Source organism: Phragmites australis, chromosome 6 (assembly GCF_958298935.1).
Source record: "Phragmites australis chromosome 6, lpPhrAust1.1, whole genome shotgun sequence".
Lineage (NCBI taxonomy): Eukaryota > Viridiplantae > Streptophyta > Magnoliopsida > Poales > Poaceae > Phragmites > Phragmites australis.
The window spans coordinates 17352547-17483782 of NC_084926.1; the positions used below are offsets into that span (position 1 = coordinate 17352547).

A 131236-nucleotide genomic window follows, 5' to 3' on the forward strand; every position below is an offset into this window, starting at 1 on the left:
ATCACATTATTAGCGGTCTTGAAGTCCGCCATATCGAACAGGACCTTTTCAATCCTGAAGTTACTCAGTGAGTCGAAAGTGACAGGCAACTCAATTCACCCCAATGGTTTTACTGAGAAGTCGGGGTGATTCTGAAGAAGGGAGGAGAGGGTTTCAACGTAGGGCATCCAACGCGTCGGCGAAGAGGAGGTTAATGGAGCTCCCTCCATCAACCAGTACGTGACCCAAACGGATGTTCTGCATTGTTGGTTCGACCACAATTGGGTAGCAACCAGGATGTTTGACCTACGCAGGGTGGTCGGCCTGGCTGAAAGTGAGGGGTACCTCCGACCACTTCAGGTGTGAGCTTGGGCCTGGAGTGGTCGCCCACACCTCATGGACCACCAACTTGTACTCCCTATTCGAGGAATACGTTGTGGCACCCCCAAAGATATGGGGGACCATGTGATCGGCCTGTTGGAAACCCAGCATCGACTGGTCAGGGTCAGCCCCGTCCTCACTATCATCGCCGCACTAGGGCATGCGCTCCCTAAGCTCCTTGTCGATGATGTCCCATATGACCTGGCATTTGGTCAGGTCATGGGTGTCGGTACAGTTTATTGGACAGTAGCCTCGGCCCTTCTTTCTATCCTTTTTCTCGAAGAGTCGGCACGGTTTGTAGGTCCACTCGTCTGCCATGACATCGGACGGTCTTGCTTTGTGTTTGTTCTTCCTTTTCTCCTTTCGACCGACCCCCTTGGAAGAGGCAGGCTAGTCAAATGATGGTTGTGGCTTTGCGTCGATCTAATACTCTCAAATCTCGACAGCCTGCGCACTTGTTGGCAAGCTCGAAGAGCTTGGTAGTGCCTCAAACTTCCATAGTGGCTAGCTTCTCGACCATTTTCTAGTCTCTGACCCCCCCTCCGGAAGGCTATGACCATGGACTCACCTGTAATCCTTGGAATGGTATTTTGGTGTTCAGTGAAATGCAAAATGAAGTCTCACAGTGACTTGTCCTGTCGTTGCCTGACCTAATACAGGTCATCGTCAACACCTGGCCAGGCGTAGCTCCCCTAGAAGTTGGAAACAAATTGGTCCCACAAGTCCTCCAAGCAGTGAATCGACCCACAGGGGACATTCATAAGCTAAGATTGGTCTGAGCCAATCAAGGTGGTCGGGAAATAGTTAGCTATGACTTTCCTATGGCCTCTCGTAGCCTGCACCATGGTGGTATAGATATGCTAGAACTCCACAGGATTGGTCGAGCCATCATATTTTTCGGCTAGGACCGGACGAAACTTGTCTGGCTAGCGTACCTCAAAGAGTCGGGAGGATAAAGTGTTGCACACCGTCAGGTAATAGTGGGTCACTCGCTGATGGGCGGCGGCACATGCTCGAGGAGAGAGATGATTGTTTCGCGGCCCGGATGATGGGTTGGAGGAATCCGATGCCTCCCCACGAGGGGAAGGAGAGTAGTTGGGGCTGTTGCCCTTTTCTAGCTCATGTCGAGCGTGATCTCCCTGCTCTCGGTCAGCCCTCTAACCCTGGATCATGCCACGGAGGTCGCGTTGGCAAAGAGAGTCGCGCAGGTTAGTGGGTTGGCTATCACAACATGATGGGGATCTTCGAGCATTTCCTGCCATGCAAGAAGCACGAGATCTTTCCTGCCGCGGGGCCTACTACGAGTCTTGGTGATCGTGACATCCACCAGCCCTTGTGACAGACGTGACATTTGCCACCACGGTTTGGTGTCGGGTGGTCTCAACCAGGTGGGTGAGGTTGCACAGCCAATGAGCTACTAGCGAACCCTCCGGTACTGCTACTGGCGGGTGGCTAAAAACAATTCACAGGGTCTATACATTCTGTGCGGGTGTCATGGCCTCGTAGTCAAGTTGTGGAGCACGGAGCGATGACATATCGCGAGGAGGGGAGCCCCCAGCGCCCACATGGTGTGACGACCTAGGTGACGACGCTGCCACAGACTACGCCCTATGTGGGAGTTCCTCTGGATGACACTGTAGTTGCGGGGGCTATATCGGAGCACCTACCTTTTTGGTGCCGAGCTGGTTTCCCTCTAGGCGCAAGGCCTAGGTCTCATCAATAGTACCCAGAGCACAAGGGCTTCCACTACCCCTGCTGCATGGTCAGCCATGCAAACTTCATGTTAAGTCTCAGAGCCTTCGAACTCCAATTCGGTGTCCCATGCATGGAGCACACTGGGCTCATCTGGGTCATACCCCATGATGAACACCTTGCGATGACCGGAGTCCTCGAAGCGAGACTCAGCGGTTGTCATGGATCCAACCATGGGTAGCCCAATCAAGTTATCAGCACTTTTACCGAAACACAAAAATAACCCTACCTGACACGCCAACTATCAAGTGTTAATCCCTGACAATACTTTCGGGATATACTGGGTGATGGGTGCATGATCAACATGTTTGGTGTGTGTGGCGTATGAACTCAAGGACACCAGGTTTATCCAGGTTGAGGCCTCCTGCAGGATAACAACCCTATATCCTGTGTATTCTTTTATGGACAGTATTAAACTATTTACAGATGTCTTTCTCTTCTTCCTATAAGCCCAGTCATGCTCTATTTATATAGCAGGAGTGGTGTACATACAAACAGACTGTGCAAACAGCGTGACCGGTCTAACCCTAACAAAACCAACTACCCCTAGCCAGGGTACGTATGCAAACCCTACACTAGTCGACTGGCCTGCCATGTCCCATTGCCCCATGTCGCATGCCCCATGTCCCATCAGCCGTGCGGCTTCACACCTGTCTGTAATGCCATCACATAGCATTTAATGCTACAGGATGGGACGCTGTCCATCTGCATCAGCCAAGATTTTTTTCGCTAGAGGGGGTACCTATGGAAGGAAAACACTTGAGTAGATAGCATTTAATGTGATATAATAGGTTAAGATGAAATACCTACCCTGCGACCAGTGAGGCTGGCCGCAGGGCTTACCTCCATGACCAGGCGGCTGGTCACGAGAGCCTTTCTTGGTCATGTCAACTATCGAGAGTTAATCCCTGACAATACTTCTGGGGTATACCGGGTGATGGGTCATGCTCTTATTAAAAAATATCTACCACCAGCTGGCACTCTATTGTACAAAATCCTCCCGACAGGGGAACCCCTTACTCAATACACCAACACTGAGTGAACAACATCACCGCCGAAGAAGCTCGAGATGACGACAGCGTGCTCGTTGGTACGCTACTCATGAATTCTCACCCTGCACTTGTACTTTTCGATTCATAAGCATGTCATTCTTTCATCAAGGAGGGTTATGTCTCCTGTCACAATATGGTCACCGAGACCCTACCTTATTCTTTTCATATCGATGCACCTAGCACTAAGTTAAGGTCTAATCGAGTTGTCCCGAAGGCTAAGATACTCATTGAGTTCTATTCCCGACGAACTTGATCTTGCTAGATACCAGATGAGTTGATGTTATCTTGAGAATGAATTGGCTGTCTAAGTATAGTGCTCTTATTGATTGCACTAAGAGGGTCATTTCCTTCAAAAACCCAAGTGGTGTGCGTATTCCCCTTCACCTTGGAGAAGGTGGTCCCCATCTACATTCCTTAACAAGTGTCACAACCACGGATCTCCTGGATATTCCTTTGGTCTGCGAGTTCCCTGATGTCTTCCCAGAAGAATTGCTGGGAATGCCACCCAACCAAAAAGTGGAATTCTCCATCAATCTGTTACCTAGAATGGCCCCGGTTTCAAAAAGTCTTATCAGATGCCACCAAATGAATTAGTAGAGTTGAAGAAACAATTAAAGGAATTGCTTGAGAAGGGCTTCATTCATCCAAGCTCCTCACCTTGGGGATGCCCGACTATCTTTGTCAAGAAAAAAGATAACACCTTGAGGATGTGCGTCGATTATCGTCTTCTCAACGTGGTCACCATCAAAAATAAATATCACCTTCCTCGCATTGACATTTTGTTTGATCAATTGACCAGTGCTTGTTTCTTTTCTAAGATTGATCTATGGTTGGGTTATCACCATATAAAAATCCGAACAGAGGACATTCCAAAGACGACTTTCTCTACTCGTTATGATCTCTATGAGTATACTGTTATGTCTTTCGACCTGATCAATGCACCAGCATACTTTATGTACTTGATGAACACGGTCTTCATGGAAGAACTTGACAAATTTGTTGTAACACCTCAAATTTCAATTTTTGCAATAATTTAAAATTTTGTTAGAAATTAAATAGGTGGTTACAATTTTGTCCAATAGAAAAATTAATTTCTAAAATTAATTTGGCCTAGGATAATTGTTTGAATGCATTCATGCCGTTGTAGATGCAATAAGGTTTTATTGGGTGGAAAAAGTTTGTAAAATTTCACTAGGTTTCGTCGCTTTAAAACCTCATTGGAAAATATACTGAAATTCAATTGAAAAAAGGTTTTGAAAATAAAGAAATTCGTTTGGGCCGAATCCTTTTTTCCGGCCCAGTCTTCCCCTCTCCCCCTCCCTTCCTCCCCTCCTGCGTGGGCCGGAGTCCCTCTCAGCGCCGGCCCAAGCCAGCGCCGAGCCGACCCGCCTCCCACTCCTGCCGGCCCCATCGCCCCGCTCTCGCTGACGTGTGGACCCGCCGAGCCCGAGCCGAAGCCAGTGCCGAGCCTCGAAGCCGTTGGCTCGCCTTCTTCCTCCTCCCAACGCCGGACTCCCGAGCTCCCAAATCCCGTCGCCGCTTCAAATCACCGCCTCCCCGCGCATTGATTCGGCAATCAAAGTGCATGGCTGCGTTCCCCTCTCTCTTAAACCCCCAGTCCGACCGTTTCCCCCTCGATTCCCTTCTCACTTGCATGAAAACCGAAGTTTGGATTAAAATTGGGGCCGTCGGCCAATCTTCTCGAATCCGGCCGCCTCCCTCCCCCTCTCGGCTATTTAAGCCCTCCTTCGGCATTGTTGCTTCATTCCCCACCCGAACCATCCGTTTTCCCCTCGGTTTGTGCTCGAGTTTAAGCCCTCCGCCGAGACCACCATTGTTGACGGTAAGAAGCTCAGCCGCCGCCCGTTTCCTCCATGGCCGAGCCTCATTTAACCTTGTTCTTTGCTCAAACGGTTCCGTAGGGTCTCGGTCTTCGTCCCTCGGCGCTTTTTGGAGTGTCTCTCGTGACCGGACTCCACTTCCGCTGAAGACCGAAGCGCCACCGGCCTCCCTCACTGTCGCCAGCCATCTCCGGTACTCCTCGGCCGCCGTCGAACCTGTGGTGAGATTCCCTTTCTCCCCCTTTCTCTTTTGCGCCACTCGCCGTTGAGCTCCGTGGCCGGATGCGCCGTTTGGCGCATCGCCGGTGAGCTCGCCGCCGCCCCTACTGCTGCCGGCCGTTGCCCCCTTCGTTGAAAGCTGCCGGCACCACCCCTTTTAAATCTCAGCCGTTGGATCTCCAACCAACGGCAGGATTAGGCGGCCGAGTCTATAGACCCCTCGGTCCACCATGGACCGGTGGACCGGCGTGTCCTCCGTGGTCCACAAGCCCCGTGAACCTTTTCCACGCCTTTTCCTTTTAAGAATTAAATCTGTTTTGCTTTATGACGTCATAAATCCAATTTTCCAGTATAAAAACAATTCAGATTTTCTCTGATAATAAGGAAATTATGCAGAAACACCCCTGGAACTTCAAATAATCATAACTTTTTGTTCGTAGCTCCGATTTAGACGATTTTCACGCTCAAACGATCGTAGCATCGCGTAGAATCTGTTTATAGGATTTTTAATCTAGTTTTAGGAATGTTTGGTGTGCTGTTCTTATGCTAGATTGTGTGCTCGTGTAGACGATTCAGTCCAGGAGTTCGGCAACTTTCAAGAGGAAGATTTTGAAGGATCTGTGCAACACTTCGACGAAGGCAAGTGTCTTGACCATGTTGCAAACCCAGTCTTTACATAAAGCGAGTCTTTGTCAAATATGCATGCTGTTTTACGAAATGGGTAGTATAGCAAATACTAGTGTTAGATATAGATGCTTTATCCATACAAGATCATCATGTTTATGCTTAGCCATGCTTTAGATGAACATGTAGCATGTAGGTGATGAATCTTGACTTATAAACTAAAAATTGATATAGGAAGAATATCATGGAAACTATTGTTGTTAAGGGAGTTAACAACAAAGATAATTGGGGTTTTGGGCAAGAAAGGGCTACTTCTCCCAACATGGTTGGTTGTTTGGAAATGTTTGGTAATATACCCTTATGGGGTTATTGGAGGTCTTGCCCAGACCATTTTAAGGACCGGTTCGTGGAGCGAACATTCATGACAAACAAAGTAACCACGAGACCAATATGGTACGGCTTGGCCTAGTAACTAGATGTTCTCCCAGTGTTGTATGAGCCAATCGGATGTGTAGATAAGGAAGGGTTACTTCCCGATTCTACCTGGCACAAGAGGGGGCTTCTGGGGTGGAGGGTTACTCCACTTATGTACGGCGGTGAAACCTCAGTGGGCGAGTGCATACTGGGAGACTCTCTAGAAAAGCCTCGTAGTGATCTCTTGGCGCACACCGTGCAAGTGTGTAAGGTACCATCAAGTGCTGGCAACAGAGAAGATCACGACTCGTAGGTAAAGTGTACAAACTCTGCAGAGTGTCAAACTGAATATTCAGCCGTGCTCACAGTTATAAGCAGCATGGACCCTCACATGATTAGTCGGGTGGTTGTTTTTCTTGGTTTGGGAATTGGGTTGAATTCCCGGAGGTTAAAGAAAATCTTTGGGAATTGGGTTGAATTCCCAGAGGTTAAAGAAAAATCTTTGGTACATTTTTTCCCGGTTAAAATAAAAATTTCTTTTCCATAGTTTAGGGCTAAAAATCGGCTTTTATGCAAATGAAACCCTAGAGAATAGGAAGCCTTGTTTCAAGCCACCATATCAAATTAAATGTTTTTCCCCACTTGTTGAGTATTGGAAATACTCACGCTTGCTATTTCAGAAGGTGAAACCTTTGAAGAATTTCCTGAGGACGACTTCCCCGAGGATGATGCCGAGTTCTAGGCTTGTGGAACTCTCGGTCGTTTGCCTGTTGGCTTGGAGCTGCGCCGTTCTTTTTTTCCGCTGTGGTGTTCTTTTCTTTAGACCCGTGTGTGGTCATTTTGTAATAATTTAGCATTGTAATAAGAAACATTGTGTCTGTTACACTAATGAAGTCGCTATATGTATGAATAACTGATCCTGGCATACATATAGTTTACATATGGTTTTGGTCTTAAAACCGGGTGTGACATTTGTCATGGTCTTCATCAATGATATTCTCATCTATTCCAAAACTGAAGAAGAACACACAGAGCATCTCTGAGTTGTTCTTGAATAACTTTGCGATCATTGTCTCTATGCCAAGTTCAGCAAGTGTGAGTTTTAGCTTAAAGAAGTTGTTTTCTTGGGTCATCTCCTATCTGAAAACAATGATGTTGTTGATTTGAGTAAGGTGCAAGAATTTCTCAATTGGGTTCAGCCCAAGAGTGTCACTGACATCCGGAGTTTTCTCAGACTTGCAGGTTACTACTACCGGTTCATCAAGAACTTCTCCAAGATTTTCAAGCACATGACTGAGCTGCTAAAGAAAGGAAGTGTATTTGAGTGGTCTGATGAATGTGAGGCAGCTTTTCAAGCCTCAAAGAATCTACTCACGGCTACCCCTGTTCTTGCTCAACCTGAAATGGATAAGGGTTTTGACATTTATTGTGATTGTTCTCATGCAAGAGTGCCAAGTCGTCGCCTATGCTTCTTGCTAATTAAAGTGCCATTAAAAAAATTATCCTACTCACCATTTAGAGCTTGTAGCTATTGTGCATTCTCTACAAATCTGGTGCCACTACCTCCTTGGAAATCCTTGCAATATCTATACTGATCACAAGAGTCTCAAATATATATTCACTAAAGTTGACATCAACATGAGGCAAAGGAGATGACTTGAATTGATCAAGGACTATGAATTGGAGGTTCAATATCATCCCGACAAAGCGAACGTCGTTGTCGATACCTTGATCCGAAAGGCTCGATGCAATTGTCTTTTGGTCAAACCCAAAAATGTCACACTTTGTGATGATTTTTGAAAACATGGACTTGAGATAGTCTCGGAGGGATTTCTTGCAAATCTGGATATCAAATCCAGCCTCATCGACCAAATTAAGGAAGCACAAAAAGAATACGTCGGCATGAACAAAATCCATGACAGGATTGAGAAAGGGAAAGCTAGATGTTTTTCCATGGATGATCAAGGTACTTTGTGGTTCGGAACACGTCTAGTAGTTCCTAAGGTTCCTGAGCTATGAAAGAAAAATTTGGATGAAGCTCATGATTCCTTGTTATCCATTCACTCGAGGAGTACCAAGATGTACCAAGACATCAAGCTAAGATTTGGGCGGACCCGTATGAAGCGTGAAATTGCTCAATATGTCACAAAGTGTGATGTTTACCGGAGAGTGAAGGCCGAATATCTCAAGCCAGCTGGTACGCTCCAACACTTACCTATTCCCTATTGGAAATAGGAGGAAATCAAAATAGATTTTGTTACCAGACTACCTAAGGCCTCTCGAGGGTATGACTCGATTTGGGTCATTGTAGACCGATTGACCAAGTCAGCTCATTTCTTTCCCGTCAAAACCACATACTCTGTCAAGCAATATGCAGAACTATACCTTGCTCAAATTGTTTGTCTTCATGGTGTTTATGTGAAGATAGTCTCTGATCGTGGTTCCATTTTTGTCTCCCATTTCTGGAAGAGCTTCATGAAGCCATGGGAAAAGAGCTCTTCCACAGCACCACCTACCATCCCCAAACTGATGGTCAAACAGAGAGTGTAAATCAAATAGTTAAAGACATGTTGCGACCTTGTGCTCTCACCTATTGAAAGATGGGAGTTTTGCCTGCTTTTTCCAGAGTTGTCATACAACAACAACTACCAATCTAGTATTAAGATATCACCTTTTGAAGCTCTCTATGGAAGAAGATGCCGAACACCGTTGAATTGGTTTGAGTCTGGCGAAAGAGCTTTCTGGAGCCGGATTTGGTCAGAGAGGTAGAAGAGCATGTCCTGACCATACGCAAGTGTCTTCTCACAACTCAATATTATCAAAAGAGCTATGCTGATCATCGTCGGTGTGAGCTTGTGTTCAAAATTGGAGACTTCATCTATCTCAAGGTCTCTCCTCTCAAAAGAACGCAACATTTTCAAATAAAAGAAAAGTTGGTGCCACATTATGTTGGCCCCTTCTAAATTATTGCCTTGCGGGGTGAGGTGGCTTATCAACTAGAGCTACCTCTATCCCTCTCCACTGTGCACAACGTCTTCCATTTCTCACAATTAAAGAAGTGTCTCCACGTTCCAACTGAAGTTGTGGCGATGGGTGACCAAGACCTTCAACCCAATCTTTCTTATTGTGAGCATCCTATTCACATCCTTGATGAAGCCAAATGGAAGACGCGATGTAGTTCATTTAATTTTCTCAAGGTTCAATGGAGTAATCACTCAGAATATGTAGCGATGTGGGAACGTGAAGATCGACTTCGTGTCGATTATCCTAAGTTATTCTCCAACATGTGAGTGTTGCCATAGTTCTAATCCTTACAACATCTTGATGTCATCCTTGTTATTCTGTTACCATGCAAGTTATGAAGCTCCTAGATTCACCATACTCTCCCCTAAGCTCACCAGATCTCGGGATGAGATTCTTTTAAGTGGGAGGTTTGTCACATCTCAAATCTCGTAGACATGTCATTAAGCATAATCATACATCATGTCATCATAGTTATGCATTAGCAACATGCTTATGTAATTGTTTTTGAAGTGTTGAAGTTAAGTGGAAGTGATGTTTTGTAAAGAAACTTTAATTCTTGCCATGCAACTTAAGGCTAGAACAAATTCCTAAATCAAGTACACTAGATAAGATGAATTTTGGTGATTTTTCCATAATTTTAGGAAGTCATCTTGAAGCTCTAATAATTCATGCAAATTTTAAAAAGTAGCTCTTTTTGAAAATTTCTATATTTAATTATACCTTCTGCATGTAAGTGGAAATAGTTAAAATGGGTTCTTTGTGACTCATAGAATCACCGCAAAAATCGGAGTAATTTTTAGAGGCTGTTTAGATTTCTGTTTGTTATTAACAAGAAGGGAGAAAATATTTAGTAGAAAAAGAAAATTCCTATGGACCCACATGTCATTCCCTCACCTCTCTCCCTATACCCTCCATCTAATGTATCGATCCCCTCCCTACCTCACTTGTTTCCCAACCGATGCAAGAGAGAAAGGAGAGAGGAGGAGGAGAAGGAGAAGAGAGAAGGAGCAAGGGCCAAGGAGGAGGCTCTGTGCGAGGTCCCCCACTGCAGCCCATTAGAGGTCGTCTTCCTTGTCAAGCTTAAGCCCCTCGGTCACATCTTCTTCATCCCAAGCCAGTCACCACCTCCCTGATGTCATCTAAAGCTTCGACCTTTCCCCAACCTCAACAATCGGGCCACAAGCTTGCTAGGACATGGTGTGCACCCCAAACCCCTCCCATTTCATTCCCATGGTCAAAACTACTAGCATTGAGCTCAAAAGAGCTCAACCATGCCTGTCACCACCATTGTTTGGAGGTGACCTAGCTAGGGCGAGTTTCGGCTTATGCATGTTATCCTACGTGGTAGAGGAGATCTAGTGATGCTCTAGGTCCAAAATCCCCACCCCAAAAGCGGCGGAAATCGTTACCGGAGATGTCCCCGATGAAGACCAGAACTTCCTGTGTCCGAAACTTCCAACCTAATCCAGAACTTCTAGGTTGTCACGATGTATAGAACAGAGAAGGGTCATCCAAAAGATAATCTAGAACTTCCAGGTTGTCACGATGATAAAGACGGAGGAGGGTCATCCGGAAGTTAACCCGGAACTTTCGGGTTGTCACGATGTCCAGAACAAAGAAGGGTCATTTGGAAGTTAATCTGGAACTTCTGCGTTGTCACAATGACCAAGACAGAGGAGGGGAATCTAAACTTTCGGGTTATCACGATGTCCAAAACAAAGAAGGGTCATCCAGAAGTTAATCCAGAACTTCGGATGAACAGTTTTTCAACCTGGTGAATAGTGTTTTCAGCATTGAATCCCTTCTATATGATAGATCTTTTGGTGTTCACAAATGAATATGGGATGTGCTTTGAACTGAGTTGGGGTTTCATTTGAGCATTTCAAATTTTTGAAAGGTCCGATGGGATGGAAGTTCCGACCTCCAATTAGAAGTCCGATGTTACTTGGATCAAAGACTTCGTTGTTCTTTTGCGTGTATTTGTGCTCTTAACTTGTTGTACTACATCCTCACTCTTTATGTATCTTGTAGCATACCTTATTGTACCTCATTCGTGCCCATCACATTGCATATGCTCTTCGTTAGAGAATGAAGGATCGGAGCATGACGTAGGCATGATCAGGGGCGATCCGGAGTTTCTTGCTGTTGATTGTGAAGCTGAGCACAAAGGGAAATATCTAAGCATATTCTACCTTATACATTGGATCATGTGGAGTCTAAATTGATAAATTATCGCTTATGTATGTTATGCATGTTAGCGAGTCTGTATCAGGTATGTGGGTAGAACCTATGTTGATGCATTACTTCTACCTTGAATTATTGATGATCCTTATCCTTGTAGACTTGATATAACACTATTGTTGTCTAACTTAAATGCTATCCGAAATGCTTAGCAATGCATATGTCCTCGATAAAAGTCAAGCGGTGATTTGACCATCGTTCGTGAGCTTAGGGCTTATTGATGTTCACAATGATAATGATGATGTTGGGAGGTATGAGATAGTGAGGATGAGGCAAGATTTGGACGGGCGATAGGTATGGCTCCAGAACGAAGTCTCAGATGCTATAGGCCTACCTATGCCGATTAAGCACCGACTATTGTTGCAGCTGGCATTAGCACATTTCGTACTACCACATATTTGGATAATGGACGAATGAGTCGAGTATCTTACGTCGTGCTGACACTTGCCTTGCAGCCCTATGATGCGTAATAGAAAAAGAATGAGAAGAAGCTAGGTATCCGGGACACGCTCGTGGTAACCCTAGTGCCATAGGAGCACATGCTAGTGGGAAGTTTTGGGTATGAGAAAGGTTGTCTCGAAGGCCAAGAGGATGGATCCGAGTTGTGTGGGTAAAGATGTACCCCTCCAGGGTGTAAGAACAATTCGAATTGCTGCGCTATCGGTTATGAGCATGCTTCTGTCCATTTGCATCAATTGAGAGTTCCGATGTGAAGTGATGTTATGGTATGTTGGGAAGTAGTTGTGATGGTTGATGATGAGTTGAGATGTTTCAAGTTACATATATGTTTATGTTGTTGATCTCAGGATATAAGGGTATAAGTGGTTAGGTGTAGCTGCTCATACACTTGAGTCGAATTTTGCTTTTTCATACAAATTCACTTAACCTTATGCCGTTCCTTGCTAATTCATCCAGATGCATTATCCTTAGAGTCGGATTATTATATGTACTCATTATGGATTAAGTCTTGCGAGTACCTTCGTACTTACGTTGCTTTGATGAGTTTTGCAAGTGAGGAAGAGGTAGTTTTCAGTTACTTCACCCGTCGATGTTGGCGATGGGCGAGGGTAGTGCTATCTACTTAGGTGATGTCGTTTTAGGGTGGTGCCTCTGGTTAAAAGGCTCCACCTATCTTTGTTGTACTAGACTTTATATTCCGCTGCGTAGTACCTCTAAGCGGCTAGGAGGTTAAGTTCTACTTTTGTCCTCATGGCATATGTTTCTATAAATGGATGGAAATCTGTAATAACTTAAAGACTTGTAATATAATTTCATTACTCCCTCTTTATTATACCATGATGTGATGAATCATGTTGTAAAGGATTGTGTTTCGATCTTGGGTATAAAACACTTGTCAGGACTATCGGGATTGGATTCTGGTTAATCATTGTGGTTGTGATTGTGTAAATGATCACTCTAATAATTAACTAGAATGCAACTTAGATGGTTTCCCACAAAAATTGAGGCAACATATGCGATTTTTACTTCCCCTGTTATCTTCTTCATCAAGCCATCTTCTCCTTCGCCTTCTGCTTTGTGCCTACAACCGCAACCAAAACCCTAACCTTGCCTCCCCCACCTTCCGGACAACATGGGCCACAAGAAGGTGGATAAGCTGCAGAGTTCCACTGCCACCAAGTCAATGATTCCACCATGGGTGGCGTCTAACATCTCGAAGGAGGTCTTGGCATGGCTAGAGTACGATGGGATCATCTCCACGCATTTTGATCACATTCATGCCAGCAGAAGGTTAAGAGATCACTAGCCCAAACACAACATGTGATGTTGTGTTCGTTGATTTCTTTTATTGTGGCTTCTGTCCCCCCCCCCCCTCTAGCTTCTTCCTCTATGTGCTTAGCTTTTACGGCATCGAGCTCATACACCTCAATCCCAACTCCATCATCATGCTCAGCATCTTCAACACTTGTGTGAGGCCTACCTTGATGTGCGTCCCTCTATCAACCTTTTTTGGTACTTCTACATCTTAAAGAAGTTCTCTGATAAGGTCATCGGTGGCGTTGGACTCCACCTTTGAGATGGAAAGTCAACAGAGTACATTGACTTCTACACCAAGAGTTCGTAGTCGGGGTGGCACCAAGAACGGTTCTACTACCAGCCTCCCCCAACCGAAGTCATGTATCGAGGACTAGCACCACTCGCATGGCCGGTGTGGATGGAAGCATTAAAGACCACCACCACCCTCCGAATCCTCATCGCTGAGATCCATGATCTGAAGGAGCTGCGGCTATCGGCGTGGGACATAACTGAAGATTTCATCAAGCGTCACCTATATCATATGAAATCGAGGATTTCCAATGCTTGGGAGTTCACAGCTAGAGAGGACCTAGCCCGAGAAGGTGAGACAGGTACTCACCTATCTTGAGTAGTTATCGAGGGTACTAAGGGCATATTTCTCATGAGTTGTTCTTATCTACAGATCTCTCTCTAGAGGAAGTGGAGCAGAGAACCAAATTCCTCTTCGAGACAGCCCCCGAGGCCAACAACCAGAACATGCTGATCCCCATCGTAGAGATGGAGGTTAGGGATAGGGCCAAGATTTTGTTGGTAAGTCTCGCGAACCTTTTCATTTTCTTACTTCTGAATAGATCTGATCCAGGGTAGTGGTCCGCACGGATAATGAAGTGACTGGGACGTGGAAGGCCTAACCCGAAGGCTGAGAACACAGGCAAGCAACATAAGGATCCGGACAGTGTGGAAGTTATGGGAGCCACGGGCCCAGGTGGAAGTGGAGGTCTTGCGGCTACGTCGCTAGCCTCATCCTTCGTCGATGATGGCATGCCAGAGGAAGATGTGGGCCCGACAGACAGCGGCCTGCTAGTCAGTGATCATATGGTGCCGCCAGCCCCGACTCCAACCCCCATGCCTCCGACCTCCACTCCAGCCCTCGTGCTTCTGATCCCACAACCGATGTCTCAGGTGAGTTCATACTTCTTATAAAACCCCTATGGTTTGTGATACCAATTAACACGAGTAGTCGTTGGCACAAGTACTTCTTCTGGCATGGCTTCATCCGAGTCAGAGGTCATGGTCAAGGTGGATGCCCCTCAGAAGACACTCAAGAGAACGAGCCTCCACCTAAAAAAGTTGAAGGTGCCTCGAGACCTGAAGAAGCCCAGGTATGGTCGTTAACCATGACATCGCCCTCACATTATTGAAACGCTATCCTTAGCTTCTCCCTTATAGACTATTGGAGGAAGGTACACTGCTCAGAGCATCAGTGCTCACCCTCGAGCCCCCACAACCTTGGACCCGAGACGATAATTCCTCCGAGCCTAGCCAGGGAACTTGAGAGATCGATGGGGAGACGAGACCACTGAGCCCCCGACTCCTGCTGAAGGGGGCAGCGAAGAAGAATTCTCATCTGAGGAGGGATGTCGGTAACAGGACCCAAGTTCAAGGCAGCCGTGACCTGGAAGACTTCTTGGGCACCTTTTTTGTGGTAAGTACTTCCCTGCAAAACAACTGTTTTGTTAGTAAAATCATATGCGCTAACCTGAGGCTTTTGTAGTGGGGCATGTCGCGGATGCACAAGCTTTGCAAGGTAGTCCAGGAGGTGAGGGCCCAACTAGCCAGGCTTGAGGATGAGAAGGAATGACGACTTGCCAAGAAGGACCGCTCGCTGGACGAGATGGGCATCCAACTCTCCAAGGAGCTCTCCAAGAAGGAGGGGATGCACTCCAAGCTGGATAATAAGTCCAGAGGTGAGCTTCCTGGTTTCATAATCACATCATTCTTATCTTTATTTTGAACCCAATGTTTTTCAATGCAAAGCTATCTGTGACCCACGATGCCCTATCCTGGGAGGGGGGCCGGATATGATCTGTCCAACAACAGCTCGTCGTGGCCCTAGATACGTTCCATGATGCTCTTAGGGATCTAGGTGGAGCCTATGGAGGACACCAGCGCCATTGGGTTAGCCAACTGAGTGACTAGGCTTGTAGAAGCCTTCGAAAGTTTCCAACCGGCGGTGGCCAACCACATCTTGAGCTAGGCCTGGCAAGGCAAGGAGGAGGCAGTCAGCCAGGTGCTAGCCATTCTGAAGCTACACTATCGGGAGATCGACACCGACGTCCTTTAGGAGGAGTTCCCTGGGAAAGATGACGAGGAGGCGAACCAGCTGGTAGAGGAGATTTATGGACCGACCAAGGGCTATGTGGACACGATGACCTTCACTCGTCACCTTAGGACTTTTTATTTCCTACATTCTGTATTACGAACTTGGTGGTTCGTTAGAAACTAATATATTTATCTTAAATGTTCTGTATTTGAAATGGGAGCTCTGTAGGTGTTAGGTACCAAACGCATTCAATAGCTTATCATGCATAGACTTACTCGCTTCTTCCTCTGATTAGTTCAAGAGTCATCGGTTGCTATTGGGGCACTTATTATGGTAAGCCTTAGGTCCGACTTGAGCGGAAAGCGTCGTAGCCTTTAGGCACTTGTGAACTCAATAAGGAGCCTTTTCACAACCCCAAGGTCATGGCCTAGAACTCCACCCCTTCTCGTTGGAATTCACTTTGGTGCATGCACAATATGTTGTTTTCAGTTTTCGGTACCGAGTACCTATTAAGCCCCTAACTATCTATTTGGAAAGAATTTTCCAGATAGGCAATCTAGAAGTTAAGAAGCAAATAATGCAAAGAAGTAAAAGAAACACATACTGCCCTTTAGTCGTAGAAAAGCTTTTTGCAATCTCGGGTGCGCGCGTGGGTGGAAATACTTGGATAACAGTTTACCCCGTTGCCAGGCAATATGGTGCAACAGACAACATATAAGGTCAAAAAAGGTATTTACACAACTTTTCAAGCAATATGATCTTTATTAATATACATGTACTCTTAGTACTTACATATAGAACTTATAGAGCTAATCAACGTTCCATGAATTATTGAAGACTTTGACATCTTATATTGATAACCTATATGACACAGTATGATTAGATTAAACCGATACACAAGGGCCCTCCTACTTTGGGATACCTTTTGTTGTTATGTTGGTTTCGAACCAGTCTTGGAACCAAATCCTCATGTCGTCAAGTTTGCTTTCGGTCGTCTCGGTCATGGTCACAATGGAGGTTTCTCGGCCACCTCAGGCCTCGAGTTCTTTGTCTCCTTATTAGGCTGATACGAAGCCGCCATGTCGAGACTCCGCTTGTTGCAACAAAGACCTACCTTGGGGCAGCCCCGAAGGGTGATGACTCCTTTAGGTCCTAAAATCTTCATGCACTGGTAAGCGTAGTGCACGACAAACATAAATTTGGCTAGGGTTGGTTATCCTAAGATGGCATTGTACGTCGTCTCAAAATCGACCACATCGAACAAAAATTTTCTATCCAGAAGTTGTCAGGCATTCCAAAGGTCACAGGAAGCGATATTTGGCCAATAGGTGTAGTCGAAAACTTGGGTACTATGTTTTAGAAGGCCTGAGTAACCGGCTTGATGGCAGATTAGGAGATTGCATCGCATCGAATGCACCTGTGAAGAGGATGTTCAAAGAACTTCCACCGTCGATTAGCACTTGGGTAACCTTGCAGTTATTGATCGTAGGCTCAACCACTATTTGGAAGCAGCCTAGCCATATGAAGTTCTCTGGGCAGCCATCTTAATTGAAAGAGATTTTAAAGTTTGACCCTGGTACTTGTGAGCAGTTTCCATACGTCTAAGAATTACTTTCTCATGTACGGACATATGCTTCGAGAATACAAGAAACCATAGAGGATTTGGATACGTATAAAATATTAATATATGGCAGTTTATACTACCCATGGTCAGGAACCCTAACCTAGTCCGGTTTGATTCATCATCAGGATCGTTTCTTTAAAATCGGAAGTAAAAATATTTTCGCTTCACAAGATCATTTGGAAATCAAACTAGGGACCTTTTCGGCCCCACTCACGAGCTAAAACAATTGAGCTATGATCATGGTTGTGTTAGAAAGAGCATACACACCTTTGTTAACCTTATTTTTATTATTTAACAATTGATTTAATCAAGAAACATTAAGATATTACTATAGGTTTACACTAGTTTGACAGTAAAAGATCACTGATCCAATCAATGAACCGTGAACTAGCGTGAACTAGGCATGTTTTTTTACTATGCTTTGAAGTTCATGTGTTCCAAATATAGATGAAAAAACACACCGGTCATAGAACGGGTCACATGACTGGTTCACGGTTCATCGAATCAGTGGTTTTCTATAGTCTAACCATTGTAAACCGGTAGTAATATTTTAACGTTTGTTGCTGGGATCACTATTAAATCAACAAAGTTAATAGAGATGTGTATGCTTATTTTAACACAATAGCAAGTACAGATCAGCTGGTTGGCACCACCATGGGGAGATGGAGATCACAGGTTTGACTCACAGGAAGGCAAGTGAAGCAAAATATTTTTTTCGCTGCCCAGTCAATTGTTCCAGTTTTTTCTAGTTAAATCAGTGACCGGCCGGTTTTTTGTCTATGGTTCCAAATGGTCCCGAAGGTGTTTGTATCTGAATAATAGGTTACCAGTTTCCTGAATAAAAGATTACAATGTCAAATGCACAGCTTGAATCCTTGTTTAAATTAGTACTCCATTAAACTACTCATCAAAGTGAATAGTCAACCGATATATAAAGAGGGAAAAGAACGTGACACAGATCGTCAAAGATTAAGAAAGTTTTCCTTTCGTTTTTTTTTTCCACTAAACTACAGTATGATTTCACACGACATAGTCTAGAAAACAAACCTTTACATGAAACGAAGAAAACAATTATAATACTTGTCACTGAGTCCGGAGGGTTAATCCAACACAAAACGTGTTTTTCTTTCTTTAAATAATTCCATATATTTTGACATCCACTTAAGAAAGATGTGGACACACGAGTTTTAGCACGGGTGCTTGATCGAACAAGCAGACTTGGTCCTACAAAGAGATGATAATCAGCTGTTCGATCCACTCAGGGACACAACCTAATGTCAATTTTGTCTTGTTAATATAATTTCTTGATATCAATTACTTCACGTCAAGTTATATTTAAAATTAATTTACAATGATGTACTCTTTTACCATGGTATATCCAAATCGTATACCTAAAAAATTTAAAGTTCCAGATGGAAAAACCTTATTAAACCGATGGATAGTCGACAAAGCGCACAAAGTCAAACCTCACAGAAAGTCACTGCTGCGGTGGGCCGACAGACCGTGCATTAAACAAACCCATTCCAACCGTGGACTTTGGGAGGGCATTTCCCCTATTTTATTGATTTTTCTCTTCAGAAAACTCTCGCACCGAAAAGACGAAAACACAAGCAAGCGCGGCCATCTCTCTGATCAAATCCACATCGGAGCAACCACCGAAAAGCACGCGATTCCTACCAGTCCGGCCGCCATCAACACCGCCGGTGGGAAGTGCCTGTCGCCGCTGGTGGCGCCCTTGCTCTGCTCCGGAGCGCCCCTCCCTCCTCGTGCTGCTGTGTCTTCTACGGTTTCTTGGCGGTTGGGTCGCGTCAAAATCCTAATCTTTATCTACCTCTCGTCCCTCTGACGCCGGCTTTCTTGACTAATCGGCGGCGGAATTTCGCGACCTGGGTTTGGCTGCCTTGTCTTCTTCCTCTCGATCGGTACACGCGCGGTAGCTGTTACCTTTTCCCTTGTTTGGTGCTCAAAAGAACGCCTCTTTCCCTGGGTTCTTGATTTCTTAGAGGTTGCCGTCTTCTTCATCTTCTAGTGTTGGTTGTCTTCGGCGCCTAGTCAACGCGACGACTTGATTGGGTATGTTCGGCTCGATCTTTTTGGCGTTTGTTTACTTATTTGCTATTGCTGGTGATGGATTAATTCCGGCGTTGGGATTGAGAGAATTCGCCGTCAATTTCGCATCTTGCAGGTGTTCGATTTGAATTCTTGGTGCATTAGCATTAGTTGCCATGGGCGGCGTGTGCTCGGCGGGGATCCCTGGGGACAAGTCGCCGACGGAGCTCTCGTTCCGGGCGATGGGGTTCGTGGTGGAGCAGGAGTTCAAGGCCTTATCGGCCGCCGGCAAGAACAGGACCGCGCCCGTCGAGGAGGCGGTGGAGCCTGACCAGGCGAGCGACAAGTCGTCTCGTCTTTCGGACAAGGGTTCGCCTCCATCGCCCACGGGCTGCAAGGCTCGCCGCTCGGTTTCGAAGGAGCCGCATTTGGCACGTGCCTCGTCGACGAAGGCCGGGAAGCCCAGGAGAAGCACCTCCAGCAAAGCCGGTCCGAGCAAGGCAAGTCTTTCCTGTTCAACGATTCATGCGTTCGAGGCATTGATCTTTCGATTAGATTGTGCAGTAGCTTGTATAATTGCACATAAACTGTGGTTAGATCGTGCACCAAGACTTGGGTGTTGTATTACATTGTGTGTCATGACTCATGACAATACTTTCGCGGATAAAAATGTACTTTGCGATCTTGTTCGTAACCGGAGGCATTAAGTTCTTATGCCATAACATCAGCAATGAGCCAATCTATTGAGTTGTGTATTCAGGCATGGTTTCTATAGTTCAGAATAAGCTTGTTTTGCCACGTTTCATAATGCATTTGTTTTTCTTGACTCTTCTTGCAGGTTTCAGACATAGGCTTATCGTTTGGTAGAAAGAGTACCTCTGGACTTGGGAAAGCAGTGGAGGTTCTAGATAATCTGAGCAGCAGCATGTCAAGCTTGAGCCCTGGAGGTGGTTTCGTGTCGGGGGCAACAAAGGGGAACAAAATATCAATCCTTGCGTTTGAGGTTGCAAACACTATAGTGAAGGGCATGAGCCTCATGCAGTCTTTGTCCAAAGAAAGCCTGAAGTATTTGAAGGACACTGTCCTTCGATCAGAAGGTGTACAGCGTTTAGTTTCAAGCGACATGGATGATCTGATGAGGATTGCTGCAGCTGACAAGAGGTTTGGCAACAAATGCATTAACATTTTGATTCTGTGTTATGATTTAGCTTATTTGTCATACCTTTCATGTTCCCAAAAAATGAAAAATTTCATATTGTGGTTGCATCTTTACAGGCAAGAGCTGAGAATATTTTCACGAGAAGTGATAAGATTTGGTAATCGTTGTAAAGATCCTCAGTGGCACAACCTAGATCGCTATTTTTCCAAGTAGGTTATCGTTTACATGCCTTAATGATTAATGTCCAAGTATGATCATCTCAATAGTTTTTCTTGTGTTCATTTCCAGGCTAGAGTCAGAAATTACACCCCAACCAGAATTAAAAGTAATGGCAAAAGCAGAGATGCAGCAACTGATGACCCTTGTTCGATACACTGGTGTGAGTATCACATAATTTGGTATATATTTTTCTTTGAAACGAAAAAAAAAGACCTTTGACAAATGTCTTTAGTGCTTTTATAGAACAACAAACTGTGTTTGGTGATATTATTATGGTATTCGCTAACGTTTGCAGATCATGCAATCTATTTGCTCCTTCTGACTATTCATTGTAGCCTTTTCTGATTCAGTTGCTATTTTACTTGTCATCTTATAGGATCTCTACCATGAATTTCATGCATTGGATAGATTTGAGCAAGATTATCGTCGTAAATTGGAGGAAGAGAAAAGATCAGTTACATTTGAAAGAGGTATATCTATTTTCATCCATGTATCACCCTTGTAGCTTCAGATGTTATTTTACAACCAGACCAAATGTCTGATCCTCATTGAACCTATGAACAGGGGACACTCTTCAGATTATAAGACAAGAAATGAAGAGCCAAAGGAAGCATGTACATAATTTGAAGAAAAAGTCTCTTTGGTCTAAGATACTTGAAGATGTAAGTAATTATATTGAAACTTGGTACGAGCGGAAGTGTACAGATCACAACAACTTTCTGGTTGTCTGTGTTTAATGGGCAACATGAATAATGCAAAATTTTCCCCTATTTGTAGGTCATGGAGAAGCTTGTTGATATTGTCCACTTCCTACATGTCGAGATTCAAGATGCTTTTGGGCCTTATGGTATGCTCAGTCACCCACTCTATCAGTCATCAAATCTGCCATTGTTACCACCTGATTACTACTGACTTGTATGTGGTGTTTCTTTTTATTCCTGTAGATGGACATGTAGAGTCGAATGAATTTTCAGAGAGCCGTCAAACACTAGGGTCAGCTGGCCTCTCGCTTCACTACGCTAATATCATTTCTCAGATTGACAATATTGTAAGTTTCTTCTGGTTACTCAAATATCTTTTGCTACCTCCTTTTCTCTTTTGGAAGTTGATTATTGGTTAGCTACATTTATTTTCCATATTCAAATTCTCAACTTTTGGGCTGTGCTGAAACTAGCAGATCAAATATGCAGTGTATATTCTCTAGATATTATGTTCTATAGGCACAACTTGAAGCCTTATTGGACAATGGTATGACAGAGTAAGGTTCAAAAAGGCCTTTAGGTTGGTATGCCTTTTAAAACTCCAAAATTTTCTTTTTAAAGTGTTGTTTATATGCCCAATCAGTCACCATACGTAAATGTGCAACCACGAGTGTGCGTCTTTTGTGCTGAAAATATGTAATTGTGGCAGAGTTAAAGATCTTATGCTGCTAGCATACAGACATACTTTTAACAAAACACTATCTCCAAGTGCGATTAGTCGTTGAACAGTCTTGGGGAGGTATTTACTGACTGATTTTGCCTACCTAAGGTTTCCCGAAGTTCTGTCCCCCCACAAAGTACAAGAGATGCGCTCTATCAAGGACTACCCCCAAATGTTAAGTCTTCTCTTCGAACAAGATTGCTAACTTCCTTAGAATCTCAAGAGGTATTCTGATGCTTAAAAATGCTGCTCCATTAACTACATTCACAACCCGCTACTCGGGATTTTTATTTTCTAAATTTGATTTTTTTTTCCTGCGATAGCTTCCGATAACTCAAATTAGATCTTCAATGGAGAAGACATTGCAATGGATTATCCCGTTTGCTAATAATACGGCCAGGTACCTAAATTTCGACTTTTTAACTTCAGAAAAATAGATTCGACCAGACCCTTGATCCTTTTCCAGGTACTGACTTTATGTTAATCCTTGCTTGCAATGCTACACCAGAGCACACCATGGATTCGGATGGGTTGGCGAGTGGGCAAACACAGGGTTAGAGGCTCATCTTCCTTTCATCTATTCCTCAAACTAAATCTAGTCCCCAAATGCAAGAATTCTTATCTGGGCTGCGAACTCATTCGCACAGGAATGATCTGTCACGAAAACAGCCAGGCCAGCCCGACGTGCTCAAGATCGAGACTCTTTATCACGCAGACAAAGAGAAAACAGACGCATGCATATTGGATTTGATGGTGTGGCTCCACTGCCTCATCAGTTACAGCAGACCAAACAAGGGGAGCAGGTCACCGAGCAGATCCCCTGTCCGTTCTCCGGTGCAGCCAAGACATGCCATGGCCCCGCGGTCGCCGGTGTCAGCTGCGTCCAGCAGCTCGTCTGCCCTCACCAGAGAAGACCGGGAGATGCTGCAGGACGTGTGCATGAGGCGGCGCTCCCCCGGGAAGAGCAAGAGCCAGGAGCTGTCGACCAGCCATAATTCGGCACTGAGCAAGAACGACAGGCTGAGCAAGAGCAGCAGCCATTCCCCATCGCGGGATAACGGCAGGGTCTTCCCCCTGACGAGCAGGTCTGCTGCCGTGTCACCTGTGGTCGATTTCGACATCGACCGGATCAAGGAGCTGGACGTGATCGACAGAGTGGATGTGCAGAAACAACTGTGAGACCTCTACCTACTCTGGGCACTGTGAGTTTTATTCAACGCAGTGAAACAGGCATCGGAGCGGAGGATACAGAGATTCAGGCATTTTCACGCCGGCGCAGCCAGCAGCTGGTGTACGCATGGATGTCTTAGTGCTTAAGGTGTGAGAGTATTGTCAATAAATTTGTGCTGTGATAGGAGAAAGAGAGACCAAATTTAGGTGTCAGAAACCATGATCTGATGAGTGATCGTGTTGATTAGCAGATTAGCATACATAATGCCTGCAGAACACTGCAAGCACATACATAGGTAAGTTGTTTCTTTTTTCTGTCTATCTATTTGGTGGTCAGTTTTTGTAAATGTACCGTGCCAATCATGTAAAATTCTCGTGTTTGTAAGTTGTAATTCTATACAGGTGCAATTTGCTAGGTATCATCGCAAAAAAATGCAAAAGTTAAAAAATATCATCGGTGTGAGGATGATACGTGAACATGTGGGTTATGGATCTACGTATCATTCTCATACCGATAGTATTTTTAATATGAACATTTTTGTGATGATATTCACTAATTTTGCCTTTTATATAAACTTGCAAAAATCTACCTGCCTGCACTCCCAGTGTAAGTTCAGAAGTTAGGTAAAACATGCATGCGTTTATCCCAGCTTCTGATGCTGTTGGGAACCCGACCCATCCAAGATTTGCTGCGGTCAATGCGAGATCACAACACACGCAATGTCAAAAGAAGCAAACATGTGGACTTGCTACCTGGCCTGGTACATGGGCCACGTTCTCCGATGATGTTGCAAGGCAAGGCAGAAACAGCAACACGAGTCGAGTGTCAGGAAGAACATGGAATCCTCTGCCCCATCGGGGAAGAGATCGCATAGTAGACCCTGCAAGCCCTGGAACCCACTCGAGAATCGAGATGGATGCTTGACGCTTCAGCTGCTGCAAGGCTACTGCATCAGCAAGTTTGGATTCGAGTTGAGTGACGAGACCCATGCCGTGCCAGAGGTGGTGTGGTGGCTGCGCGCGCGCGTACAACACCGGTCCCGTTCCTCGGCCATGATACGATGACGAAACTTGGAGCCAGCTAGAGCTAGCGGAGTGTCCCTGCCTCAGTACTCCTCGTGTCGATTTTGCAGTGCGCATACCCATCTGATCGTCCGCCACATAGGTGTGTGCTTCCAAGGTCCGAGCTTAGCATTACTCATCCACATCTGATCGTCCGCCATGGATGACACAGGCATGAACCGTGATGATTCACCAGGTGGTGAATGGCGACGGTGATCCCTTGTCTCCACATCACATGGGTGCATGATTTCAGAGAACAAGAAGCAAAGCGATGGTATGTATATGCGTGGCGTACGTGGGTTCTGCAGGCGAGGCGACACCCTGATGATGTGAGTCAAGAAACCGCAAAGACCAACGGGCGACTGCACCATGGAGCCATGGGTTCCATCAGAGAACGGGCCATTGGGATCCGATCTAGGCCGTCCGATCAGGATCCGAGGTTCCGGAAGAGAACGGGCCAGCTGATCCTCAGCGTTCCATGAACAGGTCTTTCAGTTGTTAGTTTCAGCTGTCGCTTTTGTGCCCACCATCTCTGCAAGTAACGCACGTGTGCGGGTGAAAGTCGCACACGTGCAATAGTTGCATCTCGAGTGCCTGGTACCGTTCACGCCACGTACTGTTTCAACTCGGTACGTACTATTCATAGCCTGATCTCTCTTTTTTGTTACTCAGTGTGTAATACACGTCTTCGCAATGCTGTGAATTTTTTTTCCAGAATTTTTCATGTCTTTTTAAGGGACTGAAGCACCTCAGCCCCTAGGAGCACGCACCTGAGATGTTCTCTACGTGCAGGGCCACCACAAGTGGTGTCCACGAGAATACACGAAGATTGAAGCACTCAGCTGGGCCTTGCCAGCAGGCCTGTGATTGTGATCTGCCGGCACTTGCATGCATCCCTTTGCCTTACGCGGCTCATGCCACGCATCCGTACCTCGTGGATGCAGATGACCACCGTATTAAATCTAAAAGAAAATTTTATAGGACTCAATGGTACAGAAAGACTCTCTTTTGTATATATTACGTGTTTTTTTCTTACTTTTAATTGCACATGCTTACCATTAAGTTAGGAAAAAACGATATAAATCAAAATTTTATAAAGATCTTTCGGTAAATTATCTCATAAAATTTTCTTCCACAACGTCGCAAGAAAATGCTCCATTCTTGGGAGTTGGAATGGTGGATGCATATACACGTCTTGGGAGTGTCGGCAGGCTTTAGGTACAGAGACGATTCATTCACTCGCCTTTCGGTTCTCCTTTACCTGCGCGAAGGTGCAAAGTAGTATGTACTCTTCCACCAACGGAAGATACTGGCTAGATTTAGCTCTCTAGATAATCAACGGGAAGCAGTCCAGAACGCGTCATCATATATAGATAACAGCCCGTGTGTTAGCAATTAGCAAAGTGCAAGAATGGAATAAATTTAGGGCAAAGATCTGAACTGGCCATTAGCACAACTTTGGATAGTGGCTTGTGGTGAAACCTACCTGTTTGGATTCGAGTCTCAGAATCAGCACAATTGCTCATATTTATAAAATAACTACCCATGTACTCGACGTCTTAACCTCTTATTCATATAGAATTTAACACGATGGAAATAGAAAAGGATTATGAATAGAGCAGCTAAGCAAGACTTGGCCTGCCTACATGGCACGTGAAGATTAAGTACGGGTTCTGCTTCTAGCCGGTTCTAATTAGTAGTTGTGGGATTCCATCGGCATTACTTTCCATGTACTCCATATTGGGTTAACAATGACACAACGCCCAATCAAATTCCCTACAGGTGCTCTAGCTATAACAGGGGGCTGAGGAACATGCATGCATGATGGAAAATAGCAATGGCAAATTAACCAAATCAGAGTGATTTGATTTAACACTAGGAGAGTAGTATAATAATCCCGTGATCACGATCTCACTGACAACACTGACAAGGACGCGCATACATACGTGACGCCGTGATCATCCTGTACGTAGCACGCCAACTAACCGGTTCAATGACAAAATTATGCATGCATCTCTCCAGCTTCCGGGTGTTAACTACCTCCACTAATCAGTAGCTAGTCAACCTCCATTATTTCTTTTTTGGGTAATACTAGTTGGAAATTAAATCAGAGTGCACTGGCTCCTGTCGGCCATGTCCATGATTAACTCCGATTTTTCTGAACGTACGTGATATAATTTGCAGTGCTTTTTGCAGGAAATATATTAGACGGGCCTCGAGGAGACAGCTGAGAACCAAGTTTCGGTTTAAATGGTTAATGGAGGGTTTGTACTCTTATCTAAGAGAGATTGAACTCTAAGTTTGTTTTTTTAATGTCAGACTACATACTCATCGATAACAAGATATTTATGATAATTTATTCAATCTTCAACTCCACATCTTCAATCATTATAGGCATTGTCTAACAAAAAGCAAAACAATCATGCATGCATTGCATCATGTATGTGTATAATAACCATTAACCAAAAGGTATTTTTACATGTGCAGGCAAACCATATAGAGGAAGGGAAGGAAATTAGTTAATTTCTTTGCAGGAGATGGAGGATATATTTGCCAGACTTCTATATGTGTCCGTATGAATGGTGCATATATATGAGTTTGTTTATGTAGCAGTTGAGATATAGCACCGGACTAAAGAAGAGTTTTCTTGCTAGCTAGTGGACATACCCATCGAGGCAACCATAAACTAGAATATATACTGCATGATTTGGTGAATGGATGTTTCATGCATGTCGTAGTTCAGATTAAGCTATCGGTTAATTCAAACAATGATTTAATACTCACACACCCGTCGTTAAGCAATTCCCTTTCCTGCTTGTCTCTTCCGGGGGTTGCGTGAAAAGCAGATCATATTACACACTTACCGTACTGAAGAGACAAGCTAGCATGATGCATGACGTACAACGTAGTAGTAGTACATATATTCCAGGTTTACACACGCAACCACAGGTTTAAACTCTAAACCCAAATTAACCCAGTAATTAATTAATGCTGCTTACTAAAGCACATGCCACAAGCAACAGCACCAACATTTCGGTGGCTACGGCAAATGGTGCCGAATTATTTGGGCAAACACTACGACTACTGCTAATTAACATTTAACTGTAAATCACGCGTATATGAAATTATCTATAAACCAGGCATATATCCTGATTACCTCTAATTTACAGCAAATCAGCCCAAATCCAAACACACAACAGCATTGCTATATATAGTAGTATCAACACATACGGTGTGAGATGATGACGCGTGCAGACCGCAATACTTATCTCTCTCAGACTTAGGCCACCGACGACTTGGCCTTGGCGGCGAAGCACGCGGCGGCGCGCTTGCATGAGCGGCAGAGGCTGAGCACGGAGAGCCACTCCGCCAGGGCGTTGCCCAGCCGCGGCCGGCAGCTCCGGCCGCGCACACTCCACCCCAGGCGCCCCGCGCGGCCGCGCTGCAGCTGCTCCGGCGGAGGGTGCATCGCGGCGTACTCGGCGAGGACGATGCAGGAGTAGGGGTCGGCGCCGCCGCCGGTGCAGGCCCTGGAGAGCAGCGACGGCGGCAGCGGCAGCGTCTTCCCGGCGCCCTTCAAGGACTGGCGGTTCCGGGCAGGCGTCTTGGGGATGCCCGGGCGGTGCTCCCAGGAGAAGGGCACGGAGGAGGCGGGCAGAGGGGAGGGTAGGAACCGGTGGAACGGGGAGGGGGGCTCGAAGGTCGGCGTCGACGATTGGTTGGGCTTGGACTTGGACGGGAGGAGGCGCCGGCGTCGGCTAGGGGTGTCCACGGAGGAGGAGGGCGTCGCCGGCGCCGGCGAGGGATGCGACGGGGATGCGGGCATCGTGGTGTTGTGGTGGTGGACTGGTGGGGGCGCTGGGTCGTGTTTTATGGTGTGTGCGGGGCGCAGGTTTGAGCGTAGAGATCGCGGAGCGGGGACGGGTTTTGTCTCCATTGTCTCCACCTGCTCGTCTCCGTCTTGCCCTGCCTCATAGTGATTTGATATCGGGTCAAATTTTTTCTTCCATGAATCCCGACTTTGAGTCGACTCTCTCTCTCTCTCTCTCGTTTCAATTAAAATTATTAAAAACTCTAGATTAAATTTAATTAGAAAATAATAATTACCATAATATATAAATTAATAAAAAACTACACATAAAATTCAGGAGACCTAACATAATATATCAATAGTTACGTACATATATTAGTTTATAAAAAATTTATTAAAAAAATAATAAACTTCTTAATAAACCCGCTAAACGTGTATGTAATATATACTTTAAGATAGAGCAGAGCTGAACAGAACTTGACCCACCCCACCCCGCCCCAACTAGTGCCCCGACTTATCTTACCCCAACTAGAACGGGACGGATAAGGACCCAACATATTGAGTGGAGACTTAGACTTCTATTTGTACGTCGATAGAAGGGAGGGTGGGAATATTTTAGGACCCTCGTCCGCCACATTGGATGCTGACGTGTCCGCCAGGCTCCTTCCAAATGCAACAATATGGATTAAAATTTTGAAATTTCAGGTATTTTAGGAGAATTAAATATGTAATTTTGAAAAAAAAATCACTGATACGTGATCCACATAGCAGATAATAAAAAATAACCGAAATTTGAATTTCGATCTTTTCACGATGAAAAAAGATATAAAATGAAATTTAAATCCTGGCAGCAAATACTGTACTGGTAATAAACTGACCAGAGGAATCTAGCGCCACGGGCTGCTATGTTCTAATCGAGATGTTGAAAGTTGTTTTTCTTTTTTAAAAATATTTTTTTACTGGAGCTCGCTATCTTACTGTCGAGGTCCTTGCATAGATCTTCGCTGTTCATTTGTGCTTCTCTTCATATGTCTGTCTTTTTTTGGAATTCTTCATCGTTGACCAAAGCTCAGATCCATTCTAAGTTTCATAGCTAAAAACACTTTCAGCTCTATTTTTGAACTTTCACCTGGGAATTCGAAAATTACCCCTCGCTCAGCACCATATGGTTTTAAAAAAAATCCATCTATAATAATTAATACATACGAATTTAAACAAAACTCGTCTGTGACTCTAACTGCACGCAGACAGATTTCAATAAGATCCGTTTGTGATTCTTATTAGGCATTAACGGTTTTACAGAAAATTCATCTGTGTGTAACTTTATAGTAAATAATTTTGAAACCGTCTATAACAAATTCAATATTACATATATTTCTGTAGAGATAAAATCTAAAACTATTTATAATAGAATTTAAAATTCTTATATAATAACTCATTCTGTAATAAGGCTAGCTAGAGCCATGGCTCTTTGGATGCAGGCATGCATCTATACGTGGAGCATGTCTCTCTCTTCCTCTGAAGAAGAAGAAAGTAAGATATTGTAATAATTATATATATATACACATTATTGTATATATGTGATATAGAATAACTATTCTACAACAAGTACAACAGAGCTGGTCCAATCCCCAGCGCACCTCCGTGCCCACGTTTGTTTGCCCCATGCGCTCGTGCCACCACGTGTCCCCATGCTCCCCTTTGGCCACCCATATAGCACTGTAGTTATTCGGTAGTTTTCATTAACTAATTCTTTACTAAATATTCAGTAGTTGCTATTCAGTAACCCTTCAGTAAATTTTTATGATTAAGATGCTTCAGTAGTCATAAGTAGTGTTGCTTAGTAATTATGTCAGTAGCTGTTTAGTAGTATCAAGTTATAAAAAAATGTTCAGTATTGTCATTAGTCGTTAGTAATTTACTATTCAGAAGTTCCAAGTTATAGTAAAATTATTTAGTAATTTGTGTCAGTAGTTATTAATAGTTGCTAGTAGTTTGTATAGCAGTGTTAGTAGTTCTTATTTAGTAGTTTTATTCAATAGTTTAATATCATAGAAAATTTGTTCAGTAGTTTGTATTGGTAGTGTCAGTAATTACTAGTTGTTTGTTCAATAGTATTAATAGCTTTTTGTTTAGTAGTTTTTTTTTAAGTAGGGGTCAGTAGCTAATTCACACCCTCAATGGTCAGCAGTTGTGCGTGGGGGTAGGGGCACGTTGGGGGTGGGACACGTGGTGGGCAGGGTATATATATATGAGAACCTTTCAGGTTTTCAAGAAAGCAGTATTCCATTGCAATTTGAGATTCAGCTGGTAATACGTCTCAAGCTTTGCGTGCATGAGGATTTAAGGTAGAAAGAGGCAGAGATTATATATATATATATATATATATGTGTGTGTGTGTACGCGAGACAAGGACTATTCCTCGAGCTCCACATCCCACTGCACTCCTCGACATTTGCACGTCGCTGCCACATAGAGATAGAAGGCGGTGAGGGTGGCGGCCGTGAGGAGGGCGGTGAGGGTGGCAGTCATGAGCTCGGGAGGAGGGATTGGATATGGGCGGCGGCTCTCGAGAAGAAGGGGTGGCAGCAGCACTCGAGAGGAAAGGGTAGAGGTGGCACTTGGGAGGAAGGGGTGGTAGCAGAGACAAAGAGAGGAGGGACTGGGTGAGGTGGGCGGCATGCGGTGATGCTTGGGAGGAAGGGTGACGCTCAGGAGGAGAAGGGGATCCACTCAAGAGGAAAGGGCGACGCTTGGGAGGAGAAGGGGATCCACTCAAGAGGAAAGGGCGACGCTTGGGAGGAGAAGGGGATCGATCGAGGTATGGACCGGACGTGAGAGAGCAAGACTCATAGAATTTTTATGCCGGATGCAGAGTGAATAGAAGATTATAAAGTGGATTCAATCAAATTTGCGGGTCCGGCTTCAGGTTCACTATGGATTTTTGTTATAAACCGACAGCGATAATAACTTATCACTATGGATTTTTGTTATAAACCGACAGCGATAATAACTTATCACTGCCGATTCTTTTCTAAAACCGGCACTTATACTATTTTTCTTATGAACTGGTAGTGAAAAACGTATTACTATCGGTTCTAATTGATTCGGCAGTGATAAGATGGCAAAAAAGACCTTTTTTTAGTAGTGATCCCCATTCTGGCCTCATCTAGCAATCGTAGTCGCGCCCCTTTGTCTCCCCTTCCATCGTGGCATCAGCATCATCGACCACCTACGGTGTCGGGTGGGCGGCATCCTTGGTGCCAGGGAGCTCGGTCAACACCCATCTTGCCTACGATCCGAACCATCTCGAGGTGAGTAGGTGTGTATAGGCGTAGCCCCAACAACAACCTCCTCTTTTTGCTGATTACTTTTAGTTAGGTTTTTATTTCACTGTTCATCATTCTTCTTATTATGTTTTCCATAGACCCAATCACTTCACGACAAGATGAATGTGGAATTCGGAGTGTACCCATAAAATTATCATTAATATGGTCTGTTTATCCGATTATTTAGTTGCATACCCACTATGTTCATTGATTGATCGGTTGAGGATTGCCGAAAATACTAATTTTTAAATGATTTCATAACATCGATTAGGTTTATAGTATATATGTGCTCTCAGGTTATTCAGTACTCGTAATTTTGATTTGCCGTAATCCAAACTTGTGGTATTGGAAAGACCATGGTTATGTTGTGGTAATTTGTCTATCAAATTATACATTCTGGAAAGTGTTGGCTCACTAATATAGCATGAGATTATACTTGTGCAAACTACTTACTATCATTTATTTCCTAAATATTTTTTAGAGATGAGTCTTCCCTGGCAACTCCAAGGGAGGATCAAAGCTTTCTATATAGAGACCACTCAAGAGGCATGACACTTTGATGTAAGTTCATCACTCGGTCGAACCTACAGCGGCATCGGGTGGACCACAAGCACGGCCGGCACCGAAGCAATGTCCAGCTGATATTCAGAAACAGCCTGCTGCCAAGCGTCCTGCTGATTCAGATTTTGCGTTCTCCAGTGACAGAACATTTTGAATTTTCATGAATGCAAGCTGTGCACCTTGGCTATTTCAATTTATATACTTCCCTGCGTTGCAAGCATTTAATGATTGATTTTGGAGCTACCTGGTAACCAGTAGCCACACACTCAGACTCTGTTTCAAAAACATGCCCTACAGTACATGCCACAAACTTCAATGATATATTCATGAAAATAGAGTAATATAACGCGCATTGCACTTCCTACATATAATTCATTTGCTACATAGTATTGTCCATCCACATTCCAATTATTCTAACTCAACTTACTGCACCATTGCTGAGATCCGATACATCTAACAACCAAGGAACGAAGCATATATTGCAGCAACTGTTACACTCTATCGTTGTAATAGTACGAAGACATTTTCGACAAAATGTGTGAATTATTTCCTTGTACAGTTTTCATGATTCCATTGGTACCGTCCTACCAGCCGAAGTAAATTCTATAGTAAATCCACGTGTCATTTGTAGAAAACTTATGTCATTCTCTTACGTATGGTTACTACGAGAAATCGTCCAAATAGTATTATAATTAACCATCAGAAGGATCATTATTAGCAATCACAATCTTAATAATTAATCATAATATCATTCTGCTAGTCCCGATACGTATTTTGTACTCAGATCAGAACACATGTCTTTCCAACATATAACATCACAACAAAGCTTAAAAAAGAGCGAATAATTAACATTAGATTACAAGTTGTTAAGCATTCAACCATTTACAAAAATTTACACAAAAGAGTAGATCAACTATACAGTGAAAACAAAATTATAGATAATAAAAAAAAGAGTGAAGTCACATGTCCTTAGGCTCCACCCAAAAGCTTCGCCACTCGAGAGTAGTTGCCTAGTCAAGCTTGCCACCAAAATCGGCGGACGTGAAGTAGAAAAAAAGAGATCCTCCTCACGAGAAGTACCTAAAAGAGCAGCGTGAGTATGAAGATGCTCGCAAGATTTAATCCATATAAGATACATATAGATAATCTAACTCTAAGAATTATGCATTTAGCCATCAGTAAGAAGAAGACTACAAGGTTATATAAATTCATATACATAAGCAACCTAAAGATATATGTGTGAGCACCTATACTTAACCAAACAAATATTTTCAAATTTGTAAACAACATAAATGTAAATGTAAATAGAACCATCTTATGTAATCAACGACCATCGATAACCATGTCCAACAAAACTATATCAATCATCCTATATTCGTGACTCTACGACCAATGCAAATGAACAGAAGCATACTCATGACCGAGAGTAGGACAATTCAAATTATTTTTACACCCTACAGGGGGTACAATTTTACCCACATGACACGAAGATCATACAGCTTGAGTGACCACACAACTCACCCAAGGGGTACCTGTGTCAACCTTTCTCATACCCGGAACCACCCACTTGCAATACCTCTATGGCATCGGAGTTATCGTGAACGTATCCTGGACACCTCCGGCTCCCCGCCACCTTGATTCCTCTTTTTTCTCTTATGCGTCATAGGGCCACAAGGCAAGTGTCGACACTACTTATGATATTTAGCTTACCTTACCATTAGATCACCATGTTATTAGTACGAAAAGTGCTAGAGCTAACTACACCGACAGACAATGCTTAAACGATGCAAGCGGTCTTTGGTGTCCGGGCTCCTCTCCCAAACTACTCCGAGGAACTCCTCTAGGGCAGAAGACACCTCTAACACCACCCACATCTCGCCTCAACCTCACCACTCATCCAACCCTCAATATCATAATCAATATTTGTGGATAATAAGTAAGCGACAATAAGTAAGCCCTAAGATCGTGAACAACAGATGAACTATTGCTCGACTTCTATCAAGGACCTATGTATTGCTAAGCATTTCAAACGATTCAAAAGATAGACATCAACACTGTTATCAAGGCTAAATGATATGGATAATCAGCAACTCAAGATAGAGATAATGCATCAACATAGGTTCTACCTATAGACGCTCGAGATTGACTCACTGAACATGTAAACTTACATAAAATATAACTTATCAATTTAGACTCTACAAGTCAATAAAAGGGTGTAATATGTTTAGATGCTTGTCTTGCTGCTCTGGGGTTTGCCTGATACTTCGCGCACAACATTTGTAAAACTCCGGGAGGTTGGCATTGCCTTCACTCGCTTGAATCATCGGCGTAACGCTCTCTAAACAGAATAAGAATGCATTGCATAAATAATAAACAATGGAGAAGTGTGCACATGATGTATGTTTGAATAATACTAGAGAGTCGTGCTTCGAAAATATTTGTAAAGATCGCTAAGTGATTAGGATTTTGAAGTTTAAAAACTCGAATAAGCTAACCTAAGTGCACATATCCTTGCATGGTGGCGGTTAGACCAATGTAGAGGTGGCGGTTAGACCATCAGCTTATAGAGAATTTCAGCCTCTGGCGGTCAGACCGCTGTATGGTGGGCAGATCGGTCCTAGTGATAGTCTAACCCCTGTATAGAGTTTTCAACTGAGATTCTCTGGCGCTAACTGGCAGTCAAACTGGATCTATCAACGGTCCAACCGCCAGACCTTGCGTGGTCGCCGGCAAGGACTATGGTAAAACCTTCAACGATGAAGGGTACCTAAGTGCTCCATAGGGCTAGTGGAGCGCTTCTAAAGTGATTTGGACAATATTCGCCGAGCTAAACTCAAAGTACCTCATGGATTGGATCTAGGTGAAGCTAAGGTTTTCGTGGCGAAAATCGAAACAGCGTCCGCCACGAGCTAGGAAACGAAGAAATAAGGGTACAGGGAGGTTCACCTTGGCATGGTTGAACTTTGTACTGGATCGGTTTGCCTCGAGGACGCTTCGATCCATCGATTTGGCTTTCAGAGGATGACGGAGCTTGCGGTGGGAGAAAATGTCGTGGGAGGCGAATCCAGCAAGGAAAAGAGGGGGAAGACTTGGGGAAGTCCTTTAGGAAGCTCGTTGGAGTTCCCTCCTCCGATCTCCGGCCTTCGAACGTGATGAACAGATCACTCCACTTTTTCTAAGGTTTGGAGAGAGGGAGAGAGTGAGAGGAAATGAGAGAATGAGAGAGTGAGAGAGAGAGAGATTGCCTTAAGTGATGCATCTGCTGAGTTCTGGCGATCAGATCACTAATTCTCCTGGTCAGATCATGGTAAGTCCATGTGGCAAGCCCACGTGGTTGCACACCTAGCGGTCAGACAGTGGGTAAGCCCGGTTAGACCGTGAGGGCAGTTTTTGCTAAATTTTCCTAAGTGTCCATTTATCTTCACTCTCCACATTTTTCTAAGTATTTCTAGCTTCTCCAAAGTGCTCTAAAACATCTCTAAAGTACTTGAAACACATTTCGACTCAACTCAATAAACAAATACATATAATTACTTGCGATGATGACCATGCATGCTTAATTACATAATTAGTATTTTAGGATGTAACAGTTACATACGCTAATAATATGTAGTAAATCAGTATTTCATTTTGTCCAGTTTGGAAGAAATATCGTAGTAAGTATTGCACTTTAATCTAGTATTTGTTTGCACATTTATGAATTACTGAATGTCATTATTCAAATACCTACATACAATTAATTTACTACATGTTATTTTCTGACAAGTCAACAATAGTAACTCAAATTCCTGACTAAATATACATCTAATTCGCATATTGTAGTAATTGTTACACAAAATTGTCGTAAAAGAAGTGTCCCATTGTGGACAAAATGTGTGAACTAAAATGTCGCTAGCCAGGGACTGTTTGTGGTCAATACATGATAATTTTATAGTAAGTATATTTAATATTAGTCGTTCAGCTTCCAATTAAATTAAAATTAGACCTACGCAACGTATGGAAGCAAAGTATCACATGACTTTTCACTACACTGACATACTTACCTCAACAAATCACTTCCGCTTTCAATAGATTATCTCGAGGGCACCTACCTTCACTAGACCACCTTCACTGCACCTGACCAAGATGTACAATACTATGATTCTCTGGGTTATCGGTCCAAAAAATTGAAACCAAAAGTTGTGGCCTCTCCTTCATTTTTTAAATTCTCTTAAAATATTCGGCACAACACACATGCCAAATTGTAGTAAATATAACACTATATTTGTAGTAAATGGTGAACAGAGGCACAAGAAAAGTTATAGTAACTTTTGGAATACAATATGGAAAAAGTTCATACCCCGATCAGCAGCCTCCATGGGAAAAAACTAACAAAGGCACATCAAAAGTTGTAGTAACTTTTAGAATACACTATGGCAAAAGTTCGTGACAAGTCAGCGAACTTACATGCACATACATTTTCTCCGGATTAGGTGTCTCCATTGTTACCATAATTGCAATGGCGACATCACATTCCTTAGAATGGACGATGGTCCGCTCTTCAGATCCTCATGCAACCCCTACTTCTCAGAATCCTCCTGCAATTCCTATGGCAAATCCAACAAGGCTGCCCATTGAGACACCTCCCCAAGCTACGACATGTGACGATGGTGTCACAGTTCGTAATTGATGTCGCTATCGACATCACGTAGGACTGGGATCTATATGTCGGAGCAGATGGTGGAGCAAGTACCTGATCCTTCATTTATCAACCGCGCTCGCCGGGGAATTACGTCAGGACAGTCGTCGGGCGTGACTTCGGTGCTTGCCGCAGAACTACAAGTCGATCTCACCTCCAGCACGACGGGATCAGGTCGCCTTGATTACAAAGGGATAGCCACCGCGTGCTGGAATCGCATCCTAGGTTCAGCGATTTCTTCCCCCGCTAATTATGATCGGCCCATGGTCGTGAGAATGATGGAAAAATCGCCTGATAAGATCTGATTTCCCCAGCCCTAGTCGGTTACGATGACCAGTATCGACAACTCATGATCGGCTCGACTCGACTACGACGTAACCACGAATAGGCTCGATGCGGAATCGCTTTGCAGGAGCCAAAAAACAGGGGAGACACGATAGGAAGCCCAGCTACACGATAGATTATACCGTCCCCACACACTATTGATTCATTCTGCATAGTTCATGTCTATTCACACCCTCAGTTACAATTATAAATAGTATAGTTACAGTCCGTAAGAAAGAGAGTTTTAACCAGACGTAAATAAAAAGTGAGTTGCAATTGTGTTATGGATGAACGTAACTCCTAATAAATTTCTTACCGAATGATGTACAATATAAGAAACACAATTATAATCGTAATATAATCTAAAACATATCTTCGGTCCTCAATTGTAATATAAGGAACACCACATATATATATATATATATATATATATATATATATATATAAATTGTAATACGTTAGCTTCTCGTATTACAATTATATATTTCTGGACATGCAGTTATAACTAGTTTACCTAGCGAATTACAACCAACAATTTTTTAAGTTATAACTAGAGGCGTGTACAGTGACAAACTATAATGCGCGTAAATATATAATAGACTTTTCATATGTGTGTGTATATATATATATATATATACATATATATATGTACATATATATATGTATATATATATATATATGTACATACACATATACTTTGAGTGCTTTTACAGCGACTTATTTTAATCTTTAAGTAGCACGTAAGACAATAATATAGCTTAGCTCCGACTCTTCACGAAACAAAATTACAAAACACAAAATAAATTTTAACTGACACGTACTGTGAAGCAGGGGAGGAGCTTAGTTATGGCAATTGCAATCCCCCCATAAATACTCGTCCAGCTATAAATACTTATCGTTTTAACTAAAATTCAATTAAATTTTTAAAACTTTGATCGTCAATAACTTTCAAAATATTTAATTTCGAAATATAAAAGTCATATGTGTAGATTTGTGTTCAAAATACTTTCATATTATTATATTTTTATTATATATTATAATTATTATTTTAATAAAAAATCATAATTAAAATTACACATCGAAGACAAAAAATCAAAAGCGACATTATATTATAAGACTACCCCCAACCATATTCCTTTCATTTCGTTCCCTTCCCGATTCCCTTCCCCGTTCGCATTCCCTTTATTTTCTCTCATCTCCAACAGCTTCCCTTCGAGGGGAATTGCGAAAGGAATGGAGAGAGAATCCCGTCCTGAAGGGAATGACCCTGGGAATCCCGTCGTGAAGGGAACCATGAAGGGAAACCGTTGTGAACTCTGAAGGGAACGAGAATCCCTTCACGACGGGAATCTGGGCCGCGACGGGAAGTTGTTGGGTTTGGTCTAATTGCACATCGAGGAGTATAGTGTATATTAGGTCTAACAGCTAAATTAACTTGAAAATAGTCGCTCTTTCTCGTGTTATTTGTCCTTATTAAGTGTTAGCCCCCATTATTATAGGAATAGGTTTATATATCGGTCCATTATTGTTGGTTTCTTACGAGCCGATAGTGATAGAATATCACTACCGGTTCGTATTATAGACTGACACTAAAAGTCCATTTGAAAAGAACCGACAGTGAAAATTCATTATCATTATCGATTCGTGTTATGAGCCGACGGTGAAACTTTGACAATCACGGTAGCCACCAACCAGAAGTGATGACAGTTTATTTTAAAAAATTTATAACTTTTTCGTATGAAGTCGGATGGAGACAAACTTTATATAAAAATTGTAGCCCTCGACGAGATCTACAGCTTTATAGTTGAAAACCTTTTTATTTGGTGTCATTTAGATATCCAAATAATCGTTTGAAGTTTCAGACAGAAGATGTCAAAAGGATTACATATGCTAATAGTATCACTAGTACTTCTATGGTAGAATGGTGAGAACGTATCGCGCAAGCTGAGAGGTTCCGATTTCGAGTGCCACGAACTACATGCGCGCGTATTTCGTGTGACTTTGACGGCGTAGGCGTGGGGTTTCTCGGGTGCAATTTTTTTTCTAACCCCAAAAAGATCGATTCGACGCCTGACTATCACTGTCGGTTAAACTCTTCAGCCGGCAGTGATAATCCCTTCACTACCGGTCCGGTGATAATCGGCAACTATCACTGTCTGTTGCCCACTATCAGCTCTAAAACTGATAGTGAATTTTTTTTATAAGCTGACAATGAAAGGATTTTTTATAGTGCCCCTCTTAATTTAAGGTCAAGCTCCGTCACTGCTGTGAGGTAAAGTTTGCAAACTACGAAAGGAAAACCGAAGCGTCCACGGTAAAAAGATCGTTGGCTTACGCCAAAACACTCCTCCATCCAGGCCGTCCGTCTGTTCCTTCCCTTAGTTAGGAATCAAGCGCCACCGACGACGCATGCAAATGCAACAGAAGCTCAAAAGTTTCTCCATCAGCTGGGCTCTACTCCCGTTAGCTTGACGAGGAGAAAGCAAGCGAGAGAGCGTCAGGAGAGAAACGCCCGGAAAGCAAAGCAACGAGTAGCTCACCTGAAAAGGAACCGAAAGAGATGCAGAGCCAGCCAAAAGAAGTGTTTTTTTTTTCCTTTCTGAAACTTGGCTGAAAGACCTAGCCGGCGTTCACTAAGCGAAGGAGGTGAGCATCCGAATCGGTTCCAACACTTAGGGCTTGTTTGGTAGGGCTCCAAATTCTCTCAGAAACGTTTCGGTTTCAGATTCTCTCTGGAAACGTTTCTCTGGTGAATCACTCTCAATTTTCTGAAAACGTTTGGCAGGGATTCTGGATTCGGATTCTTAAAGAAAAATGACCTGAGTGATTCTCGAAACGGATGAAACACCATTTTGAGTGATTCTCCTCGTAGTGTTAAAAATGAGAAACGTTTCAGGTGATTCAAGGTGAAACGTTTCACATTTTGATGCGTTTGACAGGGATTCTAAAGAATCAACAGAGAATCTGAAACGTTTCTTACAACCAAACGGGACCTTAAACCGGGGTGTGTCTGGATCCGTTTGGAATGTAGGATTAATTTGTTTTTCTGCATGAAAATTCTGCGAACTTAACGAGCACTACGGAACAAACTAGCTTCCATTCCGGCCATCATCGTCACCCTTGTCACGTCTGCGTCTGCATGTACACCATCCCAATTATACGCAACCTCCATCCGCCTGCAACTTCACGTACAGAAGAGTATGCCTTTCCACCGGTTTCCAGTGCGCGAGCGTTGTCAGCTCGCAACGGACAAGGGCAAGATCACAAAACCCCGGAAGCTGCCTGAAAACGATATGCGTTTCTTTTGTTTTTGCAGCATTTGGCGTCGTCATGTAACGCCGGATGTAAAAGAGGAGACGAACTAATTGACGAAAAAATGGAGGTGATTCCGTGCTCTCACTGTCACCTTGATTTCTAACCATTTTCTATAGGAAGAAAATTTTATGAAATCCGGTCTCACAGAAAGACCTCCTATGATGTATATTACATGTCTCTCTCATTCCTCTCAGTTATATATATCAACCGTTAAATTAGAAAATGACAACTCAGAGTCTAATAGGAATCTTTTGATGAATGTTCTTGTAGAATTTTCTTCCGTGAAAGCCATGCGGTGCACACTGCACACAGAAGTGACCTGGGGCTTTGGCTCTAGCAGGGACGTTCTTCTTCTTCGGTTAGGTTTCGACATCATTTCGACAGACAGCAGATGTTTACTTCAGAGTATTGTTTTCCCAACGAAATCCAGCATGTTTTGTTACTTGGCATCCCGGATTTTTTTTCCTGTGTCATCAGCCAGTAAAGGTTAATAAAAGTGTTAATGTAAGAATATTTTATTTCATTAATGTGGTCAATATAATTTATCGGATAATTCTGATATTTGATTGCTAGACTAAAAGATTTAGAATTATTGAGTTTAAATACCCTTTGCTCTGCCTTTTATACGATGTCAACTGAATGTATACGAGCAAATAGCCGGTGCACTTGTGTGCTTATTTGTGACAAATCACGTAGGGCTTCATGATCATGTGCTGATTAGCAAAAGATAGTTATTGCTGCAGTTACAGTTATCGGCGCATGTCCTTTCATGAGAGGATATGATGGTTCAGTTGCATTTCTTGGTGCATGCAGTATAAAGTATTGAAGGCCAAATGCATGCATCAGCCATGAGTGAAATGCACACACACGCATACTAGTGCGGATCAGAGCACAACGCAGGTCCAACACAGCACCGCCAGGACTCCTGTCCATCAAGGGCAAATTATCGTTAGGCACATACACATGAGAACAAATCAAGTGTTAAGGCATCGATAAAGACATCAAGTGCATAATGTATATGCACATAAGAGTGCGTGTCAACGAGATTATTTCATGTGTGTACATACATTTATTAGAGTACTCATTGTCTTGTCGTCAAGGGAAAGTGAGAAGCAAAAGAATAGACCAGGAGAGAAAACACTCTAGAATAAATACCACCGATGTGTATTTGGGGCTGTTAATGAAGGTAGTATCAAGGTATATATATTAAGTGCGTAAAGGGTTCAATCAAATACACTATTATAAAAATAGATTTATATATTGATCCATCACTACCGGTTCCTTACAAACCGGCAGTGATGGAGTATCATTGTTGGGTTGTATCAAGGACCAGCACTAAAAGGTTATTCGAAAAGAATCGACAGTGAAACTTGATTATCACTATCGACTTTAACCACGAATCGGCAGTGATAATGATTATCACTGCCGACTTTAACCACGAACCGACAGTGATATTATCATTGCCGGTTCGTAATACGAGCTGGCAGTAATAGTCAAGGTTTCACTACCGGTTCATAACACGAACCAACAGTGATAGTATAACTGTCAGTTCGTAACTAGAGCCGGTAATGATAGTAGATGATAAATTATTTTAAAAAATCATAATTTTTCACACAAAGTTGGATGGCAACAAACCTAATATCAAAATTGTAGCCCTCTATGAGATCTACAACTTTGTAGTTGAAAACTTTTTTATTTAAGATCATTTAGATATCCAAATAATCGTTTGAAGTTTCAAACAGAAGATGTCAAAAGGATTGTATATGCTAATACTATCACTAGTAATTCTGTGGTGGGATGGTGAGCTAAGAGGTTACGGTTTCGAGTGCCACAAATCGCACGCGTGCATATTTCGTGCGAAAAATCGTGTGACTTTTGACTTGCGACAACGCGGACGTGAGGGTTCCTCGAGTGCAAACAAATATATTTTTTTCATTTTTTTCCGGCTCCAGAAATATCTATTCGGCGCACGATTATCACTGTCGGCTGAAGCCTTCAACCGGTAGTGATAGTTGAGTATCACTGATGGTAAACCTTCAGCCGGCAATAGTAACACATTCAATACCAGTTCCCGGACCGACAGTGATAGTCGAGACTATCACTGTCCATTACCCACTGCCAGTTTTAAAATCGACAGTGAAGATAGTTTTAAAGTCAGTAGTGGAACTCTTTTATGTAAGTAGTGATATATGCTTAAATGATCCTACTAAATATCTCCACGTAAAGTTTTTCTTACAATTAATTCCTGATAGCACCAATAGATTAAGAGAAATGTCTACAAACGTTTACTGTGTGCAGACATGACAATGCAACAAACTAATAACAACGTATGCATCAGACCAGGTCTACCAAATCTTGTGGATGCTTGCCAGCAGCAGGAGCGATGCAGCTAGTTCATCCAGTTCACATGGATAGCAAGAGAAACAATGGCAAACAATAAGCGGTGGTCCGGCTAATCGTGGGGCACTCACTGGTGGTCACGTCTCACGTACTGCCTTTGTAAAGCAGGGCGTCTGCATCCTGAAAGCTAAATTTCCAAAGCACTTCCACTATGAAACTTTCGCTCTCTTCGACTCTGATAGACACAATAGGTCAAGCAATCTGCACCGTCTTCTCCTTAGAAAATGCGTCATCATTTTGTTAATGTTGTTAGAAAAAAATTGGCATCACTGTCATCAATAAGCCGTTTGACAGCAGTTTCTTTTTTTTCATCTTTTTTGGCAGGGGTGTATATATTCTAGTTTCATTGATCTGATTCTTCAAAAAATGTGTTATTTACAGTGGGAAGGTCGTGCAGGAAAAATTGGAGCACCTCCAGTTGCCAAATAAGTAGCACAGTTGTGCCAAGTTCATGTCATCCTGTACCAGCTCAGGGCATCACTAGTGTTTAAGGTCTCAATGAGTCTTAACATAGGTCTGCATATGTGTTGATTTAGTTTAAGATCTGTTTAGGTTACATTTGAGACCCAGACCGGACTTCAAGTATGTATTACTTGAAATTAAAAAAATTCTTCATAAGGGCTCCAGTTAGTGGCAGTTGATAAGTGGTGGAGGGATGATAGGAGAATCAATATAGAAATAATATTTTATTGCTTGAGGCCTTATTTAAAGCTTAAAGACAGAACAATATGGACTTTAAAGTTCCCTTTTGCAATATATAAGACCAGGTCTTAAAATTACATGTCGATGTAAAGAATAGGATTCCCTATTCTGTTGGCCTATACCAGTAAAGGCTTGCTGATAGTAGATATTATTAAAAACTAACTCTGGCATACACGTCTGGCAGGGCTTGCACGATCAGTCTCCTGATCGTGGAAGGAAATCTCACGACCAGCATTTGCTGGTTATAGGGCAGATATTCACCTAACCAGTCTAATCTCATTTAATGCTACCCACTCAAGTGTTTTCCTTTCCCAGACAACTCCTTTCAACGAGTGAAGTCATGGCCGGCTCAGTAGTGTAGTGGCATGTCCCATAGCAATTAATGCTACGGGACGGCCCTGCAAGCGGGGGCGACGGTCTCACAAGTGGGCGTGACGACGTACGACTAATGGGACAGGACGCGTAAGACGACTATGCAAACCGAGCATGCCCATTCTCCGTAATGATGGACTCGTAGTAGGGGGTTTTGGTAGGAACAGGATTACCATAGTTCTAGCATGTATTGTTTGTATGTACGCCTCTCCTCCTACTATATGAAGGAAGGAGGACCAAGCTTGTAAAGGATGGAACTCTTTTTTAACCAAGTTGATCCCCATCATAAGAAAATACACAGACGTAGGGTTGTTATCCTACGGGAGACCTGAACCTAGATAACCCCTGGTGTTCTTGAGTTCATCCCTCTCTCACACACACACACACATACTTGAAGGAAACATTGATCATGCTCCCGTCGACCGGTATACCCTAAACACATTATCAGGGATTAACCCTTGATAGTTAGCGTGCCAGATAGGGGGGCACATTTTCATGTTTTGATAAGTGTCGATAACCTGATTGGGTAACCTATGGCCGGATCCATGATGACCATTGAGTCCTGTTCCGATGACCCTGGACGCCGCGAGGTGTTCGTTATGGGATATGACCCATATGAGACTGGTGTGCTCCAAGCATGGGATACCAAAATAGAGTCTGAGGACTCCGTAACCCAATGAGAAGTCTGCATGGTAGCCCATGTATAGAGGAACAACAGTGGTTCTCATCCCTGGGCACCAACGGTAACCCCCAGGCCATACTCCCACAGGGAAACCCACCTAGTGTCGGACAAGGAGAAACTCCGATACAACCCCAGCAACTACAACACTAACCAGAGGAGCGTCTGTCGAGAGAGCAGTCCTTGAGAGCATCATCGCCTAGGCCTTCGCATCACGGGAATGTCGGGGGCTCTCCCACGCGATATTTCACTGCTTCACGGTCAACAGCTTGACTTCGAGGCCATGACACCCATGCAAAATTTGCAGACCATATGTATGCTTCTTAGTCACCCGCCCGTGGTAATACTAGAGGGTTCACTGGTGGCGCCATGGCTGCGTGACCTCGCTCTCCTGGTAGAAATTGCATGACACCAAGTCACTGTGGAAAAGACCGCGCTCATTTCTAGGACTAATGACAGCCATGGTTGCCAGGAATCGCAGCAGGCCCTGTGGCAAGACAAATCTCATGCCCCCACTATAACGAGGGGTACTAGAAGAACCATGTCGCATTGGGATAGCCAAACCCTTGATTTGCATGACTCTCATCGCCAATATGACCTCCACAGCGTGATCCACGGCCAGAGGGTCAACTAAGAGCAGGAGGACCGCGCCCGACGAGGGCAGGACAAGGGCAATCGGCCCTACCACTCACCTCCTTACAAAGAGACGTCATATTCCTCCATCACATCGCCAAGACCTCATGATCGTCGTCTCCCTCCCCAAGAACGTGCGGCCGCCCATCAGCTGGCGACTCCCTGTTATGGGATAGGGTGAAATGCCTTACCAACCCGGTTGCAAGAGGTGTGCTGGCCGGACAAGTTCTGATCGGTCCTAGCCAAAAAGTATGATGACTCTTCTAATCTAGAGGAATTCCTAGAGATCTCCACCACCATGGTGCAGGCGCAAGTGGCAATAGAAAGGTCATGGTGAACTATTTCCTGACCACGTTGATCGGCTTAGCCTAGTCCTGGATTATGAACCTCCCCTATGGGTCGGTCCATGCATGGGAGGACTTGTGCGACCAGTTTATTGCTAATTTTCAAGGGACCTATGCTTGACCATGGGTCGAGGATGACCTGTACCAGATCGGGAAACGACAGGACGAGTCACTGTGAGACTTCATCCGGCGTTTCATGGAACGTCGGAACACCATTTCAAATATCACGGGTGAATCTGTGGTCATCGCCTTCCGGAGGGGGTCAGAGATCAGAAGATTGTCGAAAAGCTGGCCACCAAGCAAGTCTGAAGTACCATTGAGCTCTTCGAGCTTCAAGACAAGTGTCCGTAGGCCATTGAGGCCCGAGAGTGCCAGAGTGGCATGAAGCTGCAACCGACCTCTGACTGACCTGCCTCTTCCAAAGGGGTTAGCCGAAAGGAGAAAAAGAAGAACAAGTGTAAGGCAGGACCACTTGAGGTCATGGAGGTTGAGCAGACTGGCCAGCCATGCCAGTGTTTCAAGAAAAAGGACGGGAAGAAGGGCAGAAGAAACTGCCCAAACCATCGAATAGATGCCCCATGACCTGACCAAGTGCAAGGTCGTGTAGGGGGGGTCATCGATAAGGAGCTTGGGTTGGGGAGCGCAAACCTAGGCGTGATAACGATGGCGAGGATGGGGCCGCTCCCGGTCAGTCGGCGCTAGGGTTCTAGCAGGTTGACCACATGGTCCACCATATCTTTGGAGGCGCCGTAACGTATTCCTCAAACATGGAGTGCAAGTTGGTGGTCCGCGAACTGTGGGCAACCGCGTCGGGTCCAAGCCCTCATCTGAAGTGGTTGGAGGTACCCCTTACCTTTAGCCAGGCGGACCACCCTACGTACATCAAGCTCCCTGGTCGCTACCCATTGTGGTTGAACCCACAATACAAAACATCTAACTGGGTAGCGTACTAGTTGATGGAGGGAGCTCTATCAACCTCCTCTTTGCTGACGTGATGGATGCCCTATAGATTCTAAGGAGTGTGTTGAGGCTGTCTCCTCCTTTCTTCAGAATTACCTTGGTTCCTCGGCCAAACCGTTGGGAAAAATCAAGCTTCCCGTCACCTTCGGCTCTCTAAATAACTTCAGGACTGAAAGGGTCCTGTTCAATGTGGCAAACTTTAGGACCACTTATAGTGGGATCCTAGAATGACCCACGATGGCCCAGTTCATGGCTGCTGCCCATTACGCATACCAAGCAATCAAGATCCCTAGTTGAACTGGGGCCATCACTATTTTTGGCAACGCAAAGATGACCCTACACTGCGACAAGAGGAGCCTCGACGATCGAGCTGACTCCTGGGTCACAACCCGAGGACATCGGGCCTAGTGGTCACCCGATGAAAGTCCATGTCATTGCCAGCCCAGACGATCAACTCAAGGCAATTTGCCTAAATAACGTCGATCCATCCAGTACGGTCTAGATAGGGGTTGGCCTGGACCCCAAATAGCAACTTGCGCTCATCACTTTCTTCTGGGCGAATGCGGATGTGTTTTCCTGGAGTTTGTCTGATATGTCTGGAGTCCTTAGGGTTGTGATCGAGCATAAGTTGTCTGTACGAATGGACGCGCGACCAGTAAAGCAGAAGGCGCGTCGGTTCTCCTTCAACCAAAAGGAAGCACTTCGAGAGGAGGTCACTAAGCTTCTGGATGTAGGCTTCATCCGTGAGGTATAATATCCAGAATGGTTGGCTAACTCAATCATGGTCTAGAAACACATCGGTAAGTGGAGGATGTGCGTTGACTTCACCGACCTCAACAAGGCATGCCCAAAGGATCTCTTCCCTTTGCCCCGGATCGACCAGCTTGTTGACTCAACGACCAAAACTGATCTACTAAGCTTCTTAGATACCCGCTCAGGGTACCATCAGATTAGCATGTGTAGGATAGATTAGGTGAAGACTACTTTTGTAACATCCTTTGGTCTCTTTTGTTTGCCTTTTGGTCTGAAGAATGCCGGTACAACTTACCAACATTGCATTTAGCTCGTTCTCCGACCATAACTCGGTAGAAATGTCAAAGCATATGTTGATGATGTGGTCATGAAAAGTAGAACCAAGGACGACCTGGTTGTGGACCTCCAAAAAACGTTCAACAACCTTCGGAAGTACTGCATGAAATTAAACCCAGAGAAGTGCATTTTTGGAGTCCCATCAAGGAAGTTGCTCGGGTTCCTCGTATCTGAATGAGGAATAGAGGCAAACCCTAACAAGATCAGAGCCATCAACTAGATGAAATCCCCAACCAAGTTAAAGGAAGTCCATAAGCTAACAGGATATGTGGCAGCTTTGAGCAGGTTCATTTCAAGGCTGGGAGAGAAGGGGTTGCCGCTCTTCAAGCTCCTGGAGAAAAGCGACCACTTCTCATGGACGACAGAGGCAGAGATGGCCTTACAGGAACTCAAAAGGTACCTCTCTTCCCCTTCTGTACTGAACATTTCTCGATTAGACGAGTAGCTCTTGCTCTATGTTGCAGCAACCCCACAGGTCACGAGCGTGGTCTTGGTCGTCGAACAAGAAGGATTTCAGCGACCAGTATACTATATCAGTGAGGTCCTACACGACATGAAATCTTGATACCCACATGCTCAGAAGCTGCTATACACCTTACTGATGGCCTCCCACAAGATCAGACACTACTTTCAGGCCCACAAAATCAAGGTAATCTCCTCGCTTCCCGTTAGATAAATACTCCACAATAGGGATGCTGCAGGAAGAAATGCAAAGTGGGCAGTAGACCTCAGGGAGTTTGATATTCAATTTGTTCCCCGAATGGCTATCCAGTCCCAGACACTGGCCGATTTTGTGGCCGAGCGGTTGTCTTTTGAGCTCGAACAGGAGCAGTGACCAGAGACAAATGAGCACTGAACAATGCACTTCGATGGATCGTTCACATTGAAGGGAGCGGGGCTGGAGTGGTCTTGACCTCACCAATTGGTGGAATCCTCAGGTGTGTAGTTCAATTATGTTTTTCGGCCACTAAAAATATTGTAGAATGCAAGGGCCTGTTGTTCGAAATGCGAGCAGCATCCACACTTGAGATAAAACGCCTGTTAGCGGTAAGGGACTCGCTACTGGTCTTGAACCAAATGCAAAAGAAATTTTAGTGCTCTGATCCGACAATGACGGCATACCTCTCTGAAGTGAGAAAGCTGGAGCGACGTTTTATCGTCTTTAAGGTCAGACATGTCCCTCACAAGGATAACTTCCTAGCCAATGAGCTACCCATCTAGCTTCTTCTCATGAAATTATCTTGGTCAGAATCTTTGAAGAAAGACTCACACGACTATCCACCGCTACCCCACATGTCGCGTGTGAAGGGGGTGCTCCGCTTGAAAACGGAGCACCAAAGACACCTGCCTTGCTTAAGGGCGGTGTCAACACCTCCTTCGGTGTCGTCGACCTCAGGTGGTCATTATGTGGTCGCACTGCTTGTTTTTGGTACGACCTAAATGGATTAGATCTTAAACTACCTTCATAATCGAGCAGTCCCTTAAGATGATGCGTCAGCATAAAGGGTCACGCAGCAAGCCCACAGATACTCCCTGGTAGAGGGACACCTTTACTGCTGAGAGAGCAATAGCCTTTTACTGAAATGCATCACTCATGAATAGGGGAGCACAATGCTCTCTGATATCCACAAAGGCATATGTGGCAGTCACGCTTCGTATCGCACTCTAGTCAGAAAAGCGTTCCGATAAGAATTTTATTGACCCACGGCCCTACAGGATGCTCATGAGCTGGTGAAACGATGCGAGTCATGTCAGTACCATGGCCGATATACTAACCTACCAGCCCAAGCACTGCAAACCATACCACTTTTTTGGTTTCGTTGTCTGGGGGCTCGATATCGTGAGACCATTCCCTAAAGCCCCACCAGGTTTTGAATTCCTGTTCATGGCGATTGACAAATTCACTAAGTGGATCGAGGCCAAGCCTATTAGAAAGATCACAGCCACAACTGTGATCAAGTTCATACAAGTGTTGGTACCACAGTTTGGTAATCCAAATTGCATAATTACAGACAACAGGACTTAGTTCACCAATAGTTCTTTCCGGGACTACTATGAAGAGATCGTGACCAAATTTTGCTATGCGTCAGTGGCACACCCCCAAAGCAACGGATAGGTTGAATGGGCAAATAGGATGATACTATAAGGGATCAAGACATGGGTCTTTGACTGGCTTAAGAGCTATTCAAGACAATAGATGCACGAACTACCCATAATACTCTAGTTGTTGAGAACCACTCCCAATAGGGCCACATTCGAAACCTCTTCCTTCCTGGTTTTCGGCGTGGAGGCAATGCTCCCGTCCAAAATCGCCCTTCAGTCTCCTTGAGTGACCAACTACATGGACGACAACTAGGTGGCGCGATGAAAGGATGACATAAACCTGATCGAAGAGTTTCACGATTGTGCTCTAATTTCTAGCAGCCTGATATCACCAAAACCTCAGATGCTACCATGACCACAGGGTACGAGAATGGACACTGATCATAGGCGACCTTATCCTAATGCAGGTCCAGAATAAGGCAGACCAAAATAAGCTTTCCCCTAAGTGGTAAGGACCCTACAATGTGGTCGATGTCACCCAGCCTGGTGTGATCAAGTTAACCATAGAAGACGGCCGTGAATTGCACAACTCTTGGAACATAGTATAGTTGTACAAATTCTATGTCTAAGGCTGCTCAAAAATGAGCATGTTTTTATATTTTGCAGGATCTTTCGGACGAGCATGAAACATGGCTTGTAAGTTTTTCCAATTCAAAAGAATCAGACTCTATGTTTTGTAGGAGTTCCCAAAAAGGAACATTATCCCACTGACTTATAAGTTTTTTCATTTCTGAGGCTTGACCGCCTGGTCGGTAGCTTTTCTACCGATCAGGTGGTCGGGGGCTTTATAGCAGTTTAGATTATGTAATCCTTTGTTCCTATTTTTCCGTGCTGCTAGTTACTTTGCCTGTTCTCTCATGTGGTGAGTACCAAACCATTTTAGTGGGGATTCAAGTTGCCACTCGCATGGTTTCAAGGATATGGGCAGCTGAGGAGTAACAACTATGAGGCAACAAACCCTAAACCGGGTCAAGCGTTGGTCGCCACCGAAGGGTTTGTCGCGCCAAGGGCTATCCTATGCGTCGCAAACCTAACTAGCGAGCAGCACGGAATGTTTTGGTCCCCCCTAAATGTAACATACACTCAGAACCTGCTCTCCATAGGGGCACAAAGAAAGTTTACATAAAAGCATATCATGTCTTTACAAAATAACCATTCGGATAATGAACGGGTGCTATTTCTAAAGGTTTTTACTCAGTATTCCTAGGATCTGAAGATGCCCTTCTTCGGGTCAAACTAGACGGATCATAGCAAAGACTGAGCCGCAAAGTAAAATAACCCTATAAGGTTGTGAAGCTCCTCCGCGGTCTTTCGGACGCCGATAAAGCCTTTGAAGATCACCGGAACAAGTTCTAGGTTGGGGAAGTGCTCGCTGACACAAGCAAAGGCAAGGAAGGTGCCATGGAATGTGGTCACAAACAAGTGGTCGTTAATGTTCCCGGCTTCCTGCGCAGCCTCTGCTCGAGTGCACCCACCTCCTCGAAGGCCGCCAAGAACCATTCGACATGACCTATTATGGTGTCTCTAGGAGTGGGACGGATCTGAATGTTGGTGGCCCAGAGCAATGAGTCGAAGGGGTGAATGCCTAACTAAGATGACCATAGAAACGTGCCCACCGCCAGTCGTCCTCCCTCATCACTCACTCTAAGTCTCTCTTCACCGCCAACATCTCCTCCCAACAAGCTGGTCACGAAAATAGGTCGCAAACCATGCATGAGTCAGCTGGTCAAGGCCCACTTGGCTAGCTAGGGACTACACATCACAAACCATGCAGGAGTCACCTCAAAGATCACTTTGTAGAATCTCTCGCTCAACTGCAAACCTAAGCTCACACTCGGTCACCACTTCCAGACTATGCTGGTCATCAGCACTATCAACAAGCGCGGTCCAGGCTCAGAGTAAGCAAGAGGGGGGGTCAATTCTTGGGCTCTATGACCATAGCAGCGACACAAGCTCATCAAAGAAATCAAAAACTTCATTCATACATAATGCAAGCCTAAATTGAAGTTCGAGGTTTACTCTTCTTCGATGGCCACCTCAACGGTCTCCACTTGGAAGATAGACCTTACAAAATCCGTTGATCCTTGGCCTCGGCCTCCAGCCTCTCCATGGTTATGGGACCAGTGGCCACGACCCCTTCCCGGATGGTCTCGAGGATGAAGTTGGGGTCGCAACAGCGGTAGCACTTAAGAACGTGATCGTCGCGGCTTTGGCCGCTGTCATCATGTCCTCTAAGATCCTCACCGCCAGGATGCCTGGGAGCTGGGATGGCGTAGGTCCAGACCTGAGCAACCCTATCATCCTTCGGGTTAGGGGCGTCCAGTCCGACGCTCCTCAGGGGATGTCGAATCGCCTTAAAGGCTTCCTCAACAATATCGTAGGTCTTTCGCTCACCCTCCTTGAGCTGAGAATGTTCAGCAATGAGCATGGCATTTTCCTGTTGAAACTTGGCATTTTCCTACTGAAGTAAGCACCTCGCCTCCTTCTCTTCAGCCACCAGCCTCTCTAGCTTAGCGCACCTACTGTCCACTGCCTCCTTCTTGACGATCAGTCTTCGGATGGAGGCGGGAAGGCTGGCAACCAAGGAAAGCTGGTTGGAGGCTGGACTGGACTCAAATACTGGCTGTCGATGTTGGAGCTAATGGAGGTTGGGGGGCTGAAGCATCTTGCTGAGGCGCCAGAGGAGTTGCAACCGGGGTTTGTGGGGGATTTGAGGACATGCAACGACAACAAATTACAGAGTCAAGAAAGAAAAGATAAATCAAAACACCTAAGCCTAACCAAGAAGCTTACGACGTGGATGAAGGGGTGAGCACGAGCCTTATCCTTATGAAACCGCATGTGGTCGATGTCCTATAGGCGTGTTTGGACGCTTCTGCAAAAGCAGAGCCCTCCGCTGCTCTCTTCCCCGCTGACACAGAGCCTTGGACAACAGTAGTCTGGTCACCCCGGCTTGGTCAGGGCGGCTCTAGTCAGGGAGGGCCTGGTCGGTATGGGCCTGGTCAGAACGAATCCGGCCGGGACAAGGTTGGTCAACCTTCTGCTAACTGGCACCGCATGCTGGACCTCCACCCGTGGTCGATATTCAACTCTGGGCAACTTGATCGTCACCGTGGCCATATTGACTTCCAACCAAAGCGGTTCTGGGTGATGGAGGGGTCGGGCAGACACCAAAGTTGATTTCCTGGATGACCCTCATGACCTCGTCAATCACCAGATGTAGGACGTCGACCTCGGGGAAACTCTGCAACAGCGCAGACCATGAAACCCTCACCCAGGAGAAAGCTAGGAGGTAAAAAATTTGAGAAAATGCTAAACGTACCAGTCTGATTTGAGCCCTCTCCGATGAAGGGAGATCACACAGCAAAGGAGCATCACACGGAGGGCCACCCTTCCTTGGGGTAGTCACCATTACGAATTTAACCTGTGAATCCGTGGCCTTGATAGGGAGATCTAGGCAAGAGGGGGATACTTAAGATGCCCCATAGCTAAAACAAAAAAAACTCATGATGCGATTGTGGTATTACCTGTAAAGCTCTTCCAGGTGATGTCATCGCTCACGGTATACTTGTATGCCGGATGTGCTCTCCTCCGCAAAGGGCACAACCGACGTTTGATGTAGTCACGGACAACATCTGACACCAATAGGCAGGCATCCGCAAGTCGCTTAACCCATGCCGCGAGAACCAACAACTCTGAAGATGCCGCATGAGCGCTCCCCTAGTGCTCGGTGGTTTGCGCCGATCAGCTCAGAATGCAAATTTTGTCCAAAGGATCTTCTATTGAAAGATAGAACCATTCCTCTCTCCAGCCCGACCATGACAATTTTAGGCTCATCTCGAGGTAGGAGCCCACGACGCCATCGTGGAGGCAAAATCTGCAACTCCTGGTGGCCGACCCAGCCTGTAACCTGGCATGTTAAAGAACCTAAAGAGGTCAAGGCACGGCTCGACCCAAATGAAATTCTCGCACATATGAGCAAAGACGCTCAACATGATGATGGAACTAGGGTTGAGATAGAGGTGGCAGATACCATAGAAGAAAATGATGGTGCTGAAGAACTCAAAAAAGGAAGGAATGAGGCTGACCACGAAGAAGGAGATGAACATCATGATTTCCCCCTCACAAGGAGCAGGGACGTCCTCCCCAGGGTGGTACCCCAAAGACAGGCAATGAGGGAGCTGATGGTTGTCACGCATATGCTTCATCCTCACCGTGTTACACTTGGGCTTGAGAAAGTCTGGCTCTTTGCTAATGCACGACGCCATTAGAATACAACGGAGGGGGTAGCAAAAGCACGAACAACGACGGAAGCAAGGGGCTCTGGGTGCGAAGGCGTGGAGGCTGGGAGAGATTGGAGAAAGGACATGGGAAACCTTTGGCTTCCCAATTTATAGGGCTAGCGCGATATCCCAACTGTCGCAAAGTTCATCCGTTTAGAAATTCGAAGGGTCACACAATGAAGGATCAGTGACGTCCTAAGAGGGAGTGGGTGAATTAGGACACTTAAAAGCCTAAACCAAATTGTCTCTAAAAACTTCACAAGATAAACCTATATTAATTTCTATCTAAATGTGTTCTAGATTTATCTAGTGTGTCTATTCTACCGTTCAAAAGGTTTGCAACCTATAGCCAATCCTAGCAAACTACTATAGGAAAGTAAATGCACAAAGATAGATTGCAAGAATGTAAATGCGGAAGCGTAAATATGGTAGAGAAAACAAACTCGGTATAAGGGGTTTTTATCTCGTGGTATCGATGTCATAAATACCACCCATAGTCCACGTTTGAGCTCCACCAAGGATATGCTCCCAGTCGTCAAGACTCTTTGGGTCACGGCTCTTGAGTCACAAAAGTCACAAAGACAAGGCATCAACCTGGATGAGACACCAAGCCACAAAGGCAAGGTCTCACCACTAGCCTCTCTCCCGGTCACTTGTCATCGTCTTCACTTCAGAGCTTGAGCCACCAAGGCAAGGATCTCTGTGTTCCCATACACATGTCTTGCCATCGCTCCACACTAAGTCAGAGGGTCAACAAGCTTTACCAACTCTGGCTCAATGTGTCGGCAAGTCACCAAGACTCCTAGACGTCAGTGTACCACCTGATACAAGTTAGGATCACACCTTGATCCACTCTCTAGGCAACAATCGCCTACAACACTCTCTTTATGCCTATAAGTAATAATCACTCACTAAACGTGTGCTTAATTGCCTTGAATAATCACATTAAGCACTTTGGTGGTTTGGATATCTTCTCAAGTGTCTCTATGTTTTTCTGGACTCCAGCAGCATACAACACTTTTAAATGACTAAGTCAATGGATATTTATAGTCTCAAACCCACTAACTAGCTATTTTCCCAACAGCTCAAAAAAGTTGTTAGTACCGGATGATCCGGTGAGAACAATAGTATTAACATAGGATCATCCGGTGAGTATATCTTCAGAAACTAGTCATTAGACTCCTACTCAAAGTCATCCTGAACACCAGATACGCTGGTGTATACTTCATCTCCATCACCAGACTATCCAGTGAGTTATCCTAAGCCAGACCGTGCCACTTCTTCTCTGTGCAAAACACTCTGGTGTAAGCCTATGGTGCACTTCCTCTTGACACCGGACCATCCGGTCAGCTCATCTTCGTTCTTCATCACTTGGAATCGCCTCTGTAAGAAATGTTCCGGTAAAATCTCCGGTGCACTCACTTCCCATCACCGGACCTTCCAGTCTGTTGCTCTCTGATCTTCAACACTTGCAGCCCTCTCTGCAAGAATTGCTCCAGTGTATATCTTCTGCTGATCACTAGACCTTCTTGTGAGTTCAACTTCTTGTCCCGAGCCAAAATACATCGGTGTGCACTTTCTTCATCAACATTGAACTATCCGATGCTTCTTCAGTTCTACTCTTCTCTGCAGATAAAGCTCCGGTACCACACCTTGCGAAGCACCGGATTATCCGATGAAGTCTACAGCCTTCTCTCCCCCTTTGTCAGAGATGCTTCGGTGAGTTCAATTTCTTCTGCACAGGACTATCCGATGGTTTCTCTTCTCTGGGACTTTTTCAATTCAGTCCATCTTTGTCCCGACTGTGGTGGCTTCTTCATATATTGCATCCATGAGACCTACTAAAGTATATACTTGACAAACATATTAGTCCCAATGACTATATTTTCATTAATCACCAAAATCATAATCATAGCCTAATATGATCATTTTCGCTACACACACATGGGGAACCAAAATTCTCTCGGGTCCGGTGGCAGTTAATGTTTATCTCTCCCATGATTCTCTCCCACTTACATCTTTTTTCACTATCTCTAGACGTTTAACCTCCCTTCAGAAAGCGGTTTCTTAAGCCAACCACATGAGGAGGAGGCGCCGACGGCCACCCCTTAGGCTAAAACTTATGTTCACCTGGGGCCCAAGTGGTACGACTAGACCACAACCATGACCATGTGGCAAAATCACTCAGTCTCCCACATCCTCAGGGGAGCTTGAGGGCTACTATCAATGTAAAGAATAGGGGTCTCTTATTCTATGGGCCTACACCAGCAAAGACCTGCTGGCAGTAGATATTATCAAAAGCTGACTTCGACATGCACGTCTATCAGAGCTTATGCGACTAGTCCCTTGATCGCAAAAGAAAACCCCATGATCAGCCCTTGCTGGTTGTGGGGAAGGTATTCGCTAGTCTAATCTCATTTAATGCTACCCACTCAAGTGTTTTTCTTCCCTAGTCACCTCCTTTCGGCGAGCGAAGTTGTGGTCGACGTAGTGGTGTAGTGGCCCTTCCGTAGCAATTAATGCTACAGAACGGCCCTACAGGCGAGGGCAATGTGCGGCTGATGGGATTGGACACTCAAGACGACCAGACAGACCGAGCGTGCCCACTCTCCGTAGTGATGGCCTCGTAGTATGAGTTTTCGGTAGGAATAGGACTGTCATGTTATGGCATGTATTTTTATATATAGACCTCTCCTCCTACTATATGAAAGAGAGAGGACCAAGCTTGTAAAGGACGAAACTCTTTCTGTAACCAAGTTGATCCTCATCATAAGAAAATATACATGACGTATGGTTGTTACCTCATAAAAGGCCTGAAAGTTCATCATCACACACACTCACACTCGTAGGAAACATTGATCACGCTCCCTTCGACCGATATATCCTGAACTTGTTAGAGTTTAACCTTCAACATTACCTTTTTGACCTATGACCCCTTTTTGCACACACTATGAGTGCCCTCGTTACCACAAACTATTAAAAGACATGTCAGTTTTATCATATGTTCTATCATAGGTCTTAAGGCATTTTGGTTGCGGGATGCTGTTGGTGGTGGCTATAAAAAATCTATTGGCCTGTTATGGTCCTTTTTCGTTGGTGCATAGTGCGGCTTTGTTACTTCGACCAGGACCGGCAATAATGGATCCAACATAAAGCTTGGGGTGACAGCGTTAGGACCTATCTTGTTTTCATTGTATTTTCTTTGGCCCAGATTCATGTATGCATTATGTATGTGCTACTCTTGATGAATGAAACTCACCCTTTCTAAAAAAAAGCTCTCTTCTCTTTTCTTTTTTTGAAAAATCTCTATCATAGCTTTGTTTTTGGGCCGAGATCTGTATCATAGGTTTCGTAATGACCAATGAAGCAGCGTGTAGTTGAAAAATCATCGTCTCAATTTGCTTTAGAAGTTTTCCTTGTCACTAGCTTTTCAATTTTTGAAACCATCAAGGATTTCCCAAGAAAATACTTGTTGGTTACTTCTCAGAGCAAAACATTTCTTTGAACTAAATGGCAGTGTCTCTGCCGAATCTCTGATAGTAACCCAGTCTTAAGAAACAACACCCACATTGCTTGCAAAGTTGCAAACAAGGCTTAGGGAGCCTTAATAATCAACAGACAGCAACAAGTAACAATAAACAAACAAGGAACAACCAGCAGGATGCGAAGAAACGACCGACTATAGGGGCGCGCTAGGTCAGGTTCCGGCTGCAACGCTCTTTTTCACACAGATATCTTCTGCGGTTCTATTGATAAATGAATTCGTCATAGATTTGGCCTTCAGTGGTCAACTACTTCATACTCCGTGGAGCTTAATTGCAAGGCTGAACAGGTTTGGTGCCGAATCTTTAAGTGCCTGACCATTTAATTAAGCACCTGTCATGCCATGACTTTTTTTTTTTGCGAGAGCTGTATTTTTATTATCTAAAAAATATTTTATGTGGCATGTCGGTTTGCATGATCGATTAATAAGCAGTCAGTGGGGCGAATGATTGTGGAATCATGTACTGAAAAAGGATAAACTGCAATGATTGTGAGTGCGTAGATTAGATTAGGGTTGAGGATTGCTCTTGTATTTTTTAAGATCTATTGAACAAATTCTCATCACAATACTATTAATCATATGTGCTACACGTGCACGACAAGCACTCAGTTGGATACTTATCTCTACTATATAAAATACGAGTGGGTTCGTATGTCATCTCTTTTTTCACTCTTCTCTCATCTAATAAAAAACAATAAAATTTAAATAATTTACCTACCTTTATCATCTATTCTACGGATATAAGATATATTTTATTAATAAAAATAAATCAATCAATCAAGAGAGATTTTAGCGGATAATCTTTTTCTTATTTTTTAATCCCATCTGAAATGAAATTACAACATTGCTCTCGTCATATTCATTTAACGACAATCTCATGACTCATCCATATTTTTATATTTTAAGTTTGTGATTAATATTACTGTATTCAATATTTATATTTTCATTACAATACATAGACAATTAGCTAGTCCCAATAGTAATGGAGATAAAAAAAAACAAATAGTGAACAAAGGTTATTCAGTGATAGTATTTCCATAAATCAGCCACATCAGTAAACGGTCATAACAATACTAACATCAACATGTGTACCTTTGACAACTAGACGTTAAGAAAAAAACTAAGAGCTGAATAATTGCCACGTGAGCAACGCAGCCAATCCAAGTATCCAACAAGCAACTCCTCCGTAACTAGTTAACTGGCCCCTCGATGTGGATCCGTCACTTGAATCTGAAGGCGTATTTTGTACTCCTTTTCTTTTGGAAGACGTATTATACCAATTGACGTATACGAACGCAGCATTACGGATTTCACGACCACGTGTTACCCCGGCCCATGTCGAGAGCCCACGCGGCCCACGGAGCGGGCTAGAACCGAACGGAGTTTCGGCTCTTGACATTTTCCATTCTCTTTTGCTCGCACACGCCGCGCTCGGCCCTCGAAGCGCACGGCACCGCACCGCACCGCACCGGCAACGACCACCAGAAGAGAGGAAGGTGACGATGACGATGGCGATGGCGGTGGCGATCAACCGTGAGGTACTCTCCGGCCTCTGCCTTCTGGTGGCCGACGCCGAGGCCATCTCTGCGTCCGGTAAGATTATGGTTGTGTTTGGTTGAGCTGAGATTTTTGGTTTTGACGGTGGATGGTTTTTTATTATTAATTTGTATAATAAATTTTTAATTTCTCAGTACCTATTTAATGATCAACTTAAACCTCTTCCTTAAAGAAAGATCTTTTATTATCCAAAATTTTAAAAAAAATTAATTTCTTAAATTTTAGTTTATTTTTTCATAAATCAGTTTTTTAATTTTTCAAAAATCAACTTCTCAGCAACCTAAGAGCAGAAGACAGAAAAAATCTAGGAGGTTTCTTCCTGTGATGCGATTCCGTTTCCTCCTGTTCTTTATGAGAATAGATCTGGTCCGTTCGTCCGGTCGGCCCTGAATAAGAATGCTGGAATTAGAGAATATGTGTTTATCGATTCCTCGTGGTGCTCGATCTGGCCACAAGCAAATGTTGGCTCAAATTTGGGAGGAAAATATGATTGCTTGCAAAGTGCGGATCCTAGAGCTTGTCCCAGCATCAGCGACCGGTATAGCTAGCCTGTAACTCGATATGAAGCAAGATGAAGCGGATGCCTTTGTACTCTAGGAGGATTGCGGAACGAATGGAGATGATTCTGGGATACATGTTTAGCTTCCCTACGTTGGTGTAAGCTGTAATTATTTTGGGGCCAAAATCGAACCGCTCGGGTTCTGCTCGTTCTGTAATTGCATCCCGGGGGTGCTTGCATTGTCCTAGCCTGTTAACAATGGTGTCAAATGCCACTACAAGAATGAATATGTTGTCTTTGATGTGTTCCAGGATCTACAGCATGTTGAACTATGCGTGTTACCATTTTGTTGTTCTCCCTAGCTTGTTGGTAATCAGTTATGTGAGTACTGTTGTAGGTTTGATTGGGTTCTTTTGCTAATGATTGGTTATATTGTTCTGTGATTCATGAGCTGTTTTGTTGTATATATGACTTGCAAGATCCAGGTGAGGTGCTTCTGCAAGGGGTGGGTGTTCTAGTTATAGTGTGATCAAATAGGAAAAATAGAAAATACAATAATTGCATATTAATGGTGTGGAGTGGTTGTAGCCATTGTAATTTGTATGGATGTAGCTGTTGATTGTGATCACATGGAAAAGCAAATTACATATAATTTGTAAAGATACTCTTCAAATGAAACTCGCAGTTTTGTTACCACTCTAAAATATTTATTATCTATAATCTTGTTCTCTGTGAAAATGCCAACTTGATACCTTATTGCGATTGCCTGCCTTTCTTCATGTAATTAATCTGGATTCTTCATCAGACTTTCAATGCATAGTAGCACCAATCATATCAACTCTGCAAAATTTTCATGTTCAGCAATCTGTATGCAATCCAGATGATTATGCTAAGCATGTTACTCCATTAACTCCTCAAATGAATGCCTTTGTTTCTTAGATATAATGCGCAATATGAGTAGAGTTAAAAAAGAAACTTGCTAATGATTGGTTAGGTTGTTCTGTGATTCATGAGTTTTTTTGTTGTTGTATATGACTTACAAGCTCCAGGTGAGGTGCTTCTGCAAGGGGTGAGTGTTCTAGTTGTAGTGTGATCAAATACTACCTCCGTTCTCTTTTACTTGTCTTTTAGGATATCAATACGGTCTCCAATAAGCACTTTTGACCACTACTTTTCATAACTACTTCTTAGTAAAAGTTGATAAAAATTTGATGACATGAAAGTATTTTCACGACAAATCCACTTGTGTAACTTTCACGTGCCAAATCCCAATAGGTTTGTGTATACTAGTAGTCAAAGTTTTTAAAGTTGACTATATACGTTCTAGGTTGACATCTATTTGAGAATGGGAGGAGTAAGAAAAACAGAAAAATACAATAATTGAATATTAATGGTGTGGAGTAGTTTGTAGTTGCTGTAATTTTGTATGGATGTAGCTGTTGATTGTAATCATGTGAAAAAGCAAAGTACATATAATTTGTAAAGATATTCTTCAAATGAAACTCTCAGTTTTGCTATCACTGTAAAGTATTTATTATCTATAATCTTGTTTTCTATGTGAAAATGCCAACTTGATACCTTTTTGCGATTGCCTGCCTTTCTTCTCCGTGTAATTAATCTGGATTCTTGATCAGACTGTCAAGCATCAATCATATCAATTCTGTTGCAACATGAAGATGTTGGCTGTACTCTTTTCGGATATGGATTGTTTTCTTTGATATGTTCATTTTATTCATAATATTCTTTAGGTTTCCATATTCTCAAGTTTATCATGCAGTTTACTCATGCTGTATGATGTAGCTCCTGTTGTTTTACTTCTCTCACTAACATATCAAAGAAAACAATACTACGTTCATGCCAAGCACATGTACAACCTGCACAGGATGAAGCATCAGTAACTTAAGGTGTCCCTCTCTGTGCTGGCTGCAATTGGCACCGGCGTTGCAGTCCCTGTGTATGCAGTTGTTTTCCAGAAGGTGTACAGCACAACTTCAAATACCTGTCCATGAGACTGCTTCCTTTTTCCATAGCATTTTTGAGAAGTTTGGACTGGAGCTTCAGTCCTACGTTGGTCATTTCTCTCTATTTTCTCTTGCCACAGGTTTTCTTTTTGCTTCTTGGATTTTGATGTAGGAATACCGTCGTCTGTTAATAATACGTCGGCTTCAACTTTTCCTAGATGTGGAAAAACAAAATTCTAATTTGGTTTCCCCCGGTTTTTTGGTTCTTAAATGGATCGAATGTTACATCTGCTGGTGAGGTCTTATTGGCACTCTGAATTGTGCCATGGCATGTGTCCTTTGAATTGTAACTTGCAGCTGACAATGTTGGGCGAGAGTTGCTGTTGTATGTAGGAGCTGCTTACTGAGTTCTCAAATGTCAAATGCAATTTCGGTGGTGGAGAATGCTTTGCATATGAGTTAGAAAGCAGAAGACAGGCCGTCCCTGGGCACGTGCGAAATGTGCGGCCGCACAGGGCCCCTAAATTGCAAGGGTCCTCAGTTTTAATATCCATACTAATTAATATTATTGTCTAGATATTATAATCCTCCTCCTTCATTAATTTGTGATTTCACAAAAGAAAAAAAAATCATTGGAGACCATGAAGCACAAATTTTCCCTTGAAATCTTAGGTTCATTTCTTCCTCACAGACAGTGGATATAAGTTGATCCACGTGGCTTAGTTTGCTCTGTTAGGTCGTTCAAAGCTAGTTCATGTTTTATTGAGGCCTTCACAGGCGATAAACGATAAACGCTGCATTGAATCAAGTTGTTTTGTCACTTTTTATAGCTACTACTAAGTGTGTATTTGAATTTCTTGTGCCTGTTATTTTGTTCATTCATGTATTTGTGTGTTTGAGTTGTCAGCCATATGTTTTATAGCTTGGATGAAAAACACCAGTGTTTAAAAACACGTTGCCTAAGCGCTAGGTGCAGGACCGTTTCACTTACAAATAGACTTTTGGTCTAGGCTTTTTGCTCGTTTTCCTCTATTTTCTTGTGTTGATATGTAATATTTTCCTATTCTCTCTATTTTTATGTGTTCATTCGCCCAAAGTACAAATCTCTAAGGCCGGCTACGACTATGTGCTAGACAGAGCTCGACTGCCCGCTTAACGTATAGTGCTTTTTGAAACATTGGAAAATACAACATTAGTGTTGGTTTTAACTAGAATTGTATATCCTTGTGGAAATAACAGTGAAATATATGTACTTGCTAGCTAATGTTGATGTGCCCCTTTCAAACTGCTATATTTGGTCTAATTTATTGGGAAGTCTTTGACACCAAAAATAATTGGCATTTTAGTACAAAAGCATCCTAAAAAGATTTATTAGTAGATGAATAATACTTTTTAAGTGAAGGTTAAATAATGCTAGTTTTAAGACATGCGTTCAGGTCTTAAAAAAAAAAGAAGGAAAGAAGACATTTTTTCAAGCAATATGTTTTTCAGTGATACAATTATATTGTACAAAATTAACATTTCTATTTTAGTAGTTAAGATTAGAGCCTAATTTAATATTTAGCATATGACCCTAAATTTCCTAGGACGCCTTGGTAGAAGACACAATTATAGGTTCTTTTTTCTTTTTTTTTTCAGCTTAGCGGGATCACATACGGGTCCTACTGGTACCACCGTAGCAGCCTACGACGGCATGGGCACGCCCCGGACGGTCGGCTTCTAGACGGGAGTCGTACCAATCGAGCTACTCTTGACTTGCGACACAGATATAGAGTGTAAGATGTTTGTGATTGTATTCGCAATACTTCCAGTGGTGGTCTTACATGTCAACATATTGTGATGCCTCAGAATGTACAAATACAGCTTCGTCCTTGCTACTGCTTCACGAGCTCGTCAGTGTCAAACCACATTCTTGCATGGAAAACATCTTCATCCGCAAAGTGTACGTCTTCACCTGCCAGACATTTACGCCTTCTCGCTTGCCGGAGGCGCCTGTTCGTCGCATGGTCAACTGTGTGTCTAGGCTGCAGTTCAGTTCAATAGCGAGTCTCAGCCACTGAGCCACCTCCGCTCAAGGAAGAGGCGGCGAGATCGAATCGAGGGGACCGGAAGGACCCATGGCGCTGTGACGGCAGCTTCCGCTCGTCCTCCTCTTCGTTCTGTGGCCGCCGAGCTGCGTGGCCAGCGGCGGAGGGGAGCCGGCGGAGTTCGAGATCCCCAGGGACGGGAGTGTGCTGGAGCTGGACGAGGGCAACTTCGATGCGGCGGTGCGCGCTGCCGACCTCCTCCTCGTCGACTTCTACGCCCCCTGGTGCGGTCACTGTAATCGCCTCGCACCCCAGGTAACCAACCCTCCCCGCCCTGTGCCCCTGTCTGCTGCCTAATGAACACCTGCTTGCTTATTGCTTTACTAGCGAAGCGAAGTGAGGGGTATCGCCTCTCGATGCCGCCCGAATCTTCCGAGTTGATAGAAACTCTAGGGATTATCTTTCCGAGGTGTGGCAGCTGCGCTCAAGTGGAGTTTGCTAGGAGGATGTTTGAGCTTCAGTTCGAGCAGACTTGAGCCGGGATTTGCATATCATTAGAGGATTTCCCCCATATATAAGCAGGTGATTTGGGAGGCTTGGCGGCATGGCCGTGCCACCATCTGAATTCCCAGCTGGGTGCGGATCAAATTAGGACCGGCGCATCCATCTGCCATTCCCTTCTTTTTGTCAAATTGGAATAGCATTTCTTACTTGTAATACAGTCATAGAGACAGGGCGATGCTATTCTTATGTCATGTGGCCATCTCAGTTGCAATTGAAGTGAACTGATGAGCATTCGCTCGGATTCTATATTGCAGTTGGACGAAGCTTCTCCTGTGCTGGTTGGACTGAGCGCGCCCATCGTAGTTGCTAAAGTAAATGCCGACAAGTACAGGAAGCTTGGGTCCAGATATGGAGTAGAGTAAGCTGTCTGCTTCACTTGAGTGGTCCGGTTACCAGACAGGAGTGCATACAGAAGTTTCCTTATCAGTGGGTTCCCTACATTGATGCTTTTTGACCATGGAGTCCCCTCTGAGTACACGGGTTCAAGGAAGGCTGATTTGCTCGTTGAGAACCTTAAGAAGCTTGTTGCGCCTGATGTTTCTGTTCTCAAGTCAAACTCGGCAATCAAAGGCTTTGTTGAGGCCGCTAGAGTCGGCTTTCCATTGTTTATTGGATTTGGGGTGGATGAATCGTTGATTGCTGAATATGGAGCTTAGTACAAGAAGAAGGCATGGTTTTCTACAGCAAAGGATTTCTCCGAGGATATGATGGTCATGTACGATTTTGACAAGGTTCCGGCATTGGTTTCTCATAACCCCAAATATAATGAGCAGAGTGTATTCTATGGTCCATTTGAAGGTATGGGTCAAGCTTGGCATATCCATCTTCTATATGTTTCTTGATACATGTGGTTTCTGAAGGGGGGGGGGGGGGAATCCTTTATTGCCTTGATCACCAATCTCATTCCTTTGTCTTTTACTCTCTGCTCTTTTGGTGATTTAAATACTTGATTCACCTAGTGTACACTCCATGTTCGTATGAAGTGACAAAACACACTTAAGCGTATTGTTGTGGATGTAGGAACCTTTTTGGAAGATTTTATACGGCAATCCCTACTGCCTTCAACTGTGCCCATCAACGCGGAAACCGTGAAGATGTTAAAAGATGATGAGAGGAAAGTTGTTCTTACAATTTTGGAGGATGAGTCAAATGAAAATTCTCCGCAGTTAATAAAAGTTTTCAGGTCTGCATGAAATGCAAATCATGATTTAGTGTTTTGATATGTGGGAGTCAAGCAGTGGGAGGAATTCACAGGGACTTTTGATGTTTCAAAGAGCTCGCAGCTGCCAAATATGACTGTCTGGGACAGAAATGAGGAGTATGAAGTTGTAAGTAGACCATTTATTCCCTTCTGTTATAAAGTAGCGATTTATGTTGCAACAAAAAGCTTATATATTTTTTCTTACATGCATCTCACATGGTATTTTATTATATACATTTGTTATGTTGAAGTTATGTCTCATACTGCCACTGCCTCTTCTTTTATAAGTGATTTCTTTGTTTTTATTGCTTACAAGTTACAGCCCAAGTGCCGATAAACTCGAAATTTTCATCTTGCTTGTCTATTTAGTTGTGCGATGTGATTGATTGAAATGCTTCTTATCTAAGGTTGAGGGTTCAGTGAGGCTTGAAGAAAGCGACTATGGATCCCAAATTAGTCATTTTCTCGAGGGGTATAGGGCAGGAAGAACAAGAAAGAAGAAAGTAGGCCGCGGTTCCCCAACGCTGCTAGGTGTTAATGCGATGTACATTCTCGGCTTCTTGGTCGCTGTTCTTCTTGTTATAATGTATTTTCTAGGCAAGGCGAGGAGGATCACCGACCAAGAAGGGCCCATGAAGACTGAAAGTGCAGTAATTATTTCAGCAAGCTTAAATTATTTTTTGAGGGAAACACAGCAGATGAGGACATTTTTCTGATCTTTATTCGACATGTCTTGAGGAGGTTCAGTTTTAGATGTTTGTTCTGTGCTGTGACCTCCCTGCATCTCTCTCGAGTCCTGAGCCCCTAATATGTCTTGATAAGTCGTTGGACTTGTAGTTTAGAATCAGCTTTCATCAAATTTAGTATCAGTCGAAAACCTACAGGGTTTGGTTCTTGTAATTATTCGGAACTTGTAATTGTCATGAGACCTTAACAACAATGATTCTTAAGAATCGACAGGTTGTCTGCAGAAGCCCTCCTGTATTAAGATGTTCACTAGTTTTTTGTTTTCATTGGATTTGTCTTGTGGAGGCTCACCAAATCAAATGTACATCAGTGAAACTGTCGTTTATGCTTTTAATCTATTGCTGCCTTGTAACCAACCGGCGTGTTGGTCTAAAAAACCAACAACGCCGTGACGGGGGATGGATGGATGATGTAGCTTGAGCCGTTTAACTAAATACCCGAAAAATTAAAAATAAGGTCCCACCGGGATTCGAACCCAGGTCGCCAGATTCAAAGTCTGGAGTGCTAACCACTACACTATGGAACCATTCCATGCAATTTTTCCTTACAAATTACATAATAATTGAAGTTCTTGCACTGGTGTGATTTGTTGCCCGCATAAAAGCAACATGTCCTGATGGATGCAAATATATACTCGTAGTCTAGTTGATGGATGCAAACTTCTGCATCTGCATATGAAGGTTAGGGATGAAAACGAATGGGAACGGTCGGGAAAACCCTCTAACCGTTTTCATTTTCACATTTTCTCTCGAAAACGGGTACGAACTCGGGAATGTCGGGATATCAAAAACGAACCAATCCGAACATAAATATGCGGGTATCAGTCAGGAACCAATACTTTAAAATGAGAATACCGATCCGTAGAACAATGATTTCAAGCATCAGCGCGACACGTAATTAATTCACACCAACAAAAGTAATTTATATCATACACAAGATGAACCACGTAATGACATAAGTATCAACTGAAAAATAACTACCATGTCGTAACTCGAGTACTCGACATAATATACAATCACACAAAGACTAGGATTGGAGGTGGTGCAAGAACTTGAACAATATCGGTATGTCAGCAGCTGACTGAGACTGTACTACTAGGATCTGGTTGAACTTTGGGATAGGGGTTATGTTTAGACTGGCCGGCCGGGCTTGGCATTTGAGCTACATTGTGATCTGTGAAGTTTGATCTCAATTAGAAAAACAGGAAAATCTAGATTAAAAACGGGAAATCCGAAAACGGTCGGAAAAACCCCGTAACTGTTTTCATTTTTACATTTTTTTCTCGAAAACGGAATCGAAAACGGATGAGAAAATATAAAAAATGGATCGGAACGGAACGGAATTTATCCCGTCCATTTTCATCCCTAATGAAGGTGGGTCCACTTGTTAGTGTTATAAAATTATTTTTATGCGAACAACCAATCATAGTCTCAATCCTTGCATTGGCTCATACGATCTCATATTTAGTCAACCAAATAGAAACTCAGTTCAGTATTTTCAGACAGATACAACTAATCAAATATTTTCCTTTTTAACAAATATGATTCCTCTTAGCCTTTATATATGATCCATACATACAAAACTTATACGAACAATCAATTACACCCTAATAAAAGAACTTTCGAGTACACATTTATTGGTGGTACCCATGCTTCTCATAGCAAATCATTTAAAACTATTTAACAATCTACTGCCCTATTGATAATTTCTATATCAAATTTTAAAAGAGCAATTTCTTTCAATATAGTAAGATCTATTTAGTAGAGTTTCTTTGGATCTAAATTTTCTAGGAGAATGATTTTTTTAGAGAAAATAATTCTATGACTGAAAGTGATTCTTTAGGATAAACTCTAGAAATGAAGTGATTCTACGAAGGAAGTAAATTAGGCGAAGCTGATTTTTTCAGCTCTTAACATCTAGTTCATTTTAAAGAATCATTCATATGAAATCATTTTGAGAGCTGAACAGAACTCTCATTGATTTTACTCTAGGAGCTGATCTGGGAGCTCTGCTAAACAGACTCTAAAGTAACGAGAGATTTGCATAAATGCACTCCAGTTACTTATGCTTCGATAAAATATCACCCTGACCCATATGCCATTGATACAGGTAGTATCATGTGTCAGTGAGAGAAGAGTGATATTTTATTAAAACACCAATCAACTAAAGTGCATTTCGGCAATTTTCCATAAGTAACATCGTACAGCCTATAAGAACATGTACAGTGCAATGTGCTTATACACGAGTGCTTAGTGAGAGAGAATGCTTCCACATCACTAATCACTTGTATTCAAGTATAATCAGTCTTCTCCAACACAATTGCATGTTTAAAAACGTCCGGTTAGCTTGTTTGAGCACCTGGCTCATCTGACGTGTTTTTTTAATTTAATTACAGAAGTACCCTCTCTAAGCACCAACTGTACATGCCTAAACAAAGCCAGAGCAATGATTCTAATAAATACAATGGCAATATTGCATTTGCGTAAAGCTCCACTACTGCCTGACTGGCTAACATATGTCGGTACCTGGTTGATGCCAAGCGGCGAGCTGCCATCTTCACAAGTAGGAATACTTTAGGCCAATGGCCACTTCGGAACAAAGAAATCCGTTCTCAAATAATAATAAAAAAGAGATCTTTATATAACCTGCTTGTTTTATTCTAACAAGTCCTTGGGAACAAAGAAAATTTAGAGGAAAAGTATACGAATTGAACGCAAAAGGGGGAAATATCTATGACTGTTGTTTGTATCGTATCGTTGTTTCAAAAGGAATTTTGAAGGTACGAAAGCTTCGTTCACAGTTTGGAGGAACTCTAACGCGAGGTCTTACTTTAAGCTCCTTTGAGAGTTCCAAGTTCCAACGGATACTATCTCTTCGAACTGTTTCCTCCCTGTTTGCTAATGAACAATCAATATCCAAATTTTCTATGATTTTCCTATGAAGCACACAAACACCTTGTTTGAGCAACTTTTGTGCTTTTGCATTCTATAGCATGTAAGACTAAGATAGTGTTTGGATGACTGAATCACCTCGTATATGTACATAAGCGGTCGCGAACACAATCCTGTATCGGTGTTTGAATGCGTGAATCAAACGAAACTATCCGAGACCAATTTATAGATATTATTCTCAAACCTTGAGTGAAAATTGGTGGCACCACACTTATCCGACCGACTCTCGTTGGGGTCAATAATATGTGTTTGGTTAGAGAACGATGTGAGATGGGATGATTCTATTTATATATTTGAGGATGAGATGATTCTATTTGTATATAGATACTTGTTTGTTGGATAAGATAGAATAAATCTATTTTAGTACTTCGAATCTACCGTTAGTGTCACGTTCGAAGCGTGATGTTTATGTTCTATTATTTTTTTGGAACGATTCTGTTCCAAATCTTTAAAAAAATATTCCTAATGCCGAACTATTCCATCATACTATTCCTCATTCAAACAACTCAAAAACGAAATGAATAGACTCCATCTCATCACATTCCACAAACCAAATACTACCTAAAGTCATGATTGATTCATATGGGCCGTTAATGAGGCCTTAAGTTAGTTGAGTCATATGGGCCGGATTTGGCTGCAAAAGCCCACGAATGTTTCCTTTCCTCAGTAACCACCTCTCTCTCTAAAAAAAAAAACAAACTAAAGGTCCCCTCTCCTTGCGCTAATCTCAACTAACTGAAAACAAAGAAAAACGAGAGAGAGAGAAATAAGAAAATTAAAAGAGAACAGCAGCACCCCACCAAGCGTCGACGAGTCGTAGATGGCGGCGGCGCCGGCGGCAGGGACGGGGACGGGGACGGGGAAGGGGAAGCGGAAGCGCCCGCTCTCCGAGGACGACGTCTACCTCCTCCTCCACAGGTCCGTGCCCCTCTTCCTCCTACTCCTCCCGCTCCCTCCGGTGGCTCGCTCTCGCCTAGGGTTTTACCGCGCGGCTTGCAATCCTTCCCGCAGGTACTCACCGGGGACGATCCTGACGGCGCTGCAGGAGGTGGCGCAGCACGCGAAGGGCAGGCGCATCGACTGGAGGGCGGTGGTGGGGAAGTCGGCCACGGGGATCACCTCCGCACGCGAGTACCAAATGCTCTGGCGCCACTTCGCCTACCACCACGAGCTCGACGAGAGCGTCCACGCCGGCGACCAGCCTCTGGTTCGTACCCACCCTCACAACGTCTAGAGTTGACTGCCCCTTTCGATTGACTTGTAAGTTGTCAAGTAGATAGAATTCCTGTGGTAGGGATTGTTATGATCTTAGGTAGTATGCATAGAAATTCAGTCTGTTGGTTGTTTTTTCGAATACTAGTGTTGTACTTATGTTGCCCTGCTTGATAACGGTAGGGCGATGACAGTGACCTGGAATGTGAGCTTGAACCTGTTCCCAACCTGAGCAAGGAAGCATTATCTGAGGCCACTGCATTAGCCAAGGTATCGCTTTGTGTTTTTGGCCAAAGCATATAGTGTTGTATTACTCTGCTGATGCATGCGGGCGTATGCTTTTACATAGAAGGATGGCCCTTTTGAATCTAAAACGCCAAAATCCTGTTCAATCCCCCTCCCCCTCTCATCCTCATGTGTGTATATTTAGCTGTTAACTTCTTTCCCAAATAAAAAAGAAACTACCTGCACACCCCCAGTTTAATTATTCTCTCTTTTTTTAATTGAATTCGTTGGTTCACAATATCCAGGATGAAGCGTGAGTGCCCATTGTGCATAACATTATGATTTTCATTTTGTCTATGCCTTATATTACCATGATTGAGTTATCCAATTCATAATATGTTTGTGCTATCATCCTGACTTGCTCAAGCAGAACTTTTACTACAATCTTATAAAGAACGATTCTAGAAGTCTCACTTGATTGCCATCAGACTAAATGCATGATTTTGAAATTTGAATACCATGTCACAAATCTGAAGTCTGGAGGCGGCTAGGTGGAAGTTGAGGATGATTGGAGTCTGTTGGAGTGGAGCTGCATGCACTGGTCACTGACACCCTGTAGGTGGCAGCGATGGCCAGCCAGCAAGGGGATCCGGTAGGATTGCAGCCCATGAGAGGCGGTCGCAAGCGGATGCGCACATCAGACTCAAATAGGCAGACAGACGAGGCAACCAGTGGTGGGAGCGTCAGGAGTGTGGGAGGGGCTGCTCGCCGGTGGCAGCAAGAGATTGTGGTGGCAGGCAGTGTGCCATCTTAGGGGATTAGGGTAAAGAGCGGGGCACGAGGCGTGGAGGGGAATGTGAGTGTGTATGGTGCTGGTTGCAACATATGCCGGTCATGGATTTTAAGGTGGTAAGGTGAGGCGCGGCGACCCACCCCCTTCCAGCCACCTAGGCGATAATGAGGTGAGGTGACGCCATACCCAACCCAAAAACAGCAACCAAGAGGAGGAATAAAAAGGAAAAGGAAAAAAAGCAAAAGAAAAAGGGGAGAAGGGAGGGGTCTGGCTCAGCCCACCACTAGTTCATACCCCTTTCCTACCGTAATGCCTTGTACTAGCTCTCTCTCTCTCTCTCTCTCATCGTAGCGCCGCCGGTCGCTCTTCTTTTCTCTCGGAGCGTAGAATAGCACCGCCGCTCATTACCCTTCTCTTCGCCAGCTAGCCACTGCATCTTCCAGGCGCTCCCATCCTTCACTGCCCCACTCCCTGCCAGATCGACGGCTGGCCAGCTGTTGCTGCCCCCTTCCAGATCGATTGCCACTGCTGACAGGAAGAAGAGTTGTGATGGCCTTTCAGTGCTGGAACCGGCGAGGACAGGGGAGGTGGCAGCTGCTTGGCCTTGGTGGTTGGTTCCCCTCCTGTTCTTTCTCTCTTTTGCCCTCCCTCATTCTTCACTGCTTTTGGTAAGGCGTGGGTGACTCCTTGCCACCCCAGAGCGCCTTGTCACCTAGGCGACGCCTTAAAAACCATGATGCCGGCATCTGTGCTCGGGCATGGGAAGTGAAAGGAGTGAGATCAGATGGCTAGGTGCGGATGCTGATTGGGCTAACTAGGTTACTACTATTACATATTCCTACCTACAAAGGGCCAAATGGTCTGGCCTGATGCTTCACCCCTCTAGCACTCGGCCTGGATTCCTTTACTCGGATGACTTAATAGTTATGCTGGCGTGCATTTATTATTGATGCCTCGTTAGCATCCGGAAGATAAGGCTCCACATTGTTTCATTAGAAATCAGAGTGTAATTTAATATGTATGTTTGTTTGGTATGAATATAAAAATTGCAAGTTTTGTCGATAAAATTGAGTTCTTATGATAGCTTTGTGAGCTTTGTTTCTCCTTTTCAGTATGTATGGCCTTCCATTTCATTTAATTAATTTACAAGATGGGTCTTATATAATTCCTCACCGCTCTCCTCTCTAATTAAGCTGCAATAACTTAAAAGTGTTTACTGATGGACTGATAGTGCTTGCATTTGCCAACTCTGTAACTGTGAGTATGTATGCAGAAAGTCATGAAAGGACCGTCATGCTTAGTTTATTGAAAAAAATAATCTTTTTATGGCATTGTGGTGCTGGAAAGAAATCACATAACCTCGAGATTCGTTGGCAACTTTATGTTGTTTTGTTATGTCAACTGCCATGCAATAATGTATTGTTCCATTATCCGCATTCTTAAGTTTCTTGATACCTTAGATACGTGCAATGCACCTGATCGTATAATACAAATTGCAGGCGCTGATATCCGGATCTTCACGTGAGCAAGCCTCTGGTCATCGCGTTAACTTGGATGCTCCTGTGCTAAATTCTCCAAATGAAAAGATAGTGCGGGTTCCATCTGATAGACAGCTTGCTCAGAGTCACCGTATAACAAATACAGGTCCTGTTTCCAACTCAAAACAGTCATCCCATATAGGACCATCTCCTGATCCTTTGGATGCAAATGGGCCTTCTAAAAAGAAAAGGAAGATTAAAACATGGTCCAAAGAGGAGGATGCGGACCTAGCGGCTGGTGTACAGAAGTATGGTGAAGGAAATTGGGAGGATATTCTGCATAAGTGTAACTTTGATAATACAAGAACGCATCATCAGTTGTCTCAGGTAACATTGTGTTCACCTTGTCAATCGTGTAATAGCATCCATTATTCTGCAATACTTCATCCTTATTTACATGTGTGGCAATTACATACCTGAAGCCATCCTAACTTACAGTCACATTCTGCTCAAATATGCTTAGATGGCAGAATAGCCACGTACATGCATCTGATACTAGTATTTATCCAAGAACACTCCTTATATGCCACTCCTTTGGTTCCCAATCCCAGATCCGCCATCAAAATTTGCCCTGTCCTTTTATATCCTAGAGTGCAGTGTCCATCTTACTGGGTTCATTTGGTTTGCTTCTTTAATTCATCTTACAGTTGTGAATATGATAATGGCCATGCCTTGATATATCCTCGTCCTAATGTAGATTTCTGCCATTAGAATAGTTAGTAAAAGGTTAAATACTGTTCTTTTCAGAGATGGGCGCTAATTTGCAAGCGTCCAGGACCGACCAAGCCTGCTGGTGCTAAACAAAGTGGTGGCGCTAGCACAGAGGAAAGAAAGGCAGCTCTAAAGGCATTTTCAATGGCTATTGACATGCCTATGCCTGGAATATCTGTGCCAAGATCAGGTATTTACTTAAAGTGTCGTCAAGAAAGTTGGTCATTTAGAATAATGTTTCTATGTTGAACTATCAACAACACAAGCATTATTCTGTAGCTTTGTTTACACATCTCAGCCTTAGTGACCTTGTCCTGTCCTTGTAGTTCTTACTTAAATTGTGCATGCAGGAGCTCACCAACAAAGCATTCAGCATACGTCTACAGTGTTTGGTCCTTTGATACCCGAGGTAAAATCTGCAGCAGCTCCTTCACCGGCACAGACACCAGCAGCAGTTCCAGTGCCGGTCCCAATGCAAGTGCCAGTTGCCATCCCTGTGCCTGTGACAGTACAGGTGCAGTCGCCACTCACTCAGCGGCAACAAGCACCTGCCCAAGCTGCACCTCCAAAAGTGTCAAATGCTTCAAACAAGACACGGAATAACTCTAAGAAGCAAACTGCCCGGCCAAATCCTACCATTGGTCCTTCCTCAATACAAGCAGCAGCCATTGCTGCTGGTGGTCGAATTGCCACAGCCACAACCGCCGCAAACTTCTTAAAAGTCGCACAATCCAAGAATGCTGTGCACATAAAATCTCAAGTAACAGGATCTTCGAAATCTTCTACAAGCTCTAAAGCACCGATTGTGGTTGCTGAGCCTGGGACACAGCTTGGTGGCGCTCAACACCTAGAACATCCTAATACTAGTGCCCTTAAATCTGGTCCTTCAATTTTGACCACGCATGCAACTGAGCAAGTTCATGATGTTTCAGAAGTTGCTGCATTTAATCCTCCGGGGCCATCTGCTGGGGCACATTCGTTGGAAACTAAGAAAGCGTTGAGTATCACACCAGTACATGCCTCATGTGGCAGTGAGGAAAAGGATGACGACTCTACATTCTGTGTTGTCACGATAGATGACTTGTTCCCTGAAGATGCAAAGCAACCAGAAACTGTCGATCCCAAGGCAAAGCAGCCAGAAACTGTGGATCCCAAGTCAAAGCAGCCAGACATTGTAGATCGTAAGGTTGAGGATATGGTAGATCCCAAGGATGCAGACATGATAGAGTTTGATCGATTTGTTGCTGCTCAAGGAGGATGCTTAAACATGGATCATCTGGATAAAAGCAAGGCTGTCAAAAGTGCTCCAGGAGCTCATGGTTTTGTTGGCTCCCAAAAGCAACAACTGAAACCGGTGCCCGCTGTTGAGATAAGTAGCCCTGTATCTGCTGGAGCGCCAGCAACCGGGAAGAAAACCAAAAGTCATGTTCCACATATGGCGACCCCAATGGCAACGGGGACCCTGCGCGGCATTGTTGGCGCAGTCAATGCCACTGCACAGAATAAAACTACAGTAATGAAGGCAGCCGCTGCAGCTACCACTGGTAGCCAAATTCCTCTCCCGAAGAAGCAAACCGCAAACACAAAAGGCAACCAAATGCCCAGTAATGCCGCGGTCGGCTCTGGAGTACCAGCCAGCAGCCAGGCAAGCACAGCGGCGAATGGTGCTATTAAAGGGAATCCAACAGCCAGCAGCCTGGCAAGCACGGTGGTGAATTGTTCCACTAAGGGGAATCCTCCGGCCAGCAGCCAGGCAAGCACGGTGGTGAATGGCGCTAGTAAGGCGAATCCACCAGCCAGCCAATAGATATAGGCTAACACAGTAAATGTTGTAATAATTCTCGTAGCGTTGATCGTACTCCGAAATGTGAATAGGGCATTATAGACACCATGTTATTCTTTTCTCCTTGCATTTTGCTCCCTCCCTTTTGCACCCCAAGAACTGGAGACCACTTGATTGGATTCATTTTTATCTGGTAGTTCTGCTAATCATCAACTTAAGTTAACTGTAAGCCTCATCGAGTCCTCCTGTGATGCTTGAACCTTGAAGTGATATTTGTTTGTTCCTTCTTTGGAACTCAGGATTGTTTTCCCGAATCCTGCAAGTTGAACCGTTTCCTGTGGAATTCCCTGCGTTCCAGAAGGGGCGTTGTGTTTTAGATGACAATCTTTCTGTCTGTGTAGTCAGCTCCTGCATCTCTTTTGTTGGACTGAAGTGATGCTGCTGAGGCCTGTCGAAATGGCGACGAATGGCACGGCACGTCAAGCCGTTCCATCAGCATGATGGCTCTGAAAACTGAGTTGCTTGTTCTGGTTCTGGCGCGCAGATTTTTTTTTTGCCCCGGTGCATGAACTTGACTGCTTATAGGCGTGTAGGGTAGTGGGGTTTGGTTCGTAGTTAAAATTTGTTACGATTTGTTACATTTAAAGTTAATGGATCAGTTTAGATACCTGTTTAGTTTGTACTTATAATTGTGATAAGATTCTCTTTTTTATTATTGTAGCTAGTGACTAAAAATATAACAAGATTTATTTATACACGTGTCAAAGTGTGATGAAGATTTTGATCTATTAGCGTGATAAAAAATTATAATAACTAATAGCAAAATTAGTATATAAATCAAATAGACTCATAGTATGGGAGGAGAATGTTGTGGATGGTTTGGTAACCAAACGCACCAGATCAGTGGATGAGACTTGGTTTGGTGCAACTGTCACATACAGTTAGTGGTGGACGCAGACGATTAGGGGCTCTTCCTTCTTTTTCTTTTTCTCTCTCTCTTTCATTCATTCTCATCCTTTTCCTCTTCCTATTTATAATAAAAAATTTATTACAAACTCGTATTTTCATTAGCTACGAAGGATTAGGGGCCTAGCTGGAGCCGCTAGCCCTTCGGATCCGCCCCTGTGCATACGTGGCTGTAAATCTGGATCGTCGGATGCCCACGTGTAGTGAAGCGGTTCACATTTGGTCACCCGGCGAATTAACACATTTGAGGGGTTTTTTTTTTTCTGTTAGAATTGTACCTTTCATTTTTTAACAATTGTGACACATGGGAGGCTTTGATTGCCCATATTGGCTTGTTTACTTGAAAGGAATGGACCCAATGCAGCTAAAGGCTAGCGGAGTCGGCAACTCGGCATCCGCCGGCAGCATCCCTGTGTGTCACTGTGCTGGCTAGATTCGACGCCAAACAGCTGCCGTATTTACTGCTATAGTATTATGCATCTAGTGTTATAGTAATATAGTCACTTTAAATTTGTTGGTTCTCTTTTATCCGCATCACAGTTTATAATGACTTTGGACTTAAAAAGAGAAAAAGAGTAATGAAAGATACAAAATATAATAGTTACTGAAGATAAAAAAATAGAAGATGCTATAATAGTGTAATAGAAGATGAATTTTTAAAGTATATGTTGGAGATAGCCTAAAGAAAGAACTAGCAGAATCGTAAACAAAGCATGGTGCATCTGTAGTGAAACTGGATTTATTTGTATGGTGAGATGAAAATATCACATCGTCTTGTATTTTTTGATGGAGGGGTATCAAATTTGTAATTTAGATAGTGTTTGGTTAGTTGAATGAAGTTGAATCGGATGAGGTCGTGCTGGATGGGAGGATCTCGGATGAGGTGATATTTGATTAGATGTATAGAATAGTACAATAATATATTTAGTTGGATATATAAGATGATATGAGAACATATTTAGTTGATTAAAAAATATGTATTATATCCATGTATAACTTAATTATTTACTGAAATAATAAATTTTATATTTGTTATGACCAATAAACTATGTTAATTAGCACTAATTATTACTATTTTCTATTAATTATAACTTAAATTGTTAATAATCATGGCTAAACACCTATAATAATAATTAGTTATGATTAATAACATCTAATTGTAACTAATGTTTAACTAAAATCCTTAATAACTATTTATAGTCACTAATTATCACTAACTACAAGTTATTAATGGAGTTGATATAGCCTGTACAAGTCGTTTTACCAATTTTCCCACACAAAACCGTTCAACATCTAAATAAAAATATTCTTAAAATATATACCACTCCATACGAGATGGCTTGATTAAATTTAACCAACCAAACAAGAGAACGAGATATTATCTAGATAATTCCATCTAAAATTAAGTTCGTACAACCAACTACACACAGTCGTAGAGATCGTTCTGAGGATCCACAAGCGGCGCTATCTTTGACCAGAGGACACGGTCCAACTTCCACAAAGCACAAATATCTTCCCATTGCAGCACTTTCACTCAACTATGACGCCAGATGTTGTCAAAGGCTTAATCCTCTTTCTGACAAAAAAAAAAAACATGCTTCCTGAAACACGAAATGTAATCTTGATGAGATTCGCAAAAGGATCGGATGAAAGAGGAGAGAATAAAACAAGGTGAAAAATTATTTTCTCTAATAGCAACGAAGACTAATCAAGTTGCTCAAAGATGGGAGGTGAGGCGAGCACAGAGCAGCCATCGCCATCACTCGGAATGAAAAAGTCAGAGCTGCCGACTGCCGTGGCAAACATCGTACCCCGCCCTCACGCGCTGCTTCCCACGTGTGCCGCGCCACGTCAGGGCGTGCGTGCGATTTCCAACTAGTTCATCGTCATCTTACAAATTGCCCCTCGTTTTTCAAGGAAAATAGACTCCAGCCCTCCAGCTCTCGGCCTCTATTCTAGTATTCTGTGCTATTCTCGTCGCCGTCTCGGTCAATCGTCGATGGATGATGGTGTCATTCCACCTTTTGGGCAGGACGAAAATAAAGTTTCAGGGTCCAAAAATATCTGTATTTGCCACCAGTTTTTTATGTAGTAATTTTGATATTACGTTTGTTTCTCGAAAAATTATAAATATTTAAAACTTTTGTATCATTAGTTTATTATTAAATAAATTTTATTAGAATTAAATACTTTTAAGTATTTATAAATTTTTAATAAAAAAATGCAAGATCAAAATTACTAAAATAAAAAGTTAATGATAAGTAAATAAAAACAGAAATAGTATGTGATTAAATCCTATCGTATAAATAATCAAGTGTTTCTGTATCCCTCACCTGAATTTTCTTTTCCCCCTCCAACAATTCGGAGTGTTTTAGGTGCTCCCTCCTCAAGGAGGCACTTCTTCTTCGGTGACAAAACTTCTCCAATAAGCTATTTAAGTTAGAGTTTGAAATTAGGATTCAAGCTTACGGGATCCAAGCTCCAAGTAGCTCCCTCTAAGGAGCGAGCCGGTTCATGGTGGTGACAGACGGGGTAGGATGATAAGACGGTGATGGTTCTATAGACGATGAGGTAGTGATGGTTCTATAGGCCACGAATGATAGAGGGTAACTAATTGGAAAGGATTGAGGGCGAGGGCGTCACCTCACGACAACGCACAAGCATTGACACAAAGCAGAAAGTGCAGCTATATCAGAGCCGATGTTGCATGGATATACATGAGCTCATCAATGGAAATTCATATAAAGTAGACCAAGGGGTGTGCCCCCTACCTGGAGGAGAGATACAGGAGTTGTGCCCTTAGCTGATGCATAATTTGGTCATATGTTTCAAGCCTGGAAGGGTAATTGGAGGCGACGGCTGGCATAGCCACAAACTACAATGAGTAGTTATATCGCCAAGGCAACGTTCCTTTGGTTTAGATATGTTTTTTTAGTTTTTTTTAAAAAAATCAGAAAGCTATTCAAACGGTCGGTTTATTGTCTTTTGATGACTTTTGGCTGGTTGAAGAAACGATTATGACTGAAATAAACTAAAAGCTGATAAACAAGTTCTAACTAGCTTTTTATCTTTTAGTGTATTGAAAAGCTAATTTTTTATAAAAAACAATAATCATAACCACCTCCTCAATTTAGTCAGAAACACTCAAACCACTTACTATCCAAACGGGTCCCGTATAGCTTTTGACAAGGGCTGGGGTATTGCGCGACTCGTCGTGCTACAGACAAACGTGTGACCTTGCCATCCTCATCCTTTTCCAGTCTGTCGTCTTCCTCTCACCAACACCAAACTTCTTCTCCGACGTTGCCCTCCATCGTAGCTCCACCCCTACCCACTGTGTCCCCTCCACCTCCTCTGCCACCATTGATGGATAGCGGCCTCCTGGCCGCTTTGCCGCGCAATCGCCGTCGTGACGCCCCCCCTCCCCCACTACCTAGCCCATCACCCATGGCCACCACTGGCAACTGGCGGTGGCGCTTTGTCCACTACAGCTCAGCCCACCACCAAGCTAGCATCTTCCCCGAGTCTATGTCCAGGGAAGAGAGAGCAACCCCTTAACCCTCCACCCCCGAAGCCTTAACCCAGTCGACCTCCTTGTCTTCTTATCCAGCAGCGTCGCGAGGTCACAAGCTGAGACGAGCGAGCGACAGATCCCGGATTAGAGTTTCCCCTCTGGCAACCTGTCACTTGATGTGATTCCGTTCCTAGCAGCAAGCCAAGTTAGCTCAAAAGCAAGTGAAGGAAGATCAAATAGATAGAAAACATAAAGAATCAAAAGGAAAAGAGAAGCAAAGATGGAATGAACATTGCCTAGCAGTATACCTTCTTCGATCTCGCGACCCAGGTAATAGGCAAGTAGTGAATCGTACTCATTCAACAAGAAGTCCAGGTGAACTTTTCAGGTTTATGACGAGGTGCGAAGCAAGGTAGACATTCTACAGCGTGTAGTTGTAATAGATCGATGCATTCAACAAGAAGTCCATGTGAGCTTTTCAGGTTTGTGACGAGGTGCGAAGCAAGGTAAACATTCTACAGGGTGTAGTTGTAATAGATGCAGCAGGTCAAGAATGAGACGCAACGACTACAACATAAACTAGCACAATGGAGTTTCTTGAGAGAGATATTGGATTTTTCACGACACTGTAGCGCCTCACGTTCTACTGTGCACCCCTTGATTTCACCCTTGGAAAGTCGGGAGATCCGGATCCTCATCTGGCCTTAGAATCCGCTCCTTGTTCTATTTTCTAATTTAATTATCTTTGCAATGGCAGCGGCGTAATTTTCTTTTTTTTTTATTTGTTGGAATTTGGGTTGCCTATACGATCTTCGTAGACTGGGGATGAAGGAGCAGTTTGGTTGGTGCACGCTACTTACTCACACCGTTGGTGCTCTTTGTGACACGCTACTTGTGACACGTTGGTGCTCTTTGTGACACGTTTGCTTCACCAAAGGAAAGGATATTAACGAGAACTAAACCTTAATCTAGGTGGTTCGTGAAGATGATTACATCCTTATTTATCAGAATTAAAATTAAAATTTATTTCTCGTATGACCCATTAAGTTAGATTTTTCTTTCAATGATGATCAACATATTCTTCGACGGCTGTGTGAGTGTGTTGTTTGTCCTCGGCTTCTTATGAAAAAAAGTGAAGGATATTGTTGCACAAAATATGAAACGTAGATATCTGAAAGAAAATTCTATAAGATCTGATCTTACATAAAAATTCTCTTTTATATACGTCATGTGTTCTATTTTTTTCTCTCAGTTATATGTATTAACTGTTAAATTAATAAATGATGATATAGATTACAGTCCCGTAAAGAATTTACGATAAAAAAATCTCGTATAATATCCTTCCGAGACATCTGGGGAGCACATCATTGCGTCCATACCTCATCATGCTGCTGCTGCTGCAGCATGCACACCGTACCACGTCGTCTAATCACCGCATAAACTAATCCATCCCGCAAAGAAAAATCGCGTAAACTAATCACGCGCAAACCCAAACGAGAAGAGAAAGCACAGAGCAAACCGCTGCTAGCAACTGGTCGAGGAGAAGCCTCCTCGTTAAGCTTCGAATCCTCGCACCTCCTCTTCCACCCACGCGCGCTCCTCTCCCCCTCCGCTCCAACGCCAAAACCCCCCGAATTCCCCACCTCCAATCCGATCGGCCTAGCCTAGGGCCCCGGCCTCCTCGTGCAGGAAGCAGGGTCGATGGAGAAGTACGAGCTGTTGAAGGACATCGGCTCCGGCAACTTCGGGGTGGCGCGGCTGATGCGGAACAAGGAGACCAAGGAGCTCGTCGCCATGAAGTACATCCCGCGCGGGCTCAAGGTGCGGCGCCGGATTCGGCCCCAACTCGAGTCCTTCTATCTGAATTCTTGCGAAATTTGTGCGCCTTGTGGGTTGATTTATGCTTGTTGCAGATTGTCGAGAATGTGGCGAGGGAGATCATAAACCACCGCTCGCTGCGGCACCCCAACATAATCCGGTTCAAGGAGGTGAGGGAAACAGAGGAGAATTTTCGCGACCTCTTGGAGTCCTTGCGCTCGAGGTGAAGAAGAATTTCATCTTTTCTTGTTCACTTCATCATTTCGGGGGACTTGTGTTTAGGTTGTGCTCACGCCAACGCACCTCGCCATCGTTATGGACTACGCCGCCGGCGGCGAGCTGTTCGAGCGGATCTGCAGCGCCGGGAGGTTCAGCGAGGATGAGGTGATCATTCGTCTGCTCAAATTAGACGGCACGGAATATCTTCTTCTGTTTTTCCTCCAAAGCAATTTGGGGTTGATGTGCTAATTTCTTTTTCTTCCTACTATTCTAGGCGAGGTATTTTTTCCAGCAGCTAATTTGCGGTGTTAGCTACTGTCACTTCATGGTGAGAACAGCAACCAAGTAAAAACAAAAGATCTTTTTATGGAATAAATTTTCTTAAAAAAAGTTGTGCTGATGAGGTGTGCAACTGCAAATTTTGTTTGGATTTGCAGCAAATTTGTCACCGGGACTTGAAGCTGGAGAACACGCTGCTGGATGGCAGCCCGGCGCCCCGCCTCAAGATCTGCGACTTTGGCTACTCCAAGGTACCAAAGTTTTCCGGTTATTGTTTCTTATGATTTCTTTGAAAATGTATGCTGAAAGAAGCCTTGTTAAACTTGGCATGCTGGGAAGACCAAAATTTTGACACGAAACTGTGCTGCCTTTTCTCACTGTGCTCATTGAACTCGTGCCTTTATTGCCTAAAAGAAATAGAAGCGAAATTGCCTCTGTTCCAGCTTCACTGAAAAATCGTTCAAATCCATATGTCTGCAAACAAGAAAAGAAGGCAACACTTATGCAAACAATTGTTCTTTATTGCAGCAGTATACTATAATCAGCTGCTAACACGGTAACACCTTTCTTTGGCAACGTTTCTTTGTCGCAGTCATCACTGCTGCACTCGAAGCCGAAGTCCACGGTTGGAACTCCGGCGTACATTGCTCCGGAGGTGCTCTCTCGCCGGGAATACGACGGCAAGGTTAGTGGTGTGATTTTTCTCATCTCTTTTGCTTATATCACTGCAGTTAGGGTACCTATTGCACCCTCACCTTAAACCTTCTGTGTGCATTGCCTATCCTTGTGTGTTGTGTCAGTCTGCTCTGCGATGCCCTCTGAGGTTCTGACCATAATGTAGTCTCATAGTTCTTTTGCATTCCTAGACCCAGTGCATGAAAGCATCACTTGCATTGCCATGTGGCCCCAGTGCAGCATACGTTCTCCCTTGTGGACCGGGCTCTTGGAACACTTCCCTAATCAGTGGTTTTGCATTTTTGGAATTTTGTTCATGAATCTAGTAGGCAGGGAGTGGGCCTGGCCCCACACGCCAGAATTGGTGTCTTATCCCTATCCCTGTAGGGAGATTCCAAATTCCAACTTCCAAGTACTCCAATTATCTGTGTTGACAATTTTGTCAAAGAAGTATAGGGGACAGCTAGTCTAAAGAAATGTTCATTCTGTGTCACTTGGAATTTTTTTTTTCATCAACATGTCTGATGTTGAACTTTGCCCCAGTGGGTTGTGCCTGCTTTTCTTGCATGCATAAATTCTAATCCTGATCGGATTCATACTTGATTACATGTTGGAGTCTTGTCTTTGTGGCATTCTTGGAGTAATGACCTATGAAAAAAAGCTTGATTTGATGGAGGAAAGCACAAGAATCTGTTAATGCAGATCTTATTGCCATGCTTAATTTAAATGATCTACTCTAAGTGAGGATTAATAAAATGTTCTTGTGCACTTGTTTTCTGATGAATCTTTGACCAGCAAACTTTTCAATAAAAAAATGCAAAGCTCCAAAAAATCATTTTCGTCTGTCTAGAGGATAACTGAAAAGGAAAAGTACTAAAAAGAAATGAAATGTTTGCGTATGATGAACTCCGTATTGTGGAGATATGCCCCGTGGGCATGTTACATGAGTCATTTTGTTCCCATTTGTCATACTTTATGTCCTTTAACTGACCATTTTTCGTCATGTTTCCATCCCTAGTTCATGTGTACATGGCCATGGGCCCCTCAGACCTTGTCTTTTCATGATACCATGTTAGACTGAATATCTAGTTGGTTGCCTGTGGTACTTCAGAGCTGTTTTTCTTTGTCCACTTCGTTTTTTTGCCATCTATTACTTGTCTTGCTTAATGTAGATACTATTTCACCAATGATTAATGTACTTTGCTTCTTACTTTTTGGTATGTCATGCCAAACTGCCGGAAAATTTTCCTTTCCAGAATGCGAAAATTGATTTGTCTTCGCTTGTGAAAGAGAAACCATATGATGTCACTGAGATAAGTTTAAGCGTTGGACATTGCTCAATCTTTTGTATCGTTGATTTCTAGTAACTCTGTTTAAGTTTTGGTGGTGGCATTACTTTCCAAAGGTGCCTACTTCTCTGATTTGCTTGTGGGCTACTCCGGAATTCTAGTACCCTCCAGTAGTGATATTTGCTTTATCTTCACCTATCCATTTTCTAAGCTATCTGCATTTTCAGAGTGTCTTACCATATTTCATGCATACATCGGCACGAATTTTTTGTAATTGATTTGTTATGCCTGATCTTATCGAGTGGCAAAAAAATTGTAAACTAGCCTTATATTATTTTGTTGATTCAGTGGTACCTGTTCAAGATTTACATTGCCAAGTCCTAAGTGACCTGTGATAGTTTCCTTTTCATTTCACCGCTTCACGTTTACGTGAGCAACTGAAGTATTTCATATAAGTTTTGCCACCAGTGGATATGCTTTTAACGCATGGTTGCACCATGCTTAGGAGAATTCTCCTTGAAATGTATATGCTTTTCAGTTTTTGGGTTCTCAGCATAATGGCTGCAGTCAACAATACGTTACTAGTTGCCAATTTATATCGTAATATAAACTACTATTTAACTTATGATTGCCATTTAAATTGTGTAATGGTGGCTGTTTATTGGATAGAGGAGAGGAGGGGGATGGCGACCATGGAGGTCGCCATTGGCTATGTTGGGTGGTAGCTAGGGTTTGGGTGCAAGGAGGCGGTGACGTGAGAGAGAAGGCGAGGGTCGGTCAGGCGTCTGGACGGCAAGAAAAGTTCCCCTTCTAATTTTTGCTTATCTCTTTATTGATGGTTTGCCTCTCTTTATATAGAGAGAAGCTAATTTGGTTCCTAAGTAATTTATTACAATTTGAAAATTTATGGAAACCCTAATCTACTTAACAGCGAAGAAACGAAATGGACCCAATCGCGCTACAGTATGTGTGGTACTATTCATACCTGTGAACAGTAAGTATCACGAGCGGGCTTTTGGGCCAGTTGGCCCTAATGGGCCATGACCCATGACATCTCTCTCCCTTTTCACTTGCAGCTCGTTCTCGAGCTGCTAATTAGGGAGAGCTCCACTTGCTGCAAGGTGGGGGTCATGGTTAAAATCTGAGGTAGCCACATGCTGAAGAATGAGTTCTACTCCCATGTGGTTTTTTGTGTGACAAGATAGTGTCAGAGATGGTTGATGAAGAACTCCATTCGCCTTGTGTTGTTGTTGATGATAATGATGATGGTGGCCTTGAGTCGAAGGAGTCTGTATATCATTGTTGTGCCATTGATGTTGACGAAGAAGAGATACTTGGCGATGAGCTCGGAGAAGACATGGATTATGATGACGACGTCCTTGGAGATATCGCAGAATCCCTTAAAGATGATTGCAATGTAGTACTCTCTTGTATCCAATGCATTCTTGTTGTGCCCATTGGAAGATTTCTGCAAGACAGAGTTAATGTGTTCCTTCTAGATGTAGGTATCTGTCATGCACTGATAGTCTGTCACATGCTGGGTAGGGGAATTGAAGAAAATGCACACAACATACGATCCTTCTAGTTCCCATGGGAACAAGGCAAGCAGGTAGACCATAAGGGCCATCCCAAGAGTGGTAAAAGTCCTGAAGAGGAAGGATAATAGTGACCATTTGGACTTCGGCGGTTGGTGACATGATGGATGTAGCTAAAGCCGCTGATGAAACAACAATCTCTGAAGCATGTTGTGTGATGATGTGGATGACCTTGTTGGAGACGATGTGGATAGGAAGGGCGGACGTACGTTCCTCATGAACGTTGATGGTTGTTGGATGCAATGGAGGTTGAGCAACCGTTGTCGGTGTATAACACTCAAAGATGAAGTTATTGACAACCGGATGGGTGCGATCATTGATCTTGGTCGATAACAGTTGATTGACCCAACACGAAGGACACATGTTGTCCAGGCTATCGAAAAAGCACGCTTGGGGGATATCCGATGCTATTGGAGTGGTTCGTGGTCGCTCTGCCGTTATTGAAGTAGAAGCGGCAGTGTAGTGGAACATGGAGACAACTACGACCTTGGAGCCTTCTCTCTCCACTAAAGACAAGTTAGTCGGGGAGAGGCACGTAGCTGTTGTACAAGGATTCGAACGATGACATACGGGATGGTGAACCTGAGGATAGAGGACTCATCGTTGAAGGAGATGGTCGACGAGTGGAGGCAAGTGGTCGCTGTCGAAGAGATGTAGGGGGCGCCTCGAGAATTGACCCTACCACTTGGGGTGAAGGAGGTCGGATCAGGCGGCCAGTCCGCACCACTAGGTACGGAAGCCATCATCGGATCAATGTTGCTGTAGGGTCGTTTGGTGCTGAGCTCGAAGGTTTCCCACCGAAGGACTTGTAGATCTGCAGTGGTTTAGTGGCATCAAACGCCCTGAGGCCTCCTACCTTAGCGTGAAGTCCAGGTCGGCCATGGATGGCGAATGAGAGTCCACAGCTGTTGAAGTGCCATAAGCCTTGGTGAGGGACTTCGTGATCATAGACATCGCAAAATTCTATGTAGCAGCTGTGTGTTCCTCTTGAATGCTGTGGGCTACAGAAAGGAAGTCTTTGGTTACATTCTCCGTAGATTCTGTAGAAGATGAGACGGCGCCATGCGTCTTAGAGAAGATGTTGTTGGCGAACGGCGCGTGAAGGTCGGGGAAGCCGGTCAACTCCTGGTGAACAGTATCATGGGTACTGTTCATGCCATGTATAGTGGAATCCACATGGAACTACACGCCTTGCGTCGAGGTGGAAGAAGAGGCTGGAAGAAGCATCCTGGAAGGCAATGTGGTGGCGGGCCTGGCAAAGTTATGGATGACAGCGTCTATGCCGACAGAGGAGTCGTCGTCGAGCACATCTAGAGACATGGGCAGCACCGCCTGGTGTCGAGATAGGGTGGAAGACCTGCGTAGAGGGAGTGCAGATGTTTGACGTGTAGGCGATGTTGCAGGAGTGTTCATCTGCCGATGATCATCGAGAAGAATTCGTTATGACCTCCGATGAAACTGCTGATGATGGGACAATAGCATCTGGCAGGATGATGGTTGTTAGCGGTGAAGTAGCTGAAAATGCGTCGATGATTGACAATGTTGTGACAGGCGGCGGAATGAAGAAAGCATCCATCGAGGTAACGCAGTTACAGTGTTGCAGATCAACCTTGTTGGTACATGTATCTAAGGCTGGCGGTCGACGCAGTAATGGGGAAGAAATCTTAGGCGTCTCCTTTGGATTACGAGGGCCGTTGAGGGCGGTGAATAAATCAGCAAACCATTGCCAATGTTCTTGGCGGTATTCCTCAAGTTGCTGACACAGATCATCCCATTATAGCGCAGTATCGGAGATGAGTGGAGCATGAAGATTTGAGGAAATCGGAGCGTCATAGGTACTGTTCACAGACGAAACAGTGTTGCGGGTATTGTTCACACAACATACAGTATCATGAGTGCTGTTCATGTGAGGAACAACCTTGCAGTTTTCTTTGTCGAGGTCGATGCATCCTTCGCAATCGCATATGCAAATGTTGATCTTGAGTTGACTGTATGATCGATCCCTCTGACGAAATTCATGACGTCAGAGTGGCCTCTGATACTAGATAGTAATGCTGGTTGTTTATTGGAGGGAGGAGAGGAGGGGGATGGCGATCATGAAGGTCGCTAGCGGCTATGGTGGGCGACGGCTAGGGTTTAGGCGCAAGGACGATAGCATGAGAGAAAGAAGACAAGGGTCGTCTAGGCGCTTTTAATTTTTTGCTTATCTTTTTATTGATGGTTTGACTCTCTTTATGTAGAAAGAGGCTAAATTGACCCTTAAGTAATCTATTATAATTTAGAAAGTAATAAAAAATCATAATCTACTTAATGGCCAAGAAACAGTGGCCAAGAAACAGTGTGAACTCGGCTGATGATACAATATATGTGGTACTATTCACACTTCATGAACAGTACCATTGAGCGGGCTTTTAGACCGGCTGGTCCTAATGGGTTATGGATTAGGCCATGACCCATGACAAACTGTAGTATGCTTTTTATTTTATTTTTTGAGAACTCAAATTTTGATATTTCTTAGATTATTGAGTACTGTAAGATCATCTCTAGCAGATACTTAAAAATTCATCCTCTATAATACTATTACAGCATCCCCTAACACTATTATAATATTTTTTTTATAGCCAAAAGTTACTATATTTCTTACATTCTATTACTCTTATCCCCTTGAACCTATAGATATACTCAGTGAACAGTGATATAGGGTGCTCCTTCTGTCCGCAAGTTTGCCGATCGCCAGCACTATGTTGCCTTCGTCTGTATCCTTGTAGCAAGCAATGCTGCTTCCGCTGAAGCCGTTTGCCGCACGCATCGATCGGCAAAATAGTGGCATAGTGTCGTGGCTCTGTTTTTACTGTAGCTGCTGGAGCTGCCCTAAAGGCATCTGCTTCCTTGAGATTACTGTTGCCTGCGCTCTTCTCCTTATGATGGAGTTCATTACATTTTGTAAGATGGTTTCCAGATGGCAGACGTTTGGTCTTGTGGAGTGACCCTTTACGTGATGCTGGTTGGTGCGTACCCTTTTGAGGACCCCGACGATCCCAAGAATTTCAGAAAGACGATTGGGGTAATAGTTCACTCACTGTCCAAGAAATCCTAAATCTCTGGTTCTTACACCTTGTGAATGATTAATATGGTGCGTGCCCAAAATTCTTTTTCAGAGAATAGTGTCTATTCAATACCAAATACCAGAGTATGTCCACATTTCCCAAGATTGCAGGCAGCTCCTCTCTAGGATCTTCGTCGCGAATCCTGCAAAGGTATTTTTTGGAGAGTGAACCCTGCAAATCGTCAATCATTTTACCACTGCTGTAATGCCATTTCATCTCATTTCTTCAGAGAATAACTATTAGGGAGATTAGGAATCACCCCTGGTTCCTGAAGAACTTGCCTAGAGAGCTTACAGAAGCTGTACAAGCCAAGTACTACAAGAAGGACAACAACGCCCCCACCTACTCTGATCAGACCGTTGAAGAGATCATGAAGATAGTCGAGGAGGCTCGCACACCACCTCAATTGTCTACTCCGGTGTCTGGTTTCGGTTGGGCCGAGGAAGACGAGCAAGAAGATGGCAAGAAACCCGACGATGAAGACCAGGATGGGGAGGATGAGGAATATGATGGTGAGGACGAGTACGACAAGCAGGTGAAGCAAGTACATGCCAGCGGCGATTTTCGACACCTGATAAAATGAAGCTGCTTGCAAGGTTCAGTTTTCAGCTGATGAGATACCGTCTGTATTTTCTGTAGTTGTGGTGTTGAGATGTTGCACCCTCGGTGTTTATTTGTAGTCTCCTGTTTGTGGATCTTCCTTTTTCTGATATTGTGTTATAACTTTGTAAATTATCAAACTGGCTTCCTCAGTGGCTATGTAATTGTAATGAACTGTGGAGCGATTAAGCTAGTCAGATGAAATGCAGTTTATGGAATAAAACTTTCATTTTGATGGGACTTTGGGGGCTTCGCTATGTTTGAGGCAGTGATACGATAATAATAAAAAATAGCTGAAAATCCGGCGCTTCAAGGAAATACTGGACGCACTCCGTACCTTTTGAACTGCTAGTGTCTGATGTTCATTTGTCACGTCATGCTAACTTGGACCTCCGTTTTGCGTGGTCCTTACATTTATTATCTTCTAGAAGAATGTCTAAATTTGGCCCTGACCCCTTCTCTCGGTTCATTTTTCATCACGCAAGTCTCAAACCGGGTAAAACTATGTCCCAAAGCTGCTTTGTGGGTGGTTTTTGAGTGATGTGGTAGCCTCATCAATCATTTTTTCCGTGCCATTTGGCAATGACCCCACATTTCAGTAGCATTTTCATCCTCTTTTTCCCTCCTCTCTCTCTTACATGCATAGACGACATGGGCAAAATGATGATGTGGCTGCCACGTCACTCCAAAACCACCCCTAACACTAGTCTTGGGATGTAATTTGATAAGATGTGGGACGAGTTTTACCCGGTGGTTTTGGACATGACGTACGAAAATCAAATCGGGAAAAGAGTAGGGACAAAATATAGACCTTTTCTTTTCTTTTTTAAACTCAGTTTTCATTAACAAGACTCGTCCACCTAAAGTTTTGATCGTTCCACAGAACTGCATCTAAACAAAGCGACCATAACGGGAAAAGAGAAGCCTATCTGGGTTGACCGTCCATAGATATCTACGTACCTGACGGGACAACACCGAGAGACCACCAGAGGAAGCAAGCCGCGGCATGAAAAGAAAAAGAAAGAAAGAACGATGTCACTCAGCAAAAATCCAAGTTTTTTTACCCCTGTGGATTTGTCCTGTTGGGGCTGGGATTTTTGCTAGCCCGGCAACAATTCAATATGCAGCCATATGGACAACACCCTAACCTTAGAAGCTCTGAAACTACTGAATCCATTAGCTGAAAAAACATCACAAGATTGCACTCTACGTACCCGTATGCGATACTTCTGAGAGAAAGCATGGATAGAACTGACAAAATTTGATAGTCTGTGAGCACATGATCAACTTGAATCCCCCAGTTCATACTCATTAGGAACCCGAATCTTGTCTGCTCAGCCAACACAAGAAACAACAACAGATCGAGGCGTTACGCACCTTCACGACCTGTACAAAAGATAGGTAATTTTATTGCACATGCTGCTGGAAAATAGTGCAGATTAGGCGTTTGACGTAAATGAGAAGCACCACAAGCTCACCGTGAGAAAGGTTTTGCTTCATGTGCTTTCATTCTTGTCGGTCAGGTCAGAAGATGGCGCGGGTGATTGGCATGCTTCGGCAGGAGCCACATCCTTGTCCTGGCTGTCTAGCTTTTCAGAGAAGTAGTACGGTACTAGTCAGTCAAGAGTTACTCAACATGATCATATTATTACATAATGCCAGTGAACGCACTCATCCGAAAGAACAATCGCTAAATCCTATAAGAGATTCAGTGCAGAAAACACAGTCAAACTGATGTTATCCTAGCATCGTTCTCTGTACTTGAAGCCATTTAGTTCTTACCTTTAGGCTTTGTTAACCTGAATTCGAGTACTACAACCAGTTATTTTCCTAGCTACCTGTCCATGCACAAAACGGGTTATGCATGGTTTCAACTGGAACTTGTTCACCTGTTTATTGCAACATATATCACCGGCGTGTTCTACATTTTGTAGTACTTATCACTCATCTTTCATCAGCACATAACACACTCTTCTCAACTTTCCCCTGCTCCCAACTGAAGATGAACATTGAACGGTTTATAATCCATGTCATTATTTCAGAAAGATCAATAGGCAGGGAATCATATGTACCACAGATGTGATCATGTTTTTATATCAGATATGCACTGCATTACCCATTTGCTACTTCGCCCATGCATGCATGAATCAATCAGAGCAGAATCAGGCGAACTCATGAAAGGGCAAGTAAATCAAGGCATAAGTAATGAACAAGTTGTTTCCTATTGTAGTCAAGGGTCAAGCACAAATGAATATTGCAATGCCAGATTTCACAGAAAGTATTCAACATCGATCAATATTGTAGTAAAGCAGAGCACAAACGTATTACCATTAATTAGGAACAAAACAGAACATGATTCACAGATTTAGGATATCCAGATGGAACATGGAATGCTGAGCACAAACTAAGCTCTTACCATTGAGGCATTGAGAAGCGACGGGAGGCAGCACCCAAGCGAGGACGTAGCGCCAGTCGATCACCGGCCGGTCGATCACCTGGACCAGATCGCTGTAGGGCTCGCGGGCGAACTCCACGACCGCGCTGTGGCGCACGTCGACGGAGAAGAGGTACCCCTGCAGGAAGAAGTAGACGACGTCGGGGTTGTGCGGGTGCACGAGGGCGAGCACGGGGACCTCCTGCGGCATCCCCGTCCGCCTGTAGCTGTCGTCCTCCCAGATCTTCGCTAGGGTCGTCATCACGAACTCGTGGTCCTCCCAGGACGCCTTGCCGATCGAAGGAACGAATGCCAGCGTCCAGACGACCACCAGTGTCTCCCGCGGGGTGCTGATGCTCTCGCGGGCGAGGGCGACGTCCACGAACCGCAACCTTCCATTGCTCACCCGCACGATTCGGTAGCTGTCGATCTGCTCCTCCTTCTCGGACCTAAACTCTAGAGCGAACATCTCCGGGAGCTCCACGTAGTGCAGCACCGGGTTGTAGGCAATCGGGTCGCAGCAGAGGAGCCCCTGCCGGAGGTCGACCCACCAGAGGTTCCCGTCGTGGGAGATCACGTCGTGGGGAGTCCACCGCGGGCAGGTCCCGGAGACGAGGGGACAGGTCAGCTCTCTCTCGTCCCACGAGTCCATGCCCGAGCGGAAGGTGAGGAGGCTGGCGCGATCGGCGACCAGGAGCTCGGCGACCACGTAATCGGAGCCGCCGGTGCCGGGGATGGGGAGGAGGCCGACGCTCTTGATGGTGGAGATGCGGGACTGCTCGGGCCGGACGCGGTCCGGTACGCGCACGGTGATGGTGGTGCAGGCGGACGCGCCGCGTCCGGTGGCAGTGTCGGCGGGGAGTAAGTCGCGCGCCTGCGCCAGCGCCAGCACGAAGAGCATGCCCCGTGGGTTGGGGTCCAGGTCGAAGCGGACGGAGGTGGTCCTGGACACGTAGAGGAGGAGGCCGGCGTCGTTGGCGGCGACGACGTAGGGGTGCTCGGCGCCGTCGTCGCTGGGCCTGGGGGCTTTCGTGGGCGTGGTGAGGCTGGAGAAGTGCGGCGGCTTGGCGACCTTCAAGGAGGGGATTAGGTCCTCGTCGGCGTCGTACTGCACAAGGCCGACGCGCCGCAGGACGATCCACAGCCGCGGCGGCACTGTCGGCGCATCGGACGAGGAAGACGACTTCATTTCGCCGGAGAGAGAGAGAGAGAGAGAGAGAGAGAGAGAGAGAGAGAGATTTGGTGGGTATGAATGGCAATTGGGCTTTGGATGTTTGAAGGGTTTGGCGTGCAGGGCAAGATTGGATTCCAATCGACGTTTACTTTGCCGCTGCGGCGTGGTGGAACTGTAAGAAGATGGTGGCACTGTAATTAAACGGGGTAACGTTGGGGTCTTGGGGAGCAGCTTCAATGCAGGTTATTTTCCGGTTACCACACGCGCGCCGCCATGGGTTTCCCGTTTGTAACTTTCGTATGGATGAGTTGCAAAACTCCCACGATTTCGATAATCATATAGGTGATAGAGAGGAATATAGAGAAGAAAACATTTTCTGTACCCCGGATACATATCTTTTAATGAGTGTTTAGAAAGGAGTGGATATATTTTAAAAAGTAGTATATACATTAAAAAAGAATATAATTTACTTAAAAAAAATATACATATTTCAGAAAATAAGTATATACATATTCGAAAGTAGCATATATATATATATATTAGAAAGTAATATATATTTTAGTTATAACGAGATCACTGGATTGAGCTGGAGTTATGTTCTCCGGGGAGTATCTAATGACACACATGTTCGCTATAAACAGGGAAAGACATCAATAATTCAAGGCAAGGAGATTCTATGTAGATAAAGATATCTATTATTAGAGACATGCATGTAGATGAAGACAACGAATAGAAGTGATAGGTAAAAGTAGACGGTTTTTGTTGATGTAAAGAATAGTGGGGTTCCTTGCGGGCGGACCCACGCCAGTAAGATATCAGCAGATATCGTATGTCACGTTTTGTCTAGAACTGCGGTTCTCCCGCACGACTAGTCGGCAACTGCGCGGCCAGCCAGCAACCATGCAACCCGACTCTCCGACCGGGCTCCGTGACCAGTCCCCAGGTCGCAGGAGCAAACCCCGCAACCAGTCTCCTCTGGTCGTGGGGCAGGTATATGTCCAAGCAGTTTAATCACAATAAATGCTTTTTCACTTGAGTAGTTCCTTTCCCCATGTCCCCTTTTCGGTCGTCGATGGCGTGGTCGGCACAGAGCGGCTGTGACCTGTCCCGTAGCATTAATCACTACGGGATGGCCTGACAGGCGTGGCAGGAGTTCTTTTGCAGGTGTGCAGACGGCGCATGGGGACGGGACATGACAGTTCGGGTGACCAGGATGACGCAGGCGGTGGAGCGATGGGACGGGCTCTGTGGCGCCGTAGAGCAAATGGGGTACACCTGCTCTTAGTAATGATAGGCCTAGGTGAGAAGCTCGGGCTAGGCCTGAGTCTGTGTCTTGGCTCACGTGTAAATACTCTCTCCCTCTGATATATAAAGGGAGGGGTACCAGGCTTGTAGAGAGATATTTTTCGGGGCCCAACAAGTAGATGGCAGGGCAAGAAGATCATGGGTATTTGACTTAGACTACAAGAATAAGAATACACAGGATGTATGGCTATTACCCTGAGGGGGATCTGAACCTGGATAAATCTCGGTGTTCTTGAGTCACACACTCACAGCCGGATCCAACATACGTATCCCGAGCGAAGATCATGCACCCATCGTCCGATACACCCCGGAATCATTGTTAAGGATTTACCCTTGATAATTCCATATTATGTCGCTATGAGATTCCATACTAATACCTAATTACCTAAACCAAATTAAATAAGGGAGGAAAGGGCTCCTCGCAGGCTATAAAAGGGGGTTTTAGGCAATAAAAGAGAACATACTAGCCACTAGCCATTGAGCAAGCATTCTCCAGAGAAGAACGAGAGCATCTATAGCATTCCCTCTTTCACCTCTAGTATTACTCCACCTTGTAAAATAGTCTATATTGAATAAAGTAATTATACCACTACCGTTGTAAGGTAATCCTCTATCTGTATATAAGTGTTGGAGTTTGAAAAGAAAAAAATCATTTGTAAGCTATGCTTATAAAAATAAAGTAGTGTTATCTTTGAAATCCCTTATTCTTTTAGTTTGTTTATATAGGACGAGTTTTTATGTTATGTATCTTATAGGAGAAATCTTTTTAGTAGTTTTTAAGTAATTCTTATATCTAGCATAACTATAATAGGGTGAGTAGAATACTGTATCCACAGAGAAGTATTCCATTTGGGTGGAACTGCTTAGGGTGATGATAAAAACTTATTATATATATTCATAACTAAGGATATTTAGGAAAAATTTTGCTACTCCTGAAATAAGCTAGCAATAATAATGGTGAGTACAGAGTAGGATTATTACAACTGTTGTATAGTCGGCTGAGTTGTTGGTTTCGCCAACATGTAAAAGATCTTGAATAATAGCGAAAGATGAACAGTAACTTTGAATAAGTATCAGAAAACCCCAATCACTTCGTATATTGGTATCAAAGTCTAGTCATCACTGAAATATTAAAATATCTAAATTTAGAATTTAGTACATAAAAAAAATATCAAGACAAAGGATAATATTAATATTAGGTGCATATTCAAGTCCTCTGAAGAACATAGTTAGCATTCTTCTCATAGCCAATTAAATCTAATCATTGACTTAGTGCATAATTTTTATATAATTTAGGGTAAAAGAAAAGATGATTTGGACTTAAAATTAGAAAGATTATACAAAGAACATAAACAGTTAGAAGAAAAATATTTCCACATACATTACAAAATAAATTTGGCCTTACAAGTCATAGGAGAAAAACAAGACCGAGCAAAATAAATCCAATCAAAATAGGGATTACATTAAAGAAAAATTTATCTTGCTATATAAGAAGCTAGACTCTTTATTTTTTTCTAGATAAATTATCTCATAAGAAAGAAGTTCTAAGGGCATTAGAAGGACCAAAGTCTTTAGACCGAGACATAATTAATATTAAAGGCTTTTGGAGGAGGTCAAGACATTGGTTCTCTCATAAATATATGTCAAGCATATAACAAGCTTTAAGAGAAAAGAATATTTAGCTGATTTTGTTGATTTTCTGATTACGAATCATCTAAAGAAGACTCTAAAGTAATAATAAGGTAGAATATTACTATTATTCAATTGTTGTTTCAGATTTTGAATATAATTAATACTAAAGAAAGTAGCAAAGAGATCGAATTAGCCTCATTTGGAATAGTTGCATCCACTAAGGTCATAAACTCACAAAGATGAATATATCGAAAATCTTTGTTAAAAAGACCAAACACTACAGTTGTAACCTGAGATGCAAGACCCTTAACTCTAGTAGATAGAATAAGTCATAGATTTAGAAAGAGACCTTGAAAGATATCAAAAACTACCTTAAGAAAAATAAAGCCATAACAGTTCTATCAAATTGGTATGTTTGAAAGTAAGAATGAATTATACATGATATCTAAAAAAGTAAAATTAAGCGTTTTGGCACAACCAATAGAGTTAAGAGTTGTAAGTAAGCAATTTAAAAATGGTCTAAAATACCCCGGTTACAAATATATTCACCAAGTAATATATATTATAGGAATTAAGGGTATGATAAGGAAGAAATTAGGAACAAATGTTCTAATAATATTATTAGATAAAAGATAGGGTACAATAAATAAAGATGCATTAAGATTCTTAGAAGGACATATAAATGAGAATATATTACTAACTTACATAGCTCCAGACTTGATAATGCATATAAAAAATTTATAGAAAAAATGAGTTTTGGTTTATAGACCAAAGGATACGAAGAATGAAAAAAATAAATTTGTTAGTAAGAATATAATTCATAGGAAGATTGACTAATAGAAGTAGAACTAGATATAAAGTGAATGTGAATGATGTAATTGAATGTATGCAATAAAAGAGAATAAAGTTTTTGAGTCTTTTAAAGATAGACTCTGAAAAAATAGCAGGAGAAAAACAGAATATAAGCGAGTTAATAGAAAATAAGAATTTAAAACAACCTAAAAATTATATAAGTTACCAAAATATTAAAGGAGATACTAGTATTAGATTAATAAACTAGAAAGACATCAGGTTCGTATCTTTGTCACTACCATCCAAGTCGGAGTCACTGCTTTGGATCGCGATCTGGATCTTCTTTCCCTTATCCACTTTTTTGACCTCCACTTCAACCAACTTTTTTCAAAGGTGACACTCATAGATGCTATGGTTGTCGGTTTGGTGGAAGTCCCACTTAGGCTTTTCGTCTTGATTGCTGGAGCCTGGTGTGAAGTTTCTACTCTGGGAAGGACTGGAGTGCTGGTCGGGACAGACATCAGGCATGTGTGTAATTTTTTTTTCAGATTTAGCTTTCTTTCCCTTACCTTTCTTGGAATTCTTCTCGTGCTTGCTCTAGACGTTGTCACCGCCGAGCTCGGGTTGAGAATGCTTGATGCCTTGAGTCTTTTCCTTAATGTAGAGGAGTGCATCCTTGACCCTAGCAGACTTATCGACGATCTGCATAAGCTCCTCAACCATTTCAGGCTCCTTTCCAGCTATGTCTTCAACGCAACGCCAGCTCTTAACCAATTGAGTGAACGCCTAGATGACATCGTAGTCGCTAATCTTGGGGGTGGTATTCTAGGTATTGCTGAAGCAGCACATAAACTCATGCAAGGTTTCATTCCCCATCTACTCGCAACAGTGGTGATCGTTTTTCATGCCGAGATGAACGTATGTACCCTAAAAGTTAGCTCGAAACACGTCGCAAAGCTGCTCTTATGAGTAGATTGTCCCTGGTGATAGATTAATCAACTCATGTCCTGGCTGCCCCTTCAAGGGTTGTAGGGTGATAATTCTCCATTACCTTCTAGTCTCCACCAGCCATCGTTGGTCGTCATATAGATCTGAAGAAACTCAACGGGATTTGTACTTCTATTGTATTTCTCGATCGTCCCGGGGTAGAACCATGCCGGAAAGCTTACATTTCGTAGATCTAGAGAGAAGGCCAAATATCCGTTGATGGCGCTGTGCATGGTTCCAGCACCCCTGAGAGTCTTTACCATGACGATGAAGATCGGTCCTAATTTGATTTATGTCGGAACATTTCCCGATTAGATCGATGATGGGTAGAAGAAGCCTCCTCAAAAGCCCCCGGGCGTCTTCGCCAGTCGTCGATGACTTGACACAAGTTACTGATTGGGTGACCTTCGATCAATGAGGTCCGACGATGGTGGTTTGCCTGATTGTCATCCTGGAAAGCCTTGTTCCTAGAGTTACGCCTCTTCGAGTCACATGGGTCTCGCAATGGGAAATTGCCTTTTCTATCCTGATTTGCATTGTTTCCAGCTAGAGCCTGGTGAGAGTTCTCAGCCTAGATGATGATCTCCTTTGTTAAGTTGACCACCGACTTCACCCAATCCTTTCCGTCTGGGGTAGCCAGATCCATGGTCGGAGGGCACATGAGGGCCTCTTGTAGAAGGGGGGGGGGGGTCCTCTTAGCAGTCGTGGATTTAAAACAGTCAGCTCCCTGTTGATAATCGAGAGACTGTATCACTGGGGCCCTGATAAGGACAACAGGTGGTGTGCCCACCAGAGGCTGACACTAGCCTGCCACTAGGGTTGGAGGACCCTGATTGTTCATAAGGTTGTCATCATAATGACCTAGATCATCACCCCATCTCTGATAGCGAAAACTTCTTGGGGCTAATCTCCATTAGAGGAGGTGTCTACATCCATCATGGATGCTTCATCAGATTACTTCGGATTAGTATCTTAACAATCCATGCTGTCAGAAAATGCAGGGATTGACCTGACTTATTGTGAATTGGACATTCACAATTGTCTTAGCAGCTGAGTGGTTCAAACTCGACGATGTAATCTTTGGCAAATTGATCCATCCAATCGATCACCGATTCGTCGCCAAAATCCACCCGATCGATCACCAGTTCATCGAAAAGAGAGGTAAAGTTATCGTAGAACCCCTCATCCGAAAGTTGTCTTGTGTCGACTCTTTAACGCCTTTTTCATGATCCCCGCCAGCTATTGATTATTGGTGAAGATGGGTTCCGATCTCACTGAGGATAATAATTATATATTATGTTTGTCTTGTATTGAACTGAACCTGTTATAAGTAGGAGGTGTAGCTAGCCTAGATGGATGTAAATCTAGTAGAGGCAACTTCCTTCTTGTCTTGTGTTGGCTTGCCTCGCTTGTGGTGCTTTCTAATCATCTATCTTGGTTTGTCCTCCGTAGGGTTCCATAGCTCCGTATATATATAGGGTGTTGTGTATTTTTTGAACTCCTCCTTTTTATTTTTGAAGATAAATCTTTTCAGTTACGGGATGCCTTGAGTATCTACAAGTAATTTTCTTTCTAGAGATTCTCTCTTAGGGATAAAGGTATACCTTGAGAATTATAAAATACCTTAAGGTATCGGATACGGTAAGTATTAATTAGTCTTTTCTACCAACTTTTGTTGATAAAAGTTAGGGATCAAGTCACGGCGGGGATCTTCGGTGGCGTTTTCGTCATCTCGTGCAATGCTCTCGCTAGTCGCACCTGCACGGGATCCTCCGGCCTAGATATGCATGTGAAGCTTCATCTGGAAATCCTGAATAAGTGGCGAAGCCGTTCACTTCCATTTTAGTCACGTAGTCAGGACTCAGAACTCAGGACGGTATATTTGACGGTCTACGCATGACCAATCGAAGTTCCGAACCATGGAAGAATATTTCTGTAACGGAGATTGAGAAAGAGCAGTGTACGCATACTCGGTTTGACAACGGCGACGGCGGCGGTGCCTTCCCCAGCCCGCACCGCCGCAAGGTCGTGGGCCTCGAGACCGGACCAACTGAGAGGCCATCCATCCCGATCGCCGTGACCTCACCGCTTGCGTTCCGTGGCGCGCGGCGGAGAAAAATAAACGCGCACCGAGTTTCCGGGAACGCGTGGACCTGCAGGAAATTAAAGTGCATGCAGGCTCTCCTCCACCGCGCCCGCCGTTGACGACGGCGATCGACGTGCTTTGCCTCTCCAGCCCTCCTCCATGTCGCCGTATATAACTCCCTTCTGCTCAGCTGTGAAAAAGCCACAAGCTGTCTTGTACTCTCATAGCATACATATCTAGCTCGCAAGCTCATCAAGTTTCCAAAGCTCCGGGTTGTGATCGATTACTATTACAGCCAGGGGTTTCAGTTGGTGGCCGTGATGGCGGACCGGACCGATGGCGGCTTGCCACCTCGCTCGAGCTTCTCCTCGCAGAGCAACCAGTTGGCAGCGATGAGACAAAGCTACATGTCTCAGAGCATCTGGGGCCCTTCGATGCCAATCGGTTGCGGTGTTTCGACAACGCCGGTTTTGGCCTATGCGCCCGCCGAGAAGAACTTCACCGCCGATTTCCTGCTGGGAGGGGTGTCATCGATGGTGTCCAAGACCGTCGCGGCGCCGATCGAGCGCGTGAAGATGCTGCTGCAGAACCAGGACGAGCTCATCAGGACCCGCAGGCTCTCCGAGCCTTACAAGGGGATCGGCGACTGCTTCGCGCGCACCGTCAGGGAGGAGGGTTTTCTCTCGCTGTGGAGAGGGAACACCACCAACGTCATTCGCTACTTCCCGACCCATGTAACACACGTTCTTCGAAACCGGGAAGCACTTGTTATCGTTTTGAGTTTCATGCATGCATCGACCAGTTCATTCAACACTCAAGATGTCGTGTAAAAATGGCGTAGAATTACTGACGGCGTGACCGACAGCTAACCACTAGTTTCTCTTTATTCGCGTGTCTCCTAGGCTTTGAACTTTGCGTTCAAGGACTACTTCAAGGGCCTGTTCAACTTCAAGAAAGACAAGGACGGCTACTGGAAGTGGTTCGCCGGGAACGTGGCCTCCGGCAGCGCAGCTGGCGCGACCTCGCTGCTGTTCGTGTACTCCCTCGACTACGCCAGGACACGGCTGACCAACGACTACAAGGCGACGGCCAAGGGCGGCGAGAGGCAGTTCACCGGCCTCGTCGACGTCTACCGCAAGACGCTCCGGTCGGATGGCGTCGCCGGTCTCTACCGCGGGTTCAACGTCTCCGTTGTCGGCATCATCGTCTACCGCGGCCTCTACTTCGGGATGTACGATTCCTTCAAGCCAGTCCTGCTCACGGGCAATCTGCAGGTAAGCAGGATTGCTCACATTTGTTTCTCTAATAGCTTGAATTTTCTGAATTAGTTGGTGCACGAAAGTACGAAACTTAGAATTATGCTGTCGATTATATGTTTGCAGGACAATTTCTTTGCAAGCCTTGCGCTCGGTTGGGTGATCACCAATGGCGCGAACCTGGCCTCTTACCCACTGGACACCATCCGGAGAAGGATGATGATGACCTCGGGGGAGGCCGTCAAGTACAAGAGTTCCATGGATGCCTTTGCTCAGATCGTCAAGAACGAGGGCCCCAAATCGCTGTTCAAAGGCGCCGGCGCCAACGTCCTCCGCGCGATCGCCGGCGCCGGCGCACTCGCCGGCTATGACCAGCTGCAGCTCGTTTTCTTTGGGAAGAAAAATGGGTCAGGTGGCGCCTAAACAGAGAGGACTGCAGCAAAATACAGTAAAATAAAGCGATGATGACGATAAAGTGGATTTGGTTTCTTTTCTTTCTTTCCGGTTCTGATGTTCATAGCTTTTAATTGACAATAAGAAGCACTCAGATTGCTTCCATTTCTTCCTCCATTTGTTCGCTCTGATTGTATAATTGCAGAGTACTCCGAATAAAGAGTAAACTGAAACTGTTAGAACTGTTCAATGTTACAAAGTTTACACAGACAACAACAAACCAAAGCAGGCAGGATTCAGAGACGCTTATCGGCATAAAGCCAGCCTGCTAAATTAGTAGCCCTTCTCAAGACGATAGCTTCTCCTCCCACCAGCTTCTCAGGGTCTCGCGCCATAAGCTGACTTCTGCATAAGGCGCAGTTCTCCTGCGCATGAACACTGAAAAGCTTGAAATGGAAGATGCCACACCTTGAACGCAGCTTACTGTCACCGTAATTCTCTGAAGAGGTTTCCTGTTTAATATAGGCCGCTCTCCTGCGCATCACCGAAAAGATCGTCATCGCACTTGATCTTACCATTCCGATCCGTTGTAATGCAACCACGCAGGAATAATCAGTGTGATCGCGATCCACCGAAGATTGGCCTCATGAACTTGTCATCGAACTTCCTCCAGTAGATGTGTACCGTGTGGACCGGCCGCTCTAGCATCATAGACTAGAAATCTCGCGTGGCGTTCTAGTGCTATCTCTTGTGTCGCCCCCCTGTTGTTACCCTTATTACAGTACACGTGCTATTTCTGAGATCTTTACATTGAGTATATAAAACATGAGTATGACATGAGTATCACAGATGTAAAAAGTTTGTACACTCTAGCACTGAAGATTGCATACACCAGTAGATTAAACGTTCGATACACTTAAATAATGTTATTGGAATTTTTTTTGGATTAAAATCACAGGCTAGTGGTCAGATAATGAAACAAAGGTATTAGACGTAGTAACAAATGTGTTCTTGAGTTTAGGAACGATAAGATTTTGCAAAGTCAGATTTATTTTGTACAGCAAAAGATAGTAGATTCATTGACAACTCCAAGTGAAGCTTTTAGAATTGTCATGAACCTACACAAAATAGGATCCATTGCATCATTACTTTACAGCATTCAGTGCATTTTTACAACAAAAGATTGTAGATTCTTTGAAGTGAAGAATGTAGAGTTGTAGTGAAGCTACCCAAAATAAGATGCATTTCATCATCAGTTTCCAGAGATGGTATGTACATAGCAAAAAAGGTTTAGACTGCATCTTTAGATATATTGCTTTGGTCTGCAGGCTGAAGAGTTACCTGTAGAAAAGTAAAATTATGCATGAGTTAAATGATTACTTTTGAATAACAGCATGAAGCAAAGTGTACAAACTTGGGGGGGAAAATGTAATATGTAATATTGAATTAATTGGCAATATTTCAATTATCATAGTCTTGTATGTGAAATAAAAAAAGTTTCCATACGAACTACAGGTAGCTAAATGCTGTTTCATTTCAGTTAACTGTGAGCAGTAAGTGTGCCTACAAATCTTATATCTTTTCTTGTTTCTTTTGATTGGCAGGAGGTCTCGCATGGTACATGCAAAATACACACAGAAGCTTCTTTACTTTTGAGTGTTACAAATTCTGCAGTATCAGCAAATGGAAAATACAAAGGGCTATTCAGCAGCACCCAAGAGACCCTAATTTGACCTGAAAATTTCTGTAGTTCAAAGGGACCCTGCTACCTGACCATATCATGAAAGTAGAGAAAATCACCATAGATTGCATTAGTAGTGTAAACAAATAATTCATCACTGGGTATAGCAGAAATATTAAATAGAATTGACTTATCCTGATGCAGATTCAGAAAACAAGGTCAATATAAAGAGCAAACTGAAGACTTATCACGAAATAGCGGACTTTGTCGGATGTTTGAGCTAGTACTGAGTTATGGAGTAAGTCAGGAGACCGGACTTAGAAGTCGCTATAAATGATGTCTGTTGATGATTTGAGGAGAAATAGAATCATCTGAATTTGTGATATGAGGAAATATACCTCAATGTACCTCACTGCTTCTACCATTTATTCATACTTTCATTAGCTGAACTCCCCGTTGTTGCTAAATAAGATCTTTTGGCCTTCTTGTCTTCGCTGAAGTTGTAATTTTATATCTTGAAATAACAGTTAGGAAATGAATTGAATTCAATGAGGATAAATATTTGTTATATATATACATACTCAGATTCCTCGGTGTCCATTGGATCAATTGCTGTTTCATCCTGAGGTAAGCTAGAGTCTGTATCCTGAAACATATGGAGATATGGTGTTAGTAATTTTTGGATGCAAATTATATTACAATAAATTAGTCATATGTGGTTGCTTAAAATTACCTCTTTCAGTAGTTCTTTAGAGTTGATTGTAATAAGCAGCTGACGATTCTTTTGAGCAGGTGAGTGAGACTTATGACGTGGCTCAATCATTTGGAGTGAAGAAACGCTGGATTGTTTTCCAAGAGCTACACAGATCAATACCAAACCAAGAAAGATGCTAGCTGAAATACACAGGGGTCGACATGGAAGTACATGAATTATATACCGAAAGCTGCAACATAACCATATGTTTTCTGAACAAACCATCGACTACATCATTGTATTTCTGACCTAGTCATTTACATAAACAGCATGGTATTGTTGAACATGCAAGTCCATACAGAGGTCAAATATAGATAATGCATGCTCACCATGTTGATGCTGCAATCTGCAAGTTAAATATTCACATAGAAGCTAAAGCCTGCAAGTTAAAGCAGATCGGGTAGGATGAAGTGATGAGTTTGTATACATATTTGTTTTTTAGAATTACCTGATCATCAAGCGTCTTCAAGAAATCCTTGAGAACTTGGCAATGATATTTCTCATCCTTTGATTGTCTGCAAACATTGGCATAAAGACAACGGACAAGCTTCGTAACTAAGGATGTTACTCTGAAATTTTTTACACCGAGGAGATCAAAGCACGATGGGTTAAAACTACTGGGAAGCCTGGGCATGAATGTGATTATAACACAATCAAAGGTTCAACAATGTCAATTTCCCCTCAACTGTTAACACAACACTGAGTGATTGAGTACAAGTGATTAACAATGCAATTGAGACTACTTGAGCTGTGTAGAATTTTTTTTTCAACCGATGGTTTTATGTCTGGTGTGTCTAAAAAAAAGATACTTTATCTATAAACTCATAAAATATTGATTAAAGCTCTGGTGCACAAAATAATGAAATAATGAAATTTTGGTTGTAATAAGCGTAAATACTGATGGTACTGCAATTAGGGTACTAGCTCAAAATTTTAAAGAAAGTGAAAAGCCCATTTAATTTGCAAGGGCTCCATAGCATTGCGTATGCACCCAAATTATGTTTTCCAAATATGAACCTTACCAGTTGGAATACTTTTGAGCTCCAATTCCAATTCTCCAAGCATTTATTTACTTGCAATTGCAAGGATTAACTTTGTCACACCCGATTTTCAAGTAAATAAACCAGATGTATTCCACATGTATGCCATGATCAAATTTTCCATACATGTAGCGACATCATCAATGATAACATAAATTGTGTTTTTAATAACGAAAATATTCCTTACAAAAGGACCCGAAGGTCTAAAAGAAAAACACTAAAAGATCTTCAAACGGCAGCAGAACTCCCATCCATCCACAGGCGTTGTCCGGGGGAAACACCAGCCTAGGACATGGTTTTCAAAGCGACACCTTCCTCCTTCTAGAATTCAACACCATCGTCCGGGAAGTCTTCGAAAGCTTCACCTTCTGAGCAACATCCGAAAGTTTGGGAGAGGGCAAACGTAAGTACACAGAGTACTCAGCAAGTGGGGAAAAAAGTATGACATGTAGGCTATTGACAAGGAAAAGCTTGAATTGGGATAACTGCGACTAAGCCCAACTAAACAAGACTCAAATAACTTAGCAACCTATTTACTAGATTATAACTCTAACAAATAAAGAACACAGCTCATCGGATTCCATCCGACTACCAGACTCACCAGATATCTCATATCCGCCTACCGACTCATCGGGAGTTCCACCACCCGACTACCCAAACCAACCCTTTAGAATTCCCATCTAATTATGAAGAAGTCCAAGCCTGCTCGTAACCGTGAGCACGGCTGATCGATCAGTTTTATTACTCTGCAGAGTTTGCACACTTTACCTACGAGTCGTGATTCACGTTTTGCTTTACACTTCAGGGGTGGGGTCTCACTACAAGGTCGTTACAAAGTGCCTCCACATCTATAAGCACCCACTAAGGTTTCACCACTAACAGGGATTCCATCCATCGCAGAGGCCCCCTCTTGTGCCACTTAACCGATCATTGGTGCGTACAGAATATGAAAGGCACTAATTACTTGGCCAGGCCGTACCCATATAGGTCTCATGGTTGTGCTGTTATGCCGGGTAACAGGCTTCACAAACCGGTCCTTAGGATCCCACACAAGAACATACACAATCCCTGCTATGTAGCTCCACCTCATACTAGCCATCTAGTTGGGATCCCTAGTTCAAGTTACTACGAGATTACCATTCCCCAAATACTTGTTTCATAGACATTAGTCAAAATTAATAAATACTCCAACCCTGATTGCACTAGCATAACTACCCATTTCATGTCTCATGACCCAACAGAGGCTACAAGGAATTGTCACACAAATTCTAGTAAAACCCTACTTATGAGATTCCATATTTAAACAAGCATGCAGCTAAGGAAAAATAAAACTATAATGTCATATAATGGTATCAAAGTGGCCAAGAACACTTGCCTTCAAATGCAGGCTACTCGAAGTCTTCGAATGCTTGGTCTTGAAGACTGACACACTGCTCGTCTCCTAAAGCCATTGCGCATATCGGAAAGCAAACAAACATAACAGCTAAGTACAACACACAAAACAGGGGCAAATAACTCTAAAAAGGCTACTAAAGGAAAGTACACGATGCTACGATCTCGGGAGCACGAAAATCACTTAAATCGGAGCTCGTATGAAAAAGTTATGCTAATTTTACTCTACATGGGCTTTTCTGAAAGATTACAGGGACTAATTTGTGAATACAGAAGGTTCTAGAGGCTTATGTGTAAAGTTCAGGGACCTATCTGCAATTATCCTAAAGTTCAGGGGCCTAAATGCAAGATTACCTAATTTCAGAGAATAATTGGATTTATTTTTTACTGAAAACCCTATTTATTGCGTAATGCTGACGTCACTGGCTTACATGGCGGCTGACTGGGCTCCGGGGCTGACGTGACTTGCCACGTAGGACAGAAACAACCACGTGGCATGCTGACGTGGCTCGACTAGTTGACTGGGTTTATGTGACATGTGGCGGCTTCTAATTGGCTAGCGAAGGGGTACGGGAAGGTTCTAATCTTGGGTGTCCATCTAAGATCGGACGGCCGAGGCTGTTGGGGGGGGGGGGGGGACACAGAGCCGACGGCGACCGGAGAACAACGTCGCAGCCTCGGACTTCGCTGGAACTTCATCGGAGACACGCTAAATCGCCCTACAGGCTACCAATCGCTACGGGAAACGACGCAAATGAACGGGGAGGGCACGGGGGTTCTCACCGAGGGCTTGTCGACGGCCGGGGAGGTTCTGGCGGTGGTCGGCGACGGCAAGGGCGGATGGCGGCGGTCGGAGTTCGGCAAATTCGCTACTGCGGCGACGGAACGGCGTATTTGGCAGTCGGGACGGGTTCATGGGAGGCATGTGGAGACCAGAAGGGGTCAATCGACTATGGGGAGCTTTGGAAAAGGCTGACCACGGGGAGGGGGTGGCGGTGCTTATCGGCAATCAGCGCGAGCTCGGTTCCGGTGACGGAGAGACATCGGCGAGTGGCGAAACGGAGTCCACAGGCTCCGACGATGCTGGCAGTGCGCTCAGACGCGGAAGGGACGGCTCAGCGCGGCGGATTGCTCGGCGGCGCTGGTGCTCGGTTCTCGGCGAGGTGAGGTAGATGGGATGGCGGCGCTGCAGGGGCTTTATAGGCGAGGAGCGTGCGGTGCTGTTGCGCGGACTTGGGAGCGTGGGGCGGGGCATGCCGGCGAAATCGGACGACGCACGCGCTGCGGTTGCGGGAGCGGGCACAGGCACGGGCGTGGCGCGGTGGAGACAAAAGCGCCGACAGGTGGGGCCCGGCTGTCAGCGAGTGAGCGCGGTGGAGGTTGGGCTGGGCTGCGCTCGGAGATTGGGCCAAAACCGGATGACTGGGCTGGGCCGCACAAAAGTACGGGCGTCACAAACTTTCAGCTCGTGAAGTACCCAGTTGTTCTCGTCCTCCAACTTGTGCAGCACCCTGATTATCTTCTTGGACTTGGTTTCCAATACCATGTCGCCAAAATTCGGTGTGATCCTATTGCATCGGCAGGAAGTAGCAAATATGAATTACAGGCACAACAAACAAAATGATCTAATCAGTGGAAAATAAATTGTCTACCTCTAAGAAGCCATGTAACAAACACACGGTCGGCAGGTAAAAAACTGGACATATGTGCAAGCTAATTTAACAAATATATGATGCGCTGTACTCAGATTGTTGTACAAACCAATAAGAGTGGAGGAAGAAATCTGACCTGGGTGAGTAGGCCTGCTCATGATGTGGGAAGAACATGTGGTCAATCGCATTGGAGAGCTCGGTGCTGCCTGTTTGGCCTCGCTGGGCAACCACACGACATAATCCCTCATGTTATGATGGTGGGTCGTTAAGTCGTAGGGACGCAAGCAGGGGAGACAGAGGGTGAGCCGTGCGTGGAGGGTCGGGAGGAGACGGAGGCATGCTAGGTACAGTGGAGCTGTGGAGCACAAGAGACAGGAGGCATGGGTTGGCATCGGCCAGCACGGCCGAGGAATCCTGCTTGCGTGTGCCATCGGCGGGAGCACGCGGGAGGTGGCTGCCGGGCCCACGCGGTACAGGTGGCAGCAGCTGGCGGAACCATGAAGCACAGGAGTCACTGCTCGGTGGCTACGGGAGAGGCGTCGACGACAGAGGGGAAGGTGGGGCAGCAGTGAGGGCGAAGCCGTAGGTGACGTGCTGGACGCCGCGGTGCAAGTGGCCTTGGCTCGCCACTGCGCTCTCCCCTCCAGCCTGTCGCGCCCTCCCACCGCACCATCTAGAGACTCATCCTCCCCACCCTGACACCTTCCGGCAGTGAGCTGACGCCCGATCTCCACTGACGTTGAGTGCCAATGGGCTAAGCTAGCCCGTGCCTGCAGCACTCTAGAAGCGGGCCATAGGCCGTCAATGCCACGTGTAAAAGGCGGCAACGCGAGGAGGGTCGAGGAGCTTGCGGGGCGGGATGGGGCCACCGGGCGACGCGGGTTGCCGTTGGGTGAGGTGGGCATGGTCGCTGTCGATGGGGGATGCGGAGAGCGACGACGCTGGTGGGGAAGGCAGACAAGGAGAATGGCAATCGACGTCGGTGCGAACGGACGAGACGGAGGGGTGCGGCGCCTGCCATTGGATGAGCTTCTCAGAGAGCTGGGAGCGGGTGTAGGGCTGGGGCACGGACTCAGAGAAGCGGTCGTAGAAGACGTTGAGGTCGCGTAGGAAGAAGAGGCCCTACGTGCCACAATCGAGGAGGCCCTACAGGAAACGGAACTCGTCCGACTCGAACCAGATGTGCTGGAACTTGAAGGGCGGTTGATGCTGCTGGTCAAATCTGCCGGCGACGGGATGGAGGGGGTCAGAGGAGGTAGGGGAGGAGGATGGAGCAAGCAGGACGGGCGCAGGGAGCGCCGCTTGATGGGGAGCTTGCGCGAGGCCGAGGAGGGCGTGGTCAGGTCAGCTGGTGCGGTCATGGTTGTGGTCAGGTTAGAAGAGAAAGTGAAGACCGTCCGATTGCAAATGACGGTAGCAAGCTACTGTAATGACGTGGACCAATGAAATGTGAGAGAAGGGATGCCGTTTAGATAGATAGAGATTACAAGTCAAGAATTTTTGATGATTTAATTCTGTTATATTAGAACAAGATATTGAAGATAATAGGCGGTATAGTATATGTGAATTTATAGAAAAAACGGATTTAGATACTAAAATAAATTATTATGAGGGAAAATTAAAACAAATATCCGTAGAATATAATAACACTATGACAAGTGAATGATCTGCACTAAGATATAAAGAACTTTACTTCTATAGAGAATTTTCAAGGTTAAGAAAGTTAAAAGGAGATAAGGAATTAACTCCAGGAAGCTCAAAAATTAAGAAAGATATAAACAAACTTAGTGAAGAAAGAATAAAAGATGTCGATAACAAAGATAAGCAAATAGTTAATAGTAAAACTATAAGTGAAGATGCGTAGTGAGATATAAATGATCAATTATTACCAGATATTTATGAAGAGGAAGATGAACTAATTAATGAAATATACAATGAAGTTGACAAAGTTATGAAGAGGAAGATGAACTAATTAATGAAATATACAATAAAGTTGACACTTATGATGCTTCAGAGCAATATAATGATTTTATAGACTCCTTAGATGATGTAGGGTTGCATAATTTAGAAAATGCAATGGAAGTAGACATAGGAAAAGGAAAAAGAAGAAGATATGGTGAAGGTTCGATAAAAATGAAGGAGAAATGAAGAGACCATCTAGAGTATTAGGAAAATTACCTACAGAGAAAGAAGATTATCTATATAATTATATCCTAGGATAATATACATACATGGGTTCCAAGAGAAGAGAATTTGAAAAGACAGTAAAATTTTAAAATCATAAGAGTGATGATGCAATATTAAATCTAGCTGCACATGATCCCATTAATTGACCAAATATCATAAGCATATGAAAATATTTGATAGATCAGAAATATATACAAAATTAACATAATATTGGAAATAAAGTAGAAGACATGATAACTTATTTAGAAACATTTTAGAGAGCCAGCAAAGGTTTTATGGAAGCAATGGGTAGAAAATAACCCTAACCTTTATGAAGAGTTAAAAAGGGCAGATAGCAATCTAAATAATTTTGCAAATATAATATTAAACATTATAATAGTAGAAGACCTACAATTATGCTATTCTACGTTACAAAATGAAAGGCTAAGAGAAATAGATAAGTCAACATTAACAAACTGAAAGAAATAAAAGAATTTTCGTAACATTATTTATATAATGCCACTACTGCAAAGCAAGGTTATAACAATAGAGTAGTTGGATGCTATTTTAATAAATTGTCTGGTCACTTAGGAAGCATGATCGCCAAGGGTTATAACAATGGAGTAGTCATCAATATATCTTAAGCCATAACTTTCGTATTTAAATAATTGAAGAAAATATGCACATATATACAAGCATAAAGATCCACGAAACACTCATATTATAATTTTACAATAAAATAGTCTAAATACCATTAACCTATGGAGAAGAATGGCATGCACACTCTTTTCTCTAGTCCTTTTTTCCATGAGGTTTTTTGACATAGTTTTTAGTGAGGCATACATACATCGCGGGTCTTCGCCTAGAAACTCCAAACCTAGAGGAGTTAGGGCCATTCCTATTAGCATATGTTTAGCCCTTTGTGCCAAGCTTGCAGATGAGGGAATACTATTTGGAGAATGGCCCAGCCACTTGGGAGGCTAGTGTAGAGGGAATAAAATGGCCCAACAACTTGGGAAGATGCCCATGTGCGCAATCGACCCAACCATGCATAATGGCATATGTTGTAATTTTGGTATCCCACCAAGGGTTACACACACAAACACACACACATATGGAAAACTAGTAGACGAATGAGACGAGTAATGATGAAATGGATTTTAGTAGACGAATTAGCGGGATTAAGAATAGAAATGATGGATTAAGCAAGTTGTGATCATGATTGGATTAGAGGAAAGGGGGATTATAACATAAAATGTGCTTTTTGTATAGATTAACCAAGTCAAGAAAATAGAGCTACATGTAATATATGTCTAAACAAGCATGCTCTGAATGTTTGAAAGCAAAAAAAAAAAAAAAGATGGAGAAATGAACTAGATCTAGAACCAGATGAAAGAAATAATGTCCAGTAGAGTTAGAACCTTAGGAAATAGAATAAATAAATTAGAAGTAGAATTAGAGGACCTAAAAGCCAAAATTGATAATATAGGTTTGAAAGAAGATAAGTTCATGGAAAATATCGAATGTCAGGAGCAAACTATGGCATTAAAAGATAGTAGAGGTGACAAGATAATTCAGTTAAAAGATTTTATAATAAATTTTGGAAATAAGTATATAGTTAAGTTATCATTTAAATAAATATTAGGAATAAGAATTCTAGTGAATGTAAAATTAAGATCAAACATCACCTATAAATATTGGCATTAGTAGACATGGGATGCACAAAAAATATTAGCCATGATAAATACTTTGTAAGATGTTCTAAAATAGTACATGCAATAGATGATAATAAAGCAGAGACATCCACTGATATGTCAGGAATAAGGAAGATCCATAACCAGTTAGCATATAATATTGAGATATTTATAAATGGCACAAAATACATAATAGATAAAATTACAATACGAGACCTATCTATAATAAATTATGACATGATATTGGATTAAGATTTTTTACAACATGATTTACAAACCGTAATCATACATGAACAAGGTATTACATTCATTCCATACCAAGACAATGTTCCATATATCTCAGAAGTACAAAAGTGTGGTGGGACACAACGCCAAAAAATTACCAATATTGATCTTGAAAGTAGTAATCCTGAATATAGTATAGATAATGAGTTCCCAGAAAAAACATATAGAAAATGAGCTTAGTGCAAGCATAGAAGAATATTACATAGCAAATTTTTGTGTAGACTGTAGAATGCATTGGTTTACAATCATTTGCACCAAATTGGTACATAGACATCCAAACTAAAAAGGATATAGAGAAGATTGTACAAAGATTGGAGGATATCCAAATAATTGGAGAAATACTAATGAAACATTGGGATAAGAACTCTATTGTATGTAAGAAGAACAAGATAAACCTAGATTATATAATTAATACATGTCCTATAAAAGCCATTTCTAATGACATAGAAGAGTTTAAAATACATATTGAAGAGTTATTAAAATTCGGGGCAATAAAAGAAAGTAGAAGTTCGCATAGATCAACAATATTTATAGTAAGGAATCATTCTGAAATAGTAAGAGGTACATGAAGGATAGTGATAAATTACAAAAGGCTAAATGATAATACTGTGGATGATGCATATAATATTCCAAATAAACAAGAATGGATTAATATGATACAATGTAGCAAATACTTTTTAAATTTTGATTTGAAACCTAGGTATTGGCAAGTTAAGATAGCAGAAGAATCTATAGAATTGATAACATTCACATGTCCGCAAGGACATTTTGAATGCCTTGTAATGCCTTTAGGCTTAAAAGATATGTCTGCATTATTTTAGAGGAAAAATGCAAAATATTTTAATGAAAACCAAGATTTTATATTAGTCTATATAGATGATTTTTAATATTTTAAAAACTTATAAGGAACATATTGCTCATCTTGAAATATTTTTTTAGAAAGGTTGAACAAAACAGGTTGATATTATCTGTCATAGTCTGTTTGCGAGGGTCATAACTCTTTATCTAGATATTTAATTGATTTGATTCTTATTGGGTTGGTTCTGTAATGTTGTCTAGTTTCTTCTATTAAAACTTAAGGGTAATCAGACCTACAATCTTTCTTTATATTGTTTTTAGTGACATGATAGCAGTCTATATAGAACGGAATACAAGATATTTGTATTTTTATTAGGGATAATTAAATTTTGAATTTGTCTTTCGCAATCATTCACCTCCCTCTGATTGCATATTTTGTGAGTAATCAATTCTACATAAGCCTTCACTTCTCGGTGAAGTCCTCTTCTCAATGTAGGTTTCTCGGCAAATCCTTCTCTTCTCGACGACGCTTTGGTGATGAAGCCTTGTCTTCTCAATTAAGCCCTCTTCTTGATGAAGCCTTCTCCATGAAACCTTTTTGGAGAAGATTTCTCTTCTCAACCAAGCCTTTTCGAAGAAGCCTTCACTTGGTGAAGCATTCTCGACCTTTTTAGCGGAGCCTTCTCTACAAAGTCTTGTCAACAAAGCATTCACTTGGTGAAGCATTCTCAACCTTCTCAGTGGAGCCATCTCCTCAATGCCTTATCGATGAAGCCTTCACTTGGTGGAGCCTTCTCAACCCTTCTCAGCGGAGCCTTCTTCGCAAGGCCTTTTTGATGAAGCCTTCACTTGGTGAAGCTTTTTTTTTTATCTTTTCGGTGGAGCCTTCTCTGCAATGCCTTCTCGACGAAGCCTTTTCGACCTTTTTGGCAAAGCCTTCTCGATGAAGCTTTTACTTGGTGAAGTCTTCTTGACTCTTCTTAGAGGAGCCTTCTCTGCGAGGCCTTCTCGTTGAAGCCTTCACATGGTGAAGCCTTCTTGACTTTTTCAACGGAGCCTTCTTTGCAAATCCTTCTGGATGAAGCCTTCACTTGGTGAAGCCTTCTCGACCTTTTCAACAATGACTTCTCTGCAAATTCTTCTGGACGAACCCTTCTTGACCCTTTTTAGATGAGCCTTCGCCACGAGGCCTTCTCGATGAAGCCTTCACTTGGTAAAGCATTCTTGACCTTTTCGACAGAGCCTTCTCTGCAAGCCTTCTAGACAAAACCTTCACTTACCTTCTCAATGAAGACTTCACTTGGTGAATCATTCTTGACTTTTTCAGTGGAGCCTTCTCCGCGAGGCCTTTTGGATGAAGCCTTCAATTGGTGAAGCCTTCTTGACTTTCTTGGCAAAGCCTTCTTTTGTTGGGTGAAGTATTTGCATGGGCTTGTGCATCGGTCAAACTTTTAGAGTTTTTGGGATTATTTGCTATTCCCAGTGTCCTCTCCTACTCCATTTTGACTGTTTCTTGGGAATGAGTGATAATACACCCCTTACCAACATAGATGCTTCAGGTGAAGCATCATCCTTCACCCTTCACGGATGGTTCTTAGACTGAGTGGCTATGCACTCCCTAGTAACTTGGAGGCTTTGGGAAAAAATGTCATCCCACTCCGTGTGGAGAGTTTTCACCTCAAAGCTTCAAGAATGGTGCTTTTTCGACAAAGCCTTCTCCACCTTGAAGCCCCAAGAAGGGTGCTTCTCCACCTCGAAGTCACAAGAAGCATGTTTTTTCACTTCGAAGACCCGAGAAGGATGCTTCTACACTTCAAAGTCCTGAGAATGGTGTTCCTTCTTAAAACCCTAAGAAGGGTGCTTCTCCACCTCGAAACCCCTGGAAGGGTGCTTCTCTACCTCAAAGTCTCGAGAAGGGTGCTTCTTCACCTTGAAGTCCTGATAATGATGCTTCTTCACTTTGAAGTACCGAAAAGGATTCTCCTTTTCGAAGCCCCAAGAAGGGTGATTCTCCACATCGAAGCCCCAAGAACGATGCTTCTGTTTTTGTCTTTTCATGTGGAGTGCATGAAGGCTCCGTCTTTTCCAACATAGTGCTCAAAGGCAAAGGTCCGTCTTTTCCTACGAAGCGCTCAAAGGCAAATCTTCATCTTTTATTGCAGAGTGCTCAAATGCAAAGCTCCGTCTTTTCCTATGGAGTGCTTGAAGCCCAAGCTCTGTCTTGTCCTATGGAGTGCTCAAAGGTAAAGCTCTATCCTTTCCTACCGAATGCTCGAAGGCCATGCTCCATCTTTTCATCCGGAGTACTCGAAGGCAAAAGCCCCATCTTTTCTTCTGGAGCGCTCGAATGCTAAATTCTGTCTTTTCCTTTGTCATGCACGTGCATGCGATGCAAAATGATATGGTGCATCCATGTTATGCACAAATACATGATGGAAAATGCCTCATCACATCCATGTTATGCACACATACTTGATGCAAAAATGCTCGCATTCATGTTGTGCACATATACTTGATGCAAACTGCTTTCATTCATGTTGTGCACACATACTTGATGCAAAGATGTTCATGTCCATGTTATGCACACGTACTTGATACAAAAATGTTCACATTCATGTTGTGCACACATACTTGATGCAAAGATGGTCACATCCATATTATGCACACATACTTGATGCAAAAATGTTCACATTCATTTTATACACCCATATGCAAATGCTTGGGCACATTCATGCTAAAAATAATGCTTCTAGCACATCACCATAGCTCTTGACGAAAAGCATATAGAGAGTAGAACAAACATCCAACAAGCCTGGGGTAACCTGCAAGGATAATGATTTTGCATCCAGTGCCTTGGCAATATGGTCATGCTCAATCAAGAGCTTTCACCTGTTGTAGTAGGTATCATGTAGGTTTGAGATATGCACACAAACCGGAACACAATTCCCTGTTATTCTTACCCGTGCACAACAATGAACAGCTAGCGAGCTTCACGGTACATGTATAGAGGTATCGTCAGTGTAGAGGTTTGCATCGCCATCGTCCAGCTTCACTACTACAAAAACTATTTTTTAAGACACTTAAGGTAATTTTCTACAGGCGGTTTATTTGAAAAACCGCCTGAACAATTGGCGAGGGCCTCCTGCGGTTACGGACCGCCTGTGGAAATATATTTTCACAGACGGTTCCTTATGTGAACCGCCTGTGATAATAGTTTATTATCACAGACGGTTCATATAAGGAATCGTTTGTAAAAATGGTCATTTTCACAGGCGGTTCTTTACGTGAACCGCCTCTGGAAATGACCATACATTAAAAAATTCATAACTTTTGTATATGAAGTCGGATGAGGAAAAAAATCTATATAAAAATTGTAGCTCTCGATGAGATCTACAACTTTGTAGTTGACATTTGTTTTATTTGAAGTCATTTAGATATCCAAATAATCGTTTGAAATTTCAAACGATTATTTGGGCATCTAAATAACTTCAAATAAAAAACTTTTTCATACAAAGTCGGATGAGGATAACGTTTATATGAAAATTATAGCCCTCGACGAGATCTACAACTTTGTAGTTGAATTTTTTTTTCATTTGAAGTCATTTAGATGCCCAAATAATCGTTTGAAGTTTCGGATTGCAGATATCAAAAGAATTACATATGCTCATATGTTCAGTAGTCGTTCTCTGGTGTGATGGTGGGGAGGGTTCGCGCGACCTGACAGGTTTCGAATTCGAGTGCCAAAAACTGCGTAGCGCGCGTATTTCGCGCGAAAAAACGCGTGACTTGTGACTTGTGACTCAGGTTCCTGGTCGGTCCAAATTTTTTTTTTTTGCTTTTTTCGGTTAAAAAATATCGATTGAGGGATCGCTATCGCAGGTGGTCCGCTTAAGAAACCGCCTGTGAAAATCTATTTTCACAGGCGGTTCCTTAAGTGAACTGCCTGTGATAATAGATTTCCACAGGCGGTCACTTTTGCGCCTGTGAAAATCATTCATTTCTACAGGCCTTCGATCGCAGATGGATGCACTAAACACCTGTAAAGACGAGTTAACACCTGTCTCTAGAAATAATTTTTGTAGTAGTGCTTGTTGGTGTGTCCATCGTGTCAACGTTTTGACCCTATGCAGATACGTTGGAGCAAGAAACCTGCCTAGTGTATATATACCTTGCACACAATAGCATTAAACTAGTAACATGGTAACTTCAAATGAAGCTAATCAACTGTGGGCTATCCTGCATATTTCGAGGTACCAGATGTGGAAAAAGGACACTCCCTAGTGTAAAGCGTCAGCACATGCATGGGTGCAAGCTGGTCGCGTTGTGAAGGAACAAAAATTCCCTAGCACTACCTGAAATTTTCCGATATGCAAACTAGCAGAGCTAACTGATACTGCTTAGTAATTGTGAGAGGCGGATACCATGGCATGTGCAACCACCAACACTTCATGGCATCAAGTGGCTAATTAACATATGAACAAGCTAGTGACAGTCAGGTGTTATTGATGGGGTTATGAACCAATCTAAAACAACCCCTAACATACTACTACCTCTGTTTTTTTTAATGTTATTGCCGTGTTTCACACGAGCATATACATCCGAGTGTTAGAAGCTAGCTAGGCATTAAAATTAAATCTCCTGCCAGCATGTGCTATATATATTGAAAAAATGCCAAGCTTAATTGCTCATGTACGTGTATGTTCTCTGCTAAACATGGAGGGCAGCGTATGAACCCCATGCATGGGTACCGGAGGGCGGAGGCACCATTAACGCTAAACTGCCAATGAGCCAAACCAGTTGCATGCAAGTACACAGCCGGCGAACATACCCGTTGTGGCAAGCTAAGGGCCTGTTTGGAAGTCTTGTAATTTTTTCACCTGTTAATTGTGTTACACCTGTATTTTCTTGTGCACAAGAATACGAAGGATTACTTCTCCCCTGAAAAATATTGTTTGGGTAAGGCATAAAACAACAGTGTAAATTAGTGAATCCAAAGATCCAAAAATAGCAGTGTAAATTAGTGAGCCCCCCCGTAAATTAGTAGCATCAGCAAGCATGTAGCAATTCTCTACGGATCAATTCCCAACCAAAATTAAATGAATCAAACACAGATGGGACCATAAGATCCAAATCTGAACCGAAATCACAGCAGAACCAAGATGATTTCAGAACCAATGAGTGAGAGAGATCCAAATCCCAACTAAAATCACATGAATCATAACTCAGGAAGGCAACAGATCAAGAATTCTGAACCAAAATCACAGAGATTTGCTCACCATTTGCAACAAGCAGGAGGAAAGATGTACATATCCTGGAGCCTATAGCTCTTGCCTGGAGCCTATTGCTCTTGCCTAGAGCTGGAATGCGGAGTTCAAGCCCATCGTTGTTGTCGAACGACAGCAACAACGCAGATGCATGAGATCAAAGACATAGGCCGCGACGGATCAAGCCTGAACGACAACAGACAGGGACGACACTGACGGTGATGGTGCAGGTTGAGGACCGAACGGCGGCGGCGGCCGTGGAGGCCGGGACGACATCGACAGTGCAGATGGAGGCCAGGGTAATGCAGATGGAGGCCAGGGCAGTGCAGATGAAGGCCAGGACGATGGCAGCTCCGCAGACTGAGGACCAGACGGTGACGGCGAGGATTTTGCCCGCCGTCGATGTGCTCGGCCGCCTCTCCCCAGCCGTCGGTGCGCTCGGCCGTCGCTCCCCAGCCGTCTCCGATGCGCTCGCCCGCCAGTCCACAGCCGTCGCCGACCGGATTGCCGCCGCAGCTAGGCCAAGTGGAGTCCATGGGGGAGGGACGAGACGAGGAGTTGCGCCCGATAGTTATCGTTTTCTTTTCTCGACGTCTCGAGATCTGTTTTCCAATCCGACAGAATGGGCCAAAACGGGCTGGAAATTTAGTGTGCTACCGGTCATCCAAACAAATTTTTCGGTCCACTTCGGAAAAAGAATAGGGCCTGTGTTTTACATCGGTTTTGGACCCAAAACCGGGCTTCCAAACAGGGCCTAAGGGTGAATTAACTACTGGAAGAGCGCGTTGGATACTTACCGGAAGGTTCAACTGCTTGGTGGGAAGCAAGTTCCCCTCTACGATCGCTCACGCGTGATCTTGTCAGCGTGGAGGATCCGCAGGTCCGCTTAAAGTCATCCGTGTGGGCGCGTGGAGGCCTTTAGGTAGTGTTGATTGGAGAGCAAAGTGGAATGAAATAATTTTATTCATATATTTGAGGATGAGGTGATTCTATTTATATATAGATGTTTATTTGGTGGGTGGTATGAAAAGAGCTATTTTAGTAACTTAGGCACACCGTCAGTATCACATTCGAAGTGGGATGGCTATGTTCCTCCGTTTTTTTGGAACGTCTCTGTTCCGAATCTTTGAAGAATATTTTCTGATTTTGAACCATTCTGTCTCGCTGCTCTCTATCCAAACAACTCAAAAACGGAATAGTTCCGCTCCGTGCTATCCCGTTCCATGAACAAAACACTACCTTAGTGAGCGAAAACAATGCCCACCAGCGCGGAGGATCAATAGGTAGGCACGAAGGCATTGGTGAGGAGGCCATGCACATGTGGGGACAAAGGTAACCCGTCGGTGTAGAGGCCATATATGCGGGCGTGAAGCCAGTCAGCGTGGCATGCCCATGAAACGGTGGATGGCCCACCTTGTCCATGTCAGTTCCAGTCGGTTCGTGGCTAGAACCGACGGTATTATTTCAGTTGGTTCTAGCCATGAACCGGCTGGAATAATACCTTATTCCATTCGATTTTGCTAATAAATCGTCAATAATAACATTTTCATTATTAATAATTTTGATAAAAAATATTTTTAAATAATTTGATAAAAATATTTTCACAACTAATAATTAGTATGCATAAGGTTTGTAACACATTTAATTTTAATAATATATAGGGAAAAGGATGGTCAAAAGGAACAATTATCCTACTATAAATCCAAACTAAAGAAATCATTCTAATATTATCACAAGTACCATTTTTATGAAAATACCTTTTTCAATTAATAATTTTGATGTAAAATATTCTACCAATTAATATGTTTAATCATAATTATTTTTTGCAATTAATATTTTGTATGCTTGTGGTTTGTAACACTAGAACCCCAATATATAGAAAAGAATGGTAAAAGGACATATTTATCCTTATAGACACAAACTAAAGATATTATACTAATATTTTCATATAAATATTTGTAATGAAATAATGAGGCTGTGCAAACATTGATTATAGTAAAGAGACTAGTGAAATGAAGAAGAAGAGAAACTAGTGTGGGTTCTAAGTCTGTAGTGAAATATTTGATAGTTCATAATATATTCGTACAACTTCAGATGGAAAAAACATTTATAGAAAAATTGTAGCCCTTGACAAGATCTACAACTTTCTAGTTGGCATTTTTTTTCATTTGAAATCATTTAGATGCTCAAATAATCGATAAAACTTTCAGAGAACAAGGGTCTAAAGGAAAAAAAAATCCCATTACTTTCAGCAACACATAATAGGTGAGATAGTAAGAAAGTTTCGCATGAGGTGAGAAGTGGGCTTCGGCCTGCAAAGCATGGCAATGCTTCAGGCTGCGAAGCTCAGTAGCCAACGAAGGGTTGCATCCCGCGAAGCATAGGCATGCTTCGGGCCGTGAATGTAGGGCCTGTCGATGCGAGGAGGCTATGCACATGTGGGCCTCGAAGGCCGCTGGCTTCGGCTTGCGATGACTCATGGTTGTGCATGGTCTACGAAAACTCACATTTTTGGCTCGAGAAGGCTACTGGATTTGGCTTGCGAAGGTGAAGGAGCATGGGGTATACAAGTAAAAGCCCACTCTGTTTCTCACTCCCTCGAGGGAAGGTTTTGCGAAAGCTGCTTCTCACTCTCTCATGCAAAGGGTTCTTCTCACTCCCCCCATGAAGATTCTTTCTTTTTTATAGAAGGAATCTTATCCAAAGGACTGAGGGTGCTTCTCACCCTCTTCCTTTGGTACCGGGTATCCACGGTTGGCATCACTGTTGGGGCAAAAGATATTTTCCCCGAACAAAATGGGTATTGAGGCTTCTCTCAAAGGTGCTCACCAAGACTAAGGTTGGTGAACCCAGGCAAAGAGAGGGAATGTGAAAGTGGTCAGTGGAGTCCATGAATTAGCTCTAGATATCATCCCCCTTAGGGTCTCATATACATTAATATATAGGAATGGGGGAGAGAGATTAATCCCACATTACAACATATGGCATTGCATATGGTTTGGCTGATTTCACACATGGGCCTCTTCCCGAGTTGTTGGGTCATTTCATTCCCTCTACACTAGCCTCCCAGATTGGCTGGGCCATTCCCTACAAAATTCCTACATCCTCTAGATAAGTGACGATAAATATATAATTAATAATTAAAAGTATTAATAGAAATACAATAAAAGTGTCAGATCTATCTGCACTTGGAAATGATCTCCAAATAAGGAATCAACTACCCTAGATATTCTAGGAGATACAAATCAAGTCAATTACACTCAGAACTCCGAGTAGGATACAACCCCTTTTCATCCAACTATATAACCAGAACAGGGGCTATGATCAAGACAACTCAATTCAAGTTAACTGAATTCAAGTCAACTCAATTCAATCTTAGCCTTCAAGCATAGGAGAAGAACTCGATAGGCTCTAAGGACTCGCCAAAAAGCTTAGGGTTTAGATCTAGGCATCTTACATTGTAATCCTCTTCTCGATTAATACAAGGCTCAAAGCAACACATGACACAGTGACAATGAATAATAGATAGTTGCCATATCTGAGTACCCCAGGGCATATCTGTATCTCTGGAAAAAGGATCCTTGGAAGAAAGGAAATCACCTGTAGTTACCCAAGACATCCCGTAACTGGGAATATTTATCTCCAGAAATAGGAAGGGGTCCATAGAACGTACGACACCCCCATATACATACGGAGCCAAGGACCCATACAGAGGAGGAGCTGAAAACAAGTCATCAAAGAGCATTACAAGCGAGACAAGCCAAGAAGCAAGTCATCGACTATGTTCAAATCCATATAGGCTAGCCACACCCTCTTGTAACAGGCTCAGATCAATACAAGACAAATATGATGTAGGGTTACTATCCTCGAGGTGGCCCGAACCTACCGAAAACCCCTGTATGTTCCCCTCTACTCAAAGCATCTCTTAATTCTTCAACAAGTTCGTTAGATTTGCTATTTACCAATCATTGACACGTAGGGCTATTATCCTCCATGAGACCTGAACCTATCTACATCGCATGTTCCCCTTTATGATCTAACAATTGGTAGTGTCGGTTAGGTGACCCCTACCTTATATAAATATTTCATTATCATTTAACTAATCCTTGATAATAAGATAGTGCAACATCATATAAATTAGCTTGTTGTGGGATGATCTCTGATAATAAATCTGTGGTGTACCAGATGATAAGTGCGTTGATCTATATTTCTTGTGGTTGGATCTAATGGACTTTAGAACACGAGGATTTTATCCAGGTTCAGACCTCCTGTGGGATAATAGCTATACATTATGTGTATTTTCTTGTGGATTGGATGATTTTTTTACAGAATTGTCCCGTCTCCCTTCTCGGACTCCCCTCCTCCCTTTATATAGCAGGGAAAAAAGGAGTACATACAAACAAACCATGCCAAATGCTGCGGCAGACCTACCCCTAGCCTATCATGACGTCGGATAGGCATGCCAGCTCTGCTCTGGTCATCTTGCACATCCTGTCCCATCACCGAACACCGTCATGCTAGCTGGCCATGCCATCTCGTAGCATTTAATGATACAGGACGGGTCATTGGTCTACCACGCTTGCCTATGACCTCGCTCACCGAAAGGGGGTACTTGGGGAAGAAAAACACTCGAGTGGATAGCATTAAATGCATCATAATATGTTAGTTGAATATCTGCCATGTGACCAGGCGTTGTGGAGCAGTGATGGCTAGGTTGGTTGCAGGGTTTCCATCTGCGACTAGGGGACTGGTCGCATGAGCCCCGACCTGGACGTGCGATGATTCTGTGGTCTTGAAAATATCTACTATTGGCTGATATTGGCAGTGTGGGGCCTACCTAGTGGGGTACCCCCTTATCTATTACATCAACAGTAGCCCCAAGTTCCATCGTGGATGGGGCGAATTGAGTAGTTTGCCATAGTAGATCATGGTCGCTGCACGGTGAGTGGTCGTGGTCGGACCTGGTCACGCCACTTGGATCCCAGGTGAACTCATGTTCACTCTAGGGAGTGGTCGTTGATGCATCCCACTTTTGTGGTCAACTTAGGAAATCGCATCTCGATAGGAGGTTAAATGTTTATAGAGAGAGAGAGAGAGAGAGAGAGAGAGAGAGAGAACATGTGAGAGAGAAAGATTAATTGTCACCATACCCATGGGAATTTTGGTTCCCCACATGCGGCCTTTTGAATTTCGAGTGGATTGGACCCCACGGCGGTTGAGATTCCACGACGACCCTTTAAATTGGAGCGCCTATGGTTCCACATGAATCCTTTCATCCCCCCCCCCCCTAACCTCCAAGCTTTCACGCTCAAAGCTCTTCATCTATGTCTATGTCTCCATCTCAATTCTTGCCCTTGCAACATCTTCCATTGTCATCTGATGATGTGCACCGACAGCGAGCCTGCCTTCCCCATGTCCAAGTGCGACGTGGCAAGGTTGCAGTAGATGCACGACGCCGGCTTGCTCACCCTCCACTTGACCTTAGGGTACCGCTTTGGGGAGAGTATGCCTGCTCTCCACCCAAGGGAGATCATGTTCATCTCGTTCTTCTTGATCGGCCTCACCCTGAACTAGCCAGGGCGACCAAAGAACACGCAGTCGATCAACGACCAAAGCGAGTGGTGCCGACCAGCCTTGTCCCTAGCCAACCGAGGGTGACTAGATCACTACTCGCCATGCCTCCACGCAAGGGGAGAAGAGACCAGCGGAGGATTCGACTTCTGTGAAAGCGTCCAAATGCCCCTGTGGGACACCAACTGTCTATGGCTCGATAGTAGATATGACCTCCTCACCATGTCAACTCTGTGGCTTCGTGAGGATAAGAGTTGTGCTCACCACTCCATCCACACAGTAAGTCCTTCGGTTAGGCATAGATACTTCGAGTTTTTTCTTGACTCTGCCATTTGTTGTCATTGCATGTCCTCTACTCTGGTTGCAACTCCTCCTCCAGCGCTTCGGCTAGATACTCCAATCCCCGAGCTAGCAGTGGCCTTGATCCCGGAAGCACCGATCGTGACCCTCGTGCCTGCAGATACTACCATGGAGCCCGTTTATGCCTCTAACTTGCTCTTCCTGGTCACCAACTTCCCCGCCTCCATTAACAACCAGATCACTAAGAGGGAGGTGGCATACTGCAGGTGCGCTGAGCTGGAGAGGCTGGTGGTCAAAGAAAAGGAGGTGAGGCACACGCTTCAGCAGGAGAATGCTGCGCTTCAACAAGAGAAGGTCATGTTTCAACAGGAGAAGGCCGCACTCGTTGCTCGACATTTGAAGCTGATGGAGGATGAGCGAACGACACATGGCTTTCTTCAGGATGCCTTCATCGCAATACGGGGGCCATTGAGCGGCGTCGGCCTGGAAGCCACCAAGCTAAAGGAAGAATCTGCGCAGGGCTAGGCCTACACCATCGTCGACATGGCAGAGAAGTTCACCTAGCTCTCGGGTATCCTGGCGGTGAAGGCGGCAAAAGTCACAGCAAGGTACGTTCTCCAGTGTAGAGCCACTAATTAGCGACTTTTTATTGGCCCTTTACCTACATCGCTATCGTGACCCCAATTTCAACCTGGAGGTCATCCGAGAGGGGGTCATGACCGTCAGTCCCGACACCGAGGCGAGGTTATAGGCAAAGTGCCAACAGATGGTGGAGTACGTACGATGTCTCTTCCATGTGGAGACTACCGAAGAGTAAATATAAGACTATAATTTAGGCTAGTATCATACTTGAATGAAGTTTTTCATTTCTTTGATTGGCTTGTGTTGCTATTGTGGTTGTAGAGTACCTGAATTAACCATCCTCCTGCTTTCTCCAAGCCCCGACCACATTCATCGGCGACACCAACGACCAGCATTGTCAGGAAGCAGTGGCTGAGTGTGAACTCAAGTTCATGATCGAGTGAGAGAACCTACAGAGCAATCTTCGAGGTGTGCAAGTATTGCCCCAGAATAAGCCATGTGTAGTCTTAAGCTAGCTGAGTGGGACATGACCAGTTGACTCATGCACATTTTGCAACATGTTTCTTCGACCAGCTTATCGGGAGGAACTATTCATGGTGCAAAGGGACTTGGAGTGGATGATGAGGGAAACAACCAGTGACGGGTGTATTTCTATTATCGCCTTAGTCGGACGTTCACCCCCTTTGACTCGCTACTTTGGTTTGCCGACGTTCAAGTTCGCCCCACTCCTGGGGACACCATAACTGGTCATATCGGCTGGCTCTTAGCAGCCTCTAAGGAGGTGGGTGTACTCGAGCAGAGGCTTCGCGAGACCGGTGGTGACCACCTTTTAGAGTTTGGAGTCTATAGCGCCTACCTTGCTGTTGCCTGCATCAGCGAGTACTTCCCCGACCTCGACCTTGTTTTAGCCATCTTTGAAGGCTTCGTTGGTGCCCGAAAGACTACAGAGGAGCTTCACGATCTTGCAGACACATTTCTTTTCGCAGCTCGCTCCTTCCTTTGGACCGTCCAGTTGAACCGCTGCCAAGCTTTTTTTGGATCCTATGGACACTAAACATATAATCAGACCCAGTCACTAGGCATTACCCGGGTGGTCATTTTGTAATATAAGGACAAGCATTTATATAAATTTTCTCTGTGTTCATGTGGTGAGTAGGCTTTGATTGCTCATTATTTCTAGGGGAACCGAGGCTTTCCGTACCGCTCGCTGGCTAGGTTCACGGTGCTTAGGATAGTCCTTAGCACGATAAGCCCTTTGGGACCAGCACTCGACCTGAGTTAGGATTTGTGGCATCGTGGTTGTTATCCCTCAGCCACTCCTAACCCTGACACTATGCAAGTTGCCATTTTCATTCCTTCCCAACTGATTTTGTACTCACCATATGAGCGAATAGGCAAAATAAACTAGTAGCATAAAAAGGAAATCCTAAACTATTCTAGCCCCCGATCGTCTAGTCGGTAGAGAAGCTACCGACCAAGCAGTCCAACCTCTGAATCGAAAAAACTTACAAGCCGATGGGAAACCATTCTTGTCCGGGAGATCCTACAAAATAGAGCGTCTAGTCTTTGAATCGGAAAAACTTATGAGCAAATGACAGTCTGTTCTTGTCCAAGAGATCCTACAGAATAAAGAAATGGGCTCGTGCTCGAGCAGCCTTACACTTAAAACCTACATAGCTGGTTTATGTTCCATAAATTGTGCAATTCACGGCCGTCCTCCATGGCCATTTTGACCACACCAGGTCGGGTAACTTCGACCACTACGTAGGACCCTTTTCACTTAGGGGAGAGCTTGTTCCAACCTGCCTTATTCTGGATTTTACTTAGGACGAGGTTGCCTACGACCATGGTCCGCGCCCACACCTTGCAATCATGGTAGTGCCTGAGGCTCTATTGGCATCGGTCTGCTCGAATTAAAGCGCGATTATGGAACTCTTCGATCAGGTTTATGTCATTTTCTCGTCGAGCCACCTGGTCATCATTCGAGTAGCTGGTTACTCGAGGTGACTGGAGGGCAATCTCCGAGGGGAGTACTGCTTCGGTGCCAAAGACCAGGAAGAACAGAGTTTCGACCATGGCTCTACTGGGGTCATCCGCAGCAACCATAGTATTATGTGGAGTTTGTCCACCCAGCATCTCGAATAGCTCAGAAACTGGTCAAAGACCTGGGTTTTGATCCTTTGCAATATCATATCATTTGCCCTTTCGACCTATCCATTGCTCCGGGGGTGCGCAACCAACGTGTAGAATATTTTGGTCCCGATCTCTTCGCAGTAGTCTCTAAAAGCACTGCTGGCGATGTAACATCCCAAAATCCTAGGTTGTAGTTTTTGAGATAATTAATTGTTATTAATATGAGACTACAGGTTTAATTTCCAAGAGATCGAGTTTCTTTAAAATGTTAGGAGTATAAATTGGATTACTTTCCCTTTTCTTTTGGTGTGGTCAATTGGTGGTGGTTGATTTTTTCGGTGTTAATGTATTTATGAGATTTTCTTTCTTTTATTTTCTTGAGTTTTTCTATGTATCAAAAATCATGTATCTTTATGCCTAGCATCTTGTTTTGAATTTTGAGAAAATTTGGTTTAGCCAAAAGTTATAAAAATTTAACTAGATACACTTTATGATCTGTAGTATTTTGATAATTTTTGGTAAAAAATTTAGAGCACATTTGAATAGGTTTCGAAAGCCAAATTTGACTCTGCACCACGGCGCGTCACGCCCACATGACTGTGAAGCTCCTGGTGGTTGTCATCCTTTCCACACACGACAACTGAACCAGGCTGTCCTCGCTGGCAAAATTTGCCACACGTGGTAAGCCCCTGCTCGATTCCTCCTGGCCATGACTTCTTCACTGCGTTGTGCCCCTCCTTTACTGATCCTTGTCGTGAATCTGCAGGTGCGTGTGCTGTCATGGCCGTTTTTGCCTCCGCCGGTCACCATTGTCGCCACCGAAGCACCTTACTAATGACATGCCGCTCCACCACTTCTCCAAGCCAACCTGCACTGTGGAGAGATCCACCATGACCCCTGGACGTAGAGCACACACCCCCTTGGCCCTGGCCTATCGCCAGCATGGTGCTCGCCAAGAATTGAGCACCGCCCATCTTCCCCATCGTCGTCCGTGTTCCGGTCGTGCTCTCCGGCCAAGAAGCCCATGGGCTGGTTTGCCTTCACGTGCTCAACACGCTGGTGTCCATCTTCGGTCAAACCACGCCACCTCCCGCCACCGACGATGCCTCCGGCAAGCCCCGCGGTCTCACCGCTGCCTAAGTCCGTCTAATACCTCTGATTGATGTACTGTTGTAGTGAAAATGATACTATTAGGCTATGATTATGATTTTAGTGATTAATGATAATATGGTTATTGGGACTAATATGTTTGTCAAGAATATATGTTAGTAGGTCTCATTGATACAATACATCAAGAAGCCAAAATAATCGGGACAAAGCTTGGTTGAATTGGAGAAGCCCAAGGAAAAATATACTCACCGGATGGTCCAGTGCTGTCACATCCCAAAATCATAATCATGTAATTAAGTCTAATTATGCGTCATTAGCGCCATGATTAGTTCAGAGGCAATTTATTTTGGAATGCTAGTGCAATTCGTTTAAAGTCAGATGAGAGAAAGAAATTCGAGAGAGAGAAAAGAATATAATTCACAGTTAAAATGGACTCTTTCTCTAGCATGTGGGCCCCATCGGAGTAAGCCAACCACCCCTCTCTTTCTCCCTCCCTCATGGGCAGTAGCTGCTTCACCCACCCCCTCTCTCTCACTCCCGTGCTCCTCCTACCGGCCAAGAAAAAGGGGCAGCTCCCCTCTCCTCTCTCTCAAGCACTCTCTCCTTCTCTCCCAAGATCCCCTCTCAAGAGAAAAAAATTGAGGTGCGCAAGTGGTGTCTACGCGATCAATAGCTTGCAAGCTTCCCATCCATCCAATTCATATTCGGTTTCCCGAAGGATTCAAGCCGATTTTGATCTCTTTTGGTGTTCTTGGTTGAAGCATAGGGAGCACCAGTGTTCATCCTCTTCCCGAGTGATTTTTCTCCATTTCCTTCGCCATCCGACAGTCCCCAAGCTCGGTAAAGCACCTTGGGTAAGTCCCCTAGGCATCCATGGCCAAAATCCGTGTTTTGGTTGGATAGATTTCAAATTTGGAGCTAGGGTTGCAAAGTTCCTGAGTTCTTGAGGTTTGAAGAAAATTAGAGGAATTGGGTGAGATTTGAGTTAGGAAACAAGTTGCTAGGTGGCTAAGTGAGTTCTATACTCCATGAACTATTCCAAACATGTTTCCCTTTGGTTTGGAGAAGCTCGCAAAATAATATCGGCCATTTTTGCCACAAAGAAATGCTTTCTGCAGAACTCCGAAGACTCCGCAAAAATTTGCGAAGACTCCGCAGTTACTGTTCATCATGATTTTCTTTTGTGCTAATAGCTTGTAAAATTCATAATAAATTCTCCGTAGCTCCAGCAATTATGAAACCAATTTTTTTGGTTTCATAATAACATCCTCTACCTATTAAAAATACCACCAGCCATGCAAAGTTAATTAACTTTCTAAGATAAGTTAGTTATGTTAAGGCTTCATTAATTATCCGTTAATTCTTTACAAGTCCAAAATTGGTGAATCCAAGAAAAGATATATGTGTTTTCCCGGAGGAAAGTGATGAGCACGAGTTTCTATTTGGGGTCTAGATCGGTCCCTATCTGGACCATTCTGGATGGATCGGCATTGTCTAGTCATACTGCCTTAAGCCGATCATCGGGATTGGCGACGACATGGACCTTCACAGGGCGACCACTAGGCTCAACGTTCTGAGGCTATGACCCCAAAGTAAGCTCAACCATGTTGAGGCTCCTCTTGTCGCAGTGTAGGACCGTCTTTGGATTGCCCAAAATAGTGATGGTTCCTTTGAAGTCAGGGATTATGATCACATTGTATGTATAGTGGGCAGCGGCCATGAACTAGGCCATAGTTGGTCACCCTAGGATTACATTGTAAGTGGTCCCAAAGTCTGTCACATCGAACATGACCATGGACTCACCCATGATCTTTGGAATGGAATTCTAGCATTCGGTGAAACGCCAGATGTAGTCTCGCATTGACTCACTCTGTCGCTGCCTCACCTGGTACAGGTCATCTTCGACCCTTGGTCAAGCGTAGGTTCCTTGGAAGTTAGCGATAAATTGGTCACATAAGTCTTTCCAGGAATGAACCGACCCATGAGGGAGGTTCATGATCCATGACCTAGGTGAACCTTTTAGGGCAGTCAAAAAATAGTTTTCCATGACCTTCCTATCGCCTCTCGCGGCCTACACCATGATGGTGTAGATCTACAGGAACTTCTATGGGTTTGGTCGAGCTGTTGTATTTTTCAGGTTGGATTGGCCAAAACTTATCTGACCAGAACTTATCCGGCCAACACACCTCTTGTAGCTGGGCAGAGAAAGCGTTACACCCTGTCCCGTAACGGGGAGCCGCTCCCCGATGGGCAGCTTCACGCGACCGGGGAAAGAGCCGATGATCTCATGGCCCTAGCGAGGGGATGAAGGAGTCTGACGTCTCCCTACAAGGGGAAGACGAGTGGTAGGGTCACTTGCCCTTTTTCTGCTCTCGATGGGCGAGTTCCTCCTATTTCTGGGTGGCTCTCTAGCCCCAGATTACGTCACGGAGGTCGCGGTGCAGAAGTGAGTCACGTAGGTCTACGAGTGGACTATCCTGACACGAAGGTGGTCTCCTCGGTACTCCCTGTTACTGAGGGAGCACGGTTCCCTCCAGCCACAAAGTCCAATGGCTGGACTCCAGTGTGAATCCTGCTGACCACCATCTCAACCACTCCTTGTGGTGGATGGGGTGACGACTGCCACAGTCTGGCATCGAGCGGTCTCCACCAAGAGGGTGAGATCACGCATCCATGACGCTACTGGTGAACTATCTGGTACCACCGCCAGCAGGTGGCTAAGAAGTACTCATGCAGTCTATATGTTCTATGTGGGGGTCATGGCCTCGTAGTCGAGCTGCTGACCGTGGAGCGGTGAGACATCGTGAGGGGGGAGCCCCTGACGCTCATGTTCCGCATGCGGTGCGACGGCCTTGAAGACACCACCACCAAGGTCTCAACATTGGGCAGACGCTCCTCTGGGCTATGTTGCAGTTTCTTGGGCCATATAGGACCACCTCCATGCCTGGCGCCTGGCTAGTTTCCCTCTTGGCCTACGGCTTGGGGCACACCTCTAGTTCCCACAATACAGGCATCTTCGTTGCCCTCGGCTGCATGGGTCATCATGCAAACTTTACGTTCGGTCTCGGAATCCTCTGACTTCGTCTCGATGTCCCATGCTTAGAGCACATCGGGCTCGTCTGTGTCGTATATCAAAAAAAAACTTGCAACAGCCGGGGTCCTCGGAATGGGACTCTGCGACCGTCATGGATCCGGGTATGGGTAGCCCAACCATAGTCTCCAAATCTGAAGAAAACGCGAAAAACACGCCCCTACCTGGCGCGCCATCTATCGTGGGATGATCCCTGATAATGAACCTAGGGGTGTACCAAACAATGGGTGTGTTGATTTGCATTTCTTGGGGTTGGATCTAATGGACTCAAGAACACAAGGATTTTATCCAGGTCAGGCCTCCCGTGTGATAATAGCCCTACGTCATGTGTATTTTCTTATGAATTGGATGGACTTTTTATAGAATGTGTCCCATCTCCCTTCTCGGACTCCTCTC

The 131236-nt window shown here is 43.8% G+C and overlaps 6 protein-coding genes, 1 long non-coding RNA gene, 1 other non-coding gene and 2 pseudogenes across 12 annotated transcripts; 6 read left to right on the forward strand and 4 right to left on the reverse strand.

Moving 5' to 3' along the window:
- Positions 1-18770: 18770 nt before the first annotated feature.
- Positions 18771-23647, forward strand: LOC133921992 (protein PSK SIMULATOR 1-like). Its single transcript, XM_062367128.1, has 13 exons — positions 18771-19302; positions 19415-19778; positions 20117-20439; positions 20554-20646; positions 20726-20816; positions 21033-21126; positions 21221-21318; positions 21434-21503; positions 21601-21704; positions 22187-22303; positions 22402-22478; positions 22587-22631; positions 22726-23647. The coding sequence occupies exons 2-13, from the start codon at positions 19455-19457 to the stop codon at positions 23255-23257; spliced, it is 1968 nt and encodes a 655-aa protein (XP_062223112.1). The 5' UTR covers positions 18771-19302; positions 19415-19454; the 3' UTR covers positions 23258-23647.
- Positions 23648-27253: 3606 nt separating this feature from the next.
- On the reverse strand, positions 27254-28330 carry LOC133921993 (vegetative cell wall protein gp1-like). The gene has a single exon (XM_062367129.1). The coding sequence runs from the start codon at positions 28245-28247 to the stop codon at positions 27591-27593; it is 657 nt and encodes a 218-aa protein (XP_062223113.1). The 5' UTR covers positions 28248-28330; the 3' UTR covers positions 27254-27590.
- Positions 28331-63571: 35241 nt separating this feature from the next.
- On the forward strand, positions 63572-64426 carry LOC133921995 (protein disulfide isomerase-like 5-3; annotated as a pseudogene).
- Positions 64427-64488: 62 nt separating this feature from the next.
- On the forward strand, positions 64489-66201 carry LOC133921994 (protein disulfide isomerase-like 5-3; annotated as a pseudogene).
- Positions 66202-66447: 246 nt separating this feature from the next.
- TRNAQ-UUG (transfer RNA glutamine (anticodon UUG)) lies at positions 66448-66519 on the reverse strand. The gene has a single exon. It is a non-coding gene; the product is annotated as a tRNA-Gln (tRNA).
- Positions 66520-69674: 3155 nt separating this feature from the next.
- Positions 69675-75435, forward strand: LOC133921996 (uncharacterized). Of its 2 annotated transcripts, XM_062367130.1 has the most exons (6): positions 69676-69862; positions 69956-70151; positions 70340-70426; positions 72674-73039; positions 73460-73613; positions 73774-75435. In XM_062367130.1, the coding sequence occupies exons 1-6, from the start codon at positions 69765-69767 to the stop codon at positions 75228-75230; spliced, it is 2358 nt and encodes a 785-aa protein (XP_062223114.1). In that variant the 5' UTR covers positions 69676-69764; the 3' UTR covers positions 75231-75435. The 2 variants fall into 2 exon arrangements, with proteins under 2 accessions (XP_062223115.1, XP_062223114.1); XM_062367131.1 differs by lacking the exon at positions 70340-70426 and having other exon boundaries at positions 69675-69862.
- Positions 75436-81088: 5653 nt separating this feature from the next.
- LOC133921999 (serine/threonine-protein kinase SAPK7-like) lies at positions 81089-89508 on the forward strand. The gene is made up of 9 exons (XM_062367134.1): positions 81089-81507; positions 81600-81674; positions 81787-81888; positions 81998-82051; positions 82161-82253; positions 82595-82687; positions 88521-88625; positions 88720-88818; positions 88898-89508. The coding sequence occupies exons 1-9, from the start codon at positions 81388-81390 to the stop codon at positions 89249-89251; spliced, it is 1095 nt and encodes a 364-aa protein (XP_062223118.1). The 5' UTR covers positions 81089-81387; the 3' UTR covers positions 89252-89508.
- A 726-nt stretch (positions 89509-90234) lies between these two features.
- On the reverse strand, positions 90235-92924 carry LOC133921998 (uncharacterized). 2 transcript variants are annotated; one of them, XM_062367132.1, is made up of 3 exons: positions 91685-92924; positions 90747-90853; positions 90235-90654 (listed from the first exon to the last, which is right to left on the reverse strand). In XM_062367132.1, the coding sequence occupies exons 1-2, from the start codon at positions 92889-92891 to the stop codon at positions 90765-90767; spliced, it is 1296 nt and encodes a 431-aa protein (XP_062223116.1). In that variant the 5' UTR covers positions 92892-92924; the 3' UTR covers positions 90235-90654; positions 90747-90764. The 2 variants fall into 2 exon arrangements, with proteins under 2 accessions (XP_062223116.1, XP_062223117.1); XM_062367133.1 differs by having other exon boundaries at positions 90747-90857.
- Positions 92925-99769: 6845 nt separating this feature from the next.
- On the forward strand, positions 99770-101560 carry LOC133922000 (ADP,ATP carrier protein 1, mitochondrial-like). The gene is made up of 3 exons (XM_062367135.1): positions 99770-100412; positions 100581-100952; positions 101061-101560. The coding sequence occupies exons 1-3, from the start codon at positions 99999-100001 to the stop codon at positions 101355-101357; spliced, it is 1083 nt and encodes a 360-aa protein (XP_062223119.1). The 5' UTR covers positions 99770-99998; the 3' UTR covers positions 101358-101560.
- Positions 101561-102673: 1113 nt separating this feature from the next.
- On the reverse strand, positions 102674-104847 carry LOC133922001 (uncharacterized). Of its 3 annotated transcripts, none has more exons than XR_009910358.1 (6): positions 104785-104847; positions 104211-104277; positions 104092-104141; positions 103742-103847; positions 103590-103654; positions 102674-103502 (listed from the first exon to the last, which is right to left on the reverse strand). It is a non-coding gene; the product is annotated as an uncharacterized LOC133922001 (long non-coding RNA). The 3 variants fall into 3 exon arrangements; XR_009910359.1 differs by having other exon boundaries at positions 103742-103866; XR_009910357.1 differs by having other exon boundaries at positions 103742-104277.
- Positions 104848-131236: the final 26389 nt, after the last annotated feature.

What these genes read in the sequence shown, in the direction of transcription:
- LOC133922000 (XM_062367135.1), top strand. Translation starts at nt 99,999, where the DNA reads ATGGCGGACCGGACCGATGGCGGCTTGCCACCTCGCTCGAGCTTCTCC. An exon ending in TTCGCTACTTCCCGACCCAT is followed by an intron (nt 100,413 to 100,580) that starts GTAACACACGTT and finishes CGTGTCTCCTAG; the next exon opens with GCTTTGAACTTTGCGTTCAA. An exon ending in TGCTCACGGGCAATCTGCAG is followed by an intron (nt 100,953 to 101,060) that starts GTAAGCAGGATT and finishes ATATGTTTGCAG; the next exon opens with GACAATTTCTTTGCAAGCCT.
- LOC133921999 (XM_062367134.1), top strand. Translation starts at nt 81,388, where the DNA reads ATGGAGAAGTACGAGCTGTTGAAGGACATCGGCTCCGGCAACTTCGGG. An exon ending in ACATCCCGCGCGGGCTCAAG is followed by an intron (nt 81,508 to 81,599) that starts GTGCGGCGCCGG and finishes TGCTTGTTGCAG; the next exon opens with ATTGTCGAGAATGTGGCGAG. An exon ending in ATTTCAGAAAGACGATTGGG is followed by an intron (nt 88,626 to 88,719) that starts GTAATAGTTCAC and finishes ATTCTTTTTCAG; the next exon opens with AGAATAGTGTCTATTCAATA.
- LOC133921996 (XM_062367130.1), top strand. Translation starts at nt 69,765, where the DNA reads ATGGCGGCGGCGCCGGCGGCAGGGACGGGGACGGGGACGGGGAAGGGG. An exon ending in AGGCCACTGCATTAGCCAAG is followed by an intron (nt 70,427 to 72,673) that starts GTATCGCTTTGT and finishes TACAAATTGCAG; the next exon opens with GCGCTGATATCCGGATCTTC. An exon ending in CGCATCATCAGTTGTCTCAG is followed by an intron (nt 73,040 to 73,459) that starts GTAACATTGTGT and finishes TGTTCTTTTCAG; the next exon opens with AGATGGGCGCTAATTTGCAA.
- LOC133921993 (XM_062367129.1), bottom strand. Translation starts at nt 28,247, where the DNA reads ATGGAGACAAAACCCGTCCCCGCTCCGCGATCTCTACGCTCAAACCTG.
- LOC133921992 (XM_062367128.1), top strand. Translation starts at nt 19,455, where the DNA reads ATGGGCGGCGTGTGCTCGGCGGGGATCCCTGGGGACAAGTCGCCGACG. An exon ending in ATTGCTGCAGCTGACAAGAG is followed by an intron (nt 20,440 to 20,553) that starts GTTTGGCAACAA and finishes GCATCTTTACAG; the next exon opens with GCAAGAGCTGAGAATATTTT. An exon ending in TTTGCTAATAATACGGCCAG is followed by an intron (nt 22,479 to 22,586) that starts GTACCTAAATTT and finishes ATGCTACACCAG; the next exon opens with AGCACACCATGGATTCGGAT.
- LOC133921998 (XM_062367132.1), bottom strand. Translation starts at nt 92,891, where the DNA reads ATGAAGTCGTCTTCCTCGTCCGATGCGCCGACAGTGCCGCCGCGGCTG. An exon ending in CGCTTCTCAATGCCTCAATG is followed by an intron (nt 90,854 to 91,684) that starts GTAAGAGCTTAG and finishes CTGAAAAGCTAG; the next exon opens with ACAGCCAGGACAAGGATGTG.